General features: G+C 33.8%; 1 protein-coding gene and 1 non-coding gene across 4 annotated transcripts; both read left to right on the top strand.

Annotated features, from left to right (window-relative positions):
* The first annotated feature begins 37,545 nt into the window (after window positions 1–37,545).
* Window positions 37,546–143,896, top strand: LOC149085401 (sodium/calcium exchanger 3-like). 3 transcript variants are annotated; one of them, XM_089233399.1, is made up of 8 exons: window positions 37,546–38,153; window positions 104,899–106,754; window positions 127,042–127,133; window positions 130,075–130,223; window positions 130,954–131,053; window positions 137,413–137,553; window positions 138,414–138,572; window positions 142,145–143,896. In XM_089233399.1, exons 2-8 carry the CDS (start codon window positions 105,064–105,066, stop codon window positions 142,519–142,521), a joined length of 2,709 nt encoding a protein of 902 aa, XP_089089525.1. In that variant the 5' UTR covers window positions 37,546–38,153; window positions 104,899–105,063; the 3' UTR covers window positions 142,522–143,896. The 3 variants fall into 3 exon arrangements, with proteins under 3 accessions (XP_089089525.1, XP_089089526.1, XP_089089527.1); XM_089233400.1 differs by lacking the exon at window positions 37,546–38,153 and adding an exon at window positions 42,367–42,643; XM_089233401.1 differs by lacking the exon at window positions 37,546–38,153 and adding an exon at window positions 43,216–43,424.
* TRNAT-GGU (transfer RNA threonine (anticodon GGU)) lies at window positions 65,994–66,067 on the top strand. The gene has a single exon. It is a non-coding gene; the product is annotated as a tRNA-Thr (tRNA).
* Window positions 143,897–144,179: the final 283 nt, after the last annotated feature.

Genomic DNA, 144,179 nt, shown 5'->3' with positions numbered 1-144,179 from the left:
TTTACAAGACTATTTAATGCGGAATATGTGTATGTATGAGAGACATCTTTATATTAATCATAATTTTTGCCGCTTCTCTACACAGACTTGAATGAAACCGAAAGTAATCGATGGCTTCTCGTTATTCTCAGCGGAAGCTAATATTTAGTAGAGTTATTTTGATTCCCATGCCGGCTTTCATTCTTTATTTTCTCTTCATTCTTGCAGCTGCTGATGACTAGGGATTTAGGGATGATATGCCGTAGCGTTCCTGGTCTTCCTCTATGTTGATCGAATAGAAATCCAGATAGGCTTCTTTCCTTCTACGAAAAACAACATCACCCGACAAAGTTCGAAGATATTGCCAGAGAAAGATAAGCCTTTGTTAATGTCTTTTCTTCGTAATTTGTATTTCATTTCCAGGAGCTGAATCTGGCAATGTTCCGATTATTTCAGTGAAAATGATTTGTGGAATAGAACAAAACTCAACATCGTCGTACCTATTTCAAAAATGAAAATCAAGTGCTTATAGTGTATATGTACATATATATATATGCAGGGTGGTAACTATCTACCGCCCAATAATTTCACATGTGATTCCTTGTGAAAAACCAATACGTAAAAGTGTTTTTCGTTTTAGGATCGGACAAATATTAAGGGAGTTATAGCGTTTTGAAATTTTGTGACGTGTCATTTTTCTAACGGTCAGTTACTAACTACAGAACGGCAGTAGATGTTTCTATCATCAGGGGGTTGCTACTTTTCGAAAATGAATTGGAATGTTGAATCCCGTTAAAAGCCAAGTTCGGCCTTCTCTCTCGCGATTGGCACTTTTTCTCTTCGCGCAGTGTGACGTTGCAACCTTGTTAATACGTATTACCTCCATTCACTACATTGGCGAATATATCAATAGATTTATGAAGTGTTATCCAAATGATATCTACAGGGTGTTTCAAAAAGAATCACCCGATTTGAAATGCGTATATTACGAAAAATATTGAACATAGACACGTAAGATTAATTTTATATTACTTCGCTAATCATAAAGTTTTTTTTACAAACCAAATTAAAGCATAAATCAATATGTTCACCTCGGGATGCACGGCATATGTCTGTACGATAGCTAAATTCGTTCCAAACTTATGCTAGCATGTTTGCATCCACTGCGAGTGGAATTCTGTGGACTACATGCGAAACTAGGTCGGATGCGCCCCACATTTTCGTCTGACATGCGGGGACGGCCAGGGGATTTCCCTTTACACAGACAACCCGCGTCTTGAAATTGTTCATACCATCACCTAATGCTCTGGGCGGAAGGAAGTTCAGCACCAGGGTAATGTAGACGAATAGCACGATGAACAGTTGTTACGGACTCGCACTTCGCGAAGCTAAGAACACAAAACAATTCCTGTTGTGCAGTCGCCATCTTGACAAACACTGAAGTGGCGGCCGAAGGAAGAGCGTTAGCGCTACCAGTCGGAAACTGCGTGGAAAAAACTCGAGATCTCCCTTTCTCTACCTATACATTATTCGATCAAAACAGATTAAAAGCTGAATAGTTATGATTTTTTTAAATAGGATGATTCTTTTTGAAACACCCTGTATTTGAATTTTTTAAAATCAAATCAACACTTTTTTTGCCAAAATATGGTAATTTTCTCTCCTTCAGTGATAAGTGAAATCTTTTCAGGGAAGGTGCATACAGTGCACAGTATTCACTGCGCGATAGTTATTTTTATATACCATGTCTTTCTAATTAAATCAAATGTTAGCCAATAAAAAAGGGCAATATTTTTTGAGCATTTATTCGCCACAAAATATTGCAATTGATTAATTTGTTATAAAAATTTACTAAGATGCATTGCCCCTCTAAAGAAGTTTACCGCATTCCACTCTCGTGTCGAACACAGAAAGTAGCAATAGCTTCCTTTAGCTTTCGGTGATTTTTTAGTGCAAGATGTTGGATGCCTTCAGATGCCTTCAGAAGAAGGAAAACAAGTGACGGGACGAAGTTGAAATTAAATTCAAAACGATTTTGAGCAAAATATAAAAAATATCGTTTTTTATAGCGGTTCCAGAAATCTCCTAAAAATATGGTTATAGGGGGATTTTCGTAGTAACGGATATCGTTATATCGAGTATCGTTGTAGAGAGGTTTCACTGTATTTAAAATAAAAATTGACAAACTGCATACCTTTTTAAAAAAAAACAGTGACAGTGAGATCAACAAACAATATCGTTTATGAAAGAAAGATTCTAAATATCTGTAACACTCAAGTTTTGCTTTTTAATGCCTCTACGAACTCCATTTTGTGTTCAAATCCAATACGCGTTTCTTGTTGCTGGTGGTCATCTCTACACTGGATGAAAATCTCTTCAGTAGCCAGAACACGGAATAGCTAAATTGTGGCCAATAACCTCGCGTATTACTCTCCCGAAATTATCTAACTTTTTCCGAGAAATAGGGTAGAAATTTTTCTAACAAAAGTCACCATTTTTCTATCATAAATGAAAAAAATGCTAAAAAAGCTCTTATTGAATTTTTAATAGTAAATTTCTGCGCTTCCTCCCTCTCAACCCTGACTCCCAGAGCCAGTTCAGATAGATAATAAGCATTTATCGTTTTTCCAAGAAGCGAAAGAGTTCATATATCAAAAGGGGCATCAGAACGACTTAACTTTCCTCCAAAAAACAAAAACATGCACTTGACCAAAAGTTCTTTCCGTTTTAGCAGGTTTTGTATCTACAAATAGACTAAATATGCCTTCCGTTTCCGCGTCAGACAGTTTTCATTTTAAAAAGGTTTCCTATTATTGAAAAAGCAGTAATTATTCACAAGACTATTTGTTCCGTTTAAGGCAGGTTTCCGTCTCATACAGTGTCCGGCATAGACAGGTTTCACTGTGCCTGCTAATTGCTTTACGTTGATACATTACTTGCTAATTATTTCATATTTATCCTAATTAATCTTGTTTTATATGTGTAAATATACGGAAATGTGTTCTTTTTTGTATCCACATTGAAACTGGCTTCGTAGCCAAATGAATAAAAGTATGCATGTATGTATGCAAATATGATTTTTAATATTGCTTCATACGTACACACACTACAAAAATTAGATGCCATGAAAATTTTAAACTGCATGTGTTAGACTTCATCATAACAATTTGTAACTGAGATCGATTTCATTCAACAAGCTTATTGTGTTAATCAAGTTAATTATGTTGCAGAAACACAATATATATATATATATATATATATATATATAAAGCTGTGATGCAACATGTAAATCTTCAAAAACTTCTGAATTGGAACCGGAAAATGAATCTCATCTTAAAATTGTAAGTGATATTTTCTTCATTAAGAGATTTCACTACCCCTGAAGTCGATTTTTCAAACATGACTATAAAAAATATTTAATTTAATTTAATTTACAATCAAATGCAAACAATTTCTTGTCAATCGGGGGCTAATTTGTTTTTTCAAAATAAAATTAAAAATCAATGAATTATGTAGTGTAAAAATGTGAACAAGAAAAAACACTTTGAACGCGATTTTCTCAAATTGCAGTTTTTGAGCCATCCGTAAGATTAAAAAAACTGCTGCAACAAATATTCTGAAATTTTGTAAGAATATTTATACGACACATATATGTGTTGGTAAAATGAGAACTTCGAACATCGATATCTGATCAATCGTTAAAATTTCATGAATTTTTAAGTTTTGAAAAAAAATGTATAAATTTCAAAAATGTGAATTCAACATTTTTTAAAAAATGCTTCCCACGTGGATAAATTTCTAAATCTGAGGTTCATTTTACTAAAACAGGTTGAGTAAATATTATTCTGCTAAATTTCTCAGAATTTTTGGGGCAGTAGTTTTTTTAATCTCACGGATGAACTCAAAAACTGCAATCTGAGAAAATCGTAATAGCAATCACGTCAAAATTTGAAAAGTGCAATTCACACACAAAAGAGGAAAAAAAAAAAACTGGGGTTCTTCCCCCACCCTCTTCTACACTGGTGTAAGAAATTAAGAGAATTTGCAGACTTGGTCGATTATCTCTAGAACTACTGTACCGATTTTAATGAAATTTGATATATACATACATTGATACAATACAAAACAAATAACCTTTCCATAATTGTAATACACACGCATGGTCGTGCGTAACCCTCGTTGGAGTCGGAAGGTATGAAGCAGCGGTTGCAGAATAAACAAAAGAATGGGTTAATAGGGGGTATGACCCCCTCTTACAGATATACAGTCTCGCAGCGTGATTTCATACTTGAAATAAGGCAGTTTATCATTTCCTGTGGCAATTGGTCCCACTCGTTCAGCAACGCTGTTTTCATTCCCTGGATGGTTCCCGGAAGGGGGTTGCGAGTTGCAATTGCCCTCCCCAGAGCGTCCCAGACATGCTCTATAGGGTTAAGGTCTGGAGATCTGGCTGGCCAATCCATCCGGCGAATATCCTCACTCTCTAGAAAATCGTCGAGCAGAAGAGCTCTATGTGACCTCGCGTTATCGTTCATTAAAATGAACTCAGGGCCAACTGCACCCCTGAAAAGGCGAACATAGGGCTCCAAGACCTCATCCCTATACCTCACACCAGTCACAGTGCCTCTTTCAAAGACATGGAGAGGTGTGCGGCCATCCAACATGATGCCTGCCCAGACCATTAAACCTCCTCCACCATAATGGTCGATTTCGCTGACATTGGAGGGTAGGTAGCGGGTCCCTGGTTCTCTCCATATGAACGTACGGCGAGAATCGGTGCTTAGGCTGAACCGGGACTCATCAGTGAAGAGAACGGTCGCCCATTGATCCATACTCCAATCTCTATGCTCTCTGCACCATGATAAACGGATTCTCCTGTCCGTAGAAGTGATCGGGACGCAAACAGCAGGTCTTCTTGCAAACAACCCTCTCTCATGAAGTCTTTTGGAAACAGTCACCCTTGATACACGGGTTCCTGTGGCTCCATACAAGTCACGAGAGAGCTGAGAAGCTGTAGCACTCCTGTTACGCCGCGCTATAATCGACAAATGACGATCTTCTCTGGCCGTCGTGGCTCTTGGACGACCTTGCCCAGGCTTTCTCTCGATGGATCCGGTATCCTGGAACTGTTTCCATAAGTTACACACGACGCTGGGCGTTAAATTGAACTCTCTACAAATCTGGACTTGAGATTGGCCTGCTTCTAGCCTCCCCACAATTCGCCACCTCATTCCATCATCTAAACGTTGGTGGTTACTCATTTTTACTGTTACAATTTGAAATTAACCGATTGCTGCAAAATAACACAAACAAATTCGCCGAGGTGTGCTAGCGAACGAAATGCGTCTTAACTTACGCGCGCTTATAAAGCCTGTTTCTCTACTGGTTCCGCCTACACACACGTGTACGCTTACGTATTTGACGTACAAGATTTGCATTTTTGTCTAGAAGCAGTGGTTTTACATTCAGTTCAGTTCTTTTCATGAAATTCGATAAAATATGCAAATTCTCTTAATTTATTCCACCAGTGTAGTTCTCAAAAGATAATCTGAGAGAAACCGACATCAAACGCTCGCGATTACTATAGGTATCCTTTCTGAAAGTGCACGAGCATTAGACAAATAGATGTTCGAGAAAGAATTGATATACTATATTTAATTAGGACCGCGAAAAGTAGCAGCTGTTAGAGCAGTTGGTATAATGCAGAATCGAAGGTAGCCGAAAGGTTCATGGTACGAATCATGGCATTTTTTCGCCCTTTGTTACTTTACATCTTCGGATGATTCTTTGGATTTTCCTCCGAACACACGGAGGGAAAACGATGTTTGTTCAAGTAGTGGAGGGAACTGCTGACTGAGTTTCGGATTACGGTATTTTACAATAGCGATGGCATTGCGTTTGTGAAAAATTCATTTTATTTATTTATTTTTGAAAAATAATTACCATACAAATCACAAGAACATCAAATGCTTTCATTTTTGTTATGCGAAACGTAATAAAACATGTGTGGGGCGGCCGGCCGTGATCCACCATTCCCCCGCAACACACGCATCATGAAATCGCATCCTTCGAGAATGTCGGGACGTTTGATAACACCTTCGAGTGCACGTAAAAAAGGAAAAATAATAATAAATACAAATGCAAATACAAGTCCACTAACACACAAAACAGGCAAAATGCCCAACGAGGTGGCTCAAAAAAAGATGCGCATAACAAATAAAATGTCATATTTCTAAAATACAGCAGCCCAATAAAAATATGGCGATAGACCTGAGTTGTGCTCGGTTTCAAAGAAAGTAAAGAAAGAATCCCAATCAAAAAATAGCAATTATGAAAACTAAAAACTATATATACGTGATATAATATACAATCCCCATAAAAAAATATTTATACTTGTCTTATATATTCTAAGTATGGATAGCTTCTCGATTTACCCCAACATGTTATCGTATTTCTTTTTAAACGTGCCAGTTGTGTTACCCCACGGGTAGTAAAGTTAATAAATCAATATATATAGTCATTCATCAAAAAATTGAAGATGTAAGAGAAAGAGGGGTAAAAATAGCATTACGGGAGGGATTCGAAACGAAGTGTAAGAGCAACTCGGGGGGGGGGGGCAAAATTAGTATTGGCTAGGGTGGGGAAGCCTGAAGTCCGTCTCTGTTAAAAGGGGCCTAGGGCAACCGCTCCTTATGAATGCACCCCCTGAATGAAAATCCTCTTCATCTGAAAAATGAGTTCTGCGCGAATCATGCAGGCTAGAATAAGTGGTATCAAAATCAATTGCAGTCATAAGCAAATTTGAAAATCCTCGTTGCAATTTTCATATCTCTAGATTTTTCACACTACAATTTTTGTTCATAATATATATATATGTGTGTGTGTGTGTGTGTGTGTGTGTGTGTAGGGCAACAACTGAGTTTGTCGATACATAAATCTTTTTGAAAATCTCTCGGAAATATTTCATACGCGAATAGAATAATGTGACTTCAATTTATGTGTCTAATATTTCTGACAAACACATTTATTTATTTTAACACATTTATTTATTTTATTTACTATTATTTTTTGCATTTTTTTGTTAAAACGATCATTGTTTAATCATTGTATTTTTGTGAAATAGGCATTCGTGACCCTAAAATAGAATCAAATCTAAAACTCAATATTTTTATTCACAACTGTTTATGTTTATGCACTGTTTATGTACTTCTTTCACATAAAACATTGATAACGATTTTTAGAGCGTATCATTGATAATTACCTAATTTAATAATACTGATGATTTTGAAAATATTGGTAGGTTTGGCAATAGATTTTTTTCACACCTTGATCATATTAAATGCATCATCATACCGATAGAATAAGAAAAACCAGAAGGTATAAGTTTGTTAGCAGGTTATTAAGCAGTTATTTTTCTTCTACTTTGAGAGATAGAATTAATATATTAAATTATTTAATATTATTTAAAATTAAAATATATCAGGATCAATCGTGTAATTGATAATCACAGAATGTGTTTCATTGTCTGAAAGGAATCGAAAATTTTGGTCGTTCATTAATATTAACGTATATTCGTAGGAATACAAATAGAAACATTTCATATCTTCTTCTCTGGTTGTTCGATATTGAATAACCAGAAAAGAAAGTGGCAAAAAAGATCCGTTTCGTGTTCTGGATGCGACAGAAACGCCGATAGAATACTTTAATTGCTAAAATGTGTTTTCATCACTGAAATTTTAGAGTGACTGCTGCAGACAGCGCAAACTTTCGAATTACTATCTTCAGAAATGATGGAAATAAACATGGTCAATTGAGGAGCTTATTTTCAAAAGGGAACACAATTACTAAATTTACAGTGGAAGTAAAAAACGTTTTTCTTCGCAATGGACTGCTTTGTAGAAGTGGAAAATATTCCAACAGGTAGTATACGGGAATGGTAAAAGAGTATTTAAATATTATGTTTCTTGACCAACATTCAAGGGTGTTCCACATTTAAATTTTTGAAAGATTCCGTTTTGAAATAAAATTAGTGGAAATGTTATCTTTTTATTATAATTGGAGCTGGATGAGTCTGATAAATTGAAAATTTCTACGCCACCCGTTGATTTCAGAAGGTTTCACCTACCAAGTAAGGTACCCTTACTTATTTTTCGTGAATAACGTAAAAAAACACGATCATTTTACAGTGAGACCTCCCATTACGAACACTTTTTTGAATTACGTCGACGGAACACAATGTATATCACTACTATCCATTAACAAACACGCCTCGAAAATGATAGCGGACAAAATTTTCGGTTTCATGGGTATCCGTTATCGATAGGTTCTACTGTAGAATGTGACTTTAGAAGAAAAATGTGCCGTTTTGAAAAAAATCCCTTAACGCCACCAGGACAACCTTTTGAATGTTCCCTTTTGAATAAAAAATACCAAGGTGAATGTACGAGGTGGATATGTGCCATTTTGGTAGAAAAACGACCCACTTTACATTATAATTTTGACCAAAAATATTCCCGTTTGAATATACCCTGTTATATATAATTCGTCAAGTTCACCTCAAAGGTTTAGAAATCGTTGAATAGTACATTTCGAAAAAAGTGGAAATGTTCCCATTTGAAAATACGCTCTACAATTGTTAGTTTCTGACAATTCTATAATACTGTATAATTAATTATCATGTTGTCAGAAAGAATGATTATGAAGTGTAAGTAAGTAGTGCCATTCACTACTTACTATAGCGTATTTAGAATGCGGCAGAGAGAAAATGATAAAACTTATATGACTTGACTATGTATAGATTTTTACTTTCTTGATAGAATGTATTATTAAATGGAACTGAGAGATTATCAGTAGCATTTGTTCCATCATGAAAAAAAAAACAGAAATAGTATGAACAAAAAACACGATGACAAATCCACCGAAAACTTTAAAGTAACGCTTAACAAAAATTTCAAATTTCAAAATTAACACTCTATAAACACCGACAGAAGAATTTCAAAATAAGCACTTGAAAGCATCATCAGATATAGTCCTCTGACATGTTTACGATACTCAACTTAGAACTCATTACTAATAATATTTATTTAATTTCTTTCGGATTAAATCGAAATAGTAGATGAAAAACCGAAGAAAATTCTTTCCCTATTTTCACGAGTTTCACGTCTGCTGATGTGTCTGATATAATAAGCAAACAGATATTTACAAGCAACCGCTTTAATATATCTGAATGTGTCAACGAAATTATACTTTCTCACGATAAAAAAATAATATTCCGAATACGGAATCAAATCATCGTATATGAACCACTGCCTAAGAATTTCATTAGTGTCACAAACATTCAGATCGAAGTCGCTACTATTTTTCACTAGTAAAAGCTGAGGATTTGCAGAAATTAATTTTCGTTCTTCATCAACATTAGAGTAAATTATTTGTTAGGAATATTTATTAAAACAATGTTATAAGTGGGGGAAAAAAATGTCGAGTTTGAACCAATTTGGAAATTATGTAGCTGTCATGAACATTTATCTATGCATAACAAAATAAATAAGAAAAGAAAACACGATATTGGAGATATTTGAAATAAGGGAATGTTAATGGTATTCATTTAAATTTTTTTTGGTAGCGATTAAAATATTTGCATAAAAGAACAAATTCTTCTTGAAGCTTTTTTTCCCTTTCAGTTCGGTATAAAACGATATGCGTGTATGTATGCAGACATTAGCATATTTTATTTACAGAGAGATTTAGCATCACATACAGAAATTTTTCAATACTTTTTTTTAAGTTTTAACCCGGCAGTATGAGCGTTGAGTTGAAAAAATAATCATATCATTTCACACACACACACACACGTATATACATATATACGTATAAATAATATGCAAAAACCGATAAATATTCCCAATGGACTAAAAATTATACTCGAAACAACGTGAAAAACTTTTTCAAAAAATTCGCCATTCTCATTTACGTAATGCAAGTAAACGAAACCTTATTACATCATTAACTTTTAATGTAAAAGTACAATAATTCCTCTAATTAAATAGTCTTTTTTTTCTTTAATACTATTCATTGAATAATAATACAGTGAAATCTCGCTGTATGGATACTCAATACAACGATAAATCCCTCCACAACGATATTTTTTCAAATCTTGTTTGGGATTGTCTATAGGTATCTTGTTTGGAAACACATGGGCGTAGATACGGGGGAGGGGCGTGGGGGCATTGCCCCACAGCGTCAAAGGTGAAGTTGACTGATCTGATGTATATATGCATATATGAATTGACATCATCATCATCGTGCCCCCCCCCCCTAGACTTCCAAGTCTATCTCCGCCTATGGTCTAACATTAAACTCCTCTCGATATAACGATATCCCTTATTACGATAAACCCCTCCATAACGATATTTTGGACGATATTTTGAAACCGATACAACGATATTATTTATATTTCACTCAAAATCACCTTCGATATATTTTTAAGTTCCTCATCAGTGTTTGTTCTTTCCAAGGCGTTTAAAAACATCGAAATTTTACACCATCTACCATGTGGAAGTGTAAATGAAGTTTCAGTGAAGCTACTTTTTTTTGCGGTACATAAAAGTGCTGTGCGGTGAAACACTTTACAGTGTGAAAAACTCTCTAACTGGATTTCATTAATCAATCAAACAATTATAGCTTTTTGAATGCATTTTTTTTGGTAACGACTGATGATAATGTCACTTCTCGATATAACACACACACACAATATCCTCTGTACAACTATATTTTTTCTTGTTTTGCAGAGTATCGTTATATCCAGGTAACAGTTTTCACTGTATAAATCTATAGATTTGTGATAAATTTATACATAAAATTTCAACTACATGAAACGATAATCATATAATATTTAATAAATAACATATACAAATAAATAGATATCATCTTGAAGTCCACTAACAATTTAGTACTGAATGGATGAACAATTATTGCAGAGAAATATAAATTTTTAGCGTAAAATCATAAATAAATTGTAGTTATTGAGCCGTTGTTAAATTATATATTGTGTTATCAATAAAAATTACATATAAGCATATATAATGTATTTCATACTTTTACGCATATTCTACTATTGATATGCAGATTTATATATTTGTAGAGAGAAAATATTCATTATCTTGTATATTTTTACATCTTCAATAAGCAGGTTTTTAGCTTTAAAACTATTTCATTTATGAAATCTAATAAACTTTGAAAAAATTTACTAATTTTTATTTTTGTGCATATAGAAAATGGTTAGCAGACTTTGAGGATTTGGTAATGTATGTTTTTTGCAGCGGAAGAGAGTCTTTTTAGAGCTCAAAAAGATTGATTAAATATTATACATATATTATATATTTATTTATTATTATCTTTGTTTTTCTAACATTTTAGATATTTTCTGATATGAATTATTTACAACAAGAAGTTATTTATAACGAATATATAAGCATTGAATTTTGTTTCGCCGATTTTGCGGTTTTATTCAGAACAGTCACGAGGAAAGAATCATCAGCAAGATTGGAAGTTTCTGACTTTTGAAATCAAAAAGTGTTCAATGCTGACAAAAGTAACATCTACAGGCGTAAAAATTCAAACAGTTCTTCTTAGAATTTCTACGCCTTTCAGAATAAACCACGCAATGATACGATGCTGCTGTTTCTTTAGGACACGAATGTTATTCATCTCACGAGAATAAAATATTCAAAAAAGAAAAATACAGATCTCTGTGTTATGAATAAAATAATAATATTTTAAAAAACAAAACGGAATGATTCGTTCCAGGATAGTCGTCTGTAGACCTGCTGTTCATTTTCTTGGCGATTTGACAGGGAAGACAGAGTGATGCTGATCTGAGATAAAAAAAAAAACAACAAAATCCTGGCGACAGATGACTTCAGGATTCTAAAGGGAACACCGTCCATTCCAAATCATTTTTTTTTTATATAACCATCCTCTCTGTTCATAAAAAAAATAAATAAATAAATCAAAAGTGAGTTGTAAAGTTTGAAATTGTTACAACACAGGTATCATTTGAGTAAGAGTGCGTGGCTTTTTGGTTGCCTTTTTCTTCTCCATTCTCATTTCTTTCTTCGAAACGATTGAGGAAATAGAAAAATACGTATATTTAATATTTGCATTAAAAAAAAATATTAAGTGAAAAGGTTAAAAAATGAATAAAAAAATGCAGCTAGATGTGCTTTACAAATGGAAAGAATTTCCAAACTATTTGGAATTCGATGTTATCCAAAATCATTTTTCAAAGTGCTCCTGAACTTACTACTGGAGGACTTTATCGTTTGTTCTACAAAACCGGTATATAAAATGCAACTTGCAACTTCCTTATGCAAAGTATTACGGTATTAAATATTTGTTTTGCTTTCGATTCGCTTCATAAAAATCTAAAAAGATAGTTTATACGTTTTCTCTTCCTTATATAGGACTTAAAATTGATGTATGATTTTATTGACGACCCCACGAAAACCTGGAGCTCGTTGTTTGCGATATCGATTTCCGTTCAAAAGCTGGCTACGACATTTAATTTGCGTTGATATGCGCATATTAAACCATTATTCCCGTTATCCGCACGCCTTTTCTGATTGATAAATTAAATCGTCGTTAGATTTAATTGAGATTTCATTTAAATGAGATTTAATATCTAGAGATTTGATAAATTTTGATGAAATCTTAATGGTGAGCCGTGAAAGATCTATTCGTCTGCACACATGTCCAAAATAAAAGTCTGAACGCTATTTTCCGTCAGAAAAAGAAAGATTTATAGAATGAGAAGTGAACTCCAGTGATTTTTTTTCGAAAATGACTTTTTGACAGTTTTAGATCATCATATCTTCCCTATTAGGGGCCGTTAAAGTATTACGTAAGCAAATTTTTAGCCATTTTTGACCCCCTCCCCCGTTGCCAGCAAAGGTCAGCAAAACTCTCACCCCCCCCCCCCCGTCAGCAAAATTTCATCAGCTGTGCCCCTCTAAATCCTAACGCATATTGATGGGATCAGAGACGTACACGGGGGGGGGGGGCATAGGAGGGCTCGCGCCCCCCTCGACGATCAAAAATTTATTTTTTTAATGCAAAAAAATATTTTTTTAAATTAAAATTTCGGAAAAGAATACTTTTATATATTATAATCAATTTCTGTTAATTTCAATGTTATTTGAAGACCTTGAATTCAAAATTTATCTTTAATAAATTCATTGCGACCCACACTCTAAGCCATATAATGATAAATCGCATAAGTCCGCGACATTATAAGGTGACGGTTTTTCCTTTAAAATGCCAGATCTCCTTTCATGAAGTAGGTTTTTTCTGATTTTCAGCAGGTGCAAAGTAATTAGGGAGTAGGAACATACGTTTCATTGAGAAATTAACTTCACAAACTCTCGGGGCATACATTGCTAAAATAAAAGGCTTTTATATATAAGAGGACGAGATATCTCGTCAACGCCGGTGAGAAGGTTAAGAAAGAGCATTTTTTCCCACCAATATAAAATATACGCGGTTATACTAATATTGAGAACATCTTTTCTTCTTGTATACACTTTGTGAGTTCTTTATGTACAGGGTGAATCCGACCTATTCAAACGAATAGGGTGATAGTGCCAAAAACTTATCCATTCCACCAGCTCCCGAAAGAGCTTGCAATAAACCATATTGGTTTTCTGGGGCAGGTGGAATTTAGTTTTTTGTTTGCGATAAATCACTGAAATCGGCATTTACCGAAGTAGTTATTAGACGGAAATTCGGAATTGGCGGTTACAGATTTTGGCGCGGCAATTTTATTTTGCACATAAAATCCTATAAGGTGACACTACCTCTATTTGATCATTTTTGCACCACGGTCATTTTCTGCACACGAGGGCTAATTAGACTGGGACCTACAATTTATTGCCGATTCCGAATGGCAGGCTTGTTTTTATACTCATCGAGTGGTTGTTGCGCTAACCTTTCGATGGGGACTCCCTGCGGTAGCAATTTTTTCTGCGGTCATGTCGCCGTTTCGACACTACCTCTATCTACAGAAAATACCCCTATTTAATGGCAAGCTACAAGCGTTGAGAGATCGGTGAAGTGAAAAATTGAATTGTCGCCAAAACCTACTAAAATTACTTCGACGAACGCAGATTTCAGTGATATATTGCAAACAAACAACTAAATTTCTCCTAAAAACTAGATGACCAATTTAGTTTATTCTAAGCACTTTCGAAAGCCGGTGGAATGGACAAGTTTCTGGAAAATTTGGCCCGTTGTAGCTAGAGGGGTGTTTGCGGAATTGACAATTAAAAATTTTATCGACAATTTGATTTCGAACTTCGCCAATCTTTCAGCACCTGTAAGCTCCCCATTAAATCCAGATATTTCAATGAAATTGGTGTGACTTTTGATGCGGTTTTTATTGCACTTTCCAAATATGCGCTTAGTTTGTGTACATAGATCTTTTAGAAACTTCACAAATTCTGTTTTTTTTCAGACTTAGCGTTTTTTTTTTCATAATCGATTATCCACCATAACTCGAAAACGGTTTGAGATAAAGCAGGGTTGGTGTGGTGTTTCATGATCTATTTGGGCTCGTCTATCACCAGCTTTCGTTTGGCAGAACAATTCGGATTCACCCTCTATATGTACTTTGAAACTTCAGTCATTGATTGAGTGACTGATGCCATTCATGTTGTCGGTATTCTATCATGTTAATAATTAAGTCCCACACGGTGTTCCCATTGTCTCAATGCTTTATCTTTATCGACAGTACGTGAAATGTTCCGTACCGAACTCATTAAGTCTTTCATTGACCTGAATTTTGGTCTTTTAATGATTCATTTGTGCTTTGAAATAATAAGAAAAATAAATGTATCAAAAAGAACAATTTTTTCCCTAATCTGAAATTATTAAATGATACATTGGAATAAGAAATAGAACAGAAAAAAAACCCTCGCACATGAATTGTCCGAATAGAAGTTGGGACTTCATTTACTGCTGTTAATCCAACGGATCATTATCATTTCGTTTTTTCCTGAATTCTCCAGTATAACCTTTAGTACTTTTACTCTTGGTTTTACTTTGCTTTTTATTGATTTTGTCTTAGACATCTTTCTTCTCCGTCTATTTCTTAAGGCCATTGTAAGGAGTCCTTCCAATCAGGAAGTGACAGGTGTTTGGGGAATAAAGTGTTTTATCTGTGCGAAATGGGATTGTTAGATAGGACGAGGTATTGCAAGAAAAATTAGGTTTTTTTTTTCAAAGTAATGTAGGGAACCGGGGGGGGGGTAGTTATCCAAGAATCTTTACGTTTAATTAATTTTCTAACAGTTGGAGTTTTATCTCGTTACTCATCTAAGTTTTGACAGTCTCTCGATCAGCAGAAAATTATCTTTAAATTATGAAAAAGAGAGAAAAATCACTGCAACACATGAAGCCTTCTATCAATGAATAGTTATTTAAGCTTCAGAGAAAGTTACCTAAAAAACATCGCGCGAGATAGCTTTCAATCATTTAACAGATAATTTAAAAAAGAGCAATGAAAATTTAATTCCATTTTTCATTTACTTCAATTAACCTATTATGGAAAACTACTGTTAATCAATTTTTTTTAAATATTAACTCACGCGTTGGAGATTTTAGGATGAGTTCACAATAGATGATAAAATATTTAAAAAATTAAACTTTTTCCCTGCCATCTCATTTCTCGGTAAAAAGTATAGAAAAGTATAGATTCAACAGGGAATTTGGTTAAACACTGCAGCAAGTGTTGAAACATGAGTATAGCGATGAACGAAAAGGTTTGCTGTAATTAATCATAGAAGAGGAATCAGGTGCAAATGCCTTTCTGGCCATGGCAAGAGAGTGTCATTAAGTTGAATGCTACTCCAGTCCCAGAAGGAATTCTACTCACATCGTACACGAAAATACTGAGCACGTCCGCAAGTTATCGCCATCAATCGCAAACTGCGTCTGAGCTTCTAGCTCCTTATATTTATGTTAGCATTTACGAAGATGGCATCGCTAAGGAAACTTTGCTGCAGCGATTTAGTTGGCGTTTGCTCATACGAGAGCTTACATATATATTTAACAAACTTCTAAAATTAGATTGTTGGGAGATTACACAAGAAGCACAGTAATCATCGTGATGTTCGGCTGTTTTAATGCGAGGTACATAAGCAAATTGAAGTCTTCATAACTCATGATTGCGAAATCGATCCTTAAGTTAACTGTCGGTATGTAGTCAAAAGTCTTTGTAAAGTCTGCGGCACATTGTTTTTTTACAATTAACAGCTTGAGAATTATATAGGACTAAATTGTAATGAAATGCGTAATTATGATAATTTTATCGACACACTATATGAGAATATAATCACCATATAATTGAAGCAGTAGACGATAAACCGGGAGTTTCCAAAATAAAATTGAATCAAGTATCATCATCAATAGTATAGTCATCTCTAACGATGCTATTTATGCCGGGAAAATATCTACTGTTTATCAGCTTGAAACAAATCATATTTTCTTAGTAAATGCAGCTATAAAATAATTACTATTATGTGGAAGAGCTTTGCCTAATAATACTCAAAAAATCACCAATATTCGCCTTATTCGTTGGTGATTTTTTGAGAATTACTATTATATTTATAAATAAATTATTTAACAAGAAGTGAAGCAGTTTAGTGTATATCTGAATGGACAGTTCTCTCTCTCTCTCTCTCAATTTATCAATCTGAGAGCCGTACGTTCCTAGCAGATTATCAACTCCAGAATTTCAATACTATTAATAAAATTATGTGTTCAATGAAAATATATCTTTCATGAAGGAATATTTCCACATATCATTCCACAACTTTAAGCAGTAATATGTTAAACAGAAATATGACTAAGACAATATGGCTTACAATAAAGCAAAAGAAACTATTTTTTTTATTATCGAAGAGGAGGATTTCTCAAACGCTTTCGTTGGTGATGAAGATAGATAGAGGAGAGAATATTTGTGGTAAGTGAAAAGTTTGTTTCTTGTTCTGCTTTCAACTGGGACGAGCTGTGTCTCAGAAGTGACACTAAGTACCCGTCTGTCACTTTAATTCGCTCACTACTTTCTCCTAGTTTCAAGGTACAAGTTCAAACATGTACACGTCTACGCAAATACAGCTGAACTCTTCTGAGCATGATTGTAAAATTTGAAAGACATAACTTTAGAAAAAGACTCATGGACTTCAAATTTGGGACATAATATTTTCTACTGAGAATCATATAAGAAATCGCTTAATTGAGCTCCGAGATGCAAATGAGAACCGATCTCCACTTAAAAAAGTTTCTCCCCACAGCATACACTAGCAACATTAAATTACACGCAGAAGAAAATTCACTTGAACTTGCAAGTTTCTCACTTCTGAGTTGGAAAATAGATGACAGCATCTCTCTCCCGAACATATGAATATGTACGACATTGAATATGCAGAACTGGTAGGTTCCACAAATGAAACAACAATCTGACACCAACCTACCTTTTCGGAGGTAAAAAGGAAGTAAATTGCTTTTATAGCGATAAGTGAAGTAGAGTCAATAATGAACTGAACGTGCAGAGTCTTATATTTTACTTTTCCACGCATAAAACGGCAACGTATAAACTCTCCTTCGATACCATTGAGGTCTTAAAAATTTTCTAATGCGGACATGAAACACGCACAATTTTTTCTTCCAACATTAATAGAGACTAAAAAAAACAGCTTTATAAAGTGGAGCTTTTCTAGAGCAGAGGCTGTTTTCTATACTAACTGTTTCGCAAATAAATCGAATTTCTTTGTAAATATAGTAGGGTCTTTTAAGAGAATATTATGCCGACTTTGCAAAATGGTGTTAGGTTTGTCCATATTGTGAAAAAATGTCAGTGGAAAATGAAGTCTTAGAGTCATATGGTATATGGGGCCATTCAAGTATTACGTCAGCATCAATAGGGGGAAGGGATCTCGGATTTGATGACTTTTGATGACAAGGAGGGGGGGGGTTTGAATGATGCTTACGTCATCAATCACCATTCATAAAAATATGAAATATTCTTAATGACATCTTTATTGGGAATGCCTAAAACGAGAAAAACCTTTCCCTAGTTTGTTGGTACCTAAACTAACATTCCACTCTCCCATTGATAATTCGTCTATAGACCTCCTTCTCTAGTAGACCTCTCAGACCTCTACAAACCATACCCCGCCCTGTCTCACTTATGATGTGATGTGAGCATCAACAAGCCTTCTAATCAAAGGCTGTAAAATCAACGTTAGTCCACCGGGTATCAAAGCCAACGACGTTGGCTATTTTTGCTTTAGGTTTAATATCATCGGTTCTGTGGGGGTTTGAACATAGTCACATGATCACTATACTGATTGGTAATGCATCTATAGCTACAAAAAACTACTCCACTAATTTAGTGACGTCGCCTAAAGTAGTCCAATGACGTCCCGGATCTTCAAGTTAGCCGTGCGGAGGCCATGTACTCTGGTGTGCAAAAATTAAGGACGAAGCTGAAAAATTGAGGATGAGTACTTTTTACGGATGAAAGCAAATTTAGTCTGACTAGCTATTCTGGACACATACACATCTGGATAGAGCGGGGAACACACGCAATAACCCCTCCAACATCATTGAAAGGGACCGGTATGGAGGTGGCGGAGTTCTCGTATTTGGAGACATCATGCTTGGTACCCGTACATCTTCCAAGGTGGTTCAGTCACTGCTGCCCGCTATCGTACCGAGGTTCTCCTCTCTCATGTGCGTGTTTCTAGAGGTCTATGGATCCTCAATTCCTCTTCATGGACGACAACGCTACACCTCATCGTACAGTGGCTGTCGCAGAGCTGTTGGAGAGTGAAGATACTCAATTGATACTCGATTTGCCGCCAAGATACCCGTATCTAAATCCATTCGAACACCTATGGAACACTCTAGGGACAAGCTTGGCAGCACTTTACCACCCGCCAGCAACGATTTCCGAGCTGCGATTGACACTACAACAGGAATGGGTAGCAATGCCTCGTTGACAACCTTGTACTCAGCATGGCCAGACGATGTAAATCCTGCATAGCAGTCAGGGGTGATGATATCCCCTACTAAACGCTCTGGATTTTCCTTGCCAGTCACTTGTCACATGCACGAAGCTAATTTTTCCATAAAGTTCCTTTTTATCTTTTAGATTTCTTTTCCGGAAAGTTTTGCTTACTTTTCCCATATTCTTACGGCTTGGGGATCTTATGCCACTATTTGTGTCGATTTGGAACACTTTGTCACGACGTTACATGAGAAAAACCATCTCTTCCTTAATTTTTGAACACCAACCAGTGTAGTTATGTTGTGATTTGGTAAAGTGGTGGGGGAGGGACGATATTTTGTTCTCAAAAGTTGACCCTTGTATAAATACAAATACAACGCCACAACAGGCAAAATGCACAACGAGGTGGCTGAGAAAAAGATGCCCATAAAAATATGGCTGTCATATATTTCAAAAATAAAGCAACCCAATTAAAAATGCAATTAACAAAAATCGTAAACAATATACACACGTGATAAAATATTATACAATGCCCATAAAGAATACTTATGGTTGTCTTATTCTAAGTATGGATAGCTTCTCGATTTACAACAACATGTTTATCGTATTTCTTTTTGAACGTGTCAATGGTGTTACAATTTACTACCTCCGGGGGTAAGCTATTCCATTTATTAACAACCCTATTAAAGAAAAATTCCCTGCGGCACCATAGCCTTGCAATGTCCCTCACCAATCGATACTGGTGTCCCCTTGTAAAAGCAGTCGATTGGTGGTGTACTAAAAGTTCATGGTCCATCCTATCTATCCCACTGAAAATTTTGAACACTTCGATCATATCTCCTCGACACCTGCGTTCATCCAATGTAAACATATTCAAAAAATGAAGTCTCTCTTCATAACTCAATCCCCGTGTGCCAATAAGGACATGCGTAGCTCTTCTCTGCACCCCTTCAACCAAGTCTATGTCCCTCTGTAGGTATGGTCTCCAAAACCTTATAGCATACTCCAGTCCAGGACGAACTACGCCTCGAAAAAGCGGAAGAATGACTTTAGGAGAACGCGAAGAGACCTTTTTGAAAATGAGACCAAGCATTCTATTCGCCCCGAAAGCCGACGCCCCCAAAATAACCAATTGCCTGATGGGTTTTAATTTCTTCTGCACAGGTTTTTTTATTTTTTCATTCTATTCACATGTCTATGACTAGAAATAACAGACAATCACAGAAAAAATCATACTTAATTTTTAATTTAAAAATCTTAAAATTTCAATTCACTTATTACTTTTTGAAATTAAAAAATTTTTTTTTTGAGAAGCTCTTATTTAAATGTTTTTGCATGTACAGTCGTATCCCATTATAACGAACTCCAAGAGACCGGAGAAATCACTTCGTTATAAAGGAATTCCAGTTTTTTGCATTGTTCGTATGTAAACTTATCTGGGGGATTACAAAAGTGCTCTTTAAAATGAGATTTTCGCTATAACGGTATTCGTTAAAACGGGATTCAACTGTATTATAACTCTGTACTTGTTTAAACCGTCGTTGATGGTTGGAGACACTACAACACTATGAAATGGTTGCAACTTTATTTGTCAAGTGAAACTGTACGGTAGATACACTTGGTAACAAAAAAAACCAGAAAAAATATAAAAATATTTCAAATAAATTTTACTTCCTATACCTATGCTTTCAACAAATTTTGAAAAAGTGCTCAGCAACATTTTCTCTATACACAATTCACTTCTCACCGAGATGATTCGGACTAGGTTTATTGACACCTTTCGTAACATTTATGGTGCTATGACGGCTTTTGCTCAGCAATCAATTTTTTCAATCCATGGATGCGTGCCGAACTTCTTAAATGCTGGATATTTAAGATAGCCCACATTCACAAAGCAAACGATCAAGTCCTAGCATATGAGAAGATTCGGATCAACCAATTGCCCCGATGTGCATGCATAGGTGTGATACCCAAATATGTTTCCGTCTTTAAAACGTGAAACGAACGATTTCTGACTATTGGATATTGACGCAGACTGAGTTTTCGAATTAAAAGTCCTACTACAATCATTAAAACTAAGGAGAAACTCTAAAAATCACGAGTACTCTTTAAGACTGATCACAATGTATAAAATAGTCATCAACTCACACACACACGAAATTAATATATGCGCTCTGTATTGCATACATAAATTAAACCCTTTATTTGGCCGTGTTTCTCTCAAAAGCAACATGGTTTCTCATATTTTTCAAGTAAAGGAATTTTATAGCTCGCTTTTGAGCTCATTTCGCCATTGGTGCTTCTAAGCAACTCCTAAACATTCGAATCTTACTCGAGAGCTGTTCACAAAATTTCTATAATTATCAGCAGAATGCTCGAAGTACACGTCTTCTATTTTTTGACAAGCCGAGCAAGAACAATTTTTGATCCTTGCATTTTGGAGGAAATTACCAAGTGTGGGGGAGACATATTGCTGTGCATTCTTCAACAATGATAGAAAAGTGAGATGGCAAACAATAAATGACATTTTTAAACTATTCGAATCTGTGTAAATCCTGTAAATATGTACAGTGTGTTTCCTGAGAAGTGCAACCTTCCATATTTTTTTTAAAATATTAATCATAATTTAATTCACCGCTAGGAAAATTAACTGTGAACACAATTGGCTTTTGATACAGAGTGGGGGGGGGGGTAAATACTGTATAAATATAGTCTCGAGTCGCACATACAAGAATCTCCCGACGAGTTCTCTCGAAGAAATATCCCAAGAAAAGATTTCTCGGGGTAAAGAATGAAGAAGAATTTGGTCGCTCATAGCAAGATTGGATTAATATTGATCGCACAGAGCACGGGTCGCTCAAAGCATGGTCGTACAGTGCACAACACCGTAACCACAATACCCATAAATGGATCAGAAGTTTTTCTCCAAAGCTGCATCCACTTTAAACATACGGTGAATTCGATTCTTTAATCACTGGATGGAAAGACATTGGTGCTTCTAAGCAACTCCTAAACATTCGAATCTTACTCGAGAGCTGTTCACAAAATTTCTATAATTATCAGCAGAATGCTCGAAGTACACGTCTTCTATTTTTTGACAAGCCGAGCAAGAACAATTTTTGATCCTTGCATTTTGTATGAAGCATCAGTATGTCATCAGTATGAAGCATCAGTATGTCAAGTCTGGAGGGCATATGTAAGAAACTGCAATACCAAGACTAGGCCTATATAAGAAGGAAATCTTAGCGTTGATTAATATTTTCGTGATCACATAAATATGCATGATCCGAAAAAAGAGAAGACGAGGATTTTTTCTATGTCAACAACTTGTTCATTAGATATTAAAATTTTTCATTCGCAAAACTTATTTTTCCACGTGCATTGCCTTCTGTATACTATATACTAGTGTACATAAAAACTTGAAAAGTCGCATATATAAAATGTAATTTAAGGTTTTCTTTTCATGTTTTCTCTTTGAAATCTTACTAACCTTTGTGGTGGGACAAAAGAAATTCGAAAGCAGTTTTGTCTAAAGTATTCAGCAATCGCATCGAAATGAAAGCATTGAGGAATGAATTTCATCCCCAAAATGAAAATTTTCAGAACACATACCGTTGTTTTGCTTTTGATCCCTGTTGAATTCTTAAGAAGTTATGTGAGTAAAATCCTCAATTTAATTTAAATTCCGAGAGACCAAATATTTGGTGGTAGTGAAATTCCGTTTGGGAAATGTGAATGCGTCATCACTTTAGAGAAGATAGTCTTCAAGCTTATTACCTGACGTCAGGTATGCAATGTATGTGATCTCGTGATAAATTATGGCCTCCTTAAAATAAGACGCCGAGTTGATTCTGCGAAATCCGACCTGCGCTGAATTAAAGACGCATTTCGCAAGCATCTCTCAGAAAGCTTTTAGAAATTTATCTTCAATGAAGCTACTGGATATAATACAATGATTCTGCGAGAGAGCTCTGAAATATAATTTGATGCGCATGAGTTTTTAATGTGAGTTAAAGTTACACATTATACTCTTTTACGTATTTTTTTGCTGTTATCAGTTCCAAAAGAAAGTATGAAGTTTTCTCCAAATAAAAATTGCTATGATGTTCTATGATTATCGAAAAGGTTTCGCTCTCAAAATATTTGATTTCGATATGGATCATGAACTACTAGGCGAAGTGAAAGCATTAAGATGAACTTGAGTTTTTAAAAATGCTACTGAATAAAATAGAATTGTTTTAAAAAGTCTAAAACATACCAGTATAGTTTTAAAAAGGATTATGAAACATTTTGCGGCTGAATTGAGTTCGCTGAACACTGAATTTGAGTTCGATGTTATACACTGAATTTGAGTTCGATGTTATACACTGAATTTGAGTTCGATGTTATACACTGAATTTGAGTTCAATGTTATACACTGAATTTGAGTTCGATGTTATACACTGAATTTGAGTTCGATGTTATACACTGAATTTGGCATTCCGTGGCACGAGGTATTTGAATTTTTTTTAAAGAATGATCACACAGGAATTTCTATATATCAGATATTTTTTTCCCCAAGAAATGAAGAAAACTAGCTACATAGCTAAAAATATCAGGTACTATGTGCGGCTATATAATTTGTAAAACATTTTTAAATCAGAAATGTTTAAATCAAAGTCGATTCAAAAATACTGAAAGTACCATTTAAAATAACTTATCAAAGTCATTTCCACTGTTTCTAATATTGCCATTCCTATTATTAGATGAATTCATTCACTTAACCATTTGCACACTGACGGTACTTTAAAGTACCACTTTCATCTTATCCCTCTGGTCCTGTGTATATTTGAATATACATGACAAATAAATTGTCAAAAAAAAAATCCATTACACTAATTTCTTTTCTGAACTTTTTAGTATTATAAAAAAGTACATTTTACGGTGCCATTTTACAATATATATGGTGCCAAGTACAATACTTTTTTTTATCTGGAAAGAGTTGATTCCTTGTTTGTGTCATTTTTTGAGAACTGCTGAAATTTTACGTGTTCGAAGATTTATAAAATCGCTCCATATTGAGGAATTGGAAGTAAAATTCGATGTAAAAACTATTTAACTTTGCTAAGCAAGATTTTATCTAATCCTTCTATAAGATTTTATCTGTTTATAGATAACAGTAAAATCAACGTAAACTTTATATTTTACTCTTAATTAACCAATTAGCTAATTAAAAAGACACTAATTAATTAATTTGCTGTGCTAATGTATTTTTCAATTAAAAATATGCTAACAGCACCCATTTACATCCGTATTTTTAAAAAAAAGTTCAATACGTTTTTATGGGGTGGGGGGTGAAGTATAAAGAGTATATCCCCGTAACACCCCTTAAATACGTTGTTTAGCGTTGGCACTCTGAAATATAAAGAATGCATAACAACATTATACGATTACCAGATTACTGAAAAAGTGTGCGACAACTAGTTTTTGATTACGACGAAGATTTCTGCATGAGGATTTACTTTCATGATGCCACTCTATAAGTAAATATTTTTTTATTATATATTATTGATCCAAATTTTGGTTTATGTAAGCATTTTCAAAAAAATAATACCTATCCTTCATTTGTGAAGCGGATCATTTATTCAAAATGTTATAGTTAAAGGGTTAAAAAGTTTTTTTGTTAAAAAAAAATCATGAAATTCGATGAAAGATGCAATCACACATGATCAAAATAAGAAAATTATTAATTTAATCAATGTTGAAGCAAGTATAGCTCCTTTGACTTATCTTTTATCGAAGCAGAAAAAATTGAAACGGCGAAAATATTAATCCGAAGGGAAAAAACTTATGGTGTTTGTGACATTCCATTTCATACGTGTATAAATTGAAGGTAAACATGTGCTTTCCGTTAATCCATTTTGATTGCTTTCCATAGAAACTGTTACAAGGAAAATGGATAGTTATCATGGCAGAAGCCGTTATATTTTTTTTTGTCGTACTAATGCTATTGAAGGATCTAGTGTTAGAGAAACCGAGAAAACTCTTTCGATATCAAGGCATCAGGTGGCGTTTGTCTTCCCGAATCGATCTGGAGGAAATATATTGACTTGAGATCGTTAAAAATACAATCTTGCTTACGAATTAGAAAATACTCCCGTGAGTGTTTTTCTTCTGAGTACGCGGTATTGAAGAAAAATGATAGAGAAAGACATGTAATTGCTTAGTCTTGTCTAGATGAATGTGGATTTGAAGAATAGAACCTATTCTTCACACACAAACACACTTCCTAACTAACTATAATCTCCTAAATGATTGAGTGAAAGATTTATGAGAAATTTAATTTTGAAGTGGCAGTCAAACTAATAACTGATTATGAATATTATACGGGGTGACTCCATAACCCCCCTTGCCGCATTTCACTGGCAAATCGCTGATTCTAGAGGCACACTTTCAATTAGAAAAGTATCCAAATAACGTATCAGATACATCATTCATATTGCGATGAATTATATAGCTATTAAAATGAAAAAAATAATTTTTTATTTGGTCATCCTGTCCTAAAACCCAATTAAAAAGTTGTTGCTCTTTCTTTCCTGGGGCCAACAAATAAAATTCCACCTTTTAAAGTGTAATATCCGTTGAGATATTTTTGAATTCCAATATCGGTGGAAAGTTGGGAAAGACCAACATAAAAATAAGAGAAAGAAGTGTCGTCCGTTATTTCATACTTTTCCCCCGGTTTTTGAATTAAAATATCTCGGCGAGTATTGCACTTTGAAGAGTGAACATTTTTTTTGTTGGCTTCAGGGAAACAGAATGCAACAACTTTTTAATTGGGTTTCAAGGATAGGGTGACCAAATAAAAAGTTAATTTTTATATTTTAGTAAGTATACGTTGCAACATGAATGACGTATCTGAATTTTACACATTATTTGGATGCTTTTTTGATTGAATGCCACTAGACAGAACGGTTCGCCAGTAAAATACGACAAGGGGAATTACGGAATCACACTGTATATATATGCCATACTTCATCTCATAACTGATATCATCTAGGTAGTTTGACTACTACTTCACCAAACACCAACTCTGGCCATATCGCTATTTACTGCCATTAATGAGATGGGTTGGAAATGAAAGCGCGGTCTATTGGTGATCGCCTCAAGTTCATTAGGGAAAATATCTTATCTATACCCTCCCGCAGATTCGAACCCGGGACCGTGACAACAACCTTCACGGTGGTAGACGAGCATCTTACTAACATACCACTCGGGCGCCAGGTAGTTTGACTCTCTCGTGCTTTCTCTTGGATCTGAAATTTCAATGTGATGTATTTACACACAAACACACACACACACACACACACACACACACACACACACACACACAAATCAATTTTATTCATTTAAGGAGAAGGTTAACAATACATTGTTTGTGATGAACTGAAAACTACCGAGGAGACACAAAGGAAATAATAATTGATGGTATGTTTAAAATTCAGCTATAATTTAACATACAAGCTGTTACTCACGGCTTCACTCGCGGGGGTTTGGTAATCTGAAAATTCCCCCTTAAGATCCCTCTAGGGGTTAAATTTTGTAAAATACTTTCTTAGGTTGTCTCTTAACGAGTCTGAGTAGTCATAAAACTGCTCACCAATTTTTTTTTTATACATCACCAAATTTATATTTAGCGGTTAATAATTTTTAATGATTTATATAACTCGGTGATGATTTTCCGTATAACCTTTAAACCCCCTTTGACCCCTTCGGGGGTTTAATTTTAAAAAATCCTTTTTGTGTGAGCCCCTAAATTATAAAATAAAACTAAAGACCAAATTTCATATTTCTAGCTTCAGCTGTTTCGTCTCGGCGATGATTTCTCCATATAACCTTTGAACCCCTCCAGGGGCTGAATTTCAAAAAAAAAAAAAAAAATCCCTTCTTAGGAAATCTATACATCATCAGATAAAACTACTGCCAAATTTCATATTTATAGCTTCAGTGGTTTCGGTTCGGCAATGATGAATCAGTCAGTCAGTGCATGCTATATTCTATATGTATACAGTAGATTGGTATTTTCATTACATCGTCACAACGACAATGAGGTACCCAGAACTGTCATAATACTTCACTATACTTATATTCATAAAATACAAAAAAGGTTTGATAATTTACCTATCCGTTTAGCATGACCGAAATAACATTTGAATATTTTAGCTAGAAGTCTTCATAAGTAGAGACTATTGTTTCAAATTAGAAGTGTAAGAACATAAGCAATTAGTTAGGAATGTTAGATGAAATGAAGAATCAGGAAAAACCTATAATTTTCTGAATGATTCATTCCACTGTATATGCATCAACCGACGGCATGCTATTTTTTTGCTTTGGAAACAAAGACGTGTAAAGTTTAAAATTGTTAGTTAATTCATTGCTTGCGAAAAAAGTTATTTTAGAATTTTTTTTTCAGACCTCTAAAAGCAGATATTTGTTACCGTGATCGAAAAGTAAACGTAAAAACAGATCTTGCTGTCAAAGAAATTTTTTGTATCGGTCTTTTAAAGATGTAATGTAAAAAGTCGTTGGAATTGGAAAAGTCTGTAGTACATTCTATGCGTTCAAAAAAAAAAAAAGAAGAATGTGCATAGATATTCCTTTTATTGAAATAAACCATTCATGTGTGAGAAACGAAATTGCTTTTTGTTGTACGGGAATATTAACAAAATAAATTCTCGCGGGAACAAAATAACAACATACAATCTACGGATTTCGCTTTGGGAATTTAGTGGAAAATAAATTTTTAAATAAATAAAATCTCTTTTCGAAATGAATTTATAAGATCTTTGCTACCACCTGCACAAGAAAAACAATATTTGCCTATGAATATTCAACTTTTTCTTTCTGCTCCTTTGTGAATACAAATATGCCATGGTTTATACTTGAAATTATTCCTATGATGTTCATCATATCAGCAATTCGCTCAGGAAAACAGCTAAATGTACATAATTTAAAATTCGGCTAACCAAAAAAATTTCAAAACTTTTAAACTTTGTTGTTATTGAAAGTTTACGTGCATTAACAAAAAAAGTACAAAAAGTTCAACTAAAAGAAAATTTCGATTTTTCTAGAACTTGTAGCAAGATTTTTAGCCTTGACAAATCATACCTGTATTTGATGTGTTCTCTCTTTTGGTGGTTAAATTACGTGAAAAGATTGCATATGAAAAGCGTAAATGATGAATGTAATGGCTTTGTTTCCGGTCTAGTGATTTTCATTTATCTTCCCATACGTTCTAAATTACACATTTTTCCGATTCTTCGCTCACACATTGTACTTGTTAATCATTCTTGTTCTGAGTTTTCCTGTACTATGCAATCTAATATAGATGAAACAGCTATTAAATTAAGGAAAGGGAATTTTCTGGATATTATATCGAAGTGAATAAGGGAAGAAAAGCTTGCTGTCATTTTCAGGAATCGAACCCCAGTTGTCTCGCAATCAAGGCAAGTGCGCTATCATATACACCACGGGAGTCACAGCTCTGCTTTCCTTATTTCGCGCATTAGCGTGAAGCACTGAAGTAGAAACTCTGCAGCCTCCCTTAACTTCAGAAAATGGTACCCAGATAGCGACAATAGAGTGATTTTTCTCAGTCCCTAATACATCGAAGAAAGAGACTTTTCTGGATATTATGCCAAAGTGAACTACGAAAGAAACGACTTTTACGTCATATTATGAATTTTATAAGTTAAAATATTTCTTTCTTCATTTAAAAATATGTTTAAAGAACGTATCATTGAAGACAAGAGCTATATTGATGTCACGAGTCATTTTATTTAATTGTTTAACCTTGCCTTACATTGCTTGATTCAACAGAACTATATTAGTGCTTCGAAATCCCTGTTTAAATCGTACTGAAACATATAATTTGTATATAAAATTTATATCGGGTAAAACTTATGATAAGAAAAATGACCATTCCCTATACTTGCGTCTATGTTGCATCTTTTCAGATTAATCTATTTATGGATATAAAAAATGTAGTTATATAGACTGTTGTAAGCTCTTTGACATTGGAGTAAAAATGAGAAAGGCATGGATAAGGCTGGAAAACTTGGTTTTTCCGAATCGGTACGGAACCGACGGTATTCATACTCTAAAGTAGGCATGCACGCCTGCGACGTACGATCGAAAATATTTGTCAAAGAAGTATTTGAATATAGTATATTCAATGAAGTCTGTTGTGAGCCTCAGAAGTATGTATACTTCCTTCGGCTGGATGAAAGATACTATTGGAATCTGGTCGGTTTTAATTATGCAACAATACAAGTATCAAAATAATTTGCTTGCTGGCTTATTGAAATATTCACCACATTCCTTTTCTGGAAGCTATATAGTGTCAGAGTTTCGATATCCGTAAATGGTATCTATCGTGGGAGATCTAAAATTCTTTTAAATTAATCAGAACTTTAATCTTATGCACGCTAAAGTTAATTTAGCTACAGCCGATCACGTGATCAAACCCAACCTCTCTAATGCTTATGTGTCTGACATCAGCTTATATAGATGAAGATGAATTACAGGAAAATGATCAGTCTAGACGTCTCGTTTACTATAGATTAAAATTTTCAAATGTTCAAGGCATGATTGTTTAATAACATTGGGAGATTGAGAAGAGAATCAATCCTCTCAAAAAATCTCAGCTAAATCTACCAAGATACACAGGTTTTCGAAAAAATTATCACTAAACTCTTCCTAACTTTTTTCCTTCATTTTTTAATGCAAAACTAGAAAGTTCAAAATATATAGATAAATTTGAATTCAGTTTATAGAAAAATTTAAATTTGAAGATAATTAATGACTTTGGATTTTTATAACGGCAGAATGTTCGATAACTGAAATTACCGGGAAAGAAAAGCAAGCATAAATCGCTCACTAATTAGCAATTTCCTTCCATCGCTACCCAGGACCATCTTACGAGCATCAGAGCCCCCCCCCCCCCCCCTCCCCGGGTAAGTAATCTTTCTGAGGCCCTCTACCTGTGTCCTAGAAGTACCTGCCTATTGTTTACATAATTACTACCGAAAATTGTAACCCGATCTCACTATCATGAGGCCCCACTCTTCATTTGTGGTCCGCGAGCCGTGTCCAAGTGGGTCCATGGGTTAAGATGGCACTGTTGCTACACCTCGTTACGACTGCCAACAGAAACAGTCATTTTCATCGACCATATATAATATATTAGCACAGCAAACTTTATGTAAGCCATACCACTATTCAAATTGCAGTAAATTTGACACAGTTCCGCAGAGGAATATGGACGAGGTACATGCGTGGTTTATGCAAGGATGACGTCACTATCCGCTACCATACGAAGGTTTTAACAACTGGCTGTGTGAAGATGAATTTTTTTTTTGGAAAGGGAAAAAATTTAATTGTTAAATTTTCTGTTTTTCTCTCTTTCCTAAAAAAGAAAAAAATAATAATAATCATCGCAACACGCAGTCAGTTGTTAAAAACTTCGTATGGTTGCGGAGAGTGCCGTCATCCTTGCATACGTCGTCATCTGGTGGCAACGTCAGCAGTTGTCAGCATGGCCTGAGTCAGATGCGTCCGTCCATGTAAGGTCCCGTTCAGTGCACCCGAGCTCCAAGGAAAGATTGAGCGATCCCTTGCCTTTGTAGTCTAGTGGTCTAGGGCGTTCACCCGAAAATGAAAGGACGTGGGTTCGATTTCCCGCTAAGACAGTTGAATTTTCTCTCTTTCAAAAAAAAATCTCTTCGCAACAGCCAATTGTTAAAAACCTTCGTATGTGTGGTTTAGTAGTAAATTTGGCACATGGTTCCCAACTTTGAAGCGCAAATACGACCCGATCTCCCAATTGAAAAGTCTCGCCCCAGAGAGCAACGGGCCTCCAATGATACAATTAATCATTCCACTTCACTCGTGCATAGTTAGAAGCGTTTTTGGCAGATGGCAGCACTACACATAACAAGCATAACATGGAAACAAACTTAACGTTAGGTTCACAACACGTGCACGCACATTCCAACATGTACCAATTTGTTAGAAGTTCCGCAGAGGAATATGAACGAGGTGCATGTGTGATTTAGTAGTAAATTCGGCACAGCAAGCTGATTCTAGACGCCGTGAGAAGATTATTATTTTGTCGTTCCGAAAAATTTTTGAGAAATTTTCCTGAAAGTTTTTGAGCTAAGGAATTAAAGTTTAATTAAATAAAGTTTAAATGAATTTGAAAATTTTACCACTATTGCTCGAAGTATACTAGTATACTACATTTTTTCGTCTTCAAACTTTGAGTTATATTTTTCGTATATTTTCATAGGTCCACTCGCGTAGAATTTGGCTGGATTGGAGTAAAAAGCTTTTCTATGTGATTTTGACAGAATCACTTTAGTGAGTGATTTCACACACGAAGAATTTTGATGGGAGTGAAACAAATGAAAATGAGATGATCCAATATCTGTTTAGTATGTTGGATGTGATAAAACATCCCAGCCGGTTTCATGGAATTTGTTTTGGGTAATCAAAGGAAAACGAAAACTTAAAAATTGGACTTTTTTCTGTGTGTTTAACCCTTTAGGCGGTTTTTAAATTTTTCCTGATCCGCATTATAATTGCCACAGTACAAATCACTAAACCTTCTAGAGATCGTCACCTATTTTCAAGAAGAATACTTTTTTCGATTGCGGAGCTGATAAAAGCTTTCTCTAGCAAAATAATATAATAAAAAACAAGAAAGAGAGAAAACGATTGTTTTCTGTTATTTCTGCTGTACGCTTAATCGTATACCCACCTCGAAGGGAAGGGAAAAACATCCTTTCTCTCATCAGATTTTGAACAATAATTGACTCTCCTCACTGGCAGTTGATTGACAGGATGGGGAGAAGGAAAACATGTTATCAGGAGAACAAAACTTACAGTGGTATTTGGTTGTGGGATTGCCGATATGAGAGATTTGAGAACCAGAGATATTTCGGAATTGCCGAAATAAAGCAGATCACGTTAGACGAGATATCTCGGGATTGCTGCTATAAGTGTTAAGAAAAATGTCACGAACTGAATATCAATCAGTAGTTTTTACCCCAACTTGGTAACACGAAATTTTAGTAAATTGTACTTTTGGAAACGTTCATAAACTCTGCTAAAAATTTCTATCATAAACTCCAATCTTCATTATCTCTACCATTGCTCTAACCGCTAGCCCACGAAACATTTCGCCTAATTCCCGTAGCTACTATATGATTGATGAGCTAAATTTTTGCTGGGTGACTACACACATGTGTGATAACTTTCTGTAAACTTTAAACATAGAAATTTTCTCTATTGACGTGTAAAAACTTGTTGGCCTGTGTTTCAGTTTCATCAAGTTTATTATTTACATATAATGTAAGTTATAGTAAAAACCTATCTGTTTAGATACTTCCCTATATTGAGCGGCTTTGAATAAAACCAGCCGTTATTCTATAATACAGAATGTCTGCGATACTGTACAGTCAAGTGCACATACTCGGAACAATTTTGAACTTTGCTCTGAAAAATCAACCCCTCAATGAGTTCCCTTATGGTCATAAATAAACTCATTTGAGAGAATGGATTTAGAAAGACTTCATGAAAGTCTCATGATTTAACAGTAAACAACATGACTCAATCAAAGACTCATGATTCAACAGTGAACAACATGACTCAAAGACTCATGATTCAACAGTGAACAACATGACTCAAAGACTCATGATTCAACAGTGAACAACATGACTCAAAGACTCATGATTCAACAGTGAACAACATGACTCAAAGACTCATGATTCAACAGTGAACAACATGACTCAAAGACTCATGATTCAATAGTGAACAACATGACTCAAAGACTCATGATTCAACAGTGTAATCTATAACTTTTTCGTTTCTGAACACCACACCTGCTGGAACTTTTCAGCGAAGCTGTTAATTATCAAGAAATGTGCGTCTGTCTGCCTGTCCTGGAAAGAGTATTTTGCTCATTACTCATATCACGTGTCTGGAACGGTTGGCCATACGCATAATATTAGTTTTCTACATCCCCCGAATGTATATATCTTACTTTTTTTACTTAGTTCTTATTTTTGACTTTCTGTCAGAGTATATCTGATCTGCTGCTAACTTGCTTTCTTTCTGGTATGAATGACGAAATGATGTCGTCTAAGAATGAACTTGCAAAAAACACTCAGAACTTTTGGGTCAACCTGATAGAAATAATATTTTGATTGCAAAGAATTTTTCTTCCCGTCAGGTTATAATTATTCAGGTTCAAGGTTCAGCATAAAAATAGTATTGCATTCAATTTATTGTTCAGTTGAAGCTGTGTAACAGAGTAGAACCTATCAGATTCCGACTCGGTCTCCATTTAGACGTTCCATTGGCATATTTCCATTGTCATGCTACATTTTTATTTGCAGAAAAACTTCATTTACACACAAATAAAAAAATACACAGGGTGCATACGTAACAGGGCGTGTGTGTGTGTGTGTGTGTGTATGGCGTTTTACTCGCGAACCGTTGATCCTAGAGGCACACTTCCAATTAGAAAAAATATCCAAATAACGTGTAGTACTCATACAGTATGTCATTCATGTTGCAAGGGAATATGTATAGTTATTTAAATAAAAATGTTAACTTTTATATGGACACCATGTGCTCAAAACCCAATTAGACAGTTGTTGCCCTGTCTCATCTGATACCACCAAAAAAATGCAAAATAAAAATACAGGGAAAAAACAGTATTAATAAATGTCGGTAAAAGGGTTTATCCGTATTTAACGCTGTTTTTCCTCAACTTTCCTGTTTGAATTTAAAAATATCTCAGCGAATAGTGCACTCAGAAACGTGAAATTTTTTTTGTTGACATCAGGAGAGACAGAGCTAAACAAATTTCTAATTGTGTTCCTGAGCGCAGGGTGTCCACGTAAAAAGTTACCATTTTTATTCAAATAACTATACATTCATTCCGTTGCAACACGAATGGCATACACGTTACTTGGATACTTTTTCTAACTGGAAATATACCGCTAGGATCAATGGTTCATCAGTAAAATACCATACGCCCTGTTACCTATTCACCCAGTATACAGGGATGTAAGGAAACATTTTATACTGTCAAACCGTTGATTCCATAGGCATACTTCCAATTAAAAAAAACTATCCATATAATGTGCAGACTTCAGATACGTCATTCATATTGCAAGGGGGTGGGGGGTCTGTATAGTTATTTAAAATACAAAACCAACTTACTACTAAACTAAACTCAGGATTCCCTGTCTCAAAAGCTCAATTTGAAAGTTATTGCACTGTCTCGTCCGATACCAACAAAAAAAAAATCCACGTTTCTGAGTGCAATATTAACTGAGATATTTGAATTCTAAAATTGGAGAAAAATTGGGACGGAATAGCATAAATAAAAGGAAAAGAAGAATTGTTCGTTAGTTTTTGCGGTTTTTTTCTCAATTTTTCTCCAATTTTTGAATTGAAATGTCTCAGTGAATATTGCACTTGAAAACTTAAATTTTTCTTGTTGGCCTCAGAAGAGTCAGGGGAACAACTTTCTAATCGAGTTTCTGAGGACAGGTTTATTCGTATAATAAGAGAACGTATACAACACCTTGCAATATGAATGACGTATCTGAGCTCTACACGTTATTTGGATAACTTTTCTAATTGGAAGTATGCCTCTGGGATCAACGGTTTGCCAGTAAAATGCGGCATATGGCGTTTCCTTACTATCCTGTATATGCTGATGACCATTATACATGTGACTATTCGTAGTCGAACGATGCGTCAAGTTGTAGTAGTAGATAGAGAACTGCATGACGTTCTCGAAACAGTAAGATTGAGTATCTACTATTAAACTGTATGTTGACGAACGGACATGACTCTTTAAAATTTATAATCTTTAACTTTTTCGTTTCTGAACCCCCACACCTGCTGGAACTGTTCAGTGACGCTGGTTCTTATCAAAAAGGTTCGTCTTTATGCCTGTCCTGGAAAGAGCAGTTCTCGCATTGAAACCACGTGTTTGGAAGGGTTTGTTGTTTTAGTTGTCCATACGCATAATATTAGTTTTCTTCATCCGGGATGTTTTTACACTCTTCTGAGAATTAAATGATCAAAATTTCAAAGCCGTAGGACTCGTCAATGGCTAGCAATCACACATTAAATGTTCAAAACAGTGATAGGTGAAACCTCCTCTGAAACCCAGCGATGCATATTTGTATACGTCTATGTAAGGAGTGATAAAGATTCCTAATTTCATCTTGTGATACATTCTGCCAGGCATTCATTAATTGTTGCTCCAGATCGGTGACGTTTTGGGGTGCTCGAATCTGGCGGCCTACCATGTCCCATACATTTTCGATTGGCGAAATGTCTGGTGACCTTGCTGGCTAAGGAAGAGTAGCAACTGCACGGAGGCAGTCCAGAGATATGCGAGCCGTATTTGGCCTGGCATTATCTAGTTGGAAAATTGCCGGATGATGTGCCATTAAGGGTGACGCAATAGGCCGCAGGATGTCATCAACATGTCGTTAAGCTGTTAAAGTTGTACGTACGATGACTAGAGGCGACCTGCTGTCGTAATAGATAGTACCTCACACCAGGGGTAATGACTGTATGTCTCCGTAAAACAAATGCTGATTGGTACAGCTGGCCTTGGCGCTTCCACACACGGATCCGATGGTCATCTCTCCAAGACTGAAGCGAGATTTATCGCTGAACACTATGTGATGCTGGCAGCCATGATAATCGGCAACGATACCACTCTAGATGACTCTGCTAGTGTTGTAGGGTTAAAGGCAGATGTCTCAAAGGCCGCTGTGAACTTAACCCCGCCTCAGCCAAGCGCCGTGAGATGGTAGAAGGCAATACGGGTGGTGTGGAAGAGGCTATAATACGTTGGATAGCAGACAATGATGTGCTGTTGGGGCAATTCGAGCATTGTAGCACAATCATCCAATCTTGCCTCGCATTGATGCACCTTGGCTTTCCACAGTTGCTGCCAGTACCTCTGCGCAGCCGTGTCCGTACGGTGTAAGTGGCGGCCAATTGCTAGGTATGACCAACCAGCTTCATGCATCTTGACTATGCGACCACGTTAGAAGTCATTCAATTGGCTATAAGGTCTTCAACAACGTCGTAACGGCATTATTGGTTGTGTCTCCAGGGAACTGCAACGCCGAGAACGAGAAAAGATAAATCGTCCGCAATTGTTATTTGTTTTATACAATGGTAGTTTCGCAGTAGAAACGCGCTATGACCGAAGTTAATATTCATTGACCTTGAAAATTTAATCATTTACATACTTGGTTTAAAGAAATTTGCATGCCAATTTTCGTGATGATCGGATTATTTTTTAAGGGTGCTTCGTTTTTTTTTTTGCGAAAGAGTATTTCACTTCTTTTTTTTTGCTGAGTTCTTATTTTTTTACATTCTTTCGGCGAGCCATGATCTGGTAAGGAGGTGAGTACATCTCATCGGCTTGTAACTTGCTTTTTTTCCGGAATGAATAATGACATGACGTCATGTAATAAATGTAAAAAAAAAACACTCAGAACTTTCGGATCGACCTAATAGAAATAATATTTTAATTGCAAAGAATTTTTCTTCCCGTTAGGTTATAATTTTATTCAAGGTCTAATTAAGGTTCAGCATACGAATATAGCATTGCATCCAATTTACTGTTCATTTGAATCAGAGTAACAGAGTAGAACCTATCAGAGATTCCGACTCGCTCTCCATTTAGACGTCCCATTGGCATATTTCCATTGTCATGCCTCATTTTTTCTTCTAGGAAAAGTTCCTCCACGCACACATAAATAAATAAATAAATAAATATATATATGTCAATGAACTTGAAAAAACATTACATTGTACACGTGGATATTCGAGGTCGAACGAAGCTACAAGTAGTACAGCAGTAGTAGATGGAAGTACACGACGTCGCGAAATGGTAAGGTCGAGCATGCATTAAAATGAACATTGCGCACGGACATGACTCTTTAAATCTTATAGTTTGTAACTTTTTTCGGTGTTTCTGAGCTTTGCACCTGCCAGAACTTCTCAGTGATGCTGTTGCTTATGAAGAAAAGTGCGTCTGTCTGCCTGTCCTGGTAAGAGCAGTTCTCTCATTTATACCACGTGTTTGGAAGGGTTTTTTTAAAATTGCCATACGCGTAATATTAGTTTTCTTCATCCCGAATATATATATATATCTTACTTTTTTTTTACTTAGTGTTGTTATTTTTTACTTTCTTTCAGAGTATATCTCATCGGCTGCTAACTTGCTTTCTTTCCGGTATCAAGGACGAAATGATCTCGTCTAAAAATACACTGTTTCCCATTTCTTTTATATATGTAAGTTTTTTTTTCCGTTTTTTTTTTTAAATCTGTCGGTCGTCCCGAGGCTAGATAAGGCGACCGAACTCCCTTTCGTTTTTAAGAGCCTTGCTCCCCCACCACGTGTGGAAGCTTCCGCGATTCCCAATATTCCGTGCGCCCGCGCGTTCCACTTGCGAGTCGCTCCGAATCAATAGGAAGCGGCGCGAAATGGAACCTATCGCGCGTCTTGACGCACGACCACAACAAACGCGTGGAATTATCGCTAGGCGGCTTTTTGCCTGTCACAGTCAACAGCGAGAGTGAGTGAGAAAGTGAGTGCGACCGAGAACGCTGCTTCTTGCTGCCTGCTCTTCCCATTCATGAACTAAAACTACGACCGACGACCCACTCACAGACTTTTAGGTGGTGCTCTCTTTTGCTTTCCTTTTTTTTTTTATTCTCCTCTCTCTGCCTCTGACTATCCTCGCAGTGGTCCTCTCGTGTCTGTTCTGTGTATATAATCTATCTATCTTCTTTGACTTGATCCCTAGCATCTCTGTGACTCGTTTTCTCAACGCTTTCAATCAAGTTACTGTGCTCGGTCATGGAACTCTCGATGTGTACATAAGTAAAGATAACTGTATTGAGAGTTGCTGGCAATTTTCTATGAAAACATTGAAGCCAATGTGTGTTCGATCTAAGTAACTAAGAAGAAACTAAGAAAAGAGCATCGATTTTGCGTCCCACCTGACCGACAACTCCGGTAAGTAACTCTTTCTGCTTGACACTCGGCAAGAAACTTTTTCAGAGCACAGTAAAACTTTCGCCATTGTTTTACTCTCTATGGTTAATCTGCATAAAAACTTATGGAAAAAGTTTTTTTTCCGCAAAAATGGATGTAAATTTGTACTGTTTCACCATGTTTTTAATTGAAACAATACATAAACATGTCATTATAAATAATTAGAGTAAATTTTTTTAATTAGTTACAATATCAAATTAAAGAGTAAAATATACAGTTTTCCCTCATTTTACTGTTATTTATAAAGCGATAAAATCTCGCTCAACAAAGTTGAATAATTGTTACTTTTTGTGTGTGTGTAATTGTTTACGATTTTGTAAATCTCTAAACAAGTAAAATTTCAGTAGCTCTTAAAAAATGACATGACAAGGAATCAACTCTTTCTGAATAAAAAGTATTGTACTTATACAGCCGTATTTTGAATTGAAAAACACAAGATTTGTTTTCTCAAATACTAAAAATATGTAAATTACTATGTGTTTACCATGTATATTCAAATATATACTGGACCAGAGGTATAACGAAGTGCGAGTTATTGTGCATTTTCAAAAACTTTTATTTGTTATATATATCCATTTTATCTAATATATCTGTTTCTAAGTGATGTTTATTTCAATTTATATTTCATTATTATAACCCTTCAATGCGCAAATTTCCATTTTTTAATTCAAAAATTACTTTGTTTAATCATGTTTTTTATGGAATTATACGTGGTAGTTTATCATATTTTTTGGCAATGTTACTAATTTTAATTTACTATTACTTTTTATGGAAAATAACTGAACTTTTTTATGACGTCAAACAAGTGGAATAATTGATTATCAGCTGCTACACGGATGCGTTGAAGGGTTAAAACTATATGGTAACATAAGTTCTGTCTAGTTATATATTTAACGCAACAAATGAAAATTTCTTGGAGAGATATTAAAACGAACAAAAACTTTTTCGAAAAAAGTAGCTTTCCAAAAAAATTGCGTTCTTAAGGTAAGTTTCAAGATGTTTGTATGTGTTCGATATTATTACATTGCGTAAATGATTCATAATTATGAGCTGAGTATTGAATGCCGATAAAAATTTAATCTGCTTTGAAAATTTCGTCCATCTTGTTTGAAGTACGTGAAGAAGTGTGTAAGTACGAATGTATTAATAATTTCTAGCATGCTTGTCCGGAATGCCAGAGGGCCTGGGTTCATGTTTATTTCAATTTATATTTCATTATTATAACCCTTCAATGCGCAAATTTCCATTTTTTAAAGTCAAGTCCTGGCGGAGACCAGATGACTTTTCTTTCTGAATTCACCTCTGCCGAAAATCCAGAAAATATCTGTTTCCTTGATATATTGGCTGAGAAAATGCCGTCTATCTCTATCTCTACCGTCCCACCTGGGGGTCATTTGCTGAAGTAAGAGAGGCTACTAATGCCTCTACTTCAGCGCCTCATTCCACAGTGCGTGAAATAAAGAAGCCAGGGTTGTGTCTCCAGTGGTGTAGATGCAGCATGCTTGCCCAGAATGCAAGAGGGCTGGGTTCGACTTCCAACGGAGACTAGATCACTTTTCTTTCCGAGTTCACCTCGGCATAAAATCCCGAAAATATCTGTTTCCATAATAATTTCTTCTCGTTCTTTTAAATATTTCTAGAAATGTGTTTTCGACAGATACAGTCAACGCTCATTTTTACGAATACAAGTTGGACAATTGGTTCAAAAATGGGAGAGACGTTCAGAGAAATGGGATATTGTTTGGGACCGGAGAACTAGTTCATAAAAACGTATCGATTCGAAAATATAGGATTCGTAAAATTGAGCGCTCTCTTTATTGTCACGTTTGATAGCATCATTTCTAGCTATATTTTATCAACGAAATTTTACGATTACAAGATTTGTTATACTCATTACATTAGAATATTTTAGAAAGTAACTGTATTCCAGAGCCAAAGGAACGTAACTCTCAAGTTAATCCTTTTATATATTACAAGTGTTTTGCTTTCATGTGTTTTATCAATGCTATTGAATACTATTACGTGAGGATATCATTATATCGAGCCGTAAAAAAGATTGAATCACAGTAATTACGATTCTGAATTAATGCGATAAAATAGATTTGTTTTTGGCTCACCCGGAAAATCTAGTTTTTGGGCTTACGTTCCTCGGACTATATAAATTACACAATTTAATTTATTACTCTAACACTTTAGAATATGCGAGTGAGTTGATAGATTGACAATGGTGTGAAAAATGTCTGACGAGTAAATTGCCAGATTTGCACTCTGTGGGTAAGACGTCGTGGGTTAGTAGACGTCAAATGCACCTGCCGAGACGTAGGGATAACAGCCAAGAGAAACATACTCTCACGCACAACACAAAGTTGCACCTCTAAAGTACTGACTTGCCGGATAACACCTCAAGAGAATTTTGTTAGGTTCTGAACAAAACTGCACATCTTCCTTGCACCTCAAAAGAATTCAACAGCAACATAGAAAAATAGAATAGAAATATTTTATAATGGAATTCTTCACTTCCATGTAATTGGTCACGCGAAGCAATTTATGGTAGCCATACATAGGAGGTAATGGTGCTTATACGACAGAAAAAAAAAATCGAATTTCTCTCGTAGATTATTACAAAACACGCGAATAGATTGAATTTCACAGTGTTGCAGTAAAAATTTATCTGTCTTCGAATTGTTGCTGTTTATATATTTAACCCTTGAATGCACAATTTCGTTTTTCGAGTTGATAATTTTTTCAAGTCAATGACACTTGTTCAAATCCGGAAAGATCATTTAAAACATGTATTTCAAATTGTACTACTTATATAAGTCCTTATTGAAAACCTCAAAGCCTCAAAAATCACACATAAAATAAATGTATTGAAGTGATATTACTCTCCACTTATATATATAACTACCTTCTTTGTGATTCAAAACTATAGTAAGAAAAAAATTTAGGTTGAAAATTTCAAGGTAAAATTTAAAAAATGCAAACAAAAGATTTTAGCAAATTATCGAAATCTCACACGTGCTCTGCAACAAATGCAAGAGAGTTGTTGTCGTTAATTGGGACATCTACCATTCAAAATGTAAAATGGAAAGAATATGACCTCCATTGTAATGGCAATTCTGAATTTTTATTTTTAAACTGGCTGAAGTAATGAACGTTCAACCATCTATGGTTCACCCCCATAAAAACGTATTGAAATCTATTTTTTTACAAAAATTTATGTAAATTTGTGCTACTTTAGCATATTCTTAATTTAAAAAATACACCAACACAACAATTTGATTCGTTAGAGTAGATTTTTTTTAATGAACTAAAATGGTTAATTATAAGGGTAAAATATACACTTTGACTATATTTTGCTATTATCTATAAACAGATAAAATCTTGGTTAGCAAAGTTGAATAGCTTTTACATTGAATTTTACATCCAATTCCCTCAATTTAAAACGATTTTATAAATCTTTGAACACGTAAAACTTCAGCAGCTCTCAAGAAAAAAGCACAAACAAGGAATCAATTCTGTCTAGATAAAAAAGTATTGTACTTATATAGCCGTATTTTGTACTAAAATTACACTATAAGATGTACTTTCTATAATACCAAAACAGTTGAGAAAAGAAATTAATTTTATGGGGTATTTGACATGTACTGTATATTCAAATATCCACGGGACCACATAGTGACCACGGAACCACACATAAGAACCCTTTGTACATAGCAAAACTATGCATTTAATAGGTTGATAACTTTATTCACCGCATATTATACTACACATACTATACATTTAAAAAATAGTAGTTTTCACACAGAAATTCAAATCAATAATCAAAACCAGCAAGGAGACAAACATGAAAGTATTTTAGTATTTTCTTGGCAACGGGCTAAGAACATATCAAGAATGGTGATGAATATGATAATGAGGCTCGTATCTTGCATGGCTTCATTCTTTAATTGGATTTTTCGATAGAATTGAAATGAGTTTTTTTTTCTAGCACATGTTGGTGCTGGGATTAGTTTTTCGTCAATAGGATAAAAAAAAAGTGATTATTTTTGCTTAAATAACAGTGATAATAGGGAAGAAAGGACTAAGAGAGAGAGGAAAGCCTCTCTTCTTCGCCACCTATACCCAAGCAAAATGTTGAGCGCGGAACTATTTCGAGGCAGAGTAATTCCTGGGCACTCACCCAGGCAGGTTCTGGCACTGATGAGGAAGACTGTAGAATTCCTGCTCCTTCTTCCTCCTGTGCTATTTCTGAGTCCCGATGTTGCATTTCGAACTTCAACAGCCTCCCGTGTGTAAGTAAGTGTGCGTGTGTGTAGTATATGTGCGCTTGTTATTAGTACGTCCTTTTCCCACAATGGATTTCAATGTGCGACCGATTGAAGATACCTTATCGCCGCCGGAATAATTCGATGTCTGACAAGATGATGCACGGCAATGGACAATGAAAGGTAAATTGGTGGTAGTTTTTGATTCCTCTGTCTCTTTTTTAAATGACTGCTTGAGGATATGCTTGTACATGCCGTGACCTCCGTTACTTTTTTCGGCACTATTCCATTCAGCTAACGGTTGCGGTTAACAACTGCGGTATTTTGGGACGAAGTATCAGCAGAAGATGCTTTGAGCTAATTTTTTTTTTTTTTTTTTTTTTTTGTGACTGAAGACAATGTTTCTCTCGGTTTCTCTCTTTACGTGTCTCCCTCCGCCAAGGAAATCGCAAAACTTTTGTGAAAAAAAAATACTATAGTTTTTTTCGGCCTCGTTAGCTCGATTTTCAAGTTCTGTACAGGTGTTAAAAATAAATATAAGTCCTTTCTTTCCCATTTCTTTATATATTTATACAAAAAAATGTCTTCTTACAGTTTTGTACGCGATAGTACCTGTGTTTTCTTTTCACCTCTCTTCGAAGTTTTATGGATACAAATCACGCATAGCTCTTCTTTTTCATGGTGATGGAATAATACTCCATGTCTAGTGATCGTCACAGGGCCTTTGGGTGCTGATAGAGAGAGAGAGAGCTAAGAAAGTTATCCTACGCATGTCATTCATTAAATGGGATCATTCTTTTCCGGCTAAAGCGGTGCTGGCATTCTTGGAAGAAACAAAGAAATGCCATCATTTGTCGAAAAAAGAAACGACGGTATTCTTTTCGGAGAAAAGTATCTAATTTTCGGGATCAGTGCTTGCTGTTGTGTTAGAAAAGGTCGGAAACTTTCTTGTAGTAGGGATAGAGTAAGTGTTTGCTCCTCTTATTACTTCTGAGCCGTTGGCAACCGTTATTTGTATAATGAGAACTAAGTAAATGTTTTACATACGTAAAAGTTATGTCCTTGTCACTTTATTCGCTCTGTCTGGCAATGTGAACGAAGCGGTAGGTCGGAATTCGATTTATTCGCCACAATATGTTACAAGAACAACATACCCAATGTGTACACATCGAATTCTTTAGAGAATATCTTATGCCTTATTTTCTTGTTATGTTTCATTAATGATATACACATGAATGAAATTAAGTATTTAGCGAGCAAAACAAATTTAACCTTTTAAGATGCTTTAAAAATTGAAAAAATACACTTGGTTAGTGGGCATGAAAGAAATGAATTTGCCATATTTTTCAGTATTAAAAGCATTACCGAAATTGGAATTTAAGAGGAAAACTGAAATTCAAAAATTTTTTAACTCATATTTCGGTGTGCTCCCATTCGTATCGGCTAGAAATGTACGAAGTATTTTCAAAAGAAATATATAGAATGTAGTATATATAAGTTAGATTTTTTTAGATAAAGGAAATAGATTTCATATAACGATCAATCGTTCGAAGCGGAGTATGATTCCTACAATGATACGGTAATTCAAAAAATACGATACCGAAATACCGGAAACTTCCTAAGATTAGATTACGATTGAGTTCCATTGAAATGTTTTGATCATAAACTTTGGATTTCTCTTCGTTATTCGAGGAGATTTGTAGCAATCCTTTTTTTCCAGATGTACTATACAAAGATAATTCTGAATAAGACACTTTGATCACAATTTATTGATTTCAAAGTCAGTTAATCTATTGAGATATAAATAAACGATTCTATTGTTTCTTTCGAGACCCTGTAAATATTAGTTATACAGAAATCTTTCCTAAGGATCAGCAATTTCTTTTCGTATGTGAAGGGTAATAAATTATTTTACGTATAACGAATATGATCACGGAGTTTTCCCCCCAAATATTATCTTTATTCTATATCTCAAACGTATTAACGTTTAAAATTAGCTTGCTAATTAAAAAAACAAAAAAAAATTATGTATAAATAGAATACCTTTTAAAGTGTTTTAGACACTTTCTAATTCGTTGTAAATATGATCGATGAGCCTAACTAGAGCATTTGTGAAACCATCAGTGCTTATAATAATTGTACTAAAGCATCTTTGCGTACATATATAGCAAAGATAAACAGATTAACTATATCAAATAAATAATTAATGTTACAGCATCAACGTTGGATCAATTTTCCAAAAGTTCACCGCAGCTCATGTAAGATGCTCTTATGAACGTTCCTTTCAATAAAATATTCATGAACACCATTCCATCGATGAAAAACTAATTAATTGATAAAAAATTTATATAAATGTATATATATAGACAGTTATATAGAGCTTATAAAATGTTCTCCGTTCAGATAAAATTATTTGTCATTATTTTCAATCGTTTTATTTTTTTTTATTAAAAAAATTCCTTAGACGACGACAATCGCGAAGGAAAAATAATAATTCAATTTGAAATCAAACAATAGGTATGGAACTGAGCATTAGTGTGAAGGTACTGAAAATATTTTCGTGGGATTTCATAGTATCTCGACGTTATTTCATAGATATTGCCACCTATATTATGGAAATGAGTACAAAAACAGTTATTGATTCAAAATCTTCGAAAAATGAGCGCAAGTTACTTTTTGCACAACTTTTTCGCGTTTCTAATAAACTTGGATAACTGTCAAGTATTTGTAAATTTAACCCTCTCCGGTTCATCCCCATAAAAACGTATTGAATTATTTTTTCATACAAATGGGTGTAAATTGGTGTAGTTAATATATTTTTACATTGAAATAATACATCTACATAGCAATTTAATTAATTAAAATGGATTTTTTAATTATTTACAATTGCAAAATTGCGGTTTCTCTTTAATTTACTGTTACCTATAAATATATCAAGTCAGTCTTTCTCTTCAAAGTTGAATAGTTTTTATATACCTTAAAATTTATTTCTAAGTCTCTCAATTTGGTGCAATTTTATATTTCTCTGATCACGCAAAATTTCAGCAGCCCTAAAAAAATGACACCAACAAGGAATAAACTCTTTCTAGATAAACAATTATTGTACTAATACAGCCGAATTTTATATTGAAATCACATTGAAAGATATACTTCCTAAAGTACTAAAAAAATTGAGAAAAGACATTGGTATAATGGGTTTTTGACGATGCATTTGCCATGGACCACATAGGGTTAAATAATTATGAATATTCAAGGAATTAAATTTATTTACAGTACTTTTTTAGTAGATGTTGATTTTCTTACACGAGCATTTAATTTTATTATTAGTGGTTGTTTAGGCTAAAAATTATACAAATCTACTGGGATTAAAAAAAATTACCATGAATCCAGGAAATTTATAAAAAAAATTCATCTCGGAAATGTGAGGGTTAATGAAGGCTGGTTTGACCATTTAAAAAAATTATTGCCGAACTTAGAGCGGAGCTAGTCTTTTTCTTTTCTCCCGGTCCTCAAGACATCCAATTCGCAACTAAAAAACAGAAGAACCTATGAAACCAAGTCAAAACTGGATTTTATTCGTTTTGTGGACAAGCGGACCAACGTGACAAGTCTACCAAATAAATCTAGTCATTAATGCACTGATTCTAATATGAGCGATTGCAAACAGTTTCCCAAACGATTGCAAGAATATATATTTATACCGCCACAAGGATTCGATAGCACAGACTCATTCAGCTGGAGGATGAAGCTCCAATCGTAGGGCTGCGAAACGATACTCAAATTCATATAGCAGCTGGCCGACACAGAAGTGTTTCGCAAAATGATAAATCAGAAAAGGCCTAACGATTATTTTTTTTCTGAAATTGTTAATAGAGCAATCAACCTGAAAGCAGTGAATTTTAGCTTTTGTCTTTTTTGACGTTTAGATATGCGGAACAGTACTTTTTAGCCAAGTTAGAAATACTTGGACAATTATGTATTGAAAAAATATCTTTAATTTTAACAAAAATAAATATGTATACATTTTCAATGTATTCGTTCAACAATTTATTTTTTGAATAGAGAACTGGTGTGACTCACTACAATAGAGACGTCCAACGGCATTTTGTTACAAGTAAAGAACAATGGGAATCTGGAATTTATGAGCCAAAATCAAATCCTTTCCTTAAATAAACGGTCAAAAGAATTTTTTCCTTGGGTAAGTAAAGCTATAGGATATATCGACGAGGTGGAAGCAAAGTGCCAAGAATGTGTAAAAGAAGCAAGAGATTGTCAATTCATCTTCCCGAGAGTTCGCTTTCCAAACTGTTCCCTTGAATGAAGCTGTCTATCAGAAATAGTTATCAGATTAACTTTCTTTTTTGCGAACCCAAAACCCCTTTTGTGTGTTTTTCGGCATTGCCTTCCCAGAATAATCTCAAGCTGAAGGAGATATTCGTCCATGAAAGAGGGCGAATGAAAAAGGATGGGGGAAGGGAACTTACACGTCATTTTGAATTTTTTTTATCGAGTTCCTTAGCGAATGACGAAGCAGCGGCTTCCTTAAAAACGACATCCAATTTTATACGATATAAGTCTTCAATATTATCGACTTACCGTGGATGAAAAAATGCACACAAAGACGCTAATATCATGCCGTCCGATGACGCCGCTATTTAAACATTTCGAGTCGTTACGGGACGAAAAAAGTTTTAAAACTCACGAAGAGCAGATATTGACTTCTCAAAATGACCTGAACGTTTTCTCTAGCGTCGAAAAGTTTACTTAAACTCATCATTCATTCGACATAGCTTCCCAGAAGAGCTAAATGACGTTATTCCACTGGGCAAATTCACCCACTCCCAGAAGATTTAGCTCAAATACAGATAAATAATGAAAACTTAAAGCTGGGGGGGGGGAAATATTTTTTTAGATTTTATTACTGTTTTTCTATTCATTTCGACTGAAAAAAAAGGTTTTCTGAATGAGATACGGATCGTTTTTCTCATGTCAAACATAAGAGTGTATCATCATCATCATCTAAAGTAAGCTATTTTTGTCAATATAAATTATATAATTTTGGGGATTATTTTATTCAATTAACAAAAAAAGTGCATTGAATAATTAACGTTAGGAAACGTTTCTGTCTATCGGCAAATTTCGACAAATTATGTTTGAAGTGGTTATGCAGTGTAGACGACAGCACAATCCTTAGGAATATCTTGAAGTTTACTTAGACCTAGAGTTTTATATCTACGGAAAAAATGTTGTATGTAGAGAAGAAGACATTACAAGATATACAGGAAACTGGTTGTCATGCTGAGATGATGGCTAGGAAAGAAAAATTCACATTTGCCTCCACTGGGACTCAAACCACAGCCGTCTCACTGTCCAGGCGAGTGACTACCACTACGCTTTAAAAGTAATAAGAAAGTTTTTCCTTGGAGCGTATATACCGAAGGGTACCGTGCGATGGACGGTGAGAAGTATTCAGCTAATGGCTTGTAAACGACATCAAGGCTACCAGAAGGCGATATAATTGTCGTTCTGCGCACTGTGAGAGGGCTGTGGTTTGAGTCCCAGTGGAAGCAAATGTGGGTTTTTCTTTTCTAGTCATCATCTCTCTATAGTAACCAGTTTCTTGCTTATCTTGTATTAAGGAGTGGAGAGAACGTCTTCCTCTACACAAATAAGACATTATATTTACCATTTATGACCATGATAAATTCTAATTTTAACGTGAGAGATCAGGGAAATTCTAGACTGACGGACGTAATCACTAAATATATAAAGTTAATTATCAGCGATGGAGGCAAGAATAATACAAAAGAAAGTGATATATAAATAAGAGAGTAGATGGAGTATTCATCAAGCACTTCGCATTTGGTAGGAAGAACAATTTTGCTGTCAGAAGTAGCATGCTTGCAGTTATTTTCCCTCCCTTTATACTATATATACATTATATACATAGAATCTTCCGAAGCACTCACCATGAAAGCTTAAGAGATTGAGACTCTGCAAATGAATTAATCCTGACATAAATCGAATTCTTCCTCCTCATTGCTTTTTTCCCAGTCTAATGAATCCTATTATTGAATTAATGTGGTGATTTTGCATACACGCTAAGTCAAAAATAGAATCTAAGTACTTATCTTTCCGTTTTCTAAGAATTTCGGAAGATGATTTTGGACAGCAGATAAAAATAAAAAAGGAAATGCAGCTGAACGTTTCCTTAATAAATTTACGCAGCTCAATTTTCTAACCCAATCCAAATTGACAAGGTCAGAGTGAAGTAAAAAACAACACTGGTTTTGTTTCAGAATAATTTTTTCTGGAATATTTCAGTGTTAAAGATTTTCTTACCTTTTAAAACGGACGAAAAGTCTCAAAAACTATGCTCTAGTATAAATATAATTTATCTTTCGATTTATTTCAATTTTGTATTTATATTTTCGATTATATTGCTGTGCTATGTAAGCATAATAATTTAAATATCTGTACAACTCTTGTGTTTTTTCTTTTTGTAAATTTTCAAACATTAAGAAAAAAAATGCGATGCTAACACTTTACGCGCGTGATAAAATTGCATGGCATTAATTTAGTAGAATAAAATTTGATTCAAACCAAAGTAAATTGTTTAATTTATCGAATGAGGGAAAATATTTGAGATACGTTCATAAATATTTTGTTTATTAAAAAATACTTTAAATTTCAATTTTTTTCTAATTTTGAATGAGATTAAGTAGATGAAATTTAAATGTTTTGCCTCATTTGATGGACTGAACAGTTTTCTTCATTTTGAATATAATTTTATTCAATGACATTGCTGTTTTATTAGGCACGCAAAGTGTGGTTAACAGCACATTTCTTTCCCTTATTTTTTTTAAAGAGTATTCGCGATGTGTAAATCCATTTGTTATTATAGAGCATATATAATTGATAACACGCGTAACCGAATTTTAAACGAATCAAGGGTTAAATAATATTTTTAATGTTTTTTCCAGCAGAGCATTGTTTTTAAGGCTTTTTGTCAATGTTAAAAGGTATGAAACAAATTTAGAGAGTAAAACTGTTATATACTATAAAAGATGGAAAAAAAAAACAACAGGTAGAGTAGAACCCGTACATCAATCAATTTTAGGGGATAATTTAATAAAAATAATTAATAATTAATAAAAAAGGAGGGAGTAATTTTTCTCCTGTAATTTAGAGAATTACTAGTGTTCCGTAAACTTTTTTCCTCATTTCTCATTCAAAAACGTCCTCGATATCTCTATTTACGTAAAGAAAACGTAATACATATTTCTGTATCACACTGTCATTGTATTTGTCGTGGTGATGTTAAAATCGATGATGGCGTAATATACGTCTGTATTTCGATATTTATGAATACATATATATATATACAGTAACTCGACGTCTCCAAACGGTTGGTGGTAAATCCGAATCCTTGTAAACAGGCACGCTATTTTCCCGTGAGGAATAAATATTTGCAAATTGGTATCGTGCTCGACTACCGTGATTTGTAATTTCTGTCAACGACAATGGAATCGTTGGGGCGTGTCCCATGCGAAGAACACTTAGAAATCTGGAAATTTTCAAAACTGCGTACTTAAGTCGCACGTAACGTTAGAGAGGATCGAAATTTATGGGTTAGAATCTTTTTCTTCAAATGACGTTTTAAATCATTGTAGGAAAAACAGGATAGATATATCATTCGGAGGATATTTTTTGTACACTAGCATCTTTCCTGAAGTTTATGAATTCTAAAGATATATTTTGGCTGTGTAACGAGAACAGAGTCATTGTGAATTCGTGAGCAAAGGCAGCTACGTATTTGACTGTACTGGTATCAATCGAATGTATATATAGTTGATAAAATATTTTTCTCTACAGAATAACTAAATAATGTTAAAATATTTTCCTTCAAGAATTCTTTTTTTCTACATCAAAAAATAAAACTGCTTGAAGAAATTTCCTTCCTCTGCAAAATTAAAAAAAAAAAAAGGTAAGAATGTTCTTCTTTTTTGTCAAAGTCTATAAATTCTTTTATGAGTTTTTAATCTATATAAAAGTTGAATATCTCACTCATCGTAAAAAACAGGAAACATATATCATTCCGAGAATATTTTTTTATAAATAAACATCTTTTCCGAAATTTATGAATTCTAAAGATATATTTTGGTTTTGTGACGAGCACAGAGTTATTGTGAATACGTGAGCAAAAGAAACTACTTATTCCAATGTGCTGTTTCACCAAACACCAACTCTGGCCATATCGATATATTGCAATTTACTGCCATTAATGCGTTGGGTTAGAAATGAAGACACCATCTATCGGTGGTCGCCTCTATCTTATCTATATTCTCCCCGGGTTTGAACCTAGTGCCGTGAGGGCAACCTTCACGGTAGCAGACGACCATCTTACCACCACGCCACTCGGGTTATTACAACGTACTGGTGTTCAATAACTGGTATCAATTTAATACTGTCTTGATGAGATTTTTTTCTATAGAAAAAAAACTAAGTAGTGTTCAAAAAATAATGCATTTCCTTCAAGAATACACCAAAAACCAAAATTACTTGAATTACTTTTTCTGCAAAATTAAAAAAGGTAAGAATGTGCTTCTTTTTTGTTAGTCTGTTCTGTAAATTTTTTTATGAATTTTTAATTGATATAAAAGTTGAATGTCCAATCAATAAACTTGAAATAATTTCAGTCTTGATGCAATTAGCGGAAATTTTTAATGGATACGGTTTTTTTCTCCTTCGAAAATCAATTTTTTTTTCCAAACTGACACAAGGAACGATTGCTCTTTCTCGATTTAACATCTTAATTGCAATTTTTTGTTTTTCTTGTAAGTCTTTAAATCTCGTATTCTTAATTAAATGGTTTTGAATTTCCATGCTTAGGGAATTTTTTTTATTGTTTATTTTTTTCTTTGAGAAACTGATTATCTGTTTGTCGGATGAAATTTTAATGTTTTATGTATATATGTTCATATTTAGGTTATTATTATTATAAGACGATTAAAACTAAGAGGTTTTCCATTGCATTGGAAGAGTAAATAATGGAGACTAATTCATTTGTATTGTATATTTTCATTTATCAATGAATCCTTTTAACGCTCGTTATGAATTTATTTTGCTTCTCACACGAATTGTTTTAATTATGCTTGACGTTAAAGTCGTTCAAAATTGTATGTTGCATAGTCGTAGGTTGCTTCGAAAATCTTTTCAGCATGATCTATAACACCTATTTAACAACGCTATATATGAGACAAAAAAGTAGAAAAATCTGCAAAACACCGTAAAATAAATGCATAACTTCCCTACAGAACTGCGTTATCAATCACTAACAAGTATTATAATCTCTATGATTATAATATTTTTATGGGCTATGAGGACTTGATTTTTAATACCAATAAAAAGCTTTCGGATATAATAACTATTATTATGGGACAAAAAAAAGATAATTACGTAATTGTATGTAGCTGTAACCCTTAATTTTTTTCAGAAATTTCGTCAAAGGGCAGATATTTGAATGGTTACAGATGATAAGTGAAGTCTTAATTGAGAACTTAGTTGTGCGTCTTAAATTTGTGTTAGAGGTTCGATTACCAGTTTTATTATTTTTTCAAATCTAAGAAACTATTAGACGCATGATTTTGAGTAAGCTTATTAAAAACAAACTCTACGATACAGAATGAAAAGATATAAATATATACAAATAAATAAATATAAATTCAAGCTCAAGATTTTTCTCTGGAAGCACTTATGAGAAAACTCATTATAATGGTTGAAGAGTGAAAAAAATCGAAAATCACAATGATGGATCATGTTTTAGTCTGTGGATGTAGGAAAACGAAAAAGAATGGACCAGTTGATTGATATTTGTATAACTGAAACGAAAAACGGTCCGCTACGTGAAGAGCATATTCGTCTATAAGACGTCTACTTATTATATCTTTGATTAAAGTCATGTTTTTCAAAGAAGAACGATCGTAAAAAGAAATATTTTATTTTTTTTATGAAGAAAGTGGCATGTCTCTCTTTGAGAAGGGTATCTGACCACGGAAACTCTCGCTACGAAAGTAAGCCACCAAGTATTTTATGTTTTCAGTATCGATTCCATTGATCCGACGGGCTTAAAAAAACATACCTATCTGAAATATATCACAACTCAACTGAATATAGCTGGAAACAAACGCGACTTCGAACGAAACGTAATCCTTTATATTCGGTATCATGAACGCTGAGAAGCAGTAAGTACGTATGAATGCTGAAAGCACATATATATATACCAACAAATGGAATGGACCACGTTCCATGTAAGCACTAAAAATACACCACACGTTCCGGACCAAATAATTCAATGAAATTTCTTCCGTGAATATTTCGTATACATACATACATCAATTGAGACACCAGCTTTATTGCACCCGCTTGAATAGTGCTCAGTTTCGTAATGTAGAATCACGATTTCAATCTACATGACCTTCGATTTGGTTAGCAAACTTTCAATCACACCAGGCCTACACAAATGCAGTAAATGACCTGTTCTGTTGCTTTTCGAGATCCCACTCGTCCGATTGAATCACACTAATCACTAAGCGAATGCGGATAGATAAACGATGGCTTATTCCTCCACGTTTATACTCGTAATGTATTGGATCATTGTTGATATAAACTGAGCTTCACGTATAAAATGTCAATAATTTATGACATGGCCAAGAAACACCATCCAATTAACACTGATTGGTTAATTGGATGGTGTTCATTCCAAAAAAAAAAGTATTGAATTTTTTTTTAAATACGGATGTAAATGGGTACTGTTAGCATAGTTTTAATTGAAACAATACATATCAGTGCAGTAATTTAACTAATTAGAGTGGATTTTTTAGTCGGCTGAAAAGTTTAATTAGCAGTAATATATATGCAGTTTGCCTTGATTTTAATATTATTTATAAAGAGATAAAATCTTTCTTAGCAAAGAATGAATAGTTTTTACTTTGAATTTTATTTTCAATCCCCTCAATTATGCACGATTTTATAAATCTCCGAACACATAAAATTTCAGCAGCTGTCAAAAAATTATATCAATGAATTAACTCGTTCTAATGTAGATAAAAAAAGAATTGAACTTATATAGCTGTATTCTGTACTAAAATGCCACTAAAAGATTTACTTTCCAAAATATCAAAAAAGTTAAGAAAATAAATAGGTATCATGGGTTTTTTGACCATATATTTGCAATAAATATTCAAATATAAATATACATAAGACTTTTTTTTTGGGGGGGGGGGCTCTTATGTATATTTGAATATACATGGCAAATATATGGTAAAAAAAATTTATCAGAGATTTTTCTGTGGTCATGTTGCCGTCCGTTTCTGTTGTACCCCTGTGTCAGGAAAGCTTATGGGTATCGAACCCGCGACACCTCTAAACATCCTTTGGTACTTCAGGCGAGTATCTTATCGACCTGCGCCCCTATAATTCTTTGAAAAATTATTTTTTACATATTAATTTTGAAAATATTTATATCTGTATTAACCTTTTAGAAAAAAAAAAACCCGTAAATAATATAAACACGCAATGGCATATAATCCGCATTAAGAAATTCCGGTGTCAACGTATTAAAAAAAAATTCGCGAATTATACGTAGGAACATGACATGCATACTTACTATTAATTGTCTTTTAAGCATCACAAAAACTAAAGTATACTGTATGCATATATTTCTGTGTTTTTAATATCATATAAAGAGAAAAACTTTGTTACAAAATTATACATTAAACCTACTTGTTAGTTACATTCAAAATACGGTTTACTGTTTGAATAATAGACTAAAAATTAATACTGCATGTCTATGTGCCTATTTATCTCTATGGCTATCTCTTACAACAGTGTTTCTACACCTTTCCGAAAACCAGGACTTTCTTGGTCCTTGTCTCTAGTAAAATATTTGAAACAATTTGACGGACCACTTCTGTCCCGTATTACGGGACATTCCTGTAATTTCCGTTCCTATTTTTTTATACTTTTCTCCCGTTTTTCCGGGTTAAATTTATGAATACACACACAGTGTTTTCATAATATAAATTATATTATGATAATTAGTTAATGATAATCACAACAGTACTGACGAGGAATTACCCAATTCTGACTTTGATAGTTTCTCGATTGACACTAAATCACCGGGCAAATTAAAATGTGAACTAATTAATGTCAGGAGCTTGAGTAATAGGAAAGATTTTTTAGAAACTAATAGTTGTGGAGAGCCTGGATCTTATAGCCATTACAGAATCTTGGGCAAAAGATGGGGAGGAATCTTTCTTACACATCTCAGGATACGATATTTTTCGAGAAATAGGTCTGAATGGAAAGGGAATGGAGTGTTGATATTATACGTGTAATCATGTTTGAGGGCTAGAGAGTGTAATGTGCAGAGAAGGGATATTGAAACTATTTGGTTGAGCTTGAAAACAAAATAAATCATAAAGTTATTGTTGGGATTTGTTACAATCCACCGAATAGGGATCCAAACTACATCGCCAAACTTCATTATGAAATTTCCTACATGTGTAAGCGTAAGAGGGTTGTAATACTTGGGGATTTCAATAACCCGGGTATAGATTGGGAGAATCTTGCAGCTGGAGATCAATATAAAAGGGACTTTCGTAAGTTGGTGCTCGATAATTTTTTGCATTAGCATGTATCAGAAGCCACTAGGGGTACCGCTATTTTGGATTTGGCTCTTACTAGTTCTGAGGATCTTGAACATGTTTTCGTGGGGGACAAGTTTTCTTCCAGTGATCATCGTGTCGTCAGTTTTCACTGTAACTTTTCTTTGGGTAAGGTTGATAATAAAAGACTGGTTCCTTGTTTTCGGAAAACTAACTTTGATGTTTTTGAGAATAAGGTTAGCGGAACTTTTCAAAGACCGGTTGGAATCAGTGGGGGTGATAAGTCAATGGGAAGAACTTAGTACGAAGCTGTCCTCTGTTTTGCACGACGTCATACCCTTTGTTCGAAAAAATTGTTCGAAAAAAGCGTGTTTGTACATCGCACCCTCTATGGTTCACGGATAGCGTGCGTAACATTTATTTTGAAAAGAAAAGAGCATTCACAGTGAGTATAAAAGTGGACGAGGTGACATATCATTGTTTACTGATAAAAAAAGAGCGTTGAAGAAAGCGATAAGGGTTAGTAAAAAGGAAATTGAATCTAGGTTGGCAGATAACATTGGCTCTGACCCAAAATAATTTTTTAGGAATGTCAATAATGAATGCAAGGGGACAGTGTTGGCCCCCTGTCGATAAGAGGGGAAGGTTAGAGAGCAATATAGGCATGTATAATGCTTTTAATGACTTTTTCGCGTCGATTGTTAATCGAGATAATGATATTCAATACACGGGTGTTGCATGGGGTAATAAAATCCTCAACGATATTCAAGTGGAAGACGTGGAGGTCCTAAATCTTCTAAAAAATGTATGTGCAAGCAAAGCACCAGGACCAGATGACATCTATACCAGGGTCCTCAGAGAATGTGCTAACGAATTGTTGGAGCCAGTCCCACAGATATACAGGAGTAGTGTTGCTGAAGGTATCGACCCAAGGGATTGGAAACTTGCTAATGTTGTTCCGATATTTTATTGCTAATGTTGTTCCGCATTGTATAATATTTTGTCATGTATATATATTGTTTGTAATTGCATTTTTAATTCGGTTTCTGTATTTTTGAAATATATGACATGCATATTTATTATGGGTATCTTTTCTTCAGCCACCTCGTTGGGCATTTTGCCTGTTGTGGTGTTGTATTTGTATTTGTAATTATGGCGAAAATCCTAAATATTCATCTCACATAATTGTCAGGTTTGACGTTTTGTCCTGAATTTTTTTGGAATTTTAGTTACGATTGTGCTTTATATGTTTTATATGTTTGATGATAATTGGCGATTTCCCGATTATTATTTAAGATCCCAATTTACCGAATTTTCTTTTTCTCAATATGGTCATCAAATCATATATTTGAATATTTTTCATGAAATACATTTTGTACTGCGATTTATAGCAGCCTGTTATGTCCACACCCTTCAGTGATTTCGGTGAATTACATTTAAAGCCATAAATTGCAATTAACTGTTAACCCGTACTTAGTATCACAATTTCCTGCATTCGCCTCGATGATATAAGGTGAACCTAAGTATGAAGATACAATTTTATTGAACCTATACAAATACGTATTTTTAATATCAATCACAACGGGTGAATAATTTTATGGAGTCTGCCTGAGGACCACCTCTGCCACGTCCACGGAAAATAGGATGAGAAACGTTGTCTTAAAACATCATTTCGAAATCAAAACTCTCCAGTAAATAAAATAATAAAAATATTACGCTCCGTGTGTATCGACTTCAGATTATTGGAAGAACATTTTGTTTCGTAAGGAAGTCTCTCGTTGCTTTTGCAGCTCATATGGTGTTATTTCTCTTCAGTTTTCTAAAGCAAATATCGATCGCGGCCAAGTTTCCGAAGTGCGGATTACCAATTGTTATGGCTTCTTTGAGACGTTATTTGACTGCTTCTCATTTTGTTTGTTTATGCCAGTATGTGTTTGAAGGAAATCCATTTCACACACATGAGACTTTTCAAATAACGTGTAAATGTGTTTTTGTTTATGTTGCTTCCAACTTTGTAAAGTTTTTATCTAGTTTTCATCTATTTTTACTTCTTTGTGTTAGAACTTTTCTTCTGTTATTTTGATACAGTTTTCTTGCATGTAAGAAAGATAACTATTTGAACAGTGATCACGTAGATCATTCGAAATTCTTCGAGAACTGATTAATGTTCTTACAATTAAATCTGTCCGATTTTTCTTATTAAAATTATTATTCATCGTTTCATGCTGAAATTCAGCTGCTACCGATGAAAATGTCAATAAAACGGATTCATTAATTCTGCTAATTAAATATTTGAATTCGTGAAAAGCACGAACGTTTCTGAAAGATAATATTACCCGAAAAGTAAGTCATTTTTTTCTTCTCCGTTTTGAAGATTTATATATGTCTGTATAAATATTCTTAAATACACCAAGCAAAACAAATGTCTTGAATATTTCTTACAGCTTCACTACAGTCACATGCGTGTTAAAATATCAAATTTAAGTCTCTGCCAGAGTGAGATACAGTGCGTGTACAGGGTGTCCAGTAAGTGCTTTCATATCACCAACCGTCCGTCGTAGAGGTATAATTTTAATTCAAGAAATGCTCAAAAGGCGTTCAAAAATTATCCTATACCAGTTTTGGAAGTGAAAATACAGTGTGTAACAAAACAAAAATCTAAATTTTTATACGGTGCCTCTGTCCAACTTCCAGTTGAAAAATTGTTGCTCTGTCTCTCCTGAGGCCAACAAAAAATGCTGAGTTAAATACTAGCTGAGATATTTGCATTCAAAAATCGGAGGAAAATGGGAAAGTACAACATAAATGGGGGAAAAGACCGCTGTTCGCGTTAGTTTTTGCTGTTCCTTCATAACTTTTCTCTGATTTTGTTATTCAAATATCTTAGTGAAGATTGCACTTAGAAACAAAGATTTTTTTTTTCTGTTGGCTTCAAGAAATACAGAGCAACCACTTTCAAATTGGAACTTTCAGGACAAGGGAACCGTATAAAAATGTAGACTTTTTATTTTCTGATACACTGTATTTTCACTCTCAAAACTGGTACAGGGTAATTTTTGAACTCCTTTTGAGCACTTTTAAATTGCAATCATACCTCTACGATGGACGGTAAATGAGATAAAAGCCGCATTAGCACTTACACGACACCCATGTATGTTACGGTAAATGTGATAAATTGGTTATTATGCATACTTACCAGTCGTCTTGATCGTACCGCGATATAATGATTACGAAATTTACGGTCGTACCCAGATATAATGATAATAAGTTTCACCATCGTACCTCGATATACCGATAACAAATTTCACTATCGTACCTCGATATACCGATAACAAATTTCACCATCGTACCTCGATATACCGATAACAAATTTCACCATCGTACCTCGATATACCGATAACAAATTTCACGATTGTGTCTCGATATAATGATACAATACATACATGAATTATCATGTATACTATATCATATAGTATGATTTATCAAGTTTACCAACGACGCAACGCTTGCGTATTATGTATAATCGCCGGTAAAAGTGCTCAAAATTTGGGGAAATTTAAAAAAATTACCAGTGACGCTCAAGTACCATGCATAATCGTCGGCAAAAGTGATTAAATTAATGAAATTTTTCAAATTTACCAACGACGCTCGGATACTATCGCCTGTAAAAGTGATAAATTTAGAGAAATTTATGAAACTTACGTTATCATGTGTAATAACCTGATTTATCACATTTACCGTAGCATATATATTTGAATTTTTGATTCATGGGCACGAATTTAACATTTTAAATCTCTATTGATTTTAAAGAGTTGATGATGACATATTAAGACTCAGAATAAATTTCGAGTCAAACATGATCGGCAATTTTCGTGTGATAATCCAACAACACGAAACAGAATGATTGTTCCAATTATTTATATATTTGACGTACAGTTATACAAGGGTTGAATACTGGAATATGGTATAAAAAACCAAAGTAAGGTGCATTCAGTATAAGTAGAAAACACTTAAAAGAAATAAAATGGAAGTTCTCGAAATCATTGCTCTAAAATCCAAGAAGATACAGTAATTGAAAATGATATTATTTTTAACGATATTTTATAAGTCCTCTTAATGATAAAAGTCCTTTGAAGTATAATTAAACGAAAAATCATTAATAGTTGATATTCGCCGATTTGATTAAACCAGAATTTCTCACCCTTTCTGGACCCAAGGACCAGTAAAATTTCTGAAACGATTCAACGGACCACTTGTGTCTCGTATTAAGGGACATTCCCTTATTTTTAGTTGTTTTAAAATTTTTGTAAACATTTTTCCCGTTTTTTTCAGTGATGCTTATTTAAATTTGTAATGTTTCTAAAATCGTAAATAAAAGGCGTTTCTATAACTTAATATGATGTAACTATGGCTATATAAAGTGAAATTTCGATATAACGATATTCTCTCTCTACTGACCAAGAAAAAATATCGTTGTAGAGGGATTATCGTTATATCTAGGGACATCATTATAGTCACACGTCATCGAATTCATGCTGCTGTTATATTTTCTAAATCAGCATTGTTATTGCTACTAGAAAATGCGCTTTTATGTATTTATTCACCGCAGAAAACAAACTAATTGATTAGTTGATTTATAAAATTTAGTTAGATTGCCACTGTAATGTTGTTTACCACGTCGCACTTTTGTGTCACACACAGAAAGCAGCAACACCAATGTACTTCCTCGGCACATTAGGTGATCCTGTGGTGCAAAATACCGATGACATAAGACGCGTTCACGAACGGAAATAAATGAAATTAAAATCAAATTCAAAATGATTTTGAACAAATTGTTAAAAAATATTGTTATTGCAGGCAATTCCAAACAAGATTTGAAAAAATATCGTTGTAGAGGGATTTATCATTATATCGAGTATCCCTGTAGCAAGGTTTATTGTTGCTACACCGCAATTACCACCACTAAGTTTTTTTTTATTTTGTCATTTTCGAGTAATCCCTTTTTTTTGTTCTTTCTTGGGTTTTTTGCCTTCTCTCATTTAGTATTGTCTTATCTAATTCTGAATCCAATCGTTACAACTAATGTCTAAAACCCAAAAAAATAGTGATTGCTAGTAAGAGCCATGTCTCAGCTTCTAAGCAATTTTTATTCCGCTTATATTGTTCTATATTTTCTGTATTTATGAATAAAATTGAATTGAATCGAAGAAAAAAAAAAAGGTTTCACTGTATACAAATATCCATCTCACATATTTGTCAGGTTCAACGTTTTTTCCTAAATTTTCCAGTGATTTGAACAACAACTGGGCATTTTGTCGACTTATCGCAACGTTTTCGATGGCAATTGGTGACGTCCCGTATTTTACTGTATTTAAGATCGCGGTGTACCCCTAATTTTTCTCAATGTTCTGTCATTTGCACGTTTTTCACGTCAAATACATTTTTCTTTACTGCGATTTGTATCAGTCATTTTTATCCTAACCCCCCCCCCACCCATTTTAGCAGTAATTAGCAAATCTTTGTCGCGTAAATGCTTTTTATTGGCTGCAATTAGTGATATCCCGTATTTATAGAATCGCATTCTCCTCGATGAGGTATGGTAAACGCGTGGTATAGAATTTTTATTTGAACCCATATGGATATTACCAATATCAATATATTGCAACAGTTGAATAATTTTTCATTCAGTTAGAATTGAATTATCAAGTCTATGCCACAGTCGCGGACCACCTCTAGTCCACGTACCATAGGTTGAGAAACGCTGGATTAAACTGTTCCGTTTCAAGGTTTCTTAACACAGATACCGTCGATGAATAAAATTGATGGAAAAAATATACACAGAAAACCATTTCTATTCATGAATGCGTATCAACAGAAATGAGAGAAAGAAAGAAAAATGCTACTCTATCTCCAATTTTCTCTCTCGAAAGAAATTTTAAATACTTTGGGAGAAATAATTTCGCCTTTCGAATCCTAGTAAGTCTGCCCTGAGGGTTCAGAAACTCAAAGGGGCTGCTAAGTAACTCTTTTAAAAGCGAATGAAAGTAAATAATAGAAAGGGGGAAAAAAAAATGATGTTTCAGCATTATTCGTTGAGACAAAAGTACTGGTGGCTCTTCTGAATTCATCTTGCCTGTTAAATAAAGTAAGAATTATAGAAAAGAAGAGGAGTTGTTTCTTTACGGTAAAAAAAGAGGATTTTTGTATCTAGAACTCGAGTGAAAGTTTCATGCAATTAGACCGGACTTTATTTAAACACTCCTAATGAAGTGACAAATTTTTTCCCCTCATGAGTGTTAAATTTAAATTTTCACTTTTGTAAAAGCGTAAAAAATACAAAAAAAAAAAGTTTTTTTTCGATAGCAAAAGTGTATAAGGTGGTACTGTACCAGTTTGTTTACATCATTATCTATTCTGCTTTATTTCGAGGTGTGGATTTCGCCAAAAATGCACTCTTACACTCACATAAAAATAACGAAATTATAAAAAGCATACATGCGTATATTAAAGGTAAATGTGATAAATTCGGTTATTACACATAATAAAAGGTTAATTATGCATAATAGCCGTGCATTTCAGTAAATTTGGTAAATTTCCCTAAATTAATCACTTTTACCAGCGACTATGCATAGTACCTAAACATCGTTGGGGAATCTGATAAATTTCCCTAAATTAATCGTTTTTACCGGCGATTATGCATAGTACCCATTGCGGCGTTGGTAAATTTAATAAGTACTAAAAACAATTATCACTTTTACCGTCGATTATACATAACATCCAAGCCTTGCACCGTTGGTAAACATGATAAATCGTACTATTATACTATACATGATTGTTCATACATGCATGGTACCGTTAAATCAGGGTACGATCGTAAAATTGGTTATCATTACATCGGGGTCCTACTATATTCATCAAACACACAAGACTCATTTGGAATTTTTTTCATATTTATCAAATTCATCACCTACACAAGGGTATTATGCATAATCACAAATAAAGGCGACAAATTTCAAGTATTTATCAAACTTACCAGAGACGCTTGGGTATTATATATACCCAATATATTTTTAATATCATATACAAGTAGGAATACAAATACAAGGCCACAACAGGACAAATGCCCAACCATGTGGCTGAGAAAAAAATGCCCATAACAAATACCGATGTCACACGTTTCTAAAATGCAACAACCTAATTAAAAATGCAATTATAAAAACAAAAAACTATATATACATGATATATTATTATAAAATGCCAATAAAAAATATTTATAGTTGTCTTATTCTAAATATGGATAGCTTCTCGATTTTACCCCAACAAGTTTATGGTATTTCTTTTTAAACGTGTCAATTGTGTTAGAATTTACTACCTAAGGGGGTAACCTATTCCATTTATTAACACCCTTGTTAGAGAGAAATTCCCTGCGGCACCATAACCTACATTTGTCCTTACAATTACCCATCGACACTGTTGTCTCCTTGCCACAGCGTATTAATAATTCATGGTCCATCCTATCCATCCCATTGAAAATTTTGAACACTTCGATCATATCCCCTCGACAACTGCTTTCTTCCAATGTAAAAATCTTCAAAAAATGAAGTCTCTCTTCATAACTCAAGCCTCGTTGCCAATAAGGACACGCATGCCTTCTGCAAATCAAGGTAAACAACATCTACATTTTTGCCCTTACCCAAAGCTTTCGTCACGTGATCATAGAAGCAAAGGAGGTTAGTCACACATGACTTCCTCTTCCTGAACCCATGTTGATTATCCGACAATGCATTATTCTCGTCTATCCACTTCACAAACTGCCTTTTGATAATAATTTCCAAAATTTTCGAGAGAAAGCTCGTCAAACTCACTGGACGATAATTGGACACAGCTTCTCTACTACCCTTCTTAAATATCGAAACAACATTAGCAAGCTTCCAATCCCTTGGAACAATACCCTCAGCAACACTACTCCTGTATATCTGTGCGACTGGCCCCAACAATTCATTAGCACATTCCCTGAGGACTCTAGGATAGATATCATCTGGTCCTGGTGCTTTGCTTGCACATACATTTTTTAGAAGATTTAGAACTTCCACGTCTTCCACTTGAATATCGCTGAGGGTTTTATTACCCTATGAAACACCCGTACTTTGAATAAACTTGATGTAATCTTATGAAAGGAGTTGCTCGTTACATTTGAAATACAAACTTAGGGTCTGAGTAGTTTAATGCGACATCCAGCATCTTATCAATTGGCCATAGCAAACGTATGCGATACTTTCGGAAATTGCTGTTCGAATGAATTTGCATCATTTTAATCAAAGCGAACCACGAGTAATATCTAAAGCCCATTTATCACGGAACGAGGACTTGTTTGAAGCAGAGATGGAAACTGCTCTCTGAGCCATTTATTGAAATTGAATCAACGCATCGTACCGAAAAGTTGTTTACCGTTGATGAGATGAACTCAAACACAGAAAGGGCGAAAGAAAACTCTTTCTTCAAAAGAAAACCATTCATGATTTCCGAAGAGCAATTAATCGTTCAAAAGATGACTTAGGAACAAAACTGGAACCATTCTCTATCAAGTATTCGTAAAAGATTTCTCTTTATGCTAGACGCGTGATAAACTTCTTAATTTACCTCGTGAAGAATAGATCCCTGTTTTCTTCACGAATTTAGTTATACGTATATATCTATAAACGCAAGCAATTTTTTTGCATTTTACTAATGTCTTCTAATAATAGTGTCTGTGTGTGATCTGGTTTTTGTGGTTACGTAATTGTGTGGAATTATTTTACGACTTCTATAAGCATTCATTTGTAAGCACTTCAACAAAAGTTTTGGAACCAATTCAATTTATTTAAATAAGAAATTAAAATGAGAATGTTAAATTAACTTTTTGTTCTAAGTTTCACCAAAGTTGTGAAATATCGTCAGAACAATTAAGTACAATAATGAGTATATGTAATTAAATATATAGGGTGATTATTTAATTCCCCTTAACGCATTTTACTGGCGAACCGTTGATTCTAGAAGCATACTTCTTATTAGAAAAATCATCCATATAACGTGTAGATTTCAGATACGTTATTCATATTGCAAGGGGTTGTATAATTGTCAAAATATAAAAATAACTTTTTATTTGAATTCGAAAAATGGAGAAAAGTTGGGAAAGAACAGCATAAATCAGGGAAAGAAGCGTTGTTCGTTAGTTTATGCTGTTTTTTTCGAACTTCCCTCCGACTTTTGAATTCACAAATCTCTGCGAGTATTGCACTCAAAAACGTGGGAGTGGTTTTTTTTTGCCTCAAGAGAAACAGGGAAGAAACTTTTTTATTGGGTTTTTGAGGACAGGACACCCGTATAAAAATTTAATTCTTTTTATTTTGATAAATATACAACCCCTTTCAACATAGATGACGTATATATATCTGAGTTTTTCAATTTTTCTTTTTTTTTTTTAATTGGAAGTATGCCTCTAGGATCAATGGTTCACCAGTAAAATGCGGGATGGGGAATTAAGTAATCACCTTGTATAAGCTGACACAATATACTCCTCTGGCTCAGCTTGGCGAGCAATTCCATTATAGTGAAAATCTATTGTAGATGAACACAGTGTTTCGAAATAATCTATTTATTTTATTTTTGATCAATACAATTTATTGCATCGAGATTTCTTATCTACAGGGTGATCCAGAACTCCACCGACAAACTTCTAGGGGTGATCGTACACGTCAAGACAAATAACTTTCATAACTTTTGCAATGGAATCTTGGGATGAAATACATTTATTCAAATGGAAAAAAACAAAGTAAGTAGTACAAAAACAGCCACAGGCCACGGATATCAGGGAAAATGAAACTTGCCAATGTAACAATACGAGCACTATACGAGCACTCATAGTTGCTGCTCAAAGTGGCGTCGGAGGGTACTGTTGCATAACTGACACTAGCTAATGAAGAAATGGCGCACCCGGTCACAGAGGCCTAACGTCGAGTTTATCTTGTCAGCAGCAACAAGTTCTTCCACTGAGTCCACTGGTGTGTCTTAGACTAATGATTTCAGGTGGCCAAGAAGAAGTCCAGTAGATTCAGGTCCGGGGAGCGTTCAGGCCATTCCACAGATTCACTATGGCCAATTCATCGCCCTGGATATGTTGCTGCTTGCTTGGCGGTTCTCACGTTGCCAAATAAATCTTTTCCGACTAAAAATCGTGTTTCACTTAATGTTCCATTGCAAAAGTTATTTTTATTGACGTATACAATCACCCGCTATTGTCGGGGGATTTCCTGATCAATACTGTATATGGTCAGTCATTCAGACTGTCTGGAAGAGGTTGATACATTTGTACGCTTGAAAGTTCACCAGTCCTTTTTATTCAAATGTTGGTGTTGTTTTTGAGATGATTCTTGCCTGAAAAAGCAAAAAAAAAACCCCTTATACTCGATTTTTCTCAGATGTATTTTACAATGCTGCGCGTTGTAAATTTTTACTAAATGAAACTACGACTAGATCGTACTAGAATTTACAAACGAACGGATCTCTCGCTTGATTATTTCTACTCCAGAAACAATATGTTCGTGACTTAATCTCACTACATACTATACTGGTTAGATATAGAAAAAAAACAATCTTCTCGCATAGAAACCACTATCATTCTGCTAGCTTTCTTACACACTGAACGCGACAAGTTATGCTGTCAATTGCCAAGCTGTTACCTCATGATATGAACATAATATAATTCATCATAATATAATATAACCGTCCCACCCGGGGGCCATTTCCTGAAGTTAAGAGAGGCTACTAATGCCTCTACTTCAGCGCCTCACGACACAGTGCGTGAAATTAGGAAGGCAGATTCATGTGTCTCCAGTGGTGTAGATGGTAGCATGCTTGCCCGGTATGCAAGAGGGCCTGGGTTCGAGTCCCGGCGGAGACGTGATGACTTTTCTTTCCGAGCTCACCTCAGCATAATATCCGGAAAATAACTGTTTCCTTGATAATATAATTCGTTGAACAATTATTACTGAAATCAGTCATAGCTGTTCAATAAATTTTAAAGGATCTCGTAACTCTTGAATGGCCTCGTACTAAGAGCTAGTAAATTGCGTTGTAATATCTTAAAGCTCTGAAACCGGCTAGATTCCAGTTTTCTAATCACACCCACCTTCAGTGTCTTTAAGGTATCATCATTGCTGTCAGATTTTCGAACTATTCTTTAATTTTGATCTCCAGTGTACATAACACTTCAACATAAGAAAATATCCCCATGTTATATAATAATAGTTGTGATAATGATTTGACTGAAAAAATAACCTATACTGTATATAGGCTAGTGAAGTATTTTAAGAATTGTTTAATACGTGCACTCTTTTATGCGCGTTTATGTACCTACACAAAGTTCGGTATTTGAATTTAAAATGCTTTGGCGTGAAGTATTTTCATGTTTGAGTACTTATTCATCTATGGAGATGTGAAATTTATTGAACAAACGCGTGGCTGTCTAGTTTTTGTTTTCTTTCGGACGTGGTCTCCATCCGAAATGCTGATAAAGCACGAATATTTTCCAAGACAAAGACGTCAGAATCGAGGACTCTACAAAATACAGACGTACGTACACGAAAGAGAAACAACACAAAGTGTACTTAGAATAGCGAAGTAAAATCGTAGTAGGAATTAAGATAGTTCTTTGTTTTCATTTTCGTAGCTGCGCCATGTAATCAGTTTTTATTAACGAGGATTTCCTGAAATTTCCATAGAAACAGCATGACTTTGTAGTTATACATTCGTTATAAATTTCGAAGCACTGGATTTTCGGATTGAAAACCAGTGAAATGTGAAATCAGAGAAATAATCCAGAGAATGATAGAATTTTTCTTTTAAATTTTCAACCCCCAATTAACAATCCGAAAATTCCTTAACTTATTATATTCGCGTTGGAATATTTCGCGTATGTATTGTTAAAATATTTCGTTATCCATCTCATGATTAAAGAGCATAAAAAATTTATTCACTCGTATATAATCTCGTAATGTTTCGAACTGCATTTTAACGAAATTTATTTGGATTTAATGAGTTTTTAAGCAGAAATAACTATGTTTATGTGCCATAAACTTTTGATGTTCAATAAATTGTAAAAAAAGACGAAATATTGTATGTATATCGAATATATTGCCGATAATTTCTGTAATGTATTCGCAAAAAAATATTTGTCTTTATTTTCTGGAAAAGAATAAACAAATTTGTATCACAGTAAATCGCATTATCAACGCGTGTTTTTTCTTTTACATTTATTTCCACAACTGAAAATATTATGGCTGTTTGCGTGTGTTCTCCCATCATCGTATTTTGCTCGCAGCAGCTCTTGGTGATTTTTGTTTTGTACTAAACAGAATAAATAAATAAATTTTCTGCTTGCGAAAGGGCGCAAACTAATGTAGACATAGAAATAAAATGCCATCGAACACAGATGTTTCTCAGCGAAAATTTTCTCATTATTCTTTTTCCTCATCAAGAAAATATGTTCCCTCATCAAAGTAAGATTAGCAGCATGATGAACATTCATTCGGGTACTACCCCCATATTCCACCAACATTAATACGCTATCGTGTTTCATTTTTGTTTTCTACCTTACCAAGACCACGTCATTTTACATTTTATCACTGATGTTTCCAAAATTTTAATCCTGAAACAGCAGATTTATATAAAACAAATGAATGCACGAAGCAATGAAATTTAATTTGCTAATTTACTTTTTACTTTTTTTTATTAATGAATTATTTAATTTTATGGAAATAATCTGATTTTCGTTTTTTTCCTATGAGAAGTCATTATAATATAAAATATAATAAAAGTATATTGAAGATATCATCACTTATTATTACTAATTAGAATTAAGTATACATGAATAATATGATTGAATATGACAAAATTAAGTCCTGTTGTACAACTTTGAAATTTTCAATGCTTAGTTAGCATTATTAAGCATCATTTACCTGTAAGTATATGGGGTTTGGAAATAGGAGTCAAGATAATTTTTATTAATATAAACCTTCAATTTTGTTTTTATTTATAGAAACCTCATTTAATCATGTTGTTATTTATACTTTTATACACGCCGCGTTTATTTAATCATGTTTCGGGATAGCATTTCATAACATGCTTGTTATTCACTCAATTAGCAATTTAGATCAGGAACAACAGCCAGCGAAATGAATGTACCGTGTTCATTACAACACCTAATTTACAATTTCAATTACGAGAAAAAAATATTCTTAAACTAAGCATAAGCAGAAATCTGTCTGGGATCATGTTTTAAACGGAATAAAATCTTGATCACTAGCTATTTTAACTACATTGCTTTTCTTTTATTATAGTTATTTTGAAGTGTTTTAAATAATTCGTATATGCTTCAGTCTGACTTTATCTAGAAAATTTGAATTCGGTGTTTACTGAACTCATATAAAATCATTTATATATTGTCTGGTACTTTGAATTGTAAATGCGTTGAATAGTTAAATTGTAAAGTTTAATTATCTTCCTTTGTAATAGAGCGCTAAATGTTTGAAAACAACTGAATTAGACACGACATTGACCTCAAATACGTATATCGTTAGTCGTATTTTATTTAATTAGTCGTAATTCATTTATTTTTTCAATGCTGTTTTGAAGAGAATTTTTGCCATTATTTTAGCCAGAATTTTAGCCATTTATTTTATAAAAATAAAATAAATGGCTAAAATTCTGGCTAAAATAATGATCATAGTAAATATAATTTTTATTATTATGCATTTTGTTGTTCAATATTTGATATAAATAAAAATTATGTTCTTTCTTTCACTGTATCATGATTAATACGTTAAAACAAAAGTATATCATAAGCTTTTATTTTACTTAACGAAATATATAGAGCTGGAAATATATATATCAGTGCTTCTTATAATAACACAGGCCCCCGGATAAAGTAATGCTCTGAGGGGGCCCTCTACTAGCTGAAGTGTCAGTCTGCCAGTTCACATACTTGCTGTCGAAAATTTTAGTATCAAATATCGTTATCTTCAGGACTCCGGATAGGCCAATGCGTTTAGACAGCCCTGGACTCGGTATAACATCACCCCTGGGGACCAAGTGAAAATTATTTCATTAGCGGAATGACATAACAATGAGTCACTTTAAAACTGGGAATTTTTAATTTTATATGAACAAAAAAAGTGTATCATTTGAATGATCTTCATAGATCGGAATCTAACTCGAAAAAATAGTAGTCATTTTTATTCAAAATCTTTAAGCAAGAGATTGAAAAATATCCCCTCATCTTTTCTCACATTACCAAATTTTTTTACGTATTGTTTTCTCATTACATTTTTAATATTGACGGTTTATCTATTTCCTGACTGAAGTGAATTCAGTGCAATACAAATAGGGTATAGTATATTTGTAGAAAAGTCGAAGAAAAGACCAGGGGCTTAGTCGATTCCTCCTGCATATTTCACTACATATTTCATATTGCAATCGACATTTTGGCAATATTATTACTTTGTAAAATTATGAGATTAAGATGGTATAAAATCCCTTCTTTGACAATTTAATCATAATTTCTTATTCCCAAATACCACGAAAGTAAGAACTATAACTTAATACTCATTCGTACACGCTATAATTGCTCGTAAGCTTTTATAATATGAATGACCAATTAGCGTAAAATATATTTTTAATGAAGACTTTTCATTCTCTTCAGAGTGTTCATTAAGTATTTTATTAAGTTTGCATTTCGACATTAAGTTGGAAATGCTAATTACTCATCATTAACCATTATATTTAAATATCCATTAAAAATAAGTCACATATTAATTAAGAAAGAGATTAGAAAATTACGTGTGAGCTTCTGTGAACGTACTTACTGATTAACGAGCGAATGCATTTTTTGCACTCTACATAATTGCTGATTCTCTTTCTTTCAGTAATGTGAATGTTTCTCACAACGTATCGTCAGACATCACTTTGTAATACTAAGAATAAGTCTTAAAACACTAATTTCTCACGAGCGTACCGAGCTCGATAATAGGAGGCACTTTTAATTAAGAACAAGTCAAATATATTAGGCGAAGTCTTAAGTATCGCAATAAAGACCGAGTGCTTGTCCATTACCATTCACCGTACGATGTAGAAAATCTAACCACAAGATAATGTATAAATTAAGCATTTCCAGGATGATCTCATGAGATAGTAAATATTCATGAAAAACCGTGAAACACATATTTCTTTTGTCGATCCTCGCTTATTTAAGGGTGTGTGATCAAACGGTGTTATATTCAAACAAGGATATTGCATCAGGACGAAAATATGAGCATTGTTTGAATAAGGCGGGTGAGCGAATAACTCCGACGGGTAATATTAAGTTCTGGAGGTTCATTAAAAGTACATTTCGAGAAAATTATGCGTTACATCGTTGTCTTGGAGTTCTAGAATACACCTAGTCGATTTGTGGTTTCGTGATCCATTGCGCTAGAAATAATGATGCAATATAATATTTTCGAACAAGGAAAACGCGAGATCTACTAGAAGTAAAGAATATACGCTCGCCAAGATAAAATCAATACAAATAAACTATGATTCTCATCAAAATTTAAGAACATTTCTGTTTTCAAAAATAACATTCGCATTAACCCTACGATGCATATCTTTTTTATTTAAAATATTTACTAAATTTAACCATAGTAATTTACAATCTTTTTTTTTACTATGTTTTGGATTTCTACGAAGTAAAACACAAGATAATAATTGAACATTTGTCTCATATCGATTACCGTGATGTCCTACGTATAATCCGCAGATGCAAATTTCAATACTTTCAGGAAAAATACCATCGTGTAGTCCGCAGCGGCGTATAATCCGCATGTGAAAATTTCATCCATCAATAATGAAATTTTTAAGAATAGAAAGAATTGTTTGTCAAGTTATCGTAAAAAAATGCTGGCCCTTTTATTGTCATCTATATGCCATCCATAAATCTTTAAGAAATGTGGAATACTGTAATAGACTGTCGATGCATTGAAGTGTTAAAAATGCAATTAATGCTAGTAAATTATTCCACTCATCTCTTCACATCAATCAAAAAAAAAAAGCTTTAAAGCGAAAAAAAAGGTTCGATTTAAAATACGCGAATAAAGTTTGGTATTTTTTTCTCGACGTTTTTTTAACTGTTTACTTCACTCTTCTCACCCTGCGGCTATTTTTTACCAACGATGTATATCACACGTCAGAGTCACGATACCTAGAAATATGTCGAATAATAACACCATATCTGGTGAATTTTATTCCCATAAATCATGATAGTCGTTAATCTTTGAAGGAAAAAAAACATCCTATGGAGTCTGAATTTTTTTTAAACAAGTTCAAGGGTTTTTTTTTGTCACGTTTGAAAAGAAAAGCCAAAAGTTCCAATGACAAACCAATATATCATCTTTGTGAAGCGTTTTATTTTTCCTTCCCCGCTATTACACTCTCAATGACAGAATGGGAGAAATGGAAATAAAAACATTTTGTCGATACACAATAATTCTTTATCCTTCTTATAAGATCATAGTCATTTGTTCGCTCTTCTATAACAGCTGTTGCTTGTAAAGAATGAACAGGAACAAAGTACAATACCACGGTTTTTTTTTTTTGTCAAAGGTTAGGCAATCGGGTTAAAGAGAGTTATACATAAGTTCAGTTAAAAAAAACAAAAAAAAAACCCACCACCAAATGATGCATATCCAGTGGAAATATGTAACAAGTGTTCGGCGGCTGGACAAGTTCCAATATCCTATTTATGTCTTTTTTCCTGTGAATCTTTTTGAAGAACACTTGTATTATTTCTTTGGGGGGAAATTCAACGTGACTTTATCAACTTTTTGTCACCAGTATCATTATACAGAGTGGACGAGAAATCTTTTTAAAAATCAATCAGTTGACATAAAAAGATGCGGCTCGCACTATAATACTTATCGCGGCCATATAATTTTTTCCCCATACATTAAAAAAAGTTCAAATTTCACGCACAAGTGGCGCTGTAAAACAAAAGACTCGACACTCGACATAATACATCAAATGCAACACAAACACACAGTGCATAATTAATATTTATGACAATTTAAGTACCATATTTCAACATGAAATTACCCTTTCACCCATTTAGATGTAGCCCGAACTAAAAAGGGCGCTCATATTGAAATGTGATAGTTTTATGTAACAGAAATTGTTATAAACATTAATTATGGACTGTTTGTGTTGCATTGTATGTGCTACGTCGATTTTTTCATTTTGCAGCTCCATCTGTGAGAAAAACTTGAACATTTTTTAAGTTTATCAAAAACTCTAGGACATGATAAGTATTTATTCTTCTACGTCAGTTGGTTTATTTGTTATTAATTTTTAAAATGGGTCCAGGACTTCTTGTCCACCCTATAGATCTCAAGAACTATTATTTCCTTTAAAAAATGTAAATGAGAGCGAGAGAGTCTGTAATTATTCTTTTCTAGTGAAATCCTTTCTTTAAAATGTGCTGTAGTAAATTTAAGAATTATTACTGAGAGAGTAGCATAATGATAATTTTTTCTGCTTTACAAATGTGGTGATCAATGTAATTATGTTAAGAGCTAGGTGTGATCGAAAGCCCGAGTGGTGCAGTGGTAAGATGCTCGTCTTCCACTATGAAGGTTACCATCATAGGTTACCATCTATGCCCGGATTCGAGTCCATGGACCCGAATCCGGGCATAGAACGTCAGAAGCAAGTTCTTTACCTACCAAGCCTAGGGCGACCACCGAATGATGGCGCCTTCATTTTTCATCCAACTCCACTGGTTGGAAATTGCCGTATGGTGATATATGACCGGAGGTGGTGTGCGGTAAAGTAGTAATTGTAATAGAAAAATACAAATTATTTGATTTTTAATTTTTCACTCACACAGTATGCGACAATCATAAACTCGCAATCACTTTCTTGGGAAAAACCTGTGACGGAACATTGATTATAACTTATAGAAAATCAATTTCTCACCATTGAACCAATTCTTAATAAGCCTATAGCTCGATGAATGAATGGAAGTATTACTTTATTGAAAATTATGATTATGGCTTCAGAAAGTTTCACTATTAGGCCGGTATTACACTAAAAAGTTTTATAAAATTTACAGCAATACATTCGAGCGAATGCTGCCCATAAACTTATTGGTTGCACTTGTCACGTTTTGTAAAAGAACTTTTATAAAACTTTTAGTACGAAAACCAGCCTTTGGCACAAGAAAAAGTGTTTTTAACACTGTAGCATAATTTCGTAAATTTTAATCTCCAGTCAATAAAAACAACTTTTTGGACAGTTAAAGGGTAAAAAAAAAAAATCTGTGCTTGAAATTTCTTTTTTTCATTGAAAAATAATCACTGAAAACCCCATGGTGATGTTCATGGCTTTGTCTTTTTGGTTGAAATTAAACGATTCGTGTTATGATTTTCTGATGATGTGGTTCAGTCAAACTTCATCAGAAAATGCGCCGTTCAGCATAATCTTTTCTAACTTTCACAATTACTGAAGTTGTCGAAACTCTAAACGATATGTTTTCGAACGATAAGTGTCTATGTGTAGCTTTTCGACTTCAAAGACATTTTGATTTAGCAAAAATGGTGAAATACCTCTTGTCACGAGAGAAATGCTTTTGTATTTCTCTAATTGAAATTGAAATGCTGATCTCTAATTTAGATGCTTTCGTTTTAACAAACTTTTAACTAAATTTGAAGAAAAACAATATTTTTCTCCTTTCATTATTTTAACGCAATCAACTATTAAACTAATCAAAACATCTAAAAAGGCATAATATGGGATACCAATTTGTTTAGAATTTTAAAATTTTCTTTCTGAGACAAACCACTGGAATTTATCAGCAATTTCGCAGTATTTCACTTCCGTTGAGATTTTTATGTGTGACATCTTGGCGATACTGAATTTCAAAATCTGAACAAAAGAAAAAACACATATTTGTATTTGCTAAATGGCATCCAACCAAGAAGAAAATCATTTGCGTACCCACTCGGTAAAAAAAATCACAAATACCAGGATGGAATTCTTTCGCGGTGGCATTTTACATTTTTCACCGTAATTTTGTTAGCAGTGAGTGCGCATGCTTGAGATATTCATAACATCCTGCATCTGATTGGTAAAACTTTTTATTTACGTGTTTCTTCGTACAAATTCAGTGAAAACTGGAGTAGCCTTATAATTATGTCTAATACTGCATAAAGTTGGCATCGTTCTTTAAATGTAAAATAACTCTTAAATATAATTAATATAAAGCGATGCCATCAACATATGAAAATAATAGGTCTATATTTGTTCTAGACTGTCTTTCCGCATTTTATTTCGAAGGAATACTTTTATGATTGAATTTATTATTCTGTAAATTCATCTTTTTATATGTGCATCAATAGAAAAAAAAACATACTTTAAAATAAAAATATCTATTATGTTGTCAAACTATTTATTATTTTGTTTATCCAATGTCTGAAATTGAAAACTGGTCTAATAAATCAAAAAAAAAAAAAAATTCTAGTTCTTTGTGCAGCAAGTTACTGTCGTATTCAACATGTATGATTTTTTTTCTACGTCTGTCTGCTTTACTTTTCTTATTGAAATGTAATAAAAGAAATCACCAGCCGTTTCAAACAGACATGAATTGAATTGTTTTCTTTGATATAATTCTTTTTAAAATATTTCTTTCTTAAGAGAGAGATTCTGTGGATTTATAGATAATAATACGTTTTTTTCTTTACATTATTAGGCGTAACGTTATGTTCTTTTTCGCAGAATTCCTGGTTTGTTTATTTTTAATTATTTTTCAATCTGCGATATTGAAGCTAGACAGTGGTGGATTAAAAACCACGTCAAAGTTCCCTATTGGTTTAAAGGAATCGACGGAAAACCCATTGCTATCGAAAGAGTACGTCGTATCAACGTGCCGAATTTAATTTGATTACGTCTGGTCACTAGAATATTTAATAAAGTTGGGAACGAAGCTGTCATAGTCTCGAAAATGATAGTTCCGCTAAAGGGTTAGAGGTGGGTATAGGCGGTCGCGTTTTATCCATCGATCGCTGGCAGCAGAGTCAAGGTTAAAATAGATGGATGCTTTGAAGAACGTTATCAAACCAGCGAAAATCTAGCTGCTTGCCGACTTCCTAAGCAAAACTAATTCCGGTTTTCTTTCCAAAATCCTCGGCAGTATTTGTTGAGCTTCTCTTTAATGAGGTTGGAAAATTTCATGGCGAAGGAGAGTATGGGACATCGTAAAAGCTCCAAAACGTGGCCCTAAAGGCAAATGAAACTTCGGAAAATTTTCGGTTTCCTCTTGCACCACGTTTAAGTAAAGTTGCGCTATTGCGAGTGACTCTTCTCTCTTTAACTACTTTCCCCGCAAACTAAAACTTCGCGATTTCTTCTCTAGTACAACTCTCTCACGCATTTGCTTCAAGTATAGCAACTTGTGTGGTCTTTAAATCTTATTGTACCAACACTGTACGGCGAACGCTTTATATTACCCGAATATCGTAGTGTGCACTACATAGTTTGTTCTTAATAAAGAATTTTATCTGTTTATCATTCGGTAAGCATGAAGGATATAAATGCAATTTTATTTTCGATGATTGTAGGAACAAATGCAAGTACAAATACAACGCCACAACAGGCAAAATGCCCAACGAGGTGGCTGAGAAAAAATCAGAGGAAAAAATACGTATTTAAAGAGAACAAATTGTTGCTTTTTTTAGCCGTGTTGCTCTATGAGAATTTTGTCACTGTAAAACAGCGGAGTTCGTAATTTTTCTCTCTTAACTGCATACTTAGAAATATGACATTCACTTTTTTTCCCAAATTCACTCTTCATTTTTGAGAAATCTAAATCCATTTAACTTTTATTTTCGTGTGTTTCAAGAAGTTCTCCCTTTTTATTCATTTCTTTTCGTTATATCTTCTATTATTATTCCTTTTTTTAAAGGTGATGTTATTTGCTTTCCATCAAACATTAAGATGCTTTGTTTCTATTTTCGGGCATAATCGTTTCTGAAACCATCTGTGCATTGTTTATTTATATATTTATGTTCCCATTAAGCATTTTTCTTGCCTTTCCGGAAAGTATGAAAAGTTTTCGCTTGCATTTTTTTTCTTGTCCGGAAAGTTTACTGATGCCATTAATGCGACCATCCGATGAGTAGCATTCTGTGTACGGAATTTTACTTTTTTTTCTCTAGTGACAGGGAACAAACTAATGGTAACACACACACATTTTCTCATTTTTTATAGTTTAAATATTTGCTATAAGAAATAATTTAATCGATAGGAACAGCTTAGGAAAGTACTTTAAGCGCATAAACATGTTTGATTATAATTAATATTGATAATTTCCATCCTTCAGTGTTTTTATCTACTACAAGTACGTTTGATACGTCCTTGTTTATCAAGCAATGAATAATGAATACGTTATTAGTAGCCACTTGTGAACTGCATCTGAAGTATCCTAAATTTATATGTACATGAAAATATAAGTCGTTAATAATCAATTATCTAACCGAAATAGACTCTTCACATATGAGCAGGATCATTTTTATGGTCTTTCTGTGACAATCTCCTTCCTTGAGATTATAAAATCACGGGGAAAAAACATACAAATTCCTTATAATGCCTTTAAGTTTATTGAAGTACAAAAAGTTTTCTTTCCACGATTTGTCAAGTCGCATATCCTTTTGATAAAATCAGAATAATTTAACAGAAGTTAAAGTTCGGTGTCGAAAATATGTATTTCGTTGGAATAAGGCAAAATTGAAACTTTTTCAATATCATATAATGAAAGTTTTGCGTTCTAAATATAAGAGATGACTAGTTGTGTTATAAAGGATTTGCATAAAATAGTCAAGAAACCGGTGGGGAATAAAATCGGAAAAGAAAAATCTATTCTTCGTTTTAATATTTAGATTTTAGGGAGAAACCTGGTGCTTGAAAAATGAATTCTTTTAAAAAAACGAAAACATAAAAATCTTGTTGCAGATGTTGCACCCTCGGCGAATGCTCGTATCTCGCTTCTCACACAAAAGTATAATGTATGCATCGTAAACAGCGATATCGTAAAGACCTTGCCAACTAAGGCTACCATGATAAAGTAGAATGTTTTGTTGTATTTCGGTTTTAGGGAATACACGTCGTCAACTTTATAGGTCGTTCGGAACCTTAAGTCTATTCTTACCTATTGATGTGAAAACACGTTAAAAGATGTTTTTTTGATAACGTTTTTGGTTGCTATACGACAAAAAGTTGTTTTCTTTTTCTGGGTCGAAAAAAGGACAAGAAAAGAGAAAAATATGGCTATTTTCGTATGGAGATGAGGTGATAGTGAATACACCATTTGCTGCAGTACATACTCTTCAAAAATGATGTAAATTCTCTTAAAAAATTATGTAAATTCTCGTGCATCAAGTTATTAAAAACGACTATGAACTAAATTAAATATTTTCTTAAAGTATTTGATGGCTTTTATATCGCCGAGAAATTCAAGTCTTAAATTTCAAAAGTATGAAAGGAATCGAAAAAAAATCTGTTTACGCAATGAATATTTATAGTGTTATTAGTTGTTCAACTGATTTCAAAAAAGTGGCAATTAAAATACAATAAAAGTCCGATATAACGAGTACGGCTTATAACGAGTGATTGTCGAAGAGGTAATGTTCAAGATATAAAAAATATTCGGTTATATAGTGAGTTTAAAATTATTAATCTTTCGTTATAACGTCAACAAAATTCTCCAAAAGGTAAGTTTTTATTTCTTTTAATTCAAAAATTAGACTGATAGAATGGATTATTATCACTTACCATAGCACACAGAACTAACTGCTGAGACTATTTTAATTTTGTGACTAGAGAGCCCTGCTCAGAGATTAGTAGTTAATGTAGAGATTAGTGATTAATTAATTGGTAATGTAGCGATTTATAATCAATAGCAGAGATTTTCTACTCAACCCGAAGAGCAGAAAATATAAATTCATTTATAACGAGAAATCCTTTACAACGACAATTTTTCCCGTATTTATGAGCTAGCTCTTATTATAACGGACTTTTACTATATTCAGGTTTTAGACAGCATTTTATAGCTAAAAAAATAAAAGCAGTTTTCGCGGATAGAAGTTATAAAAATCAAAGTGTTTTAAAAAAAACTGTCTTTAAAAAAAGGGTTTATTAAAAAAAATTAGTAAATGTCTTAAATAATTAAAAGAGCAAAATATACTTTGATGATGTCGCTGTAAATGCGATAAGCATCTTTGGAACACTCTGTTCAGTCTTTATGATAAACTGATAGAATGATTGTGTGTAACATGACATTTGAATACACCAGCACAAAACACGAAACTAGACTATGCAACAGGCATTAGAGATAACCGCTTAGCGGAATATATATCATGACGATTTTCACAACAATAAATCAGATCATCCTCATTAAGGTATCTTTTTTTTCCATTTATTATTATGGCCATTGCGTGTCTCACATAATGTGTGTGAGGGATGCGAAATCTATTTAAAGGAAATATTTGATGATTGGAGGAGGGTGGAACTATTTCAAGTGATATAACAAACAACTCGGACTAAAATGGACTAATTCCAAAGTTTTTGGCATCAATAATATAGCTGGGTTCATTTACTATCACGAGTTCCCAGCTATCATGAAATATTAACATAGTAGCCATGAATATTCTAAAGTGAAAACTCTAGCACAACCCTTGAATAGAGTTCTTTTGAATATTAATGATCGAGTAGCACATCAGATAAGATGACATTCGTGTGAGTTTATAGGAAACTATGTAATATGTATACAGCATGGTACTTCTATTACTTATTAACTAATAATGATTAAGAAGCAGCTGATTCATTTGAATGACTGAATCGGAAGATAACAAATCCCAACAAAAAAAATATATAATCCCAAATCCTTAAGAACATTTAAAGATGTATATTACGAAAATAATAAGTTTAGGACTTTGCTTTGCTGTGCTCTTTGGTTCTTTATACTAAATTAAAGCTGCTTTGGTGTTAAGAATCAAAGCTGATGAAAATGTTCTTGGAACTCTCTGGAAGAGAAGATTTTCCTCTAGCTCCCTCATTTTGTAGCCATATCCGACGTTGTTGACAACCTCTGGGGATCTCGTTAGTGAGAAATTGTAGCTGGCTTTATGAAAATTATTCAAAAGCATAATTTCTCAAACTCTTCTCTGTGTACTATAATCATTCTAAAACTATAAACGCTCGAATTAATCCCAACACTTTTATTCTTCGTATATCTGTCCCAATGATACTCCGACTGAGTTTTATAAAAAAACTTCAAAATACACATAACGTCAATAAAATATTAAATTGTTCGAAGAGAAATGTGAATAATTTTGCCAAAAGTTTTGAGCAAATTAATAAATTTTAATTTGTTTCAAACTTCAAATTACTAAGCTGAAAGGAAATTTTTTTTGCGTGATCAATTTTGAAGTAATAATAATTATTTTTTTGAAGGAAATGAAATTCAAAGATTATGAAAATGTTTTTCATCTTGATGTTGGTGTAGTCAGTATGATTGAGATTACAGGATTAACCAGGGTTTCATACTCGACTATTAACCTAATTTCACCCCCTTCCCTCTGCGTTTAAGAAAATGCATTTTTCCAAATAAACCAACTCCTATCCTTTTATCCTAACTTTCACTGTGATTAAGAGCGAACCTTATTAAGTCTTCACCTTCGCATGCTTAAAATATTCAAGGTAATTAGTTGCAGTTTTGCAACTTTCGTCATTGATTTGCAGCGGACTCGGACAGTTTCGAAACTCCAGCGTAAAATTATGCAAATTAAAACTTCAATTTGTTCTCTCACGAATAGATATACACTACCATTTCAAGTGGTCCTGTCCTTACCGTCCTTAAATCTCTCATAAACGGAGGTTTCAGAAGAGGAAGTATCTTCGAAATAGTTGAGCTTAATACAATAGATGGTTGCTATCTGCAGTAATGAAAAGGAGTTTTGTCGTTAACGGATAACAAAGTTGTCCATGCTTATTAAAAACAAAAGCGGCTTTTTCTGTTTCACCACAGCTATACAGTCTGAAAATTCCAAATACAATAATGTCAAAGCATAAAAACTTGATTTGTTTGGATTGAAATCTTTTAATACGTATTTATCTTTGATAGGAGTGTGATCGTATTTGAAACTTTTGAATGTTTTGCAACATTTTTTGCCACTGAAATCATGTAACAATCATCTTCCTATGTAAAATTTTCAATGTCTCAAAATAGTGTAACATTATTTGTAAAACTCCAGCTGTTCCGATTGACCTTTTGCAACACAAAAAAAAAAATTTAAAAATAACTAGTTATTATTCATTTCTTGGTTGTTTAATAATTTTTTATAATGCAATTCTATAGAAAACATAAAAACATTAATTTCAAGTACTAGTTATTACCTATAAAACTTTGTTCCGTAAGTTAAGATTCATTTTTTGACGTATATGTTGCTTTATGTTACTTCAATTTATAATACCAATAACACCAATATCAGTAAAATTTATGAGCATTATCTTGCGTAATTAGTCGTAAAGAGTGTGTACAGCATATAGCATCATGGTAACGTTAGTGGTGAGTTTTAATCTCACTTTTGCTGGTTAAACAATGAAGATATGTCTACAAAAGCAATTCATTGTGGAACATCATATACCATAACAATAATATAGATAAATAGATATTATTTGGTGAGAGAAAAATGTCATCCTTTGAGAGATCTCATACAAGCGTAATATCAGCTTCGTATAGAAACAAGATTGTTCTGACGTCCAAAAGGAACATGTATAGCCATTATTAACGAATGCTTGGAGTCTCGTGTTATTTTGCAGATAACTCGTTGAGGACAGCCAATGTTCTGAGAAATATAACGTTGTCGTCTTGGTAAAATAAAAATAATACAACTGTTAAAGCCTCTTAAAGGTTTTCGGCGAGATCAAAGTCAATGTATCTCTGTGAGGTGTGATGTTTCAATCCAATAGCTTCATATTCTCTGAAATAAGTTCCCCGGTTTACTCTAGTAGTTTTATTATTATCGAGTAAACAGGATACGTTTCCCTATTAGCCCGAAAAATGATAAGATAATAATCTTTTCGGACATTATATTTTAATTTCTTTAGTAAACATAGATATACTATCATCAAAATACATTCCTCTCCATACCAGAGCTTCATGTTGCTAACTAACTACAGACCTGTGATTGCATTCGTCAACTGGATATCTTTCAAATGAATTTTCTTTAGATATAGATATGAGGAATGAAGAATCAAATTGTTCTTCTGAATATTAATCATACATTTTGAATTCGATTATGCATGCTCTAAATCGTTAAATATTGTATCTGATAGAAGTGAGCAGAGATCATCGACATGAATATCAAGATTCTTTTCCCCCTTCCTTGATTTCTGAGTCCACTTTCTCGTGATTTCAATTACTTAAAATCCATGCTGTAAAAACCAGAAGCTATCCAACCAGAATATTTCATGACAATCCACTTTTACTCAAAAGAAGTAAATTTTCAAGAATTATTTTTTCTCAATAGTTTTACTTTATTTCCCCTTTAGCATTTATTTCTTTATTATTATTCCTAGATTTTTATTTTACATGTGGGGATCATTTCATCTTTGAATTTCCTTTTAGTTTATGCATGCTTGAAGCGATTTTTTAGATTCGGATATTGATTGATACAAGACTTACCGCAAGCATAGCGTTTGCTTTCTAGTAGTTATCCTCCAACATCAATATATCTGGATCGATCTGTTTTTATCTTATGCTCTGGAGACGATTTCTGCATTTCAGCAAAACACACAAAGCCTCAGCTAAAAATCTGATTTTTCTCTATTTCTACAATGCCAGAAGTCTTACTTTTGTTACACATGCTTTACTGGCCCTAGACATTGTTTTATTTTAATCCCATGCATGTTATACAGGAGAAATTGGTTAATTCGAATTTTCGGAATGCCCTTGAGTTTCTTATACAATTTAATGTTAGAACTACCTGTGTTTAATTCAATCTTTTTTTCCTCATGTTTTGGATAATTCGAACTGTGATTCAGATATGCCGTTTACAAAATGTCGATTTTCTCAGAATTTCTGTCTACATCTTGGTCTTTTTTTTTTCATTATTCCATGGTTTACTGATCTTTTTCAGAATTTAACGTGTAGTCAATATTGAAAAAATTACAATCAACAAAATATAAACTTTTTTGTTTTGCCTCTAAGTAATAACTAAGAAGCAATGTTTTTGTTTCCAGTTCTACACACTAGCTTTTATCTTTCTGTGAGCAGCTGTAGTTTTACCGGTTTTATATGACTTCATTAGCACCTGCCAAGAGCAGATGCAAGTACTCTTGGCAGGAAATACGAAAACTCGTGTGTGTGAGTAGCAATCTCAACACAGACGGAATGTTTAATACTTGGAGTGCTGAAATCTCTGTCTGGCAAAGTGTGTTGGAGATTCATGTCTCTCTAGTATTATTGTTCGTTTATTTTTTAATATCCATGTAGCTTCGGAACATTTTCGCTTACTATTTATGTTCCTGATCCCCATTATAAAAGTTGACTTAGAGCATAATGATTCACTGCAAATATTTGTGTGTGATAAGTAGATTCTCTTCCTCGTAGTGTGTGCTGTTGTTTAATAAGACAAAAACCGGGAGTTTTATACAATTTCTCTCCCAAACGTCGCGAACACCTAGATATCAAAAAAAATTTCCAGTATTCTTTTGTATTCATTTCAAATTCTCCTAAACTGATAAAATACTTTTATAACTTCAATCATAGGGCATTAAATAGCTAATCACCAAGGGAGTTGCAGCTCTAAAAAAATACTCTAAATGGCATCAGTTGTACAGCAAAACTTTCACATTTATTCTGGAATTACATTTAGAAAAAAATATTTTCTAAAAAATCTTTCCCTACATTACAGAAAATAAACAGTACCTATTTCAGGGTAAGTTATTCTGAAAATTGAATTTACATGTCATCGTATCGCCAAATACAAACCACTTCCACGAGTTTTCTTTCATTTCTTAAAATGTGTTTGTATTCTGGTGAAAATTCTTGAAATACGGTATGCGGAATGTAAATTATGATATAAGCACTCTCATGAATGATTAATATTTTGGGAATTTTTTTTTGTTTTTCCAATGCATGCGTAATACATGGGATAGGAAATATGGTATCAACGGTGGAAAAAAACCGAGAATTCATCCATACTTAGATGATAACAATCATATTTTTTTTTAAGGGCAGTGTATTTTTCGTTTCCAAAAAATTTGTTCAGTTTTTGTCAATTTCTTCATTATTATTCGTTTTGGTTGCTGTATGTAGGTGTTATTGACAGTAAACGGGTATTTATTTCAATAATAAATTGTTTTTTCTCTTTTTCGTTGGGCAATTTAACTGCTAGGGTCTTAAGGTATTCAAATTGATTGCTATCTCGTATAAATACTGCACTAGAAAAATATTTTTTTGTGCATAACTTAACAAAGTTGCATGCAAGGATGATTCTACTGTGTGTACCTGTAATTAAAATTGACGTGTTCTGGGCAGTCTACAGCCAATCAGAAAATTATGAAACTTTAGAAACGTCTAAATTTAGAGTGGGATAAGTTTTCGAATCTCCTTTAAAGCACGAAAATCTCTTTTTAGTAAGGAATGGCTGTTTTCGTAAAAGACGGGAGCAGTTTCATCACCTGTTTGCAAAGAATTAATTAGCATGTGAACTAAAATTTGCATAGGAAACACTCTCTAGTGGTGAATATTGGAACTGTGATTTGATTTTCTTTCTCTAAAAATCTCTATCCCATTCTTGAGAAGTTCTGAAAGTTTAATGACATTCCGATGGGTAGTTTATGTGCTAAAATAATATATTAATTACTAGATGTAAACATTAATAGTGTATGCGATTATTAAATTATGCAACCAAATAAGCATCATCAAAACAACCACCATTTTTATATGGTACGATATATCTGTTCATCACCTAAAAAAAAGACAAATATTGTTTCTTTGTAATGAAGTTCGATTGAAAACGCAAGGAAATATAGAACTGAAATGTTTCGCTAAAGAAAATTTTATTTGTTTTAAGTGAAATATATCAAAACAAAATATATGATCCTATCACAAATTGAAATCTTGAAAGTGAAATTAAAGATGTAAACGCAATTTGAAGAATGTAGAAAACGCGATGGAAAGAAAATCAACGCAATAATTCAAAAGACACTATAATATCCAATTTTTATTTCGGTACGCATACATAAGCCGAAAATAAATAAATACATAAATATAATATGATTTGCACATTGGAATTCTTTCTGCCATATAGAAAACGTAAATTTTAATTTTTTTTTTTGGAATTTCGTAATCGATTTTGAAAAACTAGTGCTTTAATTGAAGCCAGTTAACATTTTCAAATGACTCAGGATTAAAAGTAATTTGTAAAACAATGTCAAAACAATATCATATATAAAATAATTTTATAAATTAAATTAGGACAAATTACAATAAATAGGAAAAATATTTCTTTAATCATTTAATTTAGGACAACTGCCTGTAATTTAGGAATTGAAGTTTTATATTTAATATTCTATAATTTTACCCATGTGCATACTGTATTCCACCATTGGACATGAGAAGTAGTGAGATGAAAAAATTCAAACGGGTCTGCTATGTTGAATCGAGCCTCTTTTTTTGGCAGACTTTTTATCCATTACTGCAATCACTGTGGTGGTTGAGTGGTCATAGTGTGACGGACGGAAGAAGTTCGTTTTCTGTGGTTTCCAACGTCGAGGAGCGAATGCGAGCAATGCCCCAGTTAAAAAGTCTCATCACAGAGAACAACAGGCCTACAACGATACAAATATTCAACCATTACACCTCCCTCACAATTTGAAATATAGATGACAGCACTGAAAAATCAGACAGAACATTAATTACATACGCACGTAGACTATTAGGTACACACACTTTGTTCCAGACTCTGCCACAAAACTGGGCTGGAAGAGATCTCGGCAACAGGATAAGTCAGGTGGCAGAATCCCGGCGCTCATTCATTCGTCCATAGTTGATGGTGGGCGAAGAAATGCAATCTTTGGTAAAAGCTTGTTCGGTGAAGACCACCCTTTCTCAAAAACCACAATCTGTACGTTTCACGCTACCGTCATTTTTTCGTGTTTCTCCGAAACCATAGCAATATTCTCGTCTGAATCTTAACAAAATAGAGATATAAAAACAAAAGGAATTTTAATAGTAGGACATGGTGTCCTACTATTAAAATTCCATATGTACCCAGCTCTGCAGAAAACAATGAAGACGTTAACGAATTAAACCCATCTGAATCTAGACGCAGGTTTGAGAGCCTCCTCATGTAAATTAGGAATCTCCAAACACCACTCAACCAATCAGAAGCTACCATGTCACACTAACAACATTACGTCACTCGTGCCACGTCACGCTAATACTATAATTTCAACCGCACCGCCAACCAATGATGACTATCAGCCACAGTTCACGGAGGGGATCGCGTCGTCTGCTTGTCCTTCGTCATCTACATTGAAGATCACAGCCACAGTTGTGGACGAAACATCTGCGACAAAAGTGACTCAACCACGACGTAAGTACTCGTTAGAATATTATGGTTTCATCAAATCCAGCCTGGGAGTCTACCCTATGTCAGCAAGTATTTGCTCCTAGAGCCCGCAACGTTTAACTTTTTTTTTTGTTCCAACACAAATTGTAGAGAACATAAGTTAAAAAAATTTATATTAACGGTCACGATTATTAATTTTAAAAAGTTTGACAGTATTTATACTGTTTTTTTCTTCATTGTGTAAACTCGTACGTTCAAGTTATGGGTAGACTATTCACCGTAGACAGGTACGACAAAAAATTCGGATGTTTCTTAAGTTTACGTATAGATATTTCTTCTGTGGTTTATCTGACTTATTCTCAAGAGTTGTCTTATCTTCAGGTTATCAAAACGAAACATGCGTCACAGAGAGCATGACTCAAAAAATCTTCTGAATTGGGATATATATAAGTATAATCATAACATTTTTTTTTTCATTTTTGTGTGATCGCAATCTTCGGAGTTTGAGTTTTATCACGAGAGTGGAAGAAAAAGGAAAACAATCTAAAAACGATTCCGACACCTGAAGTACGATAACGTAAGTAGTAAGACACGATATCAACTGAATGTATGTATAGAACAAAATAGAGCTCCCGTCATCTACAGAATGGTCATTATTTCTGAGTTACGTAAGTCTTGTTTTCATTCATTTATCTGGGAAAGCTTTTTTTCAGGTAAGTATATTCATCTTTCTTGTAAATTAAAAAAAAAAGGTATTATTACAGGTGTCGCAAACTATCATGTTGACATATAGTAAAAAAATTAGTACTCTTAGTGTTCTACTGAATTGGTTGTATAGTGCCCGCCACTTATTAAAATCACTTTTATCTTTACGATTTTGATTTTATTAAGCGGCGGTTTTTTTATAACCGGCGAATCAAAAACTAAAATTAAAGATATATATGTTTGATCAAAAATTTTGTAAAGGGATACATAATGTGTTCTATATAAATAAATTTACGGTTTTATCAATAAATATTTTGTTGAATTAATTACTATTAAATTAAATTACAATAGCTTGTCACTTTAGACATCTCCCTATATTGGACAGTTTTGATAGGAACCGACTATAATCCTATATCAAAGCATGCTCACTTTATATCTTGGACACCTCTAGGTTTCTTATCCTGGACAGGTGCAATTTATTGTCTGCTGATTATCTTCTTAAATGCTGAATACTTGACAGTGTATATGAACTTATTGTTGGGAGGGTAGGTTTCCCCACCTCTCAGGAAGAGTTAAAATACAGATTGTTGAAAACTTCATTGTTAACCTACAAAATAGGGTGTAACAGTCAGATTATGATGTTTTTCTTGTACCTGAATTTCTTAAGCATTCTTTTTTTTTAATCTCTCTGCATTTCAGACTTTTATTCAGTCCTCAATAGTGCTCTGTATGTGAAGCATCATTTTAGACTCCCTGCAAGTATGAAAGTAAATTTTAACTTTGCAATTACGAGTAAACGAAAATTAGTGGAGTGTCCATTGAAAAGAGAAAAGAAGTCATTGATTAATTTAATTGACAGCCACGTTTAATGACTGCATTTAAATCTGTTAAAATTGTTTTACTGCATTTAAAATATTGTTATTAATTAAAGAGATATTTTGTGTACACAATAATTTTCTAACACTTATTCAAGAGGTTAAAGTTTGTAAGTATAGTTAGTTTTTTTTATCATATTCTACAAGTTAAAGCCTCCTAACGATGGCGTGAAATTTCTTTGTACCTCTATATCTTGGGCACCTCTCTAACTTGGACAGATTTTAATGGAATCGTAAGTGTCCAACTTGGACAATTTTTACTGTATAAAATACAACGTAGATGCTACGCGGTAAATTTGAGGAATTTGGTTACTATGCATAATTACCGATTATTATTCATAATTACCGTTTATTTTTGTAAGTTTGATAGATTTTGCGAATTTATCATATTTCCCAGTGATTACGTATAATCCCCCGCTAGTATTGTTAAATATGACAAATCATCAATTAATTATCGAAATTTACCGGCAATTTTACTCAAACTTCTACAGGATGATGGATTTGATAGGTGCTGATTACGTATAAAAAATGTTGATAAATGTAAAGAAAGCTATCATTAAAAAATAATAATTTAAAATAATAATAATTTATACGTTTTGTCCTCATAACACTTATTTTAATTTATTTAATTTTTATGGCAAAATATATATGTGTAGCGCACCCATAACGTACGGGAGAATCTGATATGTGGCTGAATTTGATTAATATTTCCGCATGATTTTTTACACATTTATCATACTTACCAACTTCAATCGGGAATTACGTATAATCACTGGTAAAATTGATAAATATAGGAAAATGTATCAAACTTGCCGAGACGATTGGTAATTATCCATAATTACCAGTTATTACACATAATTACCGATTTATCACATTTACCGCAGTATATAGTTTTATGCAAATGTTCTTAAGGCCGCTGTGGTGGTCGAGTGGTTATAGTGCCGGACTCGTGATGCGAGGATCCGGGTTCGAACCCCACAGTGGTGGTCGGCTGAAGTTGGTTTTCTGTGGTTCCCAACTTCAAGGCGCAAATGCGAGCCGATCTCCCCGTTAAAAAGTCTCGCCACAGAGAGCAACAGTCCTACACAATAAATCATTCAACCATAACACTTCACTCATAGTTAGAAAAACTGGGGGCAGATGACAGCACTACACATAACAAGCATTACACCGAAACAAACTATACGTCAGGTTGCACTACACGTACATGCACATTCCCGCATGTACCGATTCGTTGGGGGTTCATTGGGGGGTTCCGCGGGGGGGGGGGTGCATGTGTGGTGTAGCAGTAGTAGGTAGGGACACCAAAAAATGGCTCGGGGATCCATGATGTTCTTAAGTCAGCCACCTCGTTGGGCAATTTGCCTGTTGTGGCGTTGTATTTGTATTTGTATTTGATATAATGTCGTACATTTTCTTGAAGACTTAGATTAGTCCCTTTGTCAGCCTTCCATTATTTTCTCAATATCATTAACCTTTAAGAGGATCAGCATTATAACTACACATTGGAAATAAAAGCGAGATATTTCGGGGTGACTGAAATGAAGCAGATGAAGTTTGACGAGAAATCTCGGGATTGCCGCTGTAAGGGTTAAAAGAAATTTAATCTCTATATCTAGTCAGTTATTTTCCTTGATTTTATGATTTCCGAATTTTTTCTTCGATGTTCGCAGCCCTTTACCGTAGCACAATGTTTTTCTCCACCTTTCTGGAAACAAGGACCAGTAAAATGCCTGAAATAATTTGACGGATCCCCTGGGGGCCCATATTGCGGGACATACTTGTAATTTTCGTTGTTTCGATATTTTTTCATTTGTCCCGTTTTTGAAACGATACTTATTTGAATTTTTAATAATTACAAATGTCGTTATACACATAGTATTTTCATAATATAAATTATTACGATAATTATGACAAAAATTATAAGTATTCATCTCACATATTTGTCAGGTTTAACTTTTTTTCTCACAGTTTTAATTATGATTGGTGATTGTTCCTATTTTTGGGAAAAAAATTATGACAATTGGTGATGTCCCGTACATTACGGATTATTATTTAAGATCCCAGTTTTTACAGTATTTTTCTCAATCCAATATACTCATCAGATCATCTGAATATTTCTTGGAGTAACACTGCTCATTTTATTAAATACTGCGACTGACACTCATTGTGTGCAGCAACAGAAGCAACAGAGTGCAGCAACAGAGCTACAACGCAATACAACTCAGGATCATCGCAAAGCATATCCACAAGCTCTACAAGACGGATCTTAGAACTAATTGGTTTTAAGATCAGGTGACCAGCTAGAGAGTCTCCTTTGATTTCACTGCAAAAGCAAAGAAAACGGCTTTTGTGGGCTAGGGAACGCCGAAAGTTTATACTTGATGAATGGAAGAGGGTTGTCTGGTCTGACGAGTCAATATTTCTTCTCATAACGTCGACGTAGGATCCATGTGTGGCGCAAACAGCACGAAGCCATGGATCCGGCATGCCACATGACAAGAGTTCAAGTGGGTGGTGGTGGAATCACGGTCTTGGGAGCATTTTCCTGGTATACTCTTGGTCCCTTATTTACACTGGAAACATCCGTCAATGCCAGAACATAACTCCACATCGTTGCTGACCATGTGCAACCGTTTATGACCATAATGTTTCCTGACGATGATGGCTATTTCCAGCTGGACAATGCACCCTCTCACGGGGCTGGAATTATCGCAGATTGGTTTGAAGAACATGATTGAGAGTTTCAATTGCTTCGACAGCCCCCCCCCCCCTCAGTCAACCGATCTCAACCCAAAGGACTGTGCATTTGTGGGACGAGGCTGAAAAATCTGTTAAACACTCCGAAACACCACTTTCTAATCTGAAGGAATCGAGAGCTGCCATTTCGTTAGCATGGGCTAATATTACTCCTCAACGGTTTCAGCAACTTGTAGAGTCCATGCCTAGACGAATATCTGCTGTCATCAAAGTCAGAGATATTAGTGGTGAGTAGCAGTGTGTCCCTAATTTTTTGGCCATTGGGTGTATCTCATTTACTTAATCAAGTCTTTATTGCTTCGTGATATTTATAAGTAACTGTCTTTGAATCGTCAATCATTTAATTAATTGATTTTTGTTTCCTTCCATCAATTATTAAGAGATACGTGTTAAAGCGTTACTTCATTCTTTTTTCTAGGTTCGTTATGGGTCACATTTATTAGGTATTCAACCACAATATGGTGCAGTAACTTCCATTAATTATTAATTGTACGCACTATTTCATATACATAACCATAAATTCTACGGCTGTTTCCCAAGAATACTCCCAGAAATTTAACACCGCCGTGATAAAAATGTTACTTTTAGGTTAGGCTCGGAGAGTAATGGGTTTGCAAGCCTTCATTAGGCAAGCTTTCCGCTGACTCCCCAGCAGCTAATTGGCTTGCTAAATTTGATTATTATTTTACTACAGCTAGGTTCTGCGTGATACCCTCTCGCCTTTGCTTCCTATATCAACTTCGGGTTAAGAAGTAAGTTTCTTTACTCTACTGCAGGCTGTCACGAAGCCTCGGGATGTACTTTCTGTCTTCTTTACACTCTTTGGCTCATTCTTCGGAGATCTTTTTACTTACGGCGTATTCGCTTGCACTCTCTTCTAATCAACTGCAGTTACCGCAAGCTAGTTGCAATGTCTGCCACGTGATGCATTTACTTTCTTTACTCTAAAAAAATAGACAACTAGGAAATAATATTTATAAATGGATATCTCTTACGGTAAATCCGATAAATTGGTTATTATGCATACTTAAAAATCGTCTTGGTAGGTTTGATAAATTTATCACTTTTACCGGTGAGTATGCATAATACCCAAGCGTCGATGATATATTTGATAAATAATGAAAACATTATCACTTTTGTAGACGATTATGCATAATAACCACAAAAGTGTCGTTGGTAAATTTGATAAATACTTCAAATTTATCACCTTTATTCAAACTGAAACTGAACTTTATCAACACACACACACATACAATACATTAAAGACACAGGGAATTATATTTATCTGTGACTATGCATAATACCCTAGTGCAGTGGTCCTTTGACTACCGCGGTTACCCTGCCCAATTCATGATTCATCTGCGGCTCCCCAGAATAGTTTGGTAGATATATTCCCACATAAAAGAACCACTTCAAAGCATAAATATTCTCACAAATCAATATCCCCAGCCCGCCGCGATGCCTCTAACAAAGTTGGCGGCGCCCACTTTGAGAAACTTTACACTAGTGTAATTGTTAAATATGATACATTTGAAGGAAATAGGGTAAGGGTGCGTATGAAAGTCTCTTTATCCTGGAATAATTCGCGAACCGTTGATCCTAGAAGCATACTTCCAATTAGAAAAATATACAAATAACGCCTAGACCTCACATACGTCATTCATATTGCAAGAGGCTGAATAGCTATTAAAATAAAATAAAAAAAAATTCTTATTTTGTCACCCTACTTCAAAAACTCCAATTAGAAAATTGTTGCACTGTCTCTCGTGAGCCCAACAAAAAAATCCATGTTTTTAAGTGCAATATTCATTGAAATATTTGAATCCGAAAATCGCTAAAAATCAAGGAAAGAACTACATAGACTAACGGACACGCTCATTCTACGCATAAAAATATTATTTCTCTTATTTTCAGAGTGATTTTTTTAAATTCCACGTACTTATTACTCCAAATGCATAACAACTAAAAATTGAGAGTTGTTCCATAAAGTGGTTCCATGCATATAATAATTTCAGGACTTTAGACTTACATTTATAAAGTCTAACACATTATAACAATTATTACCACAAATAACAATTTTACTTAGAGGTATACTTCCAATTAGAAAAAGTTTTCAAGTACCGTGAAGTACTCAAACATGTCATTTATGTTTCAAGGGGTTGTACAGTTATTAAAATAAAAAAAAATAACTTTTTATACAGTCCCCGTGTTCCCCAACACCCAATCAGAAAGTTGTCGCTCTTGTCTTTGTTAATGCCAACAAAAAAATTCCATGTTTCTACGTGCAATATTACTAAGATATTCGAATTCGAAAAACGGAGGAAATTTGTGAAAAAACAGCGTTAAATGCGGGTGAAACAGATTTCCTATTTTTCGAATTCGAATATCTCAGCGAATATTGCACTTAGAGAAATGAAATTTCTTTTTGTTGGCATCAAGAAAGACAGAGTAACAATTTTCTAACTGGGTTTTGGGGCACACGGGGACTGTATAAAAAGTTATTTTTTATTTTAATTTTAATAACTATACAACCCCTTGAAACATGAATGACATATTTGAGTAATGCACGTTACATGGAAATTTTTCTAATTGGAAGTATACCTCTAGCATGGATAGTTCGCCAGTAAAGTACCATACTCCCTGTTTGCTATGTATCCTGTGTATATATATATATATTGTTTCATTGTTTTATTTCTGAAATACGAATAAAAGTATTCTCAAAAAGGTATACTGTATAACTGCTTTAAATATATTGGGAATAAACAAAAGTGTTGAGATTCATTATCCGAAAACACCTAGATTCATGGGAGTCCGGATTTGTGAGGTCCTTTTGTATATCGAAGAAATTGTTAAATGCATAATGTAATGCTTGACCAAAATGTCAGCCAAAGAACAGGTTGTCATCTAATGATATCACACATTATGACATACACATTCCTGTTTACGCTTTTAATCATTCCGAAATCTTTGTGTTTTCCCCCTTCACTTCAATAAAAAGGCCTTTTTTAATCACTCAAAGTTACTCCCTTTTCCCTATATGTTATTATTCATGAACGTAAGAAGGGCACCTAAAAATGACTACTGACTATATCTTTTAATTGTCATGGAGGATATTATTTATAAAAAATGGTCAAGTCTCTCTCTCAAATAATGTGTCATTCTGAGCGATGAACAGTGTATGAAATCATATTATATTAAACAGCCCCCTTTTTTTATTTGACTTATTAGTTTTGTGGTAAACTTATACGGTATGAAATGTGAGGAAAAATAATGAATTTGCTGGAGATAAAATCTTATGAGTTTCCCTCTTGTTGGAGTGTGAAATATCATTATATCTTGCATATTGATTACACAATCTATTTGTAATTCAGTCTGCATGGTAAAAAAAAAAAACAATAATAAAAATGATTCAATTTTTTATACTAAAACATATATTCAGATGTGTACACTATTTACTTGTTTTTTAGAATTTTCGAGTTTTTTTTCTCTTCGAGCCGCCATATTTTCTCATTAGTTTCGAATGTTTCCATCTGTTTCATTTTCTCAGAGTTTTATCTAAATGTGGCAATTCTGTCTCTACTTATTACAATGTCTATTCTTTGCTAAGAGGAACGTTGGTTACAAAATTAGATGCTTTATTGTGGTATTTGCTCGTATCCACATATATGCGATGAGTATTCCTTTTTCTTTCGTGAATTGTTTAGCAGCAGAAAATAACAAATTCAAAGATAATGTGATGATCTATTTTTTGAAAATTGAATGCTAGCCAAATGAGCTTTATAAAGAAATCTGGAATTTCTAAGCATGCTTTGAACAAATGACAAGATTTAGTTTATGAACATAAAAAGAGCTGAAGAGCAAATCGTCTCTTATTTTTAGTGAATATTTAAAAAAATTGGTTTGAATGTTTGTCTTCAGTTCATACGTATTGTTATCAGTTGGACTCGAAATTTTGACGATTTATCATTTTTATCAGTGTTGACGTCTTTAATACAGATGGGTAGTCGGTTCATTTGTTTAATGTTTTTTCCTATATCAAATTTGGTACGATAATGCTATCACGGTTTTTTTTTAGCTTCAAATAAATGAGTAATAAAAAATGTCAAACTGAACTTATTGATATCCTTTATTTACTAAACTTTTTGGAACTAATCAATAAAAAGCAACAACCTACTTTCATCGGACCATAAAAATGTAAAAATTGATCCTCTTAACTGGAATTGATGTAAAAAAATGCAGTCAGGATGGTTCACTCTTCATTGGGCAGGATCAAAACCGAATCTATTAGCGATGATAGCGTTTTTGATCTTCCTTGTTATATCATATAACATGTCTATGCATCTTGCTTAGCCGTCGTTTCCGTTCAACAGGTTGTCGTCATCTATCATACATATCATCCATAATGTTTGACAGCTTATTTCTCTTCGTCTTTCACGGGAATTTAATTCCGTTACTTTCCGTTATTTCTCTATGATGATATGTATGGATTTTTTTCACTGATCATTTTAGATATAATAATATTATAATATATTTCTAATTTCGATTTCAAATCGACGGATCTCGAATTTCCTCGATCTTAATCATCAAAATGGAAATAAGGAGACACTCATTTCCCCATTACCTAAAAACCAAAAACAGAAAAAACCCTATTATACCCTTCTTTAGAACAGTATTTGAAAGTTCTTTAGTAAATACTATATGATATTAGAAAAAAAAATTGGGGTAGCTTGTGTCATAGGCACGACCGCAAGTTCTGACGTGAATATGTTTTTTCTGCCTTGAATCGCGTGTCAGTACCTGATATTATGCCATTATCATCGACTTTGTCTTTGAAATAGCTAACATAGGGCTGTAACTAGAGGGGGGGGGGGGGCAGGGGAGGCAACTGCCCCGACGTTAAAAGACGTATTCACGTCAAAATCTAAATTTTTATATATCTTGCATTTATATTGCGTAATGGACCTGGTGAGAAAAATAGTGAAAAAATAAAAAAGCCTATTTCTTATCTCAAAGTACATGATCAAATTTTTTAAATGCTTTCTTTTTCTAAGCGATTTTTGTATCAGAACGGAATTTTCAATTTTGCAAACAATTCACATAAGAATCACAAGTTGGAGTTAAATATGAATTTTATTTTTTAAATTACACATCTCTGTTCCATATAGATACGTACAAAAAGACTAATATTCTTTAAATTAAGCTTGATAAAATAGGGTAGATATTATCAAAATCATAGGTTTTCAATGCGTTTCAAGATGTTTTATTTCGATTCTGCTCCGTACAGGGTAGATGGCTTTATTCATTTTTGTTCATGTCGCGAGTCATGACTTGTATAGATTTATGTGCTCTGCAGTTAGAATTAAAGAGGAATTTTTTTTTCATGGAAAATTTGCAGTATTTTTAAAATTGTGCTTACTACAGATGTTTAATTTTTGCATTTCTTGTGTTTATCATATTTGCATTTTTATTTTTCCCCCTTTCCCCCCCCCCACATATATATTTTTTTCTCGGACTGCGACGTGCATCGTGTTTACCACAGATGTTCAGTTTTTGCATTATATACATTTATTTATTTATTTATCCTCATATACTTCCAAAAAGTGTTTTGTTAGGTGGGGTGGATAGATTGATGGGCTATGGGAGGGTGTTGCTACTTTTCCAACAGATACCCTTTACGTTAGAGGTTCCGTAAATAATATTAACGTGGGTATCTGTCTGGTATTTCAAGCTCAAGTATTTTTTAGACTAAAATGGTGAAATCAAATCTAAAATTTAATCTACTTAATGAAGAAAGCAAATTTTAGAATATCGGTTGTTGTATTGTCAAGGGAAAAATTGTTAAAAATCGTTTGAATTCTTTTGCATTTTCTGTGCTGTAATCGTCATAAAAAAATTGTTTCAAGTTATATGAAGAAAAATATCTAAGACTATATCATAATTAGATTGTTTGGTTAGTGCTTGTAACATGTAGATTCTTAGCAAAATACATATCATACGTGTATTGCAAATTATGCGCACAAATATGTGTCTCTCTTCAGATCGTAAATGTTGCGTTAATAAAAACGAATAGCAGAAAAGTATTCAGTAGTTATAACCGGAAACAGGAATAATTTTGATTGGAAGAGTCATCAACTTAGGAACGTGAAGCGTGCAAAGGAATATTCATTTAGATTCATGATTTAGAGTGATTTCATTTTTCATGAGAAAAGCATTGTTTGATTCGAACTATAGTGTAGGATAAATAGATTCTCTATTCAATGGGTATGTGAAAAATTCATTCGCAATCAATAACAGTGAAACTCATAACAAAAAATGGTGGTTACTTAAAAATGATGACATTTACATTGTGTAGAAATAAATGTTCATTCAAGTGTGAGAGTTCCTTTTAAAAGTTCATATAAAGTTTTATATGAACGTAGAGAGAGAGAAAAATCAAATGAGAATTTATCAATATAATGAAGACATTAAAAAAACTGAAACTCTTAACATTTTATCAACTGTTAAATTTTAGAATAACAGCGATTACACTGTGCATACTTTCATAATAATCACCAATCAGTGGTTATATTTGTAAAAATTCCAGAGTAAAATAATTGTTTGAACAATAAATTTCAATGTATATAAATAGAAGAGTCTATTTCTTAATAATCAATATCAAAGATCAGTTTTCTTTCAAGTCAAATAAAGATTTTAAAAAATAACTATTTAACATTGAGAAAATTCCAGAAGCGTTTTTTTATGTACTTGCTGCGTCGGATACGAAAGAAACAAAATCACTCTTTCGATCATTAGTAGAAATTTTCTTTTTATAAAAATGATATATTACTCAAAATTTTAAAAGTAATTAATTAGCCAGCAGATTAAATATCTCAAAGATTCGTCTTCCGATAATTATTTCTATTTCTTTCATCTGACATCACACAGACGTGGAAATGAAATGCCTATCAATACACTGTGCGATTATTAAAAGTGTTTGCTTTATTAAGCATAATAGAAATTAATTCCAAAAAATGTTCGTAGATATTAATGGGTGAAAAATATTTATAAAGTAATGCTCGATACAAAAATGTATATTCGTTTATTATCGAAACTGCGGTTTCAGTGCCCATTCGACTGCATTAATATGGATATTCGCTTGCAAATTAATATCTATCGGATTATGTTTTAGTTTGAATAGAACCTAATAATTTTGTTTTTCCTAATACTAGTTGTTGAAGTAGGAAATTGCAATGCACTTTGACGTAAATGAAATTAATAATCTCCCATATCCAAAGAAGTAAAAAAATATTTTTTTTTCCTCCAAGTGTGGAAATACGATCTTTTACTTGTGATTGTCTTAAAATTCAAAATTTTCATTAAAAAAGTAGAAGTGTGATATTACTTATTTCATATTTTTACGATATAAAAACAAGTTTTGTTGTTCTTGAAAAATATTTGGACATTTCCGTGGAAGAAATATTCTCGGTATTTTCCCATCTTTTATTTATGGATTGCTGCTTTCGATTGTATATTTTATGGAAGGAAATTTTTGAGATATCAGAAAAGTTATGGAAAAATTTTCGGGACAAAAAAGATAAATTCGATCAAAAATATTATTATTTTAAACATATATGAGTATATCTTCAGAATTTTGTTTCACCTAAGATTACATCTGCTTTGTTTCAAAATATTTCGACAGTTGCTTGACAATAAAGTATCGGATGATAACAATAGAGTGAAGGAAACGAGGTTTTCTTGTTATGAATCTTTACAGATATGATATCATGTAACAGCAAAACATGTGTGTGTGTGTGTGTAGTGTGCACTTACTGAATGAGATGCATATTCTATGATTTTTGGATCAGATCGAAAGTACACCGAAAGCGAAAACTTCCTGTTTATTTTTTGAATTGCAAAGCTTATATGGATATAAGGATAGAAATTCCTGAGAGTAAGAACCCTTCTCTCATTTTCCACTGGGAAATAGAGATCATCATATATGCATTAGTGGATTCCCCTCCGAAATAATTGACCGTAAAAAAAAACGATCCGCAGGGAAAATATTTCTAAACAGAAAAATTTGTAGACGATCAAAGAGTATAGGAAAAGCTGAACGGGGTTTGTAGGACATATTTGAGGATGGGAAGCGTTCAGCATCAAATCGCGATGAAATGAAAAATGAACTGGAGATAAATTAATGGGGTGATGGAGCAGCCGATGTCATCACAGACTGAAATTTCAGTCGACAAAACCAGCGAAGTTCATAAAATAATAATAAAAGTAGTATGATACGACCGTCTAAGAATTCGGAAATGTTTTCGAAAGTCGATAAATATTTTCTATGATATATGTTCGAAACCTTTTCCCAGAACATACCACTAATGCAACAACGATTTCCAAAAGAAATAGTAGTTATTGCATTCCCTAATATTGTTTGTCTATATTATTAAAGAAAGGAATTTAAATTTAAAGTACGTACATTTTCCAATAACACTCTTTAAAAAATTAGCTTTATTTACCTTTTGCGGAATTATGTCGTGATGGACTCGACATAGGTCCACATCAGGAAACAACGGGACTTCTTTCTTACAACGGCCTCTTACGATAATGGATGAGCCCCCTGTGAATTCAGCTTCTTAGCATGACTCATAAGCTATACAAAAACTGCAAAACGACAAGCATCTAAGGACCTTCCTCATTGCCAGGGAGGCGCTATAAAGTGCGAACTGTACTAACGAAGTGGCGAAAAAATCTCTGAATAGCAGATTACTAATGTAGTGGGTCATTAAAAATGTTTTTATTGAAACTATCGATATTACATAAATATCTGTTATATAAGCTATTGATTCCTTTATATTAATCAAATTTAAATTGTTGATATTATTATACAACTGTATAATCATATTTCATAATATCATTTTTTATTGCTAAAAAACTGATCTTTAAACAATTATTTTCAACAAGATTTTAAAGAGAGAAATTTAAATCAAGTACGTACATTTTTAAATAATTAAAAAAAAACAGCTTTACAAATAATGTGATAGGTCAATAAAAATGTTTTCATGTTTTTATTGACGATATTGATGTTAGATAATTGTTATTATAAGGAATTGTTTCCTTAATTCGTCAACAATTTAAATTTTAAAAAACATTTTTAGATTTTACCGTAGCAAAAAAACTGATCCCTAAATAAATTTCCAATGCTCATTTACCATTCAGAAACTGATTGCTAGAGAAGTTTCTTAAATTATTACATCTTTGCAAGAAGTCTAATGGAAGAATCGTGGAGTTTTTCTTTTGTGTCAATCGATAGGTTGCTTATGTTACCTAAACATTTGGAAATCTTATTTTCTTTCAAAAACACTATGATGGAAAAAAGTAAACGAAAAAAGTAAGTTCGATGGCGGTAAATCAACTGATAACTTTGACGCGTTTGCGTTCAATGAAGTCGTTAATATCAGGGAGGGGGCCAGTCATTAACTGGTTAAATGGACCTCAGTGAATCGAAGTTTTTCTTATTTTTAGCAGATAAAAAATATCTTTTTTTCTTAAATTTAGCCGCGGATCGTTGATTTTGCGGTGGTGCAGAAAGATTAATTTTCTTTTGAACAACTAAATAAACTATGACCTTTCTGACACAAATTCAATTAACTTTCATCACATCCTATGCATTGTTAAAGTATTTCTTTCCTGTTCGAATCTTATCTTAAAAGGTTTTGAAGTCAAGTGAATTAATAGCCGAGACTTCATCCAAATGCTAATTGATTTTTTCATCAGTCCAAGTGATATGTGATGTTTGAATACTTCTTCGAAGTTCCCCCATTTCAAAATTAAATTCCGATTGATATTTTCCTTGTTATTCTCGATTCATTTATTGTAATTGTTTTCGAGTTTTTTTTTTTTGTCGTAGATGTCGATGTGTTTTTCATTTTCTGAAAACAATGAATTTTTGATGGACAAAGTGAGTGTCTTTCGAATTCATTCGAACGAATTTTAATTTAACTTGAGGTACTTTTTTCGGTCGTATTCTTTCAAATAGGGGTCTTTTATATTTTTTTCATAATACGCGATCATTTCATGTACCGTAAACTGGAGTTACTTGGGACCTGGGGGGTTACTTGAACCCAAGACAAAAAAAAAAATGTTTTAAATCACTCCTGGGTCTGCTGTCATAAAAATAGACGTGATTTACCATCTCTATACAACAGGTAGCAACACCGGCTAGTGCCCGAGGCGCTAAGCTACGTTTCCGCACCCCTCGCCTTTTCCTAGTTCAGGTTATAATTCTTTGTGATAAAAACACGAAAACTTTTGTGACCTTATAACTTTCACATCTTCACTTTTTTTAAACACTGTAGTCCCACGTGAGGTAAACAGCAATTTACATTTTATAGTGCTTAAGAAAATAACAATTGTTTTAGCTACATATTTAAACATTTTCAAATTTCACCGTAAAAAGACTTTTTGTCAATTTTCTTTCATTAAATGGTTTAGCCCCTGTTCATGTGCATTTCATTTATTTACAGATCTAAAACTAAAAATGCCCCGAAATTACGAGAGGGCTCCTGGGAGCAGAAAGTATGCAGATTTTACAGCTGAAAAATTAGAAGAATGTTTGAGTGGTGTAGGGTCAGGAGTACTGTCTTAGAAAGACGCATAATTATTGATATGTATGCAAACTATCATATTTTAACGTGTATAAGGAACGCCTTTTTGCGAAAAATTGGGTCCCAAAAATAGGAGGGTTTTCTTATATATGGATATAGTATTATAGATACATTTTTTTCAACTTCTTTTCCGAATATTCAAATATTCCCCGAAAAAATCAGGAGGTTCCTTATGCACATTAAAATACGGTAATTCAATTTCATGACTGAATCGGATGTTTTTAGAACTCTCTAATAAAATATATGAATCCAATTAATAACTTGAAATATTATCGTATAAACAAAGTAAGGTGAATATTTAAGAGTGAAGACGTAAAACCTCGATACTCGTATATCTCATATATAATTACTTTAAGAATCAAAGAAATGTTGAATTTCATTTCGTGTTAATCATCCTTTTTTTTTTATCGAAAAACCAACCTATACAAATGACACTTTGTTACATGAAGAAGAAACGCCGTTAAAGATTCGGGTTTTTTTTTGTTCAAGATAATTTTTTCTGTAGGAGATATGCGAATAAATCATTAATGTAAAGAAATGTTAACTAAGCCAGTATGCTAAATAACTAGCTCATTGTAGAAGGAATAAAAGACATCTTCTATTGTTTCAAAAAATAATTGAAACAATAGAAGATGATTTAATGGCAAAATATTTCTTCCAGGGAGTAAAAAAAATTCGATTTGAGTTCGTTAGTTTTCTTGAGTTTCAACGCAAACAAACAAGTTCAATCGCTAAGAATTATTTGTGGAATGTATGTTTTTTCCTACAGAGTCTGTTTCTCTTGAAATACGAGTAATTATTTTCTGATTTTTCTTTTTCTACATGTGAAATATAAATGATGGAGTGGTTTTATTTCTCCAGTAGAAATTGATCGGAGTTGCAATTTTTGAACTTTGTATGTAAGAGGGAGCGAGAGAATTAATAGCAGAGTTATGCAAAACAGGGGAAAAAACAAGTGATACTATCTAATCATGAAAGTGAAAGAATTTATTTAATAGAAAAACTCTCTGTTGAAAGTGATTATTATTTATTATTTTTATCATTTGTCTTCAACTTCCACTCTTTATTGTTATGGATGGCTTTCACTGATTTCGTTTCTTTTCTGCAAAGTAAGTATTTTGGATCATTCGTTTTCAGCTGAAAAAAAGAGTGTAACTATCCTTACTGCGCAATTTTTCCATTCATTTTCATTTGACCAACACAGTAGTTTTGTTTCTTCCCCTTTCTTTACCTCAGTCCCAAGACATTACGAACTATTTTAGTTCATAACATTTGATATATTGAAAACTCAAGCTAGCCAAGATCTTTCACATCTCTAAGGAATATTGTCTAAATATTCTTCGTAGATAGATGCCTGATTTCTCAAGCATGCATTCTTGTTTTTATGTGAAAAATAAGTAAGCACCACTTGCAAGTTGCATTTGCAATTCAGTGAGTACGAAATAGGAAACTTGTATCTTGTCTTTTCACTTACATTAAAAGAACTTTGTTTCTCCCTCTCTTTCTCATTTCCACTTCACTTTTATTCTAAACCTACAAGAAGAAAAAAATATTTTTGTATCGAACAATATGTTTTCTTTTCAATATTTCTTTTGCCTACATGGCATGAGAAAAAAAATAATGGATAGAAATTTGTGCAAGAAAGTGAAGTTCTATATTCGAAGCGTTTCTCGAGCCATCTATCCTGAAAATAAAAAAGAATATTTTTTGTTCTTCAACTGCAAAAGATTTGCATTTAGTATTCTTCAGATGAATATTTCATGTTTATTTGCATGTTATCTTTTATAAAAGAACCAAGGAAGCCGTTAGTCTGTGAGCTTAGATTCCATGAAAATTTTATGTTTAATTTCTGAAAACTTTATATAATTTATAAAACTTGATATTTTCATTATTTAAAAAATAAATATGACAGAAATTTTTTGAGTACTAACTATGTGTGCTATGAACTTGAACTGATGATTCCATAAGAAAGTAAATTTCTGTATCATTGTCTTTTGTGAGACAATACGATTCATACAATATACGCCTCAGGCTGTATCATTTTATCATAAAGAATTTTATTTACAAGAGACGAAATCTGTACCTCAAAAATGAAAAAAAAATTGAAATCCTTAAATCTAAAATTGAATTATAATTTTACAAAGAATCAACAAGTGTGTTAAATAGAGAGATGACCAACTTATTAGGCATGCTAAATGACCGGGATGACGTTTTAGAAACCCTACGAAATCAGCAATCGTAAAATTTCTGGGAACTAATGTAATTTTTCTGGCAGAGTCTAATCGAGTATCTAACTCGTGACACCTCTGACAATATCCTTTGACAAATTAGGTGAATATCTTACCGACCTAGGTCAAAGCACCCTATAAAGTAATTCATAGTATACGATGAAGCTATCAGAATGAACTAGGAGAATATCATGAGTAGATCACGAACTCTTTAATGGTTAAACATAACGTCTTAGACTCTAAGACTGACATATTTACATTTTCCAAGGGCCTATCTATAAGACTAGATACTCATCTCATTTATATCTTCCCAGACTTTGGAATACTTTTGGTCTGACAGAAAAAAATTACACCACAAAACCAAAGTTCATATTTGTGAATGCATGCGTCCGCATATTAACAATGTGAATCGGCATATTTAGTGATATACAGCGTATTTCAACATAAGTGTCCGAAATTAATATAAATTCTATAGTTGAAAAGCAGCGTTAAATGAGGGTAAAACGGTTTTTTTGCATTTAGAGTTGTTTTCCTCAACTTTCCTCCGTTTCTCGAATTCAAATATCTCAGTGAATATTGCACTTAGAAACATGCAATTTTTTGTTGGCATCAGGAGAGACAGGGCAACAACTTTCTACTTGGGTTTTGGGGCAAACGGGGACTGTATAAAAAGTTAATTTTTTTTTATTTTAATACCGTACAACCCTCTTGAAACATGAATAGCATATCTGAGTACTACACGATATTTGGAAACTTTTTCTAATTGGAAGTATGCCTCTAGGATCAACGGTTCACCAATAAAATGTCATCGTTTTCTATGCACCCTGTGTATCTGTGGTTGAAATGGTGAAATCATGATTTTTACGTAATGAAATTTCACGGTTCTAAAATTCATGGTTCTAAATGTAAAAAAATCGAGAATTTCTACCACCGATACCTTTAAAAATTGCTACCAAATTTTGACAAGGTAAATTTCTTTCGGCATGATTGAAAAAAAGCATAAGTTTTACTAATTGACAACTTTGTGAGTCGAGATGCCGAATAAAATTTCAATTTTTACATATTCATCAAGGATCCTTTCTGATGGGTTCAACCATCACAGTAAAATTTTTCTTCTGCTGCTGAAAATATTTCATATTTTACTTGAATTTTGAAATTAATCGTAGAATTTCTTTTTCCGGACAATTTTGGTGAAACACCCTGTATATCATTAATTGGGGACCTATAACAATTGAAGGTAAAAATGCTTGTGTCGCATTTTAAAGATGTACAGGAGTTGAAAATACGTTTATCAAAGCATGTATAAGCAGCTGACGGGATATGTTTTTGCCGTCTATATAATGTTAAGTTCTAAGATCTTAACGTTACTGCAGGCATATAAAGTATTGTGCTTTAACTTCAAATTCAAAATTCCAATTTCAGAAAATTTGTGTTATAAGCTCTTCCTCCTTTAGAAGCCACACCTTCAATTGATTTCTTAAAAAATAAAAACTGTTTTTTCGAGTAATATGAGGTAAAAAGAAATATTAGTGTTTCTTGTTGGAATATTTTTAGTTATTTATGGGAATTTCACGATCACACGAACATTGTTCACTGATATCAAAAGTCGCCGATCGTCGTAAGTACAGAAGCTGTGAACTTTAGCTTTTCTTACTGATAAAAGAATGTCTTTAGCCATTGTTATCTGTTTTTTTAGAGCAGAGGGCGCGTTCATTGTAATCTTTATCTTTACGAAAAACACTTATAATTTTAGAGGATGTAAGAAACTGTTCTCCTAAATGCTGCATTTCTTGTGAATATAAAATTCGATTATGGGTATATATTGCAGAACTGATTATGATTTTTTCTCGTTTCACAGGTGTCGTCTCAAGAAGTGGTTAGAATGAAGTAGAATATCTCGTTGTATGTTTAGGAGGTTAGACAGTAAAACGTCTAAATGCATATTCGACGAACTGTGAAGTTTTCATAAGTTTTTTTGTTCGCCTTATTCTGATATAAGGTACGGGTTCAATCGAAGCCAAAAATGACGATTATCGGGAGGAGGACACTTTCCAGCTATTATTCCAGCAGTGCTGTAATTCTCGCTGCTTTGATTGCAACCACAAATGCAGAAAGCACAAACAGCACTCCTCGGTGTAGAGAAGGACTGCTATTGCCAGTGTGGTTTCCTCAGGAGAACTTGAGCAGTGGTGACATGGTAGCACGAGGTATTATTTACTTCGTCGCTCTGGTCTACACGTTTGTGGGTGTATCAATAGTTGCCGACAGGTTTATGGCATCGATAGAAGTCATTACTTCAAAAGAAAAGGAAGTTGTAATAAAAAAGCCAAACGGCCAAACGCAGACAATTAGCGTAAGGATTTGGAACGAAACAGTGTCAAATCTGACGCTTATGGCATTAGGATCTTCGGCTCCTGAAATTTTACTGTCAATCATTGAAGTCTACGCTCAAGGATTTGAAGCCGGCGATTTAGGACCTGGTACGATAGTAGGTAGCGCAGCTTTCAACATGTTTGTCATAATAGCCATATGCGTATGGTCTGTTCCTTGCGAGGAAAATCGCCGCATAAAACATTTACGGGTATTCTTTGTAACTATGACTTGGAGCGTATTTGCTTACATATGGCTCTACATGATTTTGACTCTAATCTCTCCTGGAAGAATTGACGTCTGGGAAGGTCTTGTAACGTTCATGTTTTTTCCTGCTACAGTTCTTACGGCATACATCGCGGATCGAAGGCTTCTCATATACAAATACCTAAGTAAAAAGTATCGCATGAATAAACGAGGACTTGTTGTTGCCGGAGAAGGGGAAGATATGGAAATGGGAATAGCCAAAGCAAATCACATACCCGACGGCAACGTGAAATCTTATGAACCAGAAGCTAGCGATGATCTACGTGAGTTTGAAGAGCATCGAATGCAGTACATTCAAATTCTCCGAGAACTTAGAAGGAAACACCCTGACGCAAATATGGAGGATATAGAGATGATGGCCAGGGAAGAAATACTTGACAGAGGACCAAAAAGTAGGGCTTACTATCGCATACAAGCAACAAGAAAGTTGATGGGAGGCACTAATCTCATGAAACGGAAGCTGGAAAGGGTCGAAAGGAAAGACGACGAAGAAATGAAAGACGTAAAAAGAGATGTTGTGAGTATTTACTTCGACCCTGGCCATTACACGGTAATGGAGAATGTCGGTCAATTCGCTATTACTGTTGCTAGGGAAGGCGCTCTGTCGGAAGCAGTTGCTGTCGACTATAAGACCGAAGACGGAACTGCAAATGCAGGATCTGACTATTATGAATCGACAGGAACACTAGTTTTTGGACCGGGTGAGACGCAAAAGCAGTTCATGATTACTGTTATAGACGATGATGTGTTTGAAGAAGATGAGCATTTCTACGTTCGCCTACTTAACCCACGATATTCGATCGATAAGACCGATGAAAGAATCCCCATTGAGCTAACAACTCCTCACTTGGCCACAGTAATGATCCTGGACGATGACCATGCTGGTATTTTCCTGTTCCCTGAAGTTGAACTTGAAATTGCCGAGTCTGTAGGTCAATACAAAGTGCAGGTGAATAGGTTTAGTGGTGCCAGAGGGAAAGTCTATCTTCCTTTCAGAACACTGGATGGTACTGCAAAGGCTGGATCTGATTTCGAACGTTTGGAGGGCGAGCTTGTATTCGAAAACAACGAAACATCGTAAGTATCCATTATTTTTCTTCTTGTTTTGTTTCTCTTTGAATCTCAATTCAATAGAAAGGTAAGTGAATAAAGATTTTTTTAATACTCGATGGGTAAGAATTTCATTAAAAAATTATTCTTCCCATCATCCACATTTGAATTCAACAATTTTCTCCAGTTTTGCAAGTCTTTGTACATTTGGGAATTAAGGTTTATGACTATATGACTATTATGAGTGAAAATAGAGTTAAAGAGAGAGAGTCACCATGGTTTAACATGAAATAATGCACTTGCATTAACATCAGACGTGGTATTTTGACCTTTTTTTTTTTAAGAGAAAACGTTTATTAACGAATCATTTCGTCTTCTATGACATTATCGGTGAGTAAGTCTTCCTCGATGATGGGTTTTCTGGAACACAAATACGTACACGACACATAGAACAGTAAGTAATCAAAACTTCGCTGAATTATACTTTAATAATTTCACTCGCAAAAGTAAGCTTTTTTAATTAAATAATACGAGGTTTAGGCTCTTCATCCATCAAATATTGTAAACTTGATTGTACTTCAAATCACCAGATCCCTATTTCTATTAAAAATGGTCGTATTTGAAAGCCATACGATTCATTGAAGATTCGTTGGTGTGTACCATCTAGTATATATAACGAAGAGACACATACGGTATATAGTTCTTTCTGTGTGTTTAGTTGGACCATTCCGAATCATGTGGAAATAGAGATAGATTTTGTTGAATAGAAAAAAAATTTGCAGCGAAAAGAACTGACATTGTTAGTACAGAGATAAATAATATTGACCTAGTAATATTTAGACGGTCGTTAAATTGATCTGGAAAGCAATAGCACTGGAAGGAATTAGGTGATCAGCTTTTCTTAACTACAGATATATCTATATACAGAACGAAAGAAGAGACTCCTAGAAAGATATCTTGAAAACGCTTTTATAGTGTTTAGCTTTTAGTGTTAGCTTTTATAGTAAAAAGAATTATTTTACGCAAATATGTCCTTCAGTACTTTACAATACTTGCTAAATGCTGAAAATATGTATTTTAATATTTTATGCATATCCATTTTGAAGGAAACAAAGAAAAAACAACTTCAAGAATATATTACGTGCTTAGCTCATAGCATACGAAAATAATATTCGGGAAAATGATTTCCAGTACATTCTAACTAAAAAAAGGGCTTATATTTTTATGTCGAGTAAGTTTCAATCTACAACATTGAAAAAATATATCGCTAGAAATTTGATTTCAGAAAATAGTGATATTCAAAATCGCTAATTTCTTATACAGACATTACAAGTTCTATAAAATGATGCAAATTTTAAAAAAATGGATGAAAACGGAGTACATTTTCGAGTAATATGGAATAATCGGGTAATACGGAATACCAGGTTTAGTTTTCTCTGCCTTCAGGTATGGCCTCTATGTGGAACAAGGATAAACAACTTCAAAATGTCTCCACGATGCTGTAGAATCGGTGTCACTCGGTTGTCACTATCATCACGGCTGCTGTAGAAGAACATATGTTTTTCCACTTCCAGAAATTTACTTCGGCAAGTTATCAAGTGTTCATTTGCATTATTATAAATGTGCCCGATAATTTAAAACTAAGCACAATGTACATCACAAGGGTTTTATTTTATTGTGCTGTGCTCATTTTCAGCTAGTGATTTTCCCCCGATTAGAGGGAACGCTATTTTTTCACAGATGGTGTGTCGGATAATATGAAATACTATAAGTATTATCTGAGTTGAGCTATAATATCTCTTCAAGATGAAAAGTTTAGTGATATAAAAGAGGAAAAGTCTATAGAAAGAATATGTGTCCTGTTCTCTGTGGGCCCACCTTGACGGTTTTGGGGCAGATTAAGAATATTGCATTTGTGACTCTTGTAAATAGACTATGACACAATGCATCATCAACTACAAGAAAATGAATGACATCTTTATTTTTCATTGTCATAGACACATTAAATCTTATTTTTGATCAATTCTCGGGTTAGTTTTCTTCATTTTGAATCCTCGATTCCATATATATCATCCGTCTCTATTCCATATTACCAACAAAAATGTTTTTGGAATGCCTTTTTTCTTAGACATAATATTTATTTTTAAATACAATACCCACTTGTCAATGCAAACACAAGAAACCAAGTTTTAAAGAAATACATTTTAAAGGTCTCTACCATGTTTCAAATTGGGGTAATCTAAAATATAAAAATGGTATTCCATAATACCCGAATGCACTATAATCATTCAGATATATCTATAAAAAGAATATTTAATAATGAATTATTAGTCATCAATATTCGAGATATCCGTTTTATGTTGTTGCACTGAACGTACTAGCAATAATTTTTGTACAAAAAATTCTTGAAGATTTAAGCTTACACTATCCAGCTACATTTCTTAGATGCACACTTTTATAATTTACTAAGAACAAAAACGTGTATATATATTCAACTACAGTACATCTTTATGACCCGAGGAAAACTTGAAAAAGAAGAGATTGAATTTCTTGTTTCTTTTCCACAAGCTAATAAACGTCCCAGTTTCTCAAGTTGGGTCTAAAGTAATATGGACTTCAAGTTTAGATGCTTGTTTTCTGCGTGAAAAATTCATACTGGCGAATTTTGTCCGATATTGTAAGCTTAATGGCAACACAAATTATAGCACAAAGAGGTAAAGTGGAAGAAAATGGCAGAAAAGAATAACATGGAATCGAATGCTCTTTTCTCTTCACTTATCTTCATCTATCCTTTCTTTTACCCAACTTTATTCAGCATCGTCCGATAGAAAATTGAAGATTTCATAAGAGAAATGGAAGGTGGTTTTCTTTTCTCCCACTTTTTTTTTCATTTCAAGGCTCTATTTTATTGCCATTGTGAGAAATCGATTCTAAAATGCGCCTGAAAGCCGGTAGGAAATTCCACGTGTATGTTTCATAAATATAATTTTTTTTCTGCTTCCCTGTCTCCCAGAAGTCATTATTATTTACGAACTTGGCGGAAGGATTGAAAATTTAAGACGTGAGACTTATTGGAGACGTCTTCTCACGAGAGAGGACGAGAAACTTCTATTAGGATAGTATTACCGCTTCTATATTTAATTTTTTTCTCGTGTCGTACATTTCCGTATAATGTCAGTTGCAGAAAGTCTGAAAATGATCGAAACCTTAAAAGAAAGTTATCTTTGCCTTTCAGCGTCAACTTCATACTCAGAAACAGTCATTTGGAAACTTCGGAAAAGTGCTATCATACAAATGACTTCGGATTGAAATGGTTTAATGTTCTTCATGATAATATATGAGACACGTAATACTCTTTTTTATACATCTATATTTTCACAATTAATATTTCAAAAGGATTATACATTAGTCAGAACAAACGCGTATATGATTGATCTCCCAAACGGATAAACTGAGTAAATAACGAGAATATAAAAGTGTTATGGTAGTTATTATTTCTTCATTATATATAAAGTGGGAAGTACATGAGAAATTATCAATTGAATTTATGAAGTGTTTCGAAAAACTTAATCCCGTTAATTGATACGAAAAAATTCAATTGACTTCACATAACTTATTTGAGACTGAGCTGAAAAAACTAAAGACAAAATCAACAAATATTTTTAAAATTTTAATTCCAATGTAACACTTTTTTTGCCTCTTCTTCTGTCAAAAATGACATCTTTTAAATTGTAATTCGTTAATGCATTACTACATGGAAAATGCATTGCTCCGGTATTTACACTTAGACAAATGGTGTTTCTTTCTTTACATGGCAGATATGGGTGTTTCCATTTTTGGCACTCATCAACTGTCAACTTTTCTTTTCGAGACAAGACAAAAATAGAAGATTTAAACACAAATTTATTGAATTTTTTGGATCAAAATTTATGCATGACAATATACGAACATGTATACTTCATATGATAGAATAAGTTTCTTCCTTTTATATACATATTTAAATTTTATAACGTCTTCTTTTGATCTTTATGCAACGAATGTAGGGATAATAGCTTCTGAGGTAAAGCCATAAAATATCGGTGAACAGTATATATGATAACCAGATAATTCGGAGAGGGTGCTTGCTGAAATAATAATAATCTTCTGCCTTTCGATTTCTGGATCAATAATGTTACTTCGTGGGTGATGTCCTTTAGGATGTTTTTTTTTCATCCAATATTTTCCTCATTCATCAATAAATTGCATCATTATGTCTGAAAAATTGCGGAAGGTTGACATTCTTTACTTAAATTGATATTAGATTAGTATTAATAATGTTATTAAAAAACATGGTTGTTTCTTTGCGATACTTTTCTATTTTCGAAGCATTAAGTCTTCCGTTATTAAAGTAAAACCTCTTTTTTGCGGACACCGGTGGGACAAAAAAATTCGTCCTTAAAAGAGGGGTGACTGTTAATCAGGGGTTTGAAATGGATACTTTTATTATATGAGGAAAATATAATTTGGCCGTAAAAGAGGTTTGACCGCATCTGATGGGTGTCCGTTAAGAGGGGTTTTACTGTATTTATTAAAAATTATATAGGGTAATATGGTATACCACTCTCATTTTTTTAGATTTTTCCAATTTGGAACATGGTAAAAACCATCTAAAATATAAAACCTATATTTATATAAAATTTTGGATCTTGTCTTTGCACTGACAAGTGGGAATCGTATTTAAAAATGAATATTATGTCTAAGAAAAAAGGCATTAAAAATCATTTTCGATAGGTAATATGGAATAGAGATGGATGATATATATGGAATCGAGGATTCAAAATGAAGAAAACTAACCCGAATTGATCAGAAACAAGATTTAATGGGTCTATGACAATGAAAAATAAAAATTTCATTAATTTTCTTGTAGTTGATGATATGGTGTCATAGTCTATTTAAAAGAGTCACAAATGCAATATTCTTAATCTGCCCCAAAACCGTCAAGGTGGCCCCGCAGAGAACAGGACACATATTCTTTCTATAGACTTTTCCTCTTTTATCTGATTAAACTTTTCATCTTGAAGAGATATTATAGCTCAACTCAGATAATACTTATAGTATTCCATATTATCCGACACACCATCTGTGAAAAAATAGCGTTCCCTCTAATCGGGGGAAAATCACTAGCTGAAAATTAGTACAGCACAATAAAGTAAAACACTTGTGATGCACTGGGTGGGCTAAACGTCTGTAGAAACTTTAAAAATATTCATAAAAACCGGAAAAATAACCGAAATAAAAAACGGTTTACAGTGTTAGCATCGCTAGAGATCACGAGAATTTTTTTAAAACAGGAAAAAAATAACTGAAAAACAGCCGATACATGGCGCTGACGTACACAAGTCAAAGAAAAGATACGGAAATAACGAACAGAATGCCTCCAAATCTTTTATTACAGCAGTATGTGCGCCACATGACCACCACCACAGGGAATAAAATAGCACATTGCAGGCGAGTTACAAATCCAGCAACCGCAGAGTGCAGTAAGTCCACATACACTGTTTACAACGGTGAACTGATAGTAGATTAGGAGCACAAGTTCTTATAACCTTCTCATTTGCATATTTCCACCGAAGTCGCTCGTACCACCGCCAGCTATCGGCTGTTTTTGAGTTATTTTTTTTCTTGCCTTAAAAAAATTTCTCTGACCTTAGCGATGCTAACCCTGCAAATCGTTTTTTATTTCGGTTATTTTTCCGGTTTTTATTCATTTTTAAACTTTCTACGGACTTTTTGTCCACCCTGTACATTGTGCATAATTTCAAGTTAATGGGCACATTTCCAATAATCAATAAACACCTTTGTAAACTTGTGTGAGTAAATTTCAGGAAACGAACAACAAATGTTCTCCTGTAGCAGCCATGTTGATGTTGACAACCGAGTGACACTGACTCTATACAGCATCATAGGGTCATTTTTAAGTACTTTATCACTGTTCCATTTGGCGACCGTACCTCAATTCATATTACCCGACTATTCCATAGAACCCGAATGTACTATACAGGGTGATTCAGAAAATCGATGGGAAAAACTTTAAGAGGTGATAGTATAGACCAATACAAACAATTGTCATCAAACAATGCATGGTCTAACATGAAACGCAAACGCACTAGCGCGTTTCGAAACGGCCGCTCCGGAAACGTTAAAATAGCATTCTCATTGAAATTTATCATTAATTCATTCCACCTAAAGGTAAGTTCCATAAAGCATATAATGAATGATAACAAATGAACTGAAAAATTATGAAAATGATGAAGGAGATATTGTGTCTCATTTCTAAACCTACGATATAAAAGTTGATTCAGAAAAGATGGGAAAAACTTTGAATGAAAAACGCGGATGAGCGAGTCCCGCCGGCTCCCCAGAGCTGTTTAACAAAGAATATTTTCGAAGAAGGGTCAACTACCGCTCTGCGGCGCTCCTGACAAAGGTTGGAGGCACACAGTTTGAGAACCCCACCCCTGAGTTATGCGTTGGGTGGTTTGTAAATTTTAAAATTAGTTTGTAATCAGCATTCTTTTTTTTTTTTTGATAACCGATTGAAAAACTCGATCACGGTTTCAGAAAAAAGTCACGATAGTTTTGAAGTGAGTTTTTTCCACCGTTTTCCAAGCATTGTTTTTGTAACTTGCTTTTAACGAAAGAAAGCATACCAAGTAACCTAAGGCAGAATGGTAAATTTGGTATTTTGAAATACATCTCTCTGCTTCCCATTTTCCTGATATTCTCCATATTTTATTACACCGTATATATCTAAAATGATATATCTCCACATGCCCGTATCCTCATGGTTTTTTTACTCTTATTTATTTGTTTATTATTATTTTGAAAAATAGTTGCAGAAATTTTGTGCATTTCAATGCAGGACAGAAATGAATTTTCAATATTTTCTCTGCGATATACACAATCTGAGCTGAGTGCTACTGTTAAACCAAGCCGATAAAAAAAAAGTAAAGAAAATACTGGCAACCAAGAGATAAGGAAGCCCGGAAGGCATCCATCCTTCTTTTAGCTGTAATTCAAATTCGAGGCGCTTCTTTTGTTGGTTCTGTTGTCAGCTCACAGTGAAACTAGGTTCAAATTTTTGCGCCATTTCAGCAGAAAATCGAAGCAATTCTTTTCTTAGCAAATCTCGTTCTGTTTCCACAAAATTGTATTTCTTTTTTCGTGCTGCTTCACGCAAAAATATTATCGCGTTCGAGAGGAACAACTTCTTCTGTTTTTGTGTCCTGAAGGAATAAATAATTCCTAAAAGGTACTTCGTGGTACAAATTGGCTTCCATATTATTTTGGTTTTAATTTTTCTCCAATTAATTTGACAATAAATTAAGAAATGTCGACTAATAAACTCCAATGATTAACGACGTGAAAATTGCGTATTATAATTATTTTTGATGAGGTTTTTTTTTCTTTTTTTTCATTATACACAGTCGATTAACATTATTGTGGCACATTTTTTACATCAGCGTGTAGCTAATGAAATAACGCGGCAGTCGCGAGCTGACTTGGTGCGGATATAAAGAGAGATATAAGCATTTTGAAAATTTATCAGTCGTTGCTGTGTCACAGGTTAAATAAGCTATTTGTTTATTTATTTTTAAAGACAATTTTCGGCTTTCCAGCTAAGCATTACAGTATGACTAAAACTGAGCAGTTTGTGAAATGTTCGTGTGCCGGTGTCATATAAGTGTGCCACCTCGTAACTAGAAGTAAAAACAATTTAGCACCAAGTGCCGTTGCTGTAAGAGGTGAGCGTCGGCTGTGAGATGGCGTGTGAGGGCCAACCGACGTGAAAAAAAATTGCACAATCTACTGTCAAATTGAACCAGAGAGCTACTAAACTTTTCTCTAGAATGTCAGCGTAATGAACCCTGCTGTGCGTAAAAGGAAGATGAGTTACGGCGCCCATGGTAACAAAGTGGCTTCGATTTGCAATCGAATCAAAATTGGATCTCTTTTTTTTGATTGGCAAAGAATTGCAGTCTTGAATGAGTCACATTTTATGTTACGTAGGATGGATGACTGTTCTCATATCCAGGTGGAAGAATAAGTCGAAAGAGCACGACCAGCACTTCCAAGTACTTTTCGGGTCCTGTAATTTTTCAGACTTGAACCTAGTCGAACACGATTTTACCAACTCTGTCATAATGTTCTCCCTATTGATTTTCCATCACGCATTTTCCAGCAGCTATTGAATTAACTACAATCTGTTTGGATTCATATAAAGAACCTGGCAGATGTTAGTGTGTTATTTAAAGACCCATCTTGTTGCTGCCCGAGTAGCGCATAATGGGTTTTCCTGGTATAGGCTGGTGGTCACATTAATGCGACTCGACAGCAGCTTGGTATTTAGATATTCACTATGTTTTACTGTTTAGTTTAAATTTCTCTTGACCGTGATATATTTTAGTTTGAAGAAGGATCAGTAGATAAGTGAGAATGAAATTAAAATAGAAAAAAAAACAATAATCAATTAATTCATTGCGAAAATGACATTTTCTTAAATTTATGTAACTTTTACTATATTGTTTAAAATAAAAGATTTTTTATCAATTTTTCTAAAATTTTGAACACGAATTCCATCAAAAAAGTTTTAATTTTCCCTAATTACAGCATTTTTAATTTATTTTTTGTGCATTTTAAAATATGATGCATTAAATAAGATGGGAGACATACAAATAATAAGAAATCCTATTACTTGTGTGCCGTAATGATCACAGTCACGAAGTTCATCAGATTCACGTTACTCACTTTTTTCGAATATTTGAGTAATTACGGATCCATATATCACAACAGATAAAAGCAGCTAAAACATTGATTTAAATCGACACTGAAACCTTTCTTTTTTCCACTCCCTATGTAAAGTAGTGAAAGTATCACTTACATATTCTAGTTAAGGAAACACTGATGTGTAATTTTTTTTTAGTCGCGTGAGCTATTCTTGAAAAGATTTCGCACGCAAACACGCAATCAAAAGGGGTCTGAATAGCGTGAAATGTCAATCGTAGCAAAAGATTAGAAAATCTCAAGGGAAACGGAATTTCGGCAATAAAACTGTTGCGCTGACTGTGTTTTGAATCTGAAAATACGTAAGTTGAATCAATACATTTTGCTTTGCTTTTACGCAGTTCTGAGGTTAGCCGTTGAAGTACTTGTTGGCCAAAAAGCTACGAAAACGAAAAATAAAAAAAAGTGCAAGTTTTTACAAAACCTTGCAAATAAAATGCTTGGTTTGACGCTAAAAAAAAAAGTATCTTCACGTTCTTCTAAGGCCATCCTTCCGCTTTTCCGTGGCTTAGTTTGTCCTGGCATAGAGAATGCCGCATTATTTGAGGCCATATCTTCGGAAGGATATAAACTTGGTTAAAGGGATGCAGAGAAGAGCCACCAGAGCACTAGTTGGTATGGTGGTGCTTCAGTTATGAAGAGACTGCTTCTTTGAATATGTTTTCTTTGGAAGAGAGTTGGTATCGAGGAGATATGATCGAAGTTTTAGGATTTTCAATGAGATGGTTACGATTTATCACGTTTATATCAACGACGCTTGTGTGATAATTTTCAGCATTTATCAGATTCATCAACGATGCTTACGTATTTTGCATAATCGTCGGTAAAAGTGATAAATTTAAAGAAATTTATCAAACTTACCAAAATGGTCGATGATTATGCGTAATAACCGGATTTATAACATTCACCTTGACATATATATTGCTGTAAACGTGATAAATCCGGTGATTATGCATCATCGCAGATGCGCAAAAGAGGGATTTTACTGTATTTTTTTCTTCATCACGCTGGCATTACTCATAATTTATGTTCAGATGTTTATTTATTTATTTTTTATCAATGAGTCGAGAAACCAACTAATAAGCCAACCACTATAGCAATAATACAGTATATAGGTATATTCTGAACGTTCACTAAATATTTTTTATTCGCCCGTTAGTTCATCGCTGTGAATATTTACTTCGTTGATAGTACGCAAAATCATTGTGGATTTATATAGAATTCTTTTATTTAAAACAATTGATGTGATTTGACTACAATTTTTAATTTGGGATGATGAAAATACCACGTGATTTCATTTCGAACATATTTTTAATTTGGTGGAGGAAGAATTTGAAATTATAGAACTGCTGAATGGAGTTAAACATTTTCTTTTTATGAGCAACTTGTTTCCTAGACAAGAAGCAAAGAATTTCAAGTTTAAAAAAAAAATGCATTAGAATGCAAGTGATTTTTTTGTAATTGATTATTTAGATCACAGTTTATTGTGAATAACTAACACAATTCAATTTCGCTTCACTTCAACTTTTTTTAAATACGTCGTCATATTTTGCTGTCCTCAATTGAGGACAGTTTTTTTGAGAGAGGGAGAGAGAGAAAGGCGTTTATTTGTATGAATAAAATACATACAATGACATAACAGAAACGACACAACACATAAACTACACACAAACTGAATACGAGGGTATGATCTCCCAAGGGACCCATGTCCGTCCAGGACAGATCCATGAAAATAACACCAAAATTCTTTCTCGTGGCAACACATCGTTTTATATACACACGTATGTGTGTACACGTGCACACACTTGTCATACTTCCTGCTGATGTATTCAAAATATCTCTTGGAATATTCTTAATTGATGTATTTTCAAAAAAATATCCCAATATCGAAATGGAATTCGAAGTGCAGGCATAAATGGGTTAACAGAAATAAAATTTTTAAACAATTGATGGATTAACCGATCCGATTAATAGATTAATCGGACCAGCCCTATTTTTACTTTCAAATTTTATACGATTATAGGGGGGTATTCACCGATATGGTTTAAACTGTAGTAACTGTATTTTTGGATAGGAGATCGACACGGATTGGTTAAATTCAGGTTTTTATGACCCTATGACTATGACGAAAATGTACGTCGATTTGACTGAAAGCTTCATGAAGAGGAAGTTGGAGGAATAATAGAAGTTTCGGTATTCTCAGTCATTTATGAAACTAAATATGACGCCTAAAGTATTGGCAACCGAAAGCAATTGCTTCGATTGATCCTACAGGATATATTGGAATTGCACTTGATGGTTGGGAAATTCACCGCAACGTCATTCATAGGCTAAGGTTTCTTGATCGAAGGAACTGATCGAAATTCAGTGATCTCGTGAGATGATCGTCGTCTCGTGTTTATTCCCTCGTGATTATTTGGTCGATAAATGGTGGATGTGGGTTAGTATTACCTCCACGTATACAGTTCCAAGATGAGGCACCGCAATCTACTGTTCTAAATTTACTCAACTGCCTAATGACCATAACAGAGAGGGGTTTTGTAATTACAATAACTATTACAAAACTACGTGGAAAGAGATCGAAATCGCGGATATAGTCAAAATACATGAATATGGTGTAAAATATTTTCTATTCTAAAATATTTCAAAGTTTGAAATATCTCATAATTTGCTTCACTATAGATTTCTATTTTCGTAATGCATATTTTACTTGAGTTTTGTAAATATGGAAATTTACGTATCGTCTACGTGCATTAAATACATAAACTTTTTTTTCTCAATTTTTCATCTCAGTGGGGAGAAAGAAAGTTCCTTGGTTTTTTTTTTTGTTTACCCTTTAACCGGCACAGCAAAAATCACTAAACCCCCATTAAAATGACATATCTTTTTTTTATGAAAGAAGCATTCTTCCGATTTTCAGTAGGTGCGAATTAAGGAGACATATGAAAATATGTTCCGTTGAGAAATCACTTCGACTAAATATCCAGGCTTTGTCATTTTTTAAATAAAAGTATTTTAATAAAGCGAGACATCTCGTCAATGCCGGTGAGAGGGTTAAAAAATATTTGGAGGCAAATTTTATAGAAGACTTATGCATGAAAGAGTTCTAGCAGATTTTTATACACTGAAGTGCAAGAAATACTGGTACAGACGAGCGTTTGCAAATAAAAGAGAAATTCAACCAATTAAAGTAACTCGATGCTGTCCTCAGCGGATATATAGGACAACAGGTAACTACGGAAGCTGTTAGATTGGTTTTTGCTGCTAAATTGTCAGGTTATCACGGTTCAAGTGCGCTCGTCAGATGGGTCACAGCATTTCCAAGGTAAAGATAAAATATAGATATTTGAGAGAGTGTGTGTGGTTGCCTTGAGAGAATCATGGTGTGAATTGTCTTCAGAATACTTTCACACATAAGTGGAGTCCGTGCCACGTCGTGCTGCAGTTCTGAGTGCTCGAGAGGGCCTACACGATATTAGGTGGATGTACCAGTTTTTTGGCACTTCAATACTTTGGCAATTCTTTTTCAAAACCATAAAATCTGCAAAAACATATTGTCTCAATACGACACTGTAGCTGCCAACTACCATACCATCACATATAACTAGAAACTTTAAAATAAGTCTCCCAAACATTTTTATTCGACTTTTTGATTGCATAATATTCCAGGATGGAATAGCAACCATTTTTAATATGGACATTTCTCTATCGTCAATCATTTGGCTGTTATATCATTCATTTTTTAAACTTAGTTTTGACAAGTACATCGACAGTCCGACAGACTTTGCATACCTTTAATAATGGTGTCACGGTTTAGCTGGTTGTCTAAAAACATTTCGACGTTTTAGGCATGCATTCACCTTTGCAAGTGATACATAAAAAATTCCTAACCCCGAATTTCCTGCACGATATTCTTTAACATCTTGAGACGCTTTTATTCCCCATCAATCTTCATGCCCTACGTTCATCTTTATCCAGCGTTATATTTTCCATGCTCCACCATCATTCTGTTGCTCCATTTATTTTGACGTCCCTTGATCTCTGCATTCATACGATCCACAATTTTGCTTTCCTTCCTATGTCATGAAGAAAATTTTTTTCTCTTATAAATATCGTATTTTCTTTCGATGTGGTTGTTTGTTATTGATTTGATATTTTTCTTTTTGTTTCGTCGGAAATGATGTTGGGATCACGAAACATTAACTACTCTATTTTTATGGTTCAGCTAATGATAACAGGTCACTTTATGTTATTCAGAACTGGCAAAACCCGTTACGATGGAAAGAACAAGCTAACAGGACTATCTTTCCAAATATACATCCAAAATGAAATACGTATAAATAAATAAAAATATGCTGATTATATACAGGATGGGAAAAAAGTCCGTAGAAACTTCTTTCAAAATGAATAAAAATCGGAAAAATAACCGAAATCAAGAACGGTTTGCAGGGTTAGCATCGCAATCTTGCGCTCAGAGCATTAGGCGATGGTCGAAACAATTCCGAGACACTGGTTGTCTGTGTAAAGGGAAATCCCCTGGCCGTCCCTGCATGTGAAACGAAAATTGTGGAGCGCATCCCACAGTGTTTCGCACGTAGTCCACAGAAATCCACTCGCAGTGGATGCAAACATGCTCGCAAAAGTTTAGGACAAATTTGACTACCATATAGACATATGCCGTGCATCCCAAGGTGGACATATTGAGCACCACTATTTTGGTTTGTAAAAAAAAAATTATGATTAGCCATGTTATATAAAATTAACCTTAAGTGTTTATGTTCAATATTTTTCGTAATATACGTATTTCAAATCGGGTGATTCTTTTTGAAACACACTGTATATGTATACAGACAAGACCCGGACTCTGTCCCTTGAGGGATATAAGCCCTTTACCCTATTGGGTTGTATATATACATACAGGGTGATTCAGAAAAAATGAGAAAAACTTTAAGAGGTGATAGTGCACACCAATACAAACAATTGTCATTAAAGAATGCATGGTCTAACATGAAACGCAAACACACTAGCGCGTTTCGAAAACGTTAAAACGGCATTCTTGTTTAAATTTATCGGGAGAAAAAGAACATCATGCATGCAAATTTAGCCTGGGGAAGAAGAAAAAACCGTATGCAAATCTGCGTCACAGTAAAAAGCGCGGTCGCCAGCCCATGAAGTTATTCCAGCGTACAACCGTTCTAACAGTTGTAACGTATTTGGTAATTGTTTGTATTGGTAAGTACTGTCACCTCTCAAATTTCTCCCTATCTTTCCTGAATCACCCTGTATATAATATATATATATATATATATATATATATATGTTAAAAAATGAAAAACTGAAAACAAATTATGTGAACAACTGGAAATTGAAAGCAATATATATGAACATTGAAAATTTCAAAAATTTTAGAATGAAATTAATTGAAAAATTCAAAAATGAAAAGAGGCGTAACCAAATGTCTAGGGCTCTCATCGGGGGGGGGGGGGGGGAGACAACTCCCTAATATTTGCTTAATGCAGAACGTTTCTCAGAGCATCCCTTGGCCTCCAAAGCCTAAATAGATGCTCGATCCCCCGACGTTCTGCTGTAATACCATTGAATTAAAAAATATTAAAAAAATCAAAGGAAAATAGCTAAAACGAATGTTTTTTTGTCAAGTTTAAAATAAAAGCAAAGTTGCAGTCAATATATAAAAATAGATGCAGAAGATGCAAGTACATACCATGTGCAAGGCCTAGCAATGCCGGTCAGATTTAAAGTGAACAGTTATAGTTATTGGTGGGAGGAGGAAGTAAGTCCAAGGTGTGAGGAGGAAACCTGTTGCCTATCAGGATTTTTTTTAGATTAGTTAATGCATTTTGAAAGTCGTTGGAATTATTACAGATATGTTTGATGCGAGATAGTTGAGAAAATACAATATTTTTGAAAACCTTGTTGCTGATATTTGAATTGTGATTGGTTAGAAAATTGACTTTGAAATTAAAGTCTTTTCTTTTGTCGTGGATGCCAGTTAAGATCATATTGTTAGCAATGTTTATTTTTAAGTCAAGGAAATTAGCTTGATTATTGTTGCGATTCGTTTTTTTTTAAGATTTACTGTGCCAGGATAAACTTGTTGACTGATTTCATGAAAGTTGTTATAGTTGAAGATTATTAAATCATCAATGTATCTGAAACCAGTAATATTAAGAGAAATTAAATTTTTGTTTTCAAAGTAATGCAAGAAAATATTTGCAAAAGAAGTCCCCATAGGAATTCCTGTGGTTTATTTATATAAACATATACCATTAAATAAATAGTTCTCAAAAATACAAAATTTTGCAAGATTCAACCATTCGTTTTTTTCCATTTTCATTCATTATTCATAGTTGTTGTAGAGAAATTCACGATGTTAAGAATCTCGTTATGTGGAATGCTAGTGAAAATATTTTGAAACTCAAAAGTCTCAATGGATTTAATTTTATCTGTTTTGGAGAAGTTAGATTTGCTGTTGTCAATTTCTTTAAGAATATTGCGAAGCAATTTGAAGAATTTAAAACCAATTTTATGATTGCAGCTATTCGTGTTTCATGTCACAAATCTGAATTTAATTGGAACTTGGTGAAATTTGACAGTAGCAAATAGATATGGAAATTTGAGATTATTATTTGCAATTTTTAATTTTTTTAAATTTGCCAAGTTTTTTTTATTGATTTTTTTGATAGGTCTGTCAATTGAAGTGTAGGTATTGTTGAGAGAATACTCGTTGATAAGTAATTCTTTATAAAACACTTTGCAAATAATAGCAAAATTATTTGTAGCTTTATTCACAACCGAAATTATACATTTTTCTCTGAGTTGCTTGATTTCTTGTAGAAGTTTCTTATCCTCGACGAAATTATTATTATATGAATTTTTTTATTATTGAAAAATGTCTTTATATCTTTGAGTATGTAAAATTTTCATTCCATGAAGTCTTCCATAGGCCATACATATTTTCGAGATTCTTTTGAGATGAATTGATTAATTTCATTAGAGATAGTACTGAAAATTCGAATTTTCGAAATTTTCTTACTTTATCTGAATTTTGTGCCAAGACTCATGATGTTACGTAGATATTCAGATTCAATGATAGACAAATCTTCTGTATAATATGTTTATGTTTTTTGTCCATGTATGTGGTCCATAAATTTCTTCGTTACAAAAACAATTTTATTTTTCTATCTCATTGAGATTTTTACTGAAGAAGTTGTAATTGCAAACAGTACTTTTGATAGGGTTTATGAATTTATATTCTATTATCGGTGTGCAGGTTTTGTTCAGAGGAGAAATATCTTTATGTTTATGAAGAATGGAAGGCAGTTTCAGTTTGTCAAAAGTTCTATCGATAAATTGTTTTCAGTTTTTCATATATAAACAATGAAACTTTAACAATGTTTTTTCATTACACCACATATTACAGCTGCCTATGGCGCTGGTATTGGTGAGTTTTGACAAAAATTAATTTTACATATAATGTACATTTTTCTATATATATACACACACACATCCAGGGTGAATCCGACCTACTCTGCCAAACGAAAAGGGGTGTTAGACGAGCCTAAGTGGATTATGAAACACCACAACCAACCCTGTCCTATCTCAAACCGTTTTCGAGTTATGGTGAATAATCGACTATGAAAAAAATATGAGTCAAGTCTAAAAATATTTGCATTTGTAAAGTTTCTAAGAGATCTACGAACGTGAAGGTTCTAAGAACGGAAAAAATGCTATAAGATTATATCATTTTTATTGAAATATCTGAATTTATTGGCGAGCTATAAGCATTGAAAGATTTTCAAAGTTCAAAATCCAATTGTCGCCAAAATATTTCACTGCCAATTACGCAAATACCCTTCTGACTATAATCGGTCAGAATTACCAAAAATGTGCATTGCACCAGCTTTCGAAAGAGACTACAATAAACCATATCGGTGTTCTGATTCAGGAGAAATTTAGCCTTTTGTTCGTAATACATCACTGAAATCAATGTTTGTCGAAGTAGATATTCGACGAAAATTCGGAATTGACAGTTACAGGTTTTGGCGACAATTTGATTTTGCAGAAAAAATCATATAAGATGACATTACAGGATCATCGACATCTGTAGGATATCTGTATTTAAAGGCGAGCTTCAATCTCTGAGATATTTGGTGAAGTGAAAAATCAAATTGTTGTCAAAACCTACTAAAATTACTTCGACTAATTGCAGATTGCAGTCATGTATTGCGAACAAAGCGCTGAATTTCTCTTGAATCAGAACACCGATATGGTTTATTGTAGGTTCTCTCGAAAGCTGGTACACTGCACAAGTTTTTGGTAAATTTTACTGATTGTAGCCAGAAGGGTATTTGCGTAATTGGTGATGAAACTTTTTTTCGACAACTCGATTTTCAACTTTGCCAATCTTTCATCGCTGGTAGCTCACTGATAAATCCAAATATTTCAATGAAAATGATATCATCTGTTAGGAATTTTTCCGTTCTTCCTAAATATGTGCTTAGTTTTCGTGTAGACTTCTTAGTTTTCTCTAACTTTACAAATGCAAGAAAGATATATATATATATAGACTTGACACATATTTTTTTCATAATCGATTATCCACCATAACCTGAAAACGGTTTGAGCGAACAGGGTTGGTGGGGTGTTTCATGATCCTCTTGGGATCGTCTATCACCCCCTTTCGTTTGGCAGAATATGTCGGTGAATCTAACATATTCTGCCTATATATAGACAACAACTAATCAAAATATGATTATATCATTTTCTAGTATATACAAAATGGTATAATCATGTATTATGAAACGCTTTATCGTATTTTTGCTATGAAATAATCATTCGAAGAAGAAACGTGATAATAATCAATACTCCAATATCGTTTTGGTCAATTTCACTTTCTGTTGCTATAAAAATTTGTTGCTTTTTTCGGGGGAGAGCAGTAGTTTTAGACTTTTCGCCTTCTGTTGTTATTTGCATTAAGATCCATATCCTAAGTCCAGCGTCTTCGTGAAATGGCAAGTAATTGTTTAGTCACTTCGTGAAGTACGAAGGTTTTTAACAGCTGGCTTATGCGAATATAAGTATATTTAGGAAAGAGAGAAAACTCAACTACCCTTGCGAGGAATCGAACCCACGCCCTATCACTTGCTGGGTGAGTGAACTAGACCACTAGACTACAAAGGCAACGAATATTTGAGTCTTGCCTTAGAGCTCGTGTGCACTGAACGGGACCATATAATTGGCCACTAAAGGCTATTCTCTACTTCGTGAAGTAGCCAGTATCTGAAATGCACCTTCGCACACTGCCTATCGCTAGGCAGTGTGCGAAGTGATCGGCCATTTCGAAGACTTCGAACTTTGACCATAACATATTCACTTTTTATTGTTCAGAAAGTTTAATGTTACAATATCTTGATTCTATTTGGCACATATTCATTATACGTATTCATCTTGGGTGACCATATTTCATCGAAACAAATACGAGACATTAGGATAGTCAGTTCGAGATAAATAAGAAGCAACTCCAACTGCTGCTGAAACTGCCGAAGCATGATATAACGGTCATAAAAATTCGCCATCACTGGGAGAAGTAAAAGCCAAACTTATTTTAAATTCAAATTTACTGCAGAACAAAATCATTGAATAAATCTGTAATGATTAGAATGTGTTTGATTTTAAGAAAAGGTGAAGTCATATTTTTAGTTATAAAGAGTTATGAAAATTATTTTTATATACAATTTAAGTGAAGATAATAAATTCCAATAAGATTCGTTGAAAAAAACAGGATATCTTTAGCAAAAATGTCAGAATAGCGGAATAAATGCAGAAAATACGGAAAAGTCCCGCAAAATATGGGTCAGATGCAACGCAATAAAAATTGACACAATACAAATTCAACAAAAAATGAACCGTAAAATGTATCTTATTTAAAATGCTGTAAAAAAACATTACGCTTTTCCTATGTTTGGTGCACTGATTCGCAGCTCATTTCATTCAGTGAACAAAATAAAAACGAGTCAAAACACCTAATAAACTTTGGTGAAAATAACGAGCAAAAATGAATAAAAAATGGATTGTTTAACAAAAGATGAATAAAAATCTGGAAGAAAAATATAATTGAAACTTCAATTACAGGGGGATATACGTTTCGTAATTTCACTACCTTTCCTTTGAAACTTTGTACAAAGGTAACAAAGTATGCGCCGGAAGCGGTAATGAAAGGAAAAATGATCGTGGCTATTAATTTTGGGAACAAATTCGCCCTAATAGTTCTGTAACACATTCCAATGCTTTGACGCGTGCATTAAAACAGTTAACGGTTGTAAACGATCTTCTTTCGTTTGGAATAACACCGTCTCTTATCTACGATTCTCCAGCATTCATTTCGTTAATAGCTTTCGTGGCGTTATCTATACTTTACTTCAGATGAATAATATCAAATGATTTGTCATTTAGATTACAATGTTAATTCACAATATAATAAACTTTGTTGCAAAAATCGAAAGATTATGGAAAGTGTTTCCAGCTGTATTATAAGTTTTTTCTTTTAACCTTTTCCGATACCGTTTAAGTTTAGTGCCCCGGAACGATATTAATGCGAGTGATTAACGATTTTAATTTAAATTTTAACTAAATCAGAGGGTTTATTACCAATGTTCTTTTAATTAGCATTTTTCACTTCAAAACAAACTTTCAAGGGATTCAGCCTTTTCTGATATCAGTCACATGAGAAATATTGGTCTTTGCCAATTTAATTAGAAAAAAAAATATGGTTATGAGATTGGTTGGATAACTGATCTGTTTGTGTGATATTTACGAAAAATGAGTTAAAATTTTCATTTCGTATTTTATATATTTCTATTTTTATAAGGTTTATTATACAATTTCTAAATTACAGACACAATAAATAGCATAAAGTAGTCTCACAGTATATTTTTGTGTATGTGGAGCCGAAAACTTGCGTCATCACCCCATTAACGTACCATCTGTGATTCCAGATATTTCTTTTTATACATCGGACGCTTAGCTCATAAAAATGAAGATTATTTGACTGTCTTATTTATCCTTAGGGAACTCACTAGCTTTAACCGTTCTTTTGCAGTCATCACCAACGTGACGCTTATACCACTTGAGGGTAAATCCTCAAGAGCTTAAACGTTGCTTCCATTTCATCATCAGCAAACATGGCGAAACAGCATGTCTATTTTCCCCTATAATAAAAAGGAAAAACTTTTTCTCCTCGGCAAAGTTATTTATTTTCGCAGTGCCGTGTGTCAATTCCCGAAAGAAAATCTAAAAAATCTCACTCAAAGAAGCTGTCAAGTCAATTGCCAGAAATAAACGAGAGAATAATAATAAAAGTTTTAATGGAGGCATTCAATTAATTTTTTGTTTTGTTACAGTACTCATAAGAAAATTCAAATTTTTATGCATTTCAAAAAGTTTCATTGTTCGTAATTGAATTTTATTCCAGAAAAGAAATTCCATTAGGCATTATCGATAATGAAAGCTACGAGAAAGAAACCGTATTCTACGTTGAACTTGGAAAACCAAAACTCGAGGAAGGTAAGATTCTTAAAAAAAAGAGTCATACAATAATAAAAAACATCCATTTAATTATGAATTATATTTTATTTAGGCCTATTCAGTTTTACAAAGATAAAAAAAAGTAGTTGCCGCTAGCATTCAGATTAATATGATATTTTTGTGTTAATTAATTATTCTTTTAGGAGATTCTCGAATATCTTTCATCAGCCACGTTTAAGCACTTACCATTGATTAAGAAAATCTTTTGTTGCTTAGAGAGATTTTTGTACTATAATTAGTGGTATTTACCTCATACTAATCAATTCGAAAAAAAATCAATTTTGTTATTGTTTTGTTTTAACTTAGCAGGTGAAATCACCATCGTGTAAATTCTATTTCAGATCACCAATGATAGCAGCTTTGAGGTGTTAATTAAGGGTAAAATATACAGTTTGCCTTGATTTTAAAGTTATCTATAAGATCAAATCTTCCTTATATATAGCAAATTTGATTAGTTTTTACCTTGAATTTTATTTTCGATTCCCTCAATTCAGGTGCAATTTTATAAATCTCTGAACACGTAAAATTTCAACTCTCGAAAAATGACACCAACACGGAATCAACTCTCTCTAGATACGAAAGTACTGTACTTACATAGCAGTATTTTGTACTGAAATGACACTAAAAGACGTGCTTCCTAAAATATCAAAAAAAATTGAGAAAAGAAATTAGTATAATAGGATTTTCGACCATGCACTTGCCATGTATATTCAAATATACAAGGGACCTATATGGTTAAATACTATCGAAAGACTATGAGGACGAAATTTAAAAAAAATTCCACACAAACATTAAAGAGTCTAGAAGGAAGGGTTATAATCTTTTAAGGAGAGCATTGAGAGTTTTATGTAGATGAAAGTAGTTTCCTTTAAAACTTATTTTTTTTCTCAGAAATAAGAATTTCCCGCTTAAAATAAAAGGGATTTCTCTCTCCGTAATAAGAAACCTTTACTTCTTATCAATGTCCACGATGAAACCCTTTCTCTCTGTTTCGAAACCTCCGCTTAAATTTCCTTATATATATATACATACAGTATTATCGTTTCCGCTTTTCATCAAATAAACGAAATGTCGATCCTTTTTCTTACGTGAATGAAACTGCCAGCCAATCCCTTCGATCGATAAAATTTGCAAGTCAAAATAGAATCAGTTTAAAGCGTATCCATGCTTTTAGCTTCTCTCTCCAATTTTTACCATGAAAAAATTCACTTAGTTTAAATTTTTTTTTTTATCTTTTAAACTTTTTTTTCGCAATCGTGGAATAGAATCTTTCGAGATTTGTTCTCGCTCAACTTATGAGGAGACAGATGTTTAAAGTGCCCTAAACACTGTATGATCTATATCCCATTAATGAAACGCTGTTCTTAAAATGAGATTTATGTTCATAATTCACTGGCTTCTTCATCTTTTCCTGCCGCTTGAAAAATACTTCTTGTAGGAGGAACAAAAAAACGTCCTATTTTGTGCACGTAAATGGCTTATTTTGGTTTAGAAATTATCCTGTGGATCCACGCAGCTTTTAGGATGCTTTTGAAGTTCAAGTCGTTGAAAACGGAGGAGAAGCATATTTAGAAGCTTGATAAGAAATTTTTAACTGAAGATGCCGTTCTATTTTTTTTTACTTGATACTCCTTTCCGCATGTTTTCGGCATCTGCTTTAATCGTATATATGTGTTTTCTAGATTTTTTTTTTTTTATCGTGTTTCTGATTAAATATTCTTATAGGAGAATGGAATTCTCGTTGAAATAACTGAAGAATCTCAAATTTAATGAAAAATTGTTCCGCTTAATTGTTCCTTGTTTCTATATCGTGGAACTCGTTTAAAGTCAAATTTTATTATCATTTTTTTTTATAAATGTTTAAAATTTATTAATAAGTGTGTGCTCAAACAAGCTTTCAACTTTCAAAAAAATGAGACAAACTATCAAAAATTTTGGATGTGGAATTATGCAGGTTGTTTCACCAAAAATTTTCAAAAGAAATAAAACTTAATAAATCATTTCGAAATTCAAGTAAAATGGGAAAAATTATCAACTAAAAAAGAAAATTTGGTTGAGGTTATTGAACCTCTCAAAAATTATTAATAGTGGAAATATAGGACCACACCCCATTCAAAAAAGGCAATAAGTAAAATTAAGTTTTTTTATACCGAAAGAAATCAACCTGGTAAAACTTTAATGGAAATTCGTTGGGATATCAATGCCTAAAATGCTTGAATTTTTGCCACTTTTTGATGTCTTAAATTTCAATCACAGATGTCTCAACGATTTTTCATTAAATTGCAAGAGGGTGAATTGTTTTTGGTATAATTAGCGAGAGGAGCAAATTTTTTACTAATTGAGGAGAATATTTTTTGATTTAGTGCCATATATAAAACTTTTAATCTTTGTATTCGACTATTACAGAACAATTTTACCCTCTTTACTGATCATTCGACATACTTTATAAGAATTTTAAAATGAATCGTTTTTTTTTCTTTCTGACACTCTTGATGCGACTCCGTGCAAAAAGTGTAAATTTTTTTTTAAATTTATATACCCTTGTACCATTTTGGAATCAATGCCGTTATCATATTCAGTAAAGGTTCTATTTTTCTGCTATATTTAGTTTCAGAAATAGAATGGTGAATCTGTTGAATGAAAGAGAGAGAAAGATCCTTCCTCTTGTAATAAACCTAGCTAATAACATTTATTATCATTTTTATGACTGTACCAAGATAATATCAAAGTTCTATGGTTTACTTACACTTGCGTATATATTAGCTTAAATGTAAGTTCCGTAGAGAAGACGGGTGTTATTCTCCTGATTTAACTATTTCTTGTTTCTCTAATTTTCTATTGTGTTGGAAAAATATCCATCAATTATCATAATTGGCACATTAAGTGAGGAGCTATTTTATGATGGACATTATTTTCATAGATTATGTACGTCAACAATCTGGTCAAGATATCGGTGATGAAGATGAGGCTGCTCTTTCGGAAGATGAAAAAATCGCTCTTTTGGGTAAACCTAAACTTGGCGAACAATCAAAGGTCAGGATTAGAATAAAGGAAAGTAGGGAATTCAAGGTAAGTAAGGTTTCGCAATTTAAAATTTGATATTATCTATATATATGAAAATGATATGAAAATATTATACATAGTTGAATAAGAAATATTATAAATTTTATTAAATTCTCGATATTTTCCAAGTTAATCAGGTTCTTAAAAATTGGTGAGCATCTACAATAGATGTCTTATACTTAAGAAAAATGAGTGTTATTATTTTAATAATGTATAAATGTATAATGTATCTATAATAATTTATAATCTAAAAATATATCATTTACAAAATGTTTTTTTCGAATGTTTTAAAATTTAATCTGAAAAGATCAGTTTGATTTTGTGAATCACAATTTTTGGAAACCTATATTTAGCATTTGAACTGACGTTCCTTCAATCTCTATCCATTATCTCAGTATTTAACTAGAATAAAGCAAATGCTTGCCTATCGATCGACATTGCTTAATGTATTCTACCAGACTTTTTTTTTTCATTTCGTTGGTTTCCTCTTTTGTAAAGCTGATGAGAAAGCTTATTACCGAGGTCTTCCATTGATTAAACTATGGCAGTTCCGAACCATGATAGAAGAGAGCAATTCAAGCAAACTATGTATAAGTTGGAATAGGAAAAGAAAATATAGCGTAAAGAACAAAAAAATGCTACTATTTTCTAAAGCTGTTAATTTTCTCTAATACTTCTGGTTTATGTTTTTTCAAAAATTCGATCGATAAAAGTTTATGGTATAACTTAATTCCAGAACACGGTTGACAAATTGTTCCAGCGTGCAAATGTGACGTTATCAATCGGAACTTCATCCTGGAGGGAACAATTCATGGCAGCTATCACAGTTAGCGCGGGTAAGAGCTGTTTATTACAAATTTTCACGAGAATCTATTTCACGCGGTTCTCCCAATAAATTATACCGGAATGATAACCATGAAGTACATAGAATAAAACACTATCTCTCGCCTATCAACTCACCATCCTCTGTTGAATATTTTCCCGTTTTTATATGAAGCCACTGTATCGTTTTTATTTTAAGTTATGTTTATAATGGAGTCATACAGGGTGTCCTGTAAGTCCTAATTCGGCCTTTATCTGACAAAAAGTTCGTCAAAGAGGTATGGTTCTAATTTAAAAAATGCTCAAAATGTGTTAAGAAATCACTCTGTACCAATATGTAGAAGAAAAATATAGTGTTCCATAAAGTAAAAATCTAAAGTTTTATATGGTGCGCCTGTTCTCTGACTTTCAATTAAAAAGTTCTTGCTCCTGTCTCTCTTTAGTTCAACAAAAACTCCATGTTTCTAAGTGTCATATTCAGAGATATTCGAATCAAAAATCAGTGAAAAATTTTGAATAACACCATTAATGAGGGAAAGAAGAGTCATCCGTTGGTTTATGCTGTTCTTTCCCAACTTTTCTCCGATTTTTGAATTCAAATATCTCAGTGAATGAAACATGAAATTTATTAGTGGCCTCAGGAGAGACACGGCAACAACTTTCTACTTTGAAGTTGAAGGACGGGGGAACCGTATAAAAATTTATATTTTTTTACTTTATGATATACACTGTATTTTTCCTCTCAAAACTGGTACAGATGTTTTTTTAAATACATTTGGAGCATTTTTTAAATTACAACAACACTTCTATGACGAACGGTTGATAAGATAAACGCTGAATTAGGACTTACAGGACACCCTGTATATGGTACTAATAACACAGCTTATTATTTTTATGCCATAAGACAATATAAGTTCTCATTTGAATATTTCAAGTCCCTTATATAACTGAAAATTTATTATTTACATTAATACAAAATTTATTTATTAACATTATTTGTGAAAGATTCCTACATTCAGAAAGCAATTTTCTGGAAGCATGTGAAAGCACAGAAATTTTCCAACAATCATAAACATAGCATGATGTTATTTAGCCAAAGGCGGTGATTTAAAAGTAATGTTTGGAAAATGTGATAATTTCCCATCGGTTTCGTTGCTGTGCGTCAAGCGATGCTTCTGTAAACACACGTGGCCAATACTTTCGAGAAAACTGTCGTTGCCGGCGGCAAGAATTTTAATCAGCATGTTGTGGGGTTAAAAATATTATCCTACGTTCTTTTAATCTCTTGAGGAAACACCATTTGATGTATTTTTATTACCATCAGCCGTGAACTTAAGATTAGTAATTACTCTTAAGGCAAATTTTAAACCGATTTCTTAGCCATTATTCACTACTTTCCATCACTTGATTTATATTTTGCTTCAGAAGGATAATGTTTTCACAAATGTGGATAATGTTTTCACAAATTTGCATTTTGTTTGTCTGCACAGACGAATTTATTAATACGATAATATCCGGTCGTATTATTGATTATGTCTCTGCTTGAAAATAACCAAGAAATTGTGTATTAAAACGGATGATTCAGTATACATAATCTCCATGCAACATTATTGTTGCCATCACAGCTTTCAAACCATTATACAGGGTGATTCTATAATTCCCCTTGCCGCATTTTACAGGCGAACCGTTGAACCTAGAGGCATACAGTACTTCCAATTAGAAAAAGTATTAAAATATCGTGTAGAACTCAGATATGTTACTCATGATGGCAAGGGGTTGTGCAGTTATTAAAATATAAAAATTAACTTTTTATACGAACACTCTGTTCTAAAAAAACCGAAGTAAAAAGTTGTTGCCCTGTCTCTCCTGAGGTCAAACAAATCCACGTGTATAAGTGGAATATTTGCTGAGATACTTGAATTGAAAAAACTGAGAAAAGTTGGAAAAGAACCGCAAAAAATAACGGACAACGCTTCTTTTCCTTATTTTTATGCTGTTCTTTTCCAGCTTTTCCCCAATTTTTGAATTCCAATATTTCACGATTCTCAATTAACATCTCTACCGAACTCAACATTCTCCTGTGCGCAGATGATAATGTGATACTGAGTGACTCAAAAATACAGTTGCAGAAAAAATCAACCTTTTTGATTCATATTTTAAATCTAAGCCTTACTGTTAACCTAAACAAAACCAAAATCATTGTATTCAGAGAGTCTTGCCATCTCACAAAAAAAACTAACTTTTTCTGGGGGAAACGTTAAACTCGAAATAACCTGTAACTATGTCTATAAAGCTTGGTCTCCTTTTTCACATCTTCAGTAAAATTTTCAGTAGCAGCTAATTACATGATTAAAAAGGCTTTCGCGGCTATGAACCAACTACTTGACTTACTGCGTAGCTCCAGAAACCCCTCGCTGTGTGTGGCATTCAAATTATTCGATAGCCTCGTACGATCCACTGTATGTTATGCTGCACCAGTTTAGGGGTTTTTTTTATGGTAATATGCTGGAAAGGGTTCATACGAGCGTTTTCTCAAAAAGTTACTGAATATAAGCAAATATTGTCCTGGTTATCTTATTAGACTTGAGCTTGGTCGCCGCCCAACTGCCATTCAAATGTTTAACCAACTCCCCACGTATTGGCTTAGGCTTCTACAAATGGATGAAAACCGTCGACCAAAAATTTGCTTTCTCGAATTCTGCCGACACACAAACTTGGAAAACTAGGCAATTCACTCAATTCCCTTTTGAATAACTGCTGTCGATCTAATATTTAGTCACGCACCCTCTTTACCTCACTCCAGAAGTTTTAACATCTCTTACTAAAAACTATATTTATATATCTCTTCAAGAAGACAGATCTTGAATATCCGCTTCAACATTATTCCAATTTTGAATGTACACTATCCTTGCAATCTTACCTTCTCTTCAATCTCCCTTTGGCGGTTCGTAGGAACATGACCAAGCTACGCCATTATCCTTTTATACTTTACAGTAACAAAGGTATATTGCACAAATTTAACCCTGATGAACCTTTCCAGTTTCAACCAACTAAATAGCCATAATGATCTTTATCACCTGCTTAAGGAATGCCTATTTTTTGCCCTTCAAAGGCATACTTTATATTTTCAAATACCTCCACCACATACCTATTCCCGATCAAACTTTTACCTAGTTTTTAACCACCCCTCTTCTTCGCTGTGTCTGCATTTTTTTCCGATTTATTGAGGACATATCAAAAATTATATTTCTTACAACCCCTTTTTTTGATTCTTCCCCCCCCCTTCCCTTCCTATTTTCATTTGCTGCTCATTTTTGCCCGTGCGTCCAGGTTACATTATTTTTCTAACATGATATTTATTTATCAATTACTGTGAAAGGCCGTGCAAGGCTCTAATATCTGAAACATGCATGGGAAAAAAAAACTATTTATTTGGATTCGAGAGTATTATGCATGTATATTTTCTCTGTGTTTAAACTTCATTGCATTTATTTCTGTTTTGTGTGTATCTCCAATAATTTAATTACAAATATTTTACTTGCCATCCACTTGGTAAATTGATAGGCACGATTGTGCAAATCATTAAAGTTTCAGTTTCGTTTCGCGAAAATATTGCACTTAGAAACGTGAATTTTTTTAATTTTTTTTTTATTTTGGCATCGGGAGAGACAGGGCAACAACTTTTCAACTGGGGTTTTGGGGACAGTGTCTATTAGAATGTTCTTTTTTTTTGTTTTACTAACTATGCAACCCTTCGCAACATGAATAACGTATCTGAAGTCTACACGTTGTTTGGATACTTTGGTTCATTACAATGATTCGCCAGTAAAATGCAGCAAAGGCAATTATGGAATCACCCTGTATACAGGGTGAAAATTAAGTCCGCGCGCGTTTCACCTCAAATATCTAGTAAATTGTTGGTTATAGAAATATATTTTTAATTAGGAAAAGTATTTAAATGACGTGTCCATCTTAAAGAGATGTGTCATTTATTTTACTAAAGTCGTATATGTAGTGTACAAAATTCATTTTTTTTATGATTCCCGCGTCGCCGCCGCCCCCCCCCCCGTCCTCTGAGTTCCAATTCCAAAAGTTGTTGGCCTGATTCTATTGAGCCTAACAAAAAGAAATCCACGTTTTCCAGTGCAATATTCGCTAAGATATTTAAAGTCACAAAATGCTGAAAATGAGAGAAAAGGCAGCATATGAAGCATGAATGCGAACTATGAAGTACCAATGAAGAACCGAAAAAATCTCTTGAGCGCAATTGTCGACCACTGTTCTTTTTCCCATCCATTGCACATAGCAACCTTGATAAAGTCTCTACGAGCTGATGATCCATGTTTTTGTTTTTTTAATTTAGCATCCGCATAAAACTACTAGTATCAGGGATCAAAATTAATTAATTTAATTCTATTGAATACGCACATTTGTAATCTCTAAGATTCGCGTTTGGTTTGAAGGGTTTTCTGGAGTTATCCTAAGATGATGGCACACTCCGTTATCTGGCTGATGCGAAAATAAATCTAGAAAAGAAAGTTCATCTGCCTTTGCGAGGAATCGAACCCATTTCCTCTCACTTGCCGGGTGAGTGCCCTAGACTACAAAGGCAACGAAGCCTTTTAGCTCGTGTGCTCTGAACGGGGCAGTACGTAGACAGTCGACCTAAGTCAGGCCAAAGTAAACTTACTGACATTGACATCAGATGGCGATTTATCCCGATAGCGGAGAGTGCCATCATCTTCGGATAAGTTGCCATCTGGTGACAATGTCAGTAAGGTGAGCTTTGGCCTGACCCGGAAAGGGTACTAAGGTGTATTGATTGTATTCATTTCGCCCAGAAACGCACAAAAAACCAAAAAAATAGATGTGGAGTGCCGCAAAAATTTTAACCACTTTACGATCAAGGACGTAATATTGCGTCGAAACGCCAGTGGAATAAATTCGAATACTTTGTTTTCTTTCCTCTCTCCTCATCACCACAAAACTTTGTTGCAACCCTATGAATAAAGTAGTTCTTTTCATCTTCATAATGAGGAGGGAAAAACTTATATTCTAAAAGGTGAAATAGGTTGTATATACTATATACATGTACATATATATAAGAGGGGAAAAAACTGGTAGGTGAGGGTGAAAAGAGAAATATACTTCATACCTATTATATCTTATCTGTAAGTATTACAGATAAGAGAGTAAAGTAATTAATATACTTTTTTCTCTTCATCTGTTTTTTTCTTACTTTTTTACTTTCTTTCCCTACCGTTTTCTAACATGCCATTACATTAGAACAAGGTTATCAAAACTTGTATCGTATTTATCGCCGATTCGTCAAGTAGAGATCATCCTAATTTTTCTCCAATCGCTTGTGAGCGAAGCGGTTAAAGCCGCAAAAAATTAATAAAAATTATAACAGTTGGCAGCTCATCGCTTCTTGTGCTTCTTGGCGAGTTCTGTAAAATATTCTTTTCACACACACACACTCTCCAGCTTTCCTTTTTCCCCCTCCAGGTTTTTCTTTTAGAAACTAGTTTTTCTTTCTTTGTCTGTGCTGTACGTAAGCATATTAAGGAGTTCTACGTAAGCATATTAAGGAGTTCTACGTAAGCATATTAAGGAGTTCTACGTAAGCATATGTTGTTTGAATGACGTCACTCTAAGACGGTAGGGTTGCGAGATTTTCAAAGCCATTCTTGGCCTCTATTGGCATTCAAAATATTAATACTGTATTCAATTTTTTTCCCCCCGAGTGACCCATAATAATTTCGCCGGATATTTTTATATTTTTGTGCATATTTAAATAAGTGGAATCAGTGACAATTTTTTCAAAACTTTTTGAAGACGTGACCTTGGGACTCTTTCCTTCGGAGTTAGGTCTGGCTGTCAATATACGGCCCCGTTCTGCACACATGAGCTGTAAGGCGAGAAAATTCGTTTCCTTTGTAGTGTAGCGGGCTTAAGCACTTTTCCGGCAAGTGAGAACACGTGTGTTCGATTTCCGGCAAAGACGATTGAATTTTGTTTCCTGGATTTATCTTCGCATCAACCAGCTGTAGAAATCATCGTATTTATGGAATTCACTTCAAACCCTACTTCAAGTCAAAAAAACACCTACGTGTAGTCTTTGGCATCAATGGATGCGAGGACCTTATGTTAGGATGGTGCAAGCTTCATTTATCAATACATTAGTAAATATTGGTATGAAATATCCTCTTCATGATAGCATCTGGTTATATACTACACCGGCATCTAGCAAACATAAAATTTGGTTTCAACGGCATCATTATGTGCACTATAAATTGTGATTTCATAACTAATTGACGCTGTATGAGTATTCAGATTTGTTTCATAAATCAAACTAATCAATATTTCATAGGAGATGATAGTGATGGAGATGATGATGAAGGAGATGATGGAGCTCCAGCAAAAGAACCGAAGTTACCAACTTGCACGGATTATGTCATGCACTTCATAACTTTATTCTGGAAATTAGTTTTCGCATTCATTCCACCTACAGGTAAGTTCTATAAAGCATAGAATGAATAATAACACATGAACTGAAAATTTTTTTAAATGATGGGGGAGAAATTGTTTCTCATTTCTAAACCTACGATATACAGGGTGATTCAGAAAAGATGGGAAAAACTTTAAGAGGTGATAGTACACACCAATGCAAACAATTGTCGTCAAAGAATGCATGGTCTAGCATGAAACGCAAACACAGTAGCACGTTTCGAAACAGTCGCTCTGCAAACGTTAAAACGGCATTCCTGTTTTATCGGGAGAAAAAGAACACCATGCATACAAATGTAGCCTGGGGAAGAAGAAGAAACCGTATGAAAATCTGCGTCACAGTGAATAAAAGGCGCGGATGCCAGCCCTGTTAAGTTATTCCAGCGTGCAACCGTTCTAATAGTTGTAACGAACGGGATAATATGGCGCACTTTAATAATACTGAAAAAGAAGACATGCATTTCATTTACGCATAAATTACGCAGACACGCATTTCATTCATTCATGTCTGCTTTTCCAGTATTACTAAAGTGCGCCATTATCCCGTACGTTACAGCTGTTAGAACGGTTGCACGCTGGAATAACTTCACAGGGCTGGCATCCGCGCCTTTTATTCACTGTGACGCAGATTTGCATACGGTTTCTTCTTCTTTAACGTTTGCGGAGCGGCCGTTTCGAAACGTGCTAGCGCGTTTGCGTTTCATGTTAGACCATGCATTCTTTGATGACAATTGTTTGTATTGGTCTGTACTATCACCTCTTAAAGTTTTTCTCATTGATCACCCTGTATACATGTGTGTCGTATTTAAAAAGAACTATCTTTTGATAAAACATAATATTAGACTTACAGTTTTCGATTCTTAGATCTTCTAGATGGATGGATCTGCTTTGTATTCTCAATTCTTTGCATTGGTGGTCTAACAGCCATTATTGGTGATTTGGCTTCTCATTTCGGTTGCACTGTAGGCTTGAAAGACACCGTTACTGCTGTAGCTCTTGTAGCATTAGGAACCAGCGTTCCAGGTAAGGTTGATTTATTATATGAAATGCTAATTTTTGAAAACTAATCATTTTTACACGATCTCTGCAATGATATCGTGTGTGAGTATTCTTTCAATATTTTCGTTTAAACTACGGTATTTTATTTTAGCATTCCACTTGTCGGATAACTGCAGCAACACTTTCATCGTGTTACTACCGCTTTCATACTTTATTTCATAAGCAAAAAGGAATTAAATATAAATACAAATACCACAACAGACAAAATGCCCAACGTGGTGGCTGAAAAAATATGCCAATTAAAAATACGGATGTTGAATACATATCTAAACTATATCACAAATACAGCAACCCCATAAAAGAAATAAAAAACCAATAATTATGATAACATATACATATACTGCCCATAAAAATTATGGTTGTCGCATCTAAGTATGAATATCTTCTCGATTTATCCCAATATGTATCGTAATTCTTTTTGAACGTCTCAATTGTGTCAGAATTCACTATCCCCGGAGGTAAGCTATTTCATTTATTCATAACCTTATTAGAGAAAAACTCCCTGTGACACCACAACCTAGAATTATCCTTTACCAATCGATACTGGTGTCCCCTTGTCGAAGCAGTTGATTGACGATGTATTAATAACTCATGGTCCATTTCTCCATTTCATTTAATCCCGTTGAAAATTTTAAACATTTCAATTTTTTTTAAATCCTTCTTTGTTCCCTAACTCTGGTGACTCGAGTTTTTTCTCCAGCTGCCAGACAGTGAGACACAGTTTTCAGAGAAGCCACATGAGTCATTGAAAGCGTCGTAACAGCCGCAAACCCATGGCAAACTAAAAATTGAACATATTGTGATGAAGATGGCCAACACAAATAAGTCCGAGTGATATCCACATCCTTTTTTCAATTTATTTTCTTTCCTATTGATGATGACGGCAGTAATCTGTTGGTTCATGAATATCACAAGTGTAGCAACTACAGCAGGAATAGCAGCTGCAAGCGCTGTGTCCACCATTGGTTTTTTCCAAAAAAATGGTACAATTCATTCCCTTTCTGACCATGTAGCCTTGAAATCTTGAGGAACACCCAGTTTTGGCGTTTGCAAACCTAAAGACCAATCTAGCAAAGTCATGCTGACCCTAGCAATGACAACAGCAAAGTCTGAAATCCCATGACTAATCTTTGAATTAAAAATGGGGGAATTTCAATCTTCCTGATGAGTACTGTGATAGAAAAGTACCAGCAAACAGAATAAGTGTCAAAAGGAACACATTTGGCACCTAATTACATACTTAACTTTTTTTTAGCCTCTATTTTCAAGCTTCTGCACGTGTATATCTCAAAAACGTCTATTGGTACAGTGGCTCTCTTTCTTTTGATAGAAAAACATCTCCCTTACTCATAATTTACGATTCACATATCCGATTATTTTCAAATTCATTCCGGTTCGAACGTTTTCTGCATTATTCTAAAAAAGGACACGGTGTCGGAGAAGTTTAATCTTTTTCTTTCACCAACACGCATTTTTATTGAACAAAACTGAGGAAATTCTTTTTTAATTTCCAGAAACAAATAAAGCAGAGTTCGCATCAACTAAAAGAGGGAACACTATTTCTACACCCTTTCCTTTTGTCTTAAACATTGACTGCTACATTGTGATTCTAACATCTGTCTCCATTTCATAACATGTTAAAGGTTCGGAAAATAAAACCGTAGTGTGTTATAAATTTCAACAGGAATTTTTCTGCTCAATGTTCCGAGTAAATGGTTTATTTTTTTCCTAAACGAATGGAAAAGAATAAGAAAAGGAAAAGATAAAACGAACAGATGGAAAATTTTCATCGCTTCACCACTTCAATTCTCAAAAATAAAATTGAAATTTACGATTCCAAGCGTGGTGGAAGGACAATTTCTTTGATACGATTATGCAACATATATACTACTCAAAAATATGGAAAAAACAGAAGTGTATTAAAAAATGTATTCATATATTGATGTGAATCAGGTAAACGTAGCGAAAGAATAACTATAAGTAATACAGCGGAAGATCTGTATTCGAATTTTTAATTTTTTTTTAATATGGTGATGTATGCATGATCCAGCACTTATGTGACTGAAAAAATTCTGAGAAATGACATAAAATTTCTGGTTAGCCAAGTTTATGTTTCTAGTCGGATAATGAATGACGAATTCTGTTTGCCTGAGTGTTTGAAAAAATTTTATTCCGATTGGTGGAGCGAAAATTTGAGGGGTCTGATTTCGTGTAACAAAACCTCTGAGATACTTTTTTAAGTAAATGAATAATAACCCTTCACATATGTAGCAAGTATCGAGAGAAGAAATTCCTCCCGACTCCGAGAATGATCGTATACACGTATGCGTATGCGTCAAAAAATGTCGCACTAGGAAAAACTAGGAGGTTAATTAGGACGTCTCTTATATGAACGAATTTAAGCTGCAATGGTATAAGTGTTATACCGTTTCTTCTACACGCAATATTGTACGGGAATACAATTTGCCGTCACACTCAAAATCCTCTTCATCTCGTTCATCTTTTTCCCCCTCTCTAATCAGCAGATAAGTATGATGTTATAAGCCCAAAACAAAAATATTCTATCTTTATTATACGGGGAGCTTATTTTCAAAAAAGAACATTTCCACTATTGTTAAACTTACAGTAGAAGTAAAAAACGTTTTTTGTTCGGAAGGGACTACTTTACAAAAATTATAAAATAGCCCAACAGGTAGCATAAGGGAGTGGTATAAGAATATTTAAATATTATGTTTCTTGATCAGCATTCAAGGAAGTTATCTACATTTAAATTTTGTAAATATTCCTTTTTGAAAGAAAGTTAGTGGAAATGTTACCTTTTCATCAAAATTAGAGGTAATACGAGTGCTCTGCCCACTCAGAGTCAGAGCACTCGTCCGGCAATCGAGGGACCCGGGTTCGACTCCCGGTAGAGGCAGAGATGAGTTTTTTCCTTCCTTAAAAAATTAACATCTCAAATGATAAATATCTTCACAACATCCAGTCTTCTGTATATCTTGTATTAACAAGTGGAGAGCGACATTCATGTCATAAAAATTCACAAATTAGAGTTTGCCTGATTTTACTGTCCACTATCGAGAGTGTCCGCTAATGAGGAGTGAAATACATTAAAGCCCTATTCCACGGGACCGGGAATCAGAAAAGTGCCCGTTAACGGGAGGTGTCCGCTAACGGGGAGTGTCCGTTAAGGGAGGTTTCATTGTTTATGCATTCGTGGGTTCAAAGTAACCATGTAAGATAAAATCCGATTAAAACCTACTTCTTAAGAATAAAAGGAAAATGACATCGTAGAAAAGGCAAATAATCATAAATTAGCTCCTGACGATAGTTTCAGCACTCGTGGGTGCCGTTGTCGAAAGAATAACAATAAGATTCTGTGCCAGTCAGAAAACGTGGTCGGAATGAGTAAAAACGTAGTCGGAGTTTCTCGCTAATTCTTAGGCTGCGCTTCTATTCAATGCACATGTGTACTTAGATATTTTCCTCTTGTGAAGCCCTCTTTGAATTTAATTTTCCATTTTGTTTCTTGATTCCAGATACATTTGCCAGTAAGGTAGCTGCTATCCAAGATAAGTACGCTGATTCTTCCATCGGCAATGTCACCGGAAGTAATGCTGTAAATGTATTCCTGGGGATTGGCGTAGCTTGGTCCATTGCTGCCATCTACCATTACGCTAAAGGAACCGAATTCCTAGTTAATCCAGGAACACTAGCTTTTTCTGTGACCATGTTCTGTGTCTGTGCTTTCATTGGTTGCTTTGTTCTGCTGTTGAGGAGAAGCAAGAAAGTTGGAGGTGAGCTCGGAGGTCCCATGCGATACAAGTTGCCAACTACTATGCTCTTCGTATCTTTGTGGTTGTTCTACGTCATCATGTCAAGTTTGGAAGCTTATGATTTCATAGAAGGCTTCTAAAATCTTTCACATTCGATATGAAACGGGTCCTTTTTTGAAATTACCATCTAATTGGTTTGTCGCGAAAAGAAATGTTCTACTACATTCGAATATATGAAAAGCGATAGCCATAAGGTAAAAGTATATATATATATTTGTATATATATATATATATATATTAGTGAATATATATTGTGTCCTATACATGGCCCGAAATATAAACGAATTTCTGCTGTTTCAGCAGCACTTTTCGAAAAGAGGTTAGTATCTGGGCTGCGAATGATAACACTTCATCAGGGAGACCTCGTTGACCAAAAAATATTTCACAAATTCACTCTGATGATGGTTTTTTTGTTTTTTTTGTTTTTTTTACATAAAGTCAGGGAGTGTAAAACCATTAGTTCAAGATCTGAGTTCAACTCTTTTCATCATACTTTGTTGGAAATATCGAGCTGTTGGTTTCCAACGGGCAGATCTGTGGCCAAGTTATATGCGAAAACGTATTTCCCCTTTTTTGAGTGTTGTTCACACGTAGGTTAACAGTAGTAAAAGAAAACCTTCCTGAGGAAGTAAAGAAGTGACCCCGATGGTATTTATTTTATAGGCAGCATGTGCACGATTGACTGGAAAACGTTGATATATATTTTTGAGAAGAATGAACTTTACGAAAAACGGAAAATGGAAGCCAAGACTGCCACTGACCCTGTGTTGCCATTTATGTTTTAATATATATGATGTGAGAGAACAAACTTCTTGATTTCAGGAAGATTTTGTTTTCATGTATTTTCGCAGTGTTTCAAGATGTCCAGATCACAGGCATGAAACCCCCTCACATTCGTTTATGCTCAAAAAACACCAGACATTCCCTTTAAATGAGAGAGCATTGCAAATACCATTTTCACGTATACCTTGTTGTTCATTCACCATCACTCCTCCATTTATTTCGGTACGGTGGTCATACTACTGCCTTTCGAAACGCATCTTGGTGCTCTATTGTTCCCTTTGTTCAACATTATGATAAAGCAGTCACCAGAACACGTTGCTAGAAGAACGATACTAGGCATACCGAGTCTATAAACTTCGTGGACTAAATGGACGCGTTTGCGCCAGATAAAAATATATATATATACTAATGTGTTGTAACCATGTTGCATCATTTCCCCTTTTAAGTAACAAAAAAAAAATATTGGCTGTGTATGGTTCATAAAATGAATGTTGATATCCCGAAGCTTTCTTTGTCACATGCGAACAATTTATTTAGATGTTAAATTATACGAGTAGAGATTTTATTCGTATGTCATATAAATGGAGGAAAAGTCTATGATATAAATTGTTGATTCAAGAGAAAGAATAAATAAAGTTGAGAAGGAAAATAAAAATAATTTGTCTTCTGTAATTTATTTTTTCCTTTTTTTTTTTGGCCACGCAAGATTAGTGCAATAATGAAATCATAGCAATTAATAGTGCATAGTAACATATTGCCACAATGCCATCAGATGATACGGCATACTTATAATTATCATATGAGATAATTTCAGCCATTCTTCATTTAATCTTATTTTTAACTTTCCGGTTTCCACAAAATTTTCATTCGTGAAAATGTATGTGTACTCATATGAGATATTTCAACTCTTGCATTTTCTTCAAAATTTTTACTGGTGATTCAAATATGAGATCGC

The sequence above is a fragment of the Pholcus phalangioides genome, unplaced genomic scaffold (genome assembly GCF_987345545.1).
Source record: "Pholcus phalangioides strain wild (caught in Gottingen) unplaced genomic scaffold, Ppha-v1.0 ptg000007l_1, whole genome shotgun sequence".
Classification (NCBI taxonomy): domain Eukaryota; kingdom Metazoa; phylum Arthropoda; class Arachnida; order Araneae; family Pholcidae; genus Pholcus; species Pholcus phalangioides.
This window is presented reverse-complemented; position numbering and strand designations above follow the sequence as displayed.

Bases quoted from the DNA above. Each gene is read 5' to 3' on its own strand.
- LOC149085401 (XM_089233399.1), top strand. From the start codon at position 105,064: ATGACGATTATCGGGAGGAGGACACTTTCCAGCTATTATTCCAGCAGT. The intron at 131,054-137,412 runs GTAAGAGCTGTT...AATATTTCATAG, and splicing joins AGCTATCACAGTTAGCGCGG to GAGATGATAGTGATGGAGAT. The intron at 137,554-138,413 runs GTAAGTTCTATA...TTCGATTCTTAG, and splicing joins CGCATTCATTCCACCTACAG to ATCTTCTAGATGGATGGATC.